This window comes from Vulpes lagopus, chromosome 10 (assembly GCF_018345385.1).
Source record: "Vulpes lagopus strain Blue_001 chromosome 10, ASM1834538v1, whole genome shotgun sequence".
Lineage (NCBI taxonomy): Eukaryota > Metazoa > Chordata > Mammalia > Carnivora > Canidae > Vulpes > Vulpes lagopus.
Genome location: NC_054833.1, coordinates 14,789,849 through 14,934,027, shown reverse-complemented (window position 1 = coordinate 14,934,027; position 144,179 = coordinate 14,789,849). Strand labels below are relative to the sequence as shown.

The 144,179-nt window shown below is 41.8% G+C and overlaps 1 protein-coding gene and 1 non-coding gene across 2 annotated transcripts; one reads left to right on the top strand and one right to left on the bottom strand.

The window, feature by feature from the left end:
- Positions 1-42,777: 42,777 nt before the first annotated feature.
- LOC121501024 (androgen dependent TFPI regulating protein) lies at positions 42,778-105,227 on the bottom strand. Its single transcript, XM_041773135.1, has 6 exons — positions 104,802-105,227; positions 94,929-95,063; positions 93,247-93,348; positions 64,687-64,802; positions 52,369-52,520; positions 42,778-44,627 (listed from the first exon to the last, which is right to left on the bottom strand). Exons 1-6 carry the CDS (start codon positions 105,114-105,116, stop codon positions 44,593-44,595), a joined length of 855 nt encoding a protein of 284 aa, XP_041629069.1. The 5' UTR covers positions 105,117-105,227; the 3' UTR covers positions 42,778-44,592.
- A 12,645-nt stretch (positions 105,228-117,872) lies between these two features.
- LOC121501045 lies at positions 117,873-117,981 on the top strand. The gene has a single exon (XR_005990493.1). It is a non-coding gene; the product is annotated as a U6 spliceosomal RNA (small nuclear RNA).
- Positions 117,982-144,179: the final 26,198 nt, after the last annotated feature.

Below are 144,179 nucleotides of genomic sequence, written 5' to 3'. Positions count from 1 at the left end.
ATGTCCACATAGAAATCCCAAGGTTAAAAAAAAAAAAAAAAAAAAAGAAATCCCAAGGTATCTACAAAACAACTCCCACAACTGTTGAGTTCACTGCTACTGCAACATCAACATACAAAAATCAATTGTATTTATATATACTATCGATCAACATGGGAAAACTGAAATTAAATATACAATACTACTTATAATCACTAAAGATTGTAACCTAATCACTTAGGTTTAAATCTAAGAAAACATACATAGACTTTATAGAATTTATGTGCTTAAAACTACCAGACGATGATGAATGAAATCAAACAAAGATCTAAATAAAAGGGGGATATATGTTCTATGTTCATGAATAGGAAGACTCAACATAGCAGCAATGTCAATTCTCCCCAAACTGATGTATAAATTTAATGTAATTCTTATTAAAATCCCAGCGAGATTTTTTGAAGATACAGGCAATATTATTCTAAAATATGTATGGGAGAGGCGCCTGGGAGAGGCACCTGGGTGGCTCCTTCAGTTAAGTGACTCTAGTCTTCAGCTCAGGTCATGACCTCAGGATAATGGGATTGAACCCCCTCTGTTAGGCCCTACACTGAGTGGGGAATCTGCTTGAGATTCTCTCTCTCTCTCCCCCCCAACCCCACTCTCTTTTTCTCTCTTAAATAAATAAATAAATAAATAAATCTTAAAAAAAAAAAAAAGATTTGAAGGGACCTTGCACCAAAGAAGATATACAAATGGCACATAGGCACATTAAAAATGTTCCACACCACTAGCCATTAGCTAAATGTAAACGAAGACCAAGGTGAGAGAACACTACACACACCTTAGAACAGCTTAAAAAAATGATGGCAAGGATGCAGGGAAGGAGATTCAGAGAGAGTTAATCTCTCCTACATTGCTGCTAAAATGGCATGGCCAGTCTGGAGGATGATTTGCTAATTTCTTATAAAACCAAGCATACAGTTGCACTCCTGGGCTTTTCAGAGAAATGAAGACTTATGTCCACATTAACACCTGTACATAATTGTTCATTGCAGCTTTACTTGTAAGAACCCAAACTGGAAGTAGTCAAAATGAATTCATAGGAATTCTCTTATCCATAACATGAATATTACTCAGCAATAAAAAAGGAAAAAACCATTGATTCTTAACAACTTAGAACTCAAGGGCATTATGTTCAGTGAAAAAAAAGCCAATCTTAGAAAGTCACATACTCTATGATTTTTAAGGATATAGCCTTCTTGAAAAAACAAAATTATAGAGATGGAAAACAGATCAGAGGTTGCAAGAATTAGAAATGGTGAGGCAGACAGTGGAGAGAGGTAGGTATGACTACAAAGGGGTAGCATGAGGGAGGTCTCTATGGTGATGGAAAAACCTTGATTGTTGAAGTGGTGGTGACATCAATCTACACACATGATAAAATACACAGGATTATACTCATACATTGCACCAATGTCAAATTCCTGGCTTTGACCTTGTACTATGATACAAAATGTAACCATTAAGGAAACAGGGTGCTGAATATGTGGGTCCTCTCTGTCCTATCTTTGCACCTTCCTGTGAATCTATAAATACTTCAAAATTAAAGTTAAAAAGAAAGAGGCCACTTCAGTTGTTGTATGAAGAGACTAAGGGAAAAAAATGGTAGAATGATTTTGGATGCAGGGAAGTGACAAGAGACCTGTGGTCATCGCTCTGACAAGGCTAGTAGTGAGAGAAATGAAGTAAATCTAATGGATATGAGAGACGTGTAGGTAGTAAGATGGAAAATATTGTTTTGCGGGACGCCTGGGTGGCTCAGCAGTTGAGTGTCTGCCTTCGGCTCAGGGAATGATCCTGGGGTCCGGGGAGTCCCACATTGGGCTCCTTGTGGGGATCCTGCTTCTCCCTCTGCCTGTGTCTCTGCCTCTCTCTCTCTCTTTCTCTCTGCGCCTCTCATGAATAAATAAATAAAATCTTAAAAAAATATTGTTTTGCTTATTGTATATGGGAAGAAGAAGAGGACATTGTCAACAGTAACATCCAGGTTTCTGGATGACTACTGCAAGGATGGTAGTGCTAATCAGTGAGCTGGGACATGGGAAGAAGAGGATAGGAGCACAGGGGTTTGGGTGTGGAGATTGAATTAGTTTTAGACATGTTGAATTTTGAGTGCTTTTGAGACAACAAGGTAGAGCTGTTGATGGTCAGAATCTCAGAGTTGAATATATGGGAATCTGGAATATAGGATACTTAAAGCCACATCGGATGAGATTGCTTAGGGAAAGTATAGGAAGTAGAAGAATGAAGTCCTAAGATCTAGTCTTGAGAAAATCCAATGTTTAATAGACTGGGTAGAGAAATGCAAGCAGACAAAGAATATTGAGGAATTGCCAGAGAAACAGGAGAAAAGCCGGCAGTATATAATATCAGGAAAGCTGAAGATAGAATGTCTTTCGGGGAGAGAATGCCTTACAGTACCTGATGGTCTGGGAAGCCTTGTTAGATTAGAACAGAAGGTGTCCCTTGGGTTCATGATATAGAGGTGGCCTCATTGAGGGTCTCTTTCCCTCCCCTGGCACGGTGGAGTTGATTAAGGAGGCAGTGGAAGGGAAAACAATACACATGGCAAAGTATATATAATTTTTCTTGAAGTTTGGCTGTGAAGGGATAGAGAGCCTTGAAGGGAGATTTTCTTTTGTTTGTGGTGGGCTTGTTTCAGAGAAATGTCAGTGGACGAGGACTGAAAATACACACAAGTAAAAGTACATGATACAGTACTTGAGAAGCTATAGGTTCCAGAGCACAGAGGTTGAGGCATCACGGGCCATTTTTTTGAAACCAGAGAGAGGTACTTCTCATTCCGTGATGTCAACCTTTGGGTTGGAATGGTAATCATGGCACTTGGGTTCAGTCTGTATTCTTCATCTGATTAAATATTCTTTCCTTAAATTACAGGTCAAGAAATTTAAATAGGTTAAAGCAGAGTTAGAAGGGATGTTGGAATCGACCCAGTTCAGAGGCTGAGAAGACTTGCTCCTCCCAGTAATGTGTGGGACTTGGATGGAAGCCACTAGACTCGCTCTCCTCCCCTACCTTCTCCAGCAGGTCAGCACCCTTCTCTGAGCCTAGACTTTTTCAGCTATAGCACGGACCATATGGTTTTGAGGAGGAGGGGTCTTTGGGATAATCTACTTTTTTGTCCATACTGCTTTGAAAGAAAAGATTGTATTTTCTCTGCTCACCAGCTTGTCTTAGGACCTGACCGACCTTCCAGGTAAATCTGGCCAAGCCTCTAGATTACAGTGTGCCAGTCGGCACTGTGGCACCCTGTGTTATACTGAAAATGTGAACACCTGACTGGTTTTGGGGTGTCTATTTAAGGATTGGTGGATCCCTCGTATTTGGGCAGAGAAGCCCTGATTTCTCATTACACCCAGCAGGCCCTGTCAGCAGGGCAGCCTGAGGTGACAGGACAGACACCTGTGCTGCACTATTGCTGTTGCATCTGCTGAGACCAGAGGCGATGGTTCTGTTCTTCCACCGTATGAAGAAGAACTCCATTTTCTTGAAAGACTATAGGCTCAATAGGATCAATTCTCTTTCTGCATGCCTTTTTTTGTGCTTGGAACTCTGCCAATTTAAAATCTTCATAAAATTCTCTGCATAGAAATGTCTCCCTCTCTATTATGCTAAGTGAAATAAGTCAGAGAAAGACAAATACCATATGATTTCACTCATATGTGGAATTTAAGAAACAAAACAGACGAATATAGGGGAAGGAAAGGAAACATAAAATAAGATGAAATCAGAGAGGGAGACGAACCATAAGAGACTCTTAACTATAGGAAACCAAGGGTTGCTAGAGGAGTGGTGGGTGGGAGGATGGGGTAACTGGGTGATGGGCATTAAGGAGGCCCTTGATGTAATGAGCACTGGGTGTTGTATGAAACTGATAAGTCACTAAACTCTACCTCTGAAACTAATGATACACTATTTGTAAATTAAATTGAAAGTAAATTAAAAAATTAAAAAACAACTGCCTCCCTCTCTTTTTATGTACCTGTCTGTTGGGTTTTTTGTTTGTTTATTAATTCATTTTAGGGATACTTTAAACAATATATTATGAATTAATTTTATTCTTATAACCAAGTTGTAAAAATAATCCCAAAACCTTTCATATACTCTTCTAGCTTCCACAAATGAAACTATTGTACAAGTATCAAAACCAGGGAAGCAAAAATAATACAGATAATACTATTAATTAGTCAACAGACCTTATTCAAATTTTGCCAGTTGCCACACCTGTGTTCTTTCTATAATCTAAGATCCCAGCCAGCATTTCACAATTGCATTTCGTTGTCATGACCCTCATCTAGTACAGATCCTCATTGTCTTTTTGTTTTTCATAACCTTGATACTTTTGAGCCTATTTCTCAATGTGGGTCTATCTGATGTTTCCTCACAGTTGAATTCAAGTTTGTATGCTTCTCCAAGCACTAGGTCTTGGAGTTTGGGAGCTGGAATTCATGTACTACTCATTCATCATGAGCCTGTGTTCTTAGTGAAAGGCATGTTCATTTAGAGAAAAAGAATCTGCTTCTGGCTCTACCTCTGGAGCTATAAAATTAATCCTTAATGCAACTAGTACAGCACTTATGGTTCACCTCCTGGGTTTTCATGAAATATTTTCTTAAGGAACATGAACTTTAAGTGTTATATTGTTTAATGTGCTATTTAAAACAGCTAAGTACCTGAGGGTATCAGTTCTTAAATCCCTATAATTAGTCATCATTAATTCACAAGGAACATAGCTAAATCATCAAAAACTAATGCTTAGCCCAATTACTGGATCAACAGAAATTCTCCAAGACTAAAGTCACCCAGAAATAAGTTCACAGCATAAAATTGCCAAGGCCCAATGCACCAGCCACCAATCATGGGGCATGAAGGGGCTGACTTCCTAAGAGATTTGCAGACTGGGTACCATTACTGACATCTCCAAAATGAATATGCGAAGCTGACCCTGGTCAAGAAGCTCTTTCAAGCCACATGAAAACTATGAAAACCATACCAGAATCAGAAGCCCAATTCTAGTTCCCTAGCTTACTGCCATGTCACTCCCTCAAGGAACCTGACCTCACTCATTATTTACCCATTTCTCTGATTGATCCATTTTTTAAATTATGGAGGCTCTATGCCAAGCACAGGATAACTTATGTTGAGTCAAAATAAGTTCTTTGGCCCAAAGGGATAAGGAATAGTGTTCTGGGAGTGGGGGGAGAGTGTGAACAGAGCCATTTGACAGAAGGGAGCAAGAGTTTTGCAAAGACACCACTGCAACTAGATGGCAAGCAAAAAGGAAGGTAACTCTAGAGGGTAGGGAACAGTGAGCTTTGAGGGAGTACTGCAAGGAAAAACCAACCAAAAATGGATCCTAGAGCTAAAGGTAAAGGCCAAGATTATAAAACCTTTAGAAGGAAATATAGGAGAATTTCAGTTGAGATTCTGAGTTAAGCAAAAATTTCTGGGATGTGATACTAAAAGATTTTCAACACAGAAAAAAAAATGATAAAGTGGACTTTCACAAAATTTAAAACTTCTGCCTTTTGAAAGATAACTCTAAGAGAATAAAATGGCAAGTCCCAGGATAGCAGAAAGTGTTAAAATATTTGTAACCTGAATATGTAAAGAGCTCTCATAACTCAATAATAAGAAAACAAACAACCCAATTAAAAACTGGACAAAAGACTTGAACAGATGCTTCAGCAAAGAATATATACAGGTGGCAAAAAAAAAAAAAAAAAAGCAGGTGAAAAGATACCTCAACATCATCAGCCATTAGGGAAACGCAAGTTAAACCATGATGAGATAACTTCATACCTATTAGAAAGGCTAAAATTTAAGATGTATCTTACCAAATGTGGCAGAAGACGTGAAGGAACTGTAACTCTCACATTGCTGGTGGGAACGTAAAATGGTGCAATCACTTTGGAAAATTCTTGGCCCTTTTTTTCTTTGAGAGTGCAAGCATGTGAGTTGGGGAGGGGCATATGGAGAGGGAGGGAGACAATCTTAAGCAGACTCTGGGCTGAGTGTGGAGCCTGATGCCAGGCTTGATCCCAGGACCCTGAGATCATGACCTGAGCTGATATCAAGAGTCAGACACTTAACTGACTGAGCCACCCAGGTGCCCCTTGGCAATTTCTTAAATTAAAATATTACCTCCATATCATCCAGACATTGCGCCCTAGGCTTTTACTCGGAAGAAATGAAAGCACATGTCCATACAAAGGCTTATCCATGGATCTTCATAGAAGCACTATTTGTAATACCCCAAGCCCGGATACAACCTAAATGCCCATCAGCAAATGAATAAATTGTGGTATATCTTTACATCGGAATGCTATTTAGCAGTAAAAAGGATTGCTAAACCATTGATCCTTGCAAAAAGCTGAATGTCAAAATAATTATGCTGAGTGAAAGAAGTCAGACAAAAAGTATGTACTCTGTGTGATTCTATTTATGTAAAATTTCCGGAAAATTATTTTCTGTAATGACAGAAAACAGATCAGCGGCTGCCTGGGAAGAGGCGGGAGTGGGAACGGTTATAAAGAAGAATTACAAAGGAGCATAAAAAAGCTCTTGGCAGTGATGAATATTATCACTACTGTGATTGCAGTGATGGTTCTGCAGGTGTTGGTGTACGTTCAAAAGTTATCAAATTATATATACTTTAAATATGTGCAGCTTATCATAAGTCAGCTCTGTTTGATTCAGTTATCTATCAGTTCTATTTTATTTTATTTTTTTAAATTTTTATTTATTTATGATAGTCTCACACACACAGAGAGAGAGGCAGAGACACAGGCAGAGGGAGAAGCAGGCTCCATGCACCGGGAGCCCAACGTGGGATTTGATCCCGGGTCTCCAGGATCGTGCCCTGGGCCAAAGGCAGGCGCTAAACCGCTGCGCCACCCAGGGATCCCTATCAGTTCTATTTTATTCAGTGTGTCAATCTGATCTTACTCTATTGTATATCAATTCTACTGTACTGTTTATCAAATCTATTGTTAAAAAAGCAGGGAGCAGGGGTGAAGTATGGGTGTCTCAGATAATCTCCCAGAAGGCTAGAGAACTTCATCTGGAGGCTTCACAAGGAACGGAGTCCAAAATCATCTTGCAAAATTGCCTGGCAGTCACCTCACTGCTGGGCTCTAGATGTTGGGTCTTGTACTAGCAGCCCCGGGGTAGGATTGTGCTAGAGAGGCTCCCACTTGAATTGCCGTCCTTGCTGCCTCCTGAAAAGAGATGTAGCTGCCTCTTCAACTCCAGAATGAATCCTGAGTCTTCCTTTCTCTAACTTTTGATTCAGAGTCTGAGGCTGGAGCTGTGTCATAGGTGGGTCCTGGGCCACCGAGTCCTGGTGCCCACACCGTAGCTGAAACAGAGGCCGGGTGCGTGCAAGCGTTGCCTTAGGAGATTGGAGGGGTCTCCAAATGCTACAAGGGTAGCCGGATGCTGGGTAGCCAAGGACAGCCAACATCAGGAGTCAGGGCCACTTTTAAACTTACCCTCTGTGCCCTTTGCTAAGAAAGGAGTTTTTATTAAGATTTCTGTGAGAATCTGATGAGATCATATATACGGAAGTACTTTGCAATTTGCAGTAGAAGTGCAAGCTGTTATTTTTCAAACCCATAAAACTTTGGAACTGAACATTTTTTTGGCCAACTAGAGTCTTAAAAGTCTTAAAAGAGTATACAAGAATTAAATAGCTGAGGGAGAAGGCCCCATGCGCAGACAGTAGGAGATGCCAGAAGACAGAGAAAGGCCTGGGCGCCAGGTGGTGAAGCAACCAGCAGAGGGCCCAGGGAGCGCAGCTCAGTAAAGCTGCCTCCTTGAAGGAAATTTTTTCTATAGCTATTTCTGGAACGTTAAAATACAATAAAGATGAGTGTTTTGGCAAAAGCATCACAGTTCATAAATGTGCACACTTTGAAATCTTACACATACCTGTTATAAATAAGTTGAATAAAAACACCCTTACAGGTGTCATAAAGTATTTTTGTATGAATGTGTTTGTGTCTGTATATAACGCATATTACCAATTCAAATCTGGGAAAATGCGATCATATCCATTCTAACTTAACTGTCTGTTCTATGTTGTTTGGTGCATCATCTTGCATCCCCATCCTCAACAAAATAAACACACACACACACACACACATACACACAGAGAGTTTGTTAACACCAATTAAACTGACTAGATGCTTTAATTCCACGTATAATGCCTATGACTTGGTCTTGCTTTCAGTTTTTACTACCATGGTCAACATTGAAAATAAGAGCCTTTAGTCTACAGAGACACACAAAGATCTGACAACTGCATTTAGGCCGTTATATATCTAAGAGCACCTGTGATATAGTAACATTAATTTCTTCAGATAATTATTTGCTGTATGTTTTTATGTTTTTATTTTTATTTTATTTTTTATTTTTTTTGCTATATGTTTTTAAATAGACTTTTGTATTTTAGGATGGTTTTAGAATTCCAGAACAGTTGCGAAGACAGAACAGAAAGTTCCTGGATACTCCACACCCAATTCCTCCTATTGTTAACATCTTATATTAGCGTGGTGTATTTGCTAAGATGGATAACAAGTATTGATAGATGATTAACTAAGGCCCACGCCTGATTCAGATCTCGTCAGTTTTCACTAACCTCTCCTTCTGTCCCAGGATCCCATCCAGGGAACCATGTCTGTGTCTCCTGAGGCTCCTCTTAGCTGTGACAGTTTCTCTGACTTCCTTGGTTTTGGGTGACTTTTACTGTTTGAAGGTTTACTGCTTAGGTATTTTGTAGACAGTCCTTCAGTTGGGATTTATCTAATTTTTTTGTCATGATTAGACCGGGGTTATCTGCTTGTGGAGAGAAAAATCACAGAGGTGAAGTGCCATTCTCATCACGCCATATCAAGACACATGCTATTGACAGGACTCATCATGGTTGGTGTTGACCTTGGCCACCTGAGTTGGATGTGCTCTGCGTTGTGCATTGTTCACTCTGTGCTGAAGCTGTCCTTCTGCCATTTATTTTTTCATGATTTTTCCAAAACTTTCTTATGAGAACTTGAAAATACACAGCAAATGTGAAGTTTTAGGTTTTTATAATATTTACATATGTCCCCAACATAGATTCTACAACTGATCTTTTGCTTATATACTTACTTTATTACATACCTGTCTATCCATTCTGCCATTTTGCACATCAGTTTATTTTTTTAAACAAGTGTTGCTATTTATTTTAGATTCTACCAATTTTGCCCCACAATATGAGAGGAAACAGAACAGACTGTGTTGCAAAGAGACAAAGGAAGAGAATCATACTGGACGTTAAAATCCAAGTGTTAGAGATGTGGTGGCAGGAGCACATCAAAGAGAATAGTAAAGGGTAGAAATTAGCCTGCAATTTAGAAACATGTGGAAAGTCCTTTGACATTATGAAGTGTGTCACTGCAACTACAAAGATTGCCAAGCGATTGCATGGCAAGAAGCTAAAGAAAACTATGGCCCAAGGCATGTGTGACTTCAGAGCATTTGAAGAAAGTGGAAGAACATTTGCCAGTTTTGGATAGCAGGAGCGTGTCTCCAAAGGCACTGTGCCAGAAAGACCCCAATTGCATTCCCATTTCCTGGATCCCATCCCCAGCACTAAAGGGGAAATGCTGGGGTACCATATTTTAATGATCTATTCCCCAAGGCAAAGAACGACACAATGAATATCCCTTTACACTCTCCTTGTCCATCAGTGTGAGGGTTTCTCCAGAAGAATGGTCTTTGTGTTAGTTTGCTAGAAATGCTGTAAAAAGGCGCCACAGACTACGGGGGGGTGGGGCGTGGTGGGTGCTTAAACAACACAAATGTATTTCTCACAGTTCTGGAGACTCGAAGTCTGAGATGAGTGTCTGCAGGAATGGTCCCTTCTAAGTGTTGTGAGAATCTGCTCCTGGCCTCTCTCCTTGGCTTGAAGATGGCCATCTTTGTCCTATGTCTCTTCACATGTATTTCCTCTGTCCTGTGTCCAAACTTCCCTTTTTATAAGGACATCAGTCATATTGGATTAGAGCCCACCCTAAGGACCTCATTTTAACTTGATTATCTTTATAAAGGTTCGATCTCCAAATAAGGTTATATTCCGAACACCTAGGCTGAGAACCTCAACTCATGAATTGGGGGATGGGGGCACAATTCAACCTGCAACTCTTCAGATCTATTTCTTGTATAACCCTTAAAAGAATTCGGAAAAACTATGTACCCGTTACACAGCTTAACACTGATATTTAAGAATTTAAATCATAGGTTTAAAATAGTTCCAAAGGATAAAATTGCTGGCATTTTGTAAATATTAACATTTTAAAATAAATGGCTACTCTTTCAAGTGTATCCAAGAGATTCTAAATATCATAACAATTTGATTCATGATAATAATCATTAAAAATGGGGGATCCCTGGGTGGCTCAGCAGTTTAGAGCCTGCCTGTGGCCCAGGGTGTGATCCTGAAGTCCGGGGATCGAGTCCCACATTGGGCTCCCTGCATGGAGCTTGCTTCTCCTTCTGCCTGTGTCTCTGCCTCTCTCTCTCTCTGTGTCTCTTGTGAATAAATAAATAAAAGCTTAAAAAAATAATCACTAAAAATACATGCATAATTCCCTATGGAATTTTTATATCTTTCCTTTTTCCCCTTTACATTCCAATTCTCCCAGAATTCTATCTTCATGGAATATATTTTCATGCCAGGAAGTCCCATTTTTGATCACCCTATTATATTTCTTTTTGATGAAATTACGAGTGGAAATTAAAATTTTAAAATGCTTTATTTCCTGGGATCATAAGGCTATAAGGGTTTAAACCTTCTTGTTGCTATTGTTATATAATCGATCAAGAAAACAAAACTGTATTATAAAATAATTATCCTTTTATAATTTATTGAGCAGAAAAAATAAAATATTGAAAATGCTTCTCTAGAAATAATATAAATAATGCTTCTCCCTCTAATTAGTTCATATATTTATTGATGAATGGTTTTATACTAGAATACAGATTTCTGTACTGATTTTATTCCTGTCCTCCACTCCATTTTTACAGAAGTAACTGCCCAGAAAACATATTCATAGTAATAAATAAATGGGAATGAAAAGTGTCTGTTATAGCAATTTTATCTAATTATTTGAATTCCATTCAAGTTACATGCCAGATACTATCTGGTCATTTACCATCAAAAATTATTTTTAGTATTCTTCTTGCTAAAAATACTATTAAATTCTTCTTCAGATTAGTGAGAATTGAAAACCACCTGACATGTGCATGAGAGCTATTCACGCTTTCAAGTTTCAAGAGGGACACCTAGTTACACCTGTTGCTCTTTTACCTAAAGCACCTTGTGTAGAGCACATTAGAGTTCTCCAAAAAAGCAAACTCTAAAATGAAAATGGTTTATCTGAGAGTTGATCCTAGAAAGTATATCAGAGTGGGAACTTCCTGAGTATCATGTAGAAGGCACCTCAGAACTGTCCCATCAAAGGATGGGAAGTGAGGTGTTCATGCCCTTTCATTACCTGCCCTTGTACATGGCTGAATACCAGAGAGAGACTTCCTTAGGCAAAGACTTGGGCCCTTACCACTAGAAAGTGCAGTGAACGCAGAGGTGGGCCTTAGGATGCCCAGTGCGACATCAACAGTGTCTGTAATAACTGAAAAAAAAGGTAATGTTGTAACTTTCATTACTGATAAAAACATGTATCTTATCACATTTTATGTTTTTATTTCTAAAAATATTTTATTTATTTATTTGAGAGAGATAGATAAATAGAGCATGTGAAGCATGGGGAGAGGCGGTGGGAAGGGGGAAGTAGAATCCACACTGAGCGGGGATCCCAACCAGGGCTCGATCCCAGGACCCTGGGATCATGACCTGAGTGAGCTGAAGGCAGACACTTAACAGACTGAGCCGCCCAGGCACCACACTTACTACATTTTAAAACATATTTCATCAGAACCCTGAAGCCGGACATTTATCTCATTTAACTCATAAAAAATATCCTCCATATATTGACAAAACCAATAACCTTTGTCAAACCTATCAGAAAAATATAACATTTTCTGACAACAATAGTTTAACTTCATTTTTGGTTCAAATAAATGTTAATATAGGATTTAAAAATCTCATTAGCTATTCCTTGAATTGAATTTGAATTTAATATCAGATAAATATGAAACACTAGCAAACTACTGAGAAATAAATTTCAAGATGCATATTGTAAAGAGATGATTTAAATGGTGTAGAGATAATTTATTCACTTTATAATAAGTCATCCAAACAAGAAAAGGAATTGACATGTTGTTTCTCATTATTTAATTTATAATAATGTAACATACTATTTAGCTAATATTGTAAATTATGTTTGGAATGGGGTATATGATTTAAAAAAGCATGGTATTCCTTTGGTAAGTGTGTTTGTGTGCATATATGGATCATTGGTATTCTGCTATGGGGAATAATTAACTCAGAAACCAGTATAGATGTCATAAGTAATGTCATTAATTTTTAGATCTCAGGATAAAACTTGTATTTGTATTTATTTATTTATTTATTTTTTTAATTTTTTTTTATTTATTTATGATAGTCACAGAGAGAGAGGCAGAGACACAGGCGGAGGGAGAAGCAGGCTCCATGCACCGGGAGCCTGATGTGGGATTCGATCCCGGGTCTCCAGGATCGCGCCCTGGGCCAAAGGCAGGCGCCAAACCGCTGCGCCACCCAGGGATCCCTGTATTTGTATTTAAAGGAAGAGAAAGGTACTGCTGAAACTCATCTGTGTAGAAAAATAATATAATTTTGGTTTTTTGTTGTTAACAGTAATAAAAAAGAACATTAGGTGTTTATAAATAAAATTAGATGGGAATTAATTTCAACTAGAATAGATGTTTAATGATATGTTTTTATTTTTTTTAAAGCTTGCTTGCTTTATTTATTTATTTATTTATTTATTTATTTATTTATTTGAAAAAGAGAGAGGGAAAGCTGAGTGAGAGAGTACACAAGCAGAGGAGAGAGGCAGAGGAAGAAGAAAACTCCCCACTGAACAGGGAGTCCAATGTGGGACTTGGTGTGGGATTGGATCCTGGGACACTGGGATCATGGCCTGAGCTGAAGGCAGACACTTAACCCACTGAACCAATCACTTACCCCAATGAGATGCTTATATAATGTGAATTTTAGCTGCTTTATTAAAGAGCACACACCAAAAATAAAGAAATGATGAGCACATTTTAGTTGTGGATTTTTATCTAACTTACATTAGATAAGGAGTGGTTTGGGATTTCCAGAAAAACATGGCGGACCCATTTAAAAAATCAGAGTCACTAACATATAGTTCTCTGGTTATTTAAAGGTGCTTTTCTTTCCTGCTAATGAAACATTTTAGGCACAAATATTGAGGATGTAAGCTTAACAGAAATACCTGTACCTAAATATGTGAGAAAAGTCATAATTTTAAAATAATTTTAAAATTTTAAGTAATTAAAAATTTTAGCCATGATTTGCTCTCATGAACTCTCCCCACTGCACAACTGCAAATAGAGTGGCGATTTTTGACATTAGTCTAGAAATAACAGAGGCAAAATGGTTCAATGAACATGATCATCTCTTCTACCTCTGCACAATGTAACCCATTCTCTCCTTTTAGGCCAAGGTTTCACTCTTAACAGAAATATGTATATAAAGACTAGAAGATCGAAGTCTCCATGGTGTTCTAAGTAGTCCCTAAGGAGGCTGCTCTTTTGTTTGGTTACACTTAGGCTTTTGAACTCAGGAGCCATGTCCTGAAATAAGATTTGGGATGGATGTGAGAAGGGCTTTTGTGAACACTCATAGGCTCTTAGGTCAGTCTCACAAAACCCTCCAAACTGACGAACCCTTTGAATAACCCTGGTGTAAAGACCACCAGATTCCTGGACATGCACATATTCAATGTTAATACATACTGACAAATTGCTTCCCATGGTGTGGTGCCAATTTATACTTCTACCACTTGTGTGTGAGATTTCCCACCACTCTAGCTACCTGCTGACACATGATACCATCAGACTTTGAAAGTTGCATGAGCTTGGAAGGTGGATTTTGCTTTACAAAATTTCCAAATAATTATAATGATTTCATGGGTTTTGCTTTACATGTTCCACATTATTAGTGAGTTTTGGCTTATAGGGTTGTCAGCTGAGTTCTTATGGAAGTAAATCATCCTTAATTCTTTGCCTCATTTTTTGATTTTAAAATTGAATTTTGGAGGTTTTTATATAATCTACATGCTAACCCTTTGTCTGGTTTAGTGTTGAAAATATGGTCTCTCAATCCGTCCCTGTATCATGACTTTAATTACAGTCATTGTCTTCATCATTATCATTGTCATTTTAATACCACGACTACCACTAATATAATCAAAATACATGGATTGCTTACCTTGTGTCAAGCCTGCTTAAATACTCCATGTGTATTATCTCATTTAATTCTCACAGTAGGCTTATGAAGTAGGGCTTATTATATACCCATTTTATAGATAGAGTAACCGAGGTATACCAAGGCCTAAGGACACCAATCAAGGTTGTTCCGTCAGGGGCAGAGTCATCCTTAATCACTACACTATCTCATATAACTACATCTTAATACGATAAATACAAAGAGTATTGCAGACTTAACTTTGGTATGGCATAAATGGTTTTGAGTTTTATAGTCAAAAGCTAAAATCTGCTTCATTTTGATTGACAGTAAGTTCCCACAATGGGTTACACATTACATGAGACCTGTGGATTACAAAAAGGAAAAAGAAAAAGGCATAATCCTTGCCCTCAGAGTGCTGACAATGCAGGAAGAAACACAGACAATTGGAATCCTGCGTGATGAGCACCGTAATAGGATACAGCAAAGGTTGCTGATAGAGTACAGAGGAGGGGGTTCTAACATGCAATGGTGTGTGGTTCTATAAATAATCATATGAATGACTTATATTGAATGTTCAGTCAATAAAATGGCCTCGTCTCTATCATGTGGACTAATCTTCCCTTATCTTATCCATTCAGTTAGACATAAATGTCCTAATTAATATGGTGATCTGCTGGTTGAGATCTTTGGGACTCTGATTTGCCCATGGAAGGTTTAGGCTAGCGTTTCTACCAACATGCCATTTGCAGTTTGCTGAGAATGTTGTTGATGTCCTGCAAGCCATTTACCCCCAAGGAATTGGTTAAGTGACATAGGACAGATTTTGGAGACAAGTCCGGGGCAGCAAGTGAGTCACTGATCAGCACTCTGAAGCTGTTTGTCCTGTTTCCTCTTTATGTCCAGAAGACAGAAGGGTAGTGTGGGCGAGGGGAGCACAGAGCAAGGTGGTGATAAGCAGCTATGGCCACGTTGGTGGGGGGGACTGCAGTGGCTGTCCTGGTGCTTCTTATCGTTTGCCTTTTTCTTCCCTCTTCTCCCCACCCCAATGCTCCATCAAAAGCTGCATAATCTCCTCAAGAAATTAGTGAAGCTTTAAGTTTTCATTTGAGCTGAAAAATGACAAGCTATTTCATAAAACTGCTGGCACCTCAATTTATTCCTCTTTAAAATGGGGAAAAAAAGTAATGCTGGACACTAAATGAAACATTTTAATTCCTTAGTGCATTTTGGAGGGAAGAAAGATTAAGAAATGCAGGAGATTACTTTTGCTCGTAAACATTTGTGGTGCAGAAGGGAAAAAGCGCATCCAGCGGTAAAGACATTTGTGACCTCATTCGGGAGCAAATGTTGTTTGATCTGGATTTTTCCTATTATGTCATTTCAGATTGGTTATTTTTAAGCACATCAGCACAAATATTTATTTCTTGGCTGCTAGTTTTTGGTCTCACCTCAGTTGCTATTTTAGCAATTGTCCTATAAAGGGCCAGCTTTGTGATCTCACAGGGTGCTGTGAAAAAGAGAGGCAAGAGTGAGGAGGCAGGCATGATGGCAAGACGAGGAGGGCGGAGGGTCTGCTACCAGGGTTGTTAGCAAGCGCAGGTGAGCGGGGAAAGCAAGCAGAAGCAAAGCCCATGACACTGCTACTGCAGGGGGCTGTGTTGTTTGCCATCTATGGGAGAAGCGTGAGGTTCCTTAAAATGATGAAGGAGTGAGGCTGAGTGATGTTGGCAACAGTAGCAAACAAACAAGAAGGAGCAAGTAACCTTCTTCCCTGGTCATCCCCTGTTGGAAGAGGCAAAGGTGAGGGGGAACTGGCAAAACACAAACTGGGGTTTGCAGAGCCAATGCCAGAATCACAAAGCTTTTGCAAATCACCAATCATTCAAGCATGCGTTGGAAGCTGAGAGGGAAAATCTTAATAGCCGGCTCCCTAATGAAGTCCACTAGGATGGAGCCATAGCGGCCCTATCATTTAGTATACTCAGAAGGCACGGTCAGAGTCAGGACAGTAATTAAGGAAGTAGGAGAAGACATATACTTTCCTCAGGAAAGAGAATATTATTAGTTTCCCTATGAAAATGTTGATTTTTTTAAAAAAAATGCCTCTGTGGGGTGACTCATGCATACTACTGAACATTAATTATTAGCGCATGCAATTATTTAACACGTGTCAGGATGTACCTTCTAGGTTTATGGTGTTTGCAGCCTAGGGATTCTGTCGGTGGAAAACAGAGCTCATTTAAAGCTAAGTTTTCCACTGTGGCCCAGCAAATCTGTCTAACACTGGCCAGGTCCCTACGCAATTATCTTTTACCATGGCCCATTCTTTATTATCAAGAGGGCCGCATTAGAGAGAGAGAGAGAAAAAGAGAGAAAATTAAAAATATTTTAAAATATAAACACCACATCATCACTGCTACTTAATCCATTTTTGCAATCTCTCAAGAAATTTGGGAGAGGAAGGAAGTTGGAGTCTCTGTCTTTAGGCACTGATTATATAAAGTGAGATTAATTTTCCCATATGTGCATGAAATCCAACTCACGGCTCTGCAGGCATACTTCTGCTTCACGTAAGTCTATATGCATCTAGCTAAGCACCTAGAGTAGGGTGTTGCTTAGAATAGAAAAAAAAAAAAAGAAATGGGAAGGTAAGAAGAGAGGTTAAAAAAAAAGAGTGAAGGGTGAAGGGAGACATAGAGGATGATTTAATTCTAGGTTCATTCTTCAGAATGGGTCAAACCTATTTGGGTCTAGTCATTCATTCATTCATGTACTGTTTATTTTCATTACATGCCAAGTGTTGTAGGATAGAGCCCGTAGACAACAGGCAGAGAAAGACGAATAAAACATGACACCTACCCTCAAGAAGCTTTCTGTCCCTTGGAGGAGCTGCCTGAGTGAAATAAGTCACAGTGTGATGACGTAAGAACTCTACTGAGATGTACTCAGGGTATGAGAGAAGAGACGAATGGCATCAAAGTCACACTGGAGGTCTGGAAAGCTTCCTAGAGGAGATAGTACTTTTAGTTGGTTGAAAAGGAGATAAGATTTGAGGAAGTGGGATCAATATCTTTTAAGGCACAGGGACAGGAAACAGGTCAGTTCAACCGGAGCATGGGATGAGAGATGGAACGAGAGATAGGAGGAGGTGGGGCTGTCAAAAACTGAAAGATATGGAATTTTCCCCCTACTTACAGCCTAACAAGTCGGCATTGTGGCAGATGACACAAGACTCCTGGGTCAGAGACAATGTACTTTATTATTAATGGTATAGCAAGAACATGAGCTTTAGCATATTTGCACTGATTTCCTTTTTTTCCCAAATCTTGCATAAGTGATGTGATAGATCCAAGTGGATGCTATACATCCCTTGAGTTTACTTTGCAGCTGAGGAACACAGATCCAAGGGGACAGCCCTTTCAAACAAGTAACCAGCTATCAAGTCCCCCACTCCAAGGGAGCAAGCCGAGAAGCAGTGACCATGCTGCACTGGATCTCCTTGGGTCCCTATGTGACTGGCTGCAGGTACATCTCAGTGTCAGGAGATGGATAAGTCTTGCAGTCTGGCCGACTTGGCAAGAGTGTGCAGAGACACTTAGCACCCATTGTTGACTGCCTCTCCCAAAGGGGGCTGGAGAGCTAAGCAGGGGCCATCCCATGAGGGTGTTTTCAATGATGCTGAGGAATTTGAACTTTGCCTGAAGGGATGTTGAGCCATGGAAGACTTGACTAGAGAAATGTGACGACGATAGTTACACTTGGAAAAGATTACTCTTGTAGCTATGCCTGGAGAGGATTGGACAGCTCGCTGAGACAAGGAAGAAAAGCTAGTTAGGAGGCAGTTCCAGGATTCTATGTGTGAAGTGAAATACCCAAAGTCAAGGTAGTACAGGTAGGGGTGGGGAAAAGTGACAAGTCCAAGGATATTACGTAAGGTAGGATCTGAAACATTTCTGTGGGGTTAGTTTAAAAAAAAAAAAAAAGAAAATGTGAAGAATTTATTTATTTATTTATTTATTTATTTATTTATTTGAGAGACACAGAGACCAAGAAAAATCACGAGTGGGGTGGGGCAGAGGGGGTGGGAGAGACAATCTCAGGCAGACCACCCAGGGGCTCAGTCTCAATCTCATCACGCTGAGATCATGACCTGAGCCAACATCAAGAGTCAGATGCCTAGATGACTGAGCCACCCAGGTGCTCCCAACACTTGACAAAAGAGAAAATTAAAAAAAAAAAAAAAATCTAGCAGGCAATATTACTGATAACTTATTTTGTGTTCTGCATTTCATTAGCATTTTGCATATGGTAGCTCATTTGATCTCATTCTCTGTGAAGTAAATACTAGTAATATTGTTATTTTACAGATAAGAAAGCAAAATACCTAGAAGGTGACCGCTCTTAGGTGACTGCTCTTAGGCAGCTGGACAGGTGGTGCTGTTCTCCACTGAGATGAGGCACAGCAAAGGTGGGGCAGGTCCAGCAGGGAAGACAAGCCATTTGGTTTTGGCCCATATTATGAACTAAATGGTTGTGATCCCCCCCCCCCATAAATTCATACACTGGAGTGTTAATCTCCAAAGTGATGATATCAATTAATTAATTTGTTTATTATTTTTTTAAATTTTTATTTATTTATTTGAGAGAGAGAGTGCACGTGTGAGTGGGGGGAGGGGCAGAGGGAGAGAATCTTCGAGCAGACACCCCACTGAGCATGGAGCCTGATACAGGGCTCCATCTCAGGATCCATGAGATCATGACCTGAGCCCAAACTAAGAGTCAGATGCTTAACTGACTGAGCCACCCAGGAGCCCCGATGATATTTAGAGATGTGATCCTCGGGAAGGTGGCTAGGGTTTGATGGGGTAGTGAGCATGACACCCTCATGATGAGGTCAGTGCTCCTCAAAGAAGAGGAAGACCAAGAATTCTCTCTCTGTCCATGAGCATGCCCTGAATAAAGGCCCCATGTGAACACACAGTGAGAAGTTGCCATCTGCCAGCAAGGAGGAAGGGCTTCACTAGGAACTAAATTGTCTAGCCCTTTGATCCCGGACTTCCTAGCCTCTAGAACCGTGAGAAATAATTTCTATGTTGTTTAAGCCACTCGTTACATGGTGTTTTGTTATGGCAGCCCAAGCACACCAAGACAGCACAGTTGAATGCATGATATCTGGGAAACATCTGAATGGTGATTCTTAGTAGATATTTGAACACATAAATCTGGACTCCAGAAGAGAGGTCTTTGCTGGGGAAATAGATTTAGAAGTAGTCATTGAGTGGGTGGTAAGTGAAACCATGAATTTGGATGAAGTCATCTGGAAAAGTGGGAAAAATAAGAGGAGCAAAGGGTTATAGGATGAAGCTGAGACAAAGAAACTGAAGGCATCCCATGCAAAACTGCTTTTTTTTCTCTCCTTTCCCTGCTTTTATTCTTGCTATGACCTACACCTCCGCCTCGCACAGGCCTTGTAGAACAGGTAGTGTGGGCAACCCGGGAGGCTCAGCAGTTTAGTGCCACCTTCAGCCCAGGGTGTGATCCTGGAGATCTGGGATCGAGTCCCATGTCGGGCTCCCTGCATGGAGCCTGCTTCTCCCTCTGCCTGTGTCTCTGCCTCTCTCTCTCTGTGTGTGTCTCTCATGAATAAATAAATAAAATCTTAAGAAAAAAATAAAGAACAGGTAATGTATGCCCTCCTTGTAAAGGTCAAGGAGTTACTGATTTGTTTAGAGTCTTCCAGCACAGTAGAGAATATCTAAGGAGTGGGGTTGTCGTAAACATTTTCTAAGACCATTGGAGATATCATGTGTTAAGTGAGGAAGTTACCTCGATGAAACTTTACAGGATGTTCAATCTGTGTCGAGTTGGATGGATATGTGAAGCAGAAATGGCAAAAAAAAAAAAAAAAAAAAAGTGGAAAAAAATTGGGGGAAAAAAGTTTTTTTCTTTTCCTAAAAATTATGTGGCTCTATATTTCCCTGGAAGAGAATACTGTGGACTTTTAAGATGATCACAGCAAGAATATGCATTCCTCTTGCATAGATTGGAAAAATAAAGTGGGCACATATCCCAGATATTCTAGTTGTGTTTTCAACAGGGCTGGGATTCTTTTTATTTTTTTTTTCATATTTTTATTTGTTTATTCATGAGAGACACACAGAGAGGCAGAGATATAGGCAGAGGGAGAAGCAGGCTCACTGTGGGGAGCCTGATGTGAGACTTGATCCTAAGACCTTGAGATCATGATCTGAGCCAGAGGCAGATGCTCAACCATTGATCCACCCAGGCACCCCCAGGCCTGATCTAGCATCCCTGGCCTTGCTCTCCTGAAAAAAAAAAAAAAATTGAAAGAGAGGGGTTAAAAGAACAGAACTAGCTATCTTTTTGGTCATGCTAAATTTACTATTGTTTTTTCTTAAAGCCTTAGGACTTTGTAAGATAGTAGGAAGCAGGAACAGACCAAAGAGACCAGGCGTGAAGATCCCTCTTATCTTTCACTGCAGTTAATTAACCAGCTCAGGGAAAAGATAAAGGAGAAAGAAATGCTTAAAAAATAAATAAATAACACATGGGCATAGGGTCAAGCAGAGTACTTGTTATAGAAGGAGGTGATTATTATAATTAATGGTGATACATATGGATAATGTCAATTTGTGAAAGCCGTGGTGATCTCATATTTCTTCTATTCTTCTCTCTTCCTCCTCTGGCCGCCTTAACAGGCCTCTGCTAACTCAGCTACTCTTCCCGTTAACCTGGTGACCCTGCTGCTATCTTTGTATTTCTGGGGTGTGTGTGTGTGCGCGCGCGTGCACACACACACACAAACACACAGATGCATGATTTTAAATAGCTAGATATAAAGCTATGGCGAGAAGTTCTATAGACGGCAAAAATCCCAAAATAACCAAAGGGGTTGGATAATGTTCTTAGTTGAATGTAATCCAAAATGCAATCAAGTTCATGGTCTCTTGTGATTAATAGAGATAGCCCTCTCATCTAAGATGAAAGAGGAGGATGCTCTTCCCTTAATATTGACTATTGTGCATTATCTAGCCTAGGGAAGGATTATTAAATTTTAAAGTTGGAAGGGTTTTTTGGAAATCAAATTGTTTAACTTTTTATCTCTATAGATGAGAAGGTTGAGGCTTAGAGAGGCTAAATTATATCTCCAAGGTCATACAGCCGGATGGTGGCTGGGCCAGGATCTGCACAAAGGATTTCCAGGAACTTTACTGTTCCTCATTTCCTGTGGCATACATGTGAATTTCAGAAGAGGTTGAAGACATTATTATGTGTTCAGACATATTTGAATATATTTTTAAGACTCTGCTCTCACTACTATACACTCTTTTTCATGCACAGACATGGGTTCAAAGACTTACTTAGCTTTTACTTGGATATTCTTGGACAACAAAATTTTGTTATTTGTAGACTATGTATCACTGAGAACCTTACCCCTCTTATCTTTCTATATCCTAACTTTAAAAAAACTTTTTAGGGAGGGGTGCCTGGTGGGCTCAGTCAGAAGAGCATGTTACCGACTCTTGATCTCAGGATCTTGAGTTGGGGCCCCACATTGGGTTTAGAGATGACTTAAATCAAATCTAAATTTAAAAAAACTTTTTGGGGGACATTTTCAGGATGATGATGAAGGAAATAATATGGTTAGTTTGATATAAACTCGAGTTCCCGTTGATAACCATGTCGAAGGAAAGATTCCTTGGGAGACAGAGTGATCTCTGAGCTGTGAAATGGAGAAGAGGAAGCAAAGAACATGCAGGGGGACTAGCTCGGCCCTAGAGAAGACTGCGGGGTCTCGGTGGCAATGTCTCTAGATCCTGCTTCATTTTTCTGGAGACCTTTGGTACCTCGCACATTCACCTTTGAAACTTGTTAATTCCTTCTTTTAAATATAGCTATCATGTCCCAGATGCATGTCACTCTCTCTGACATCAAACAGACAGCTCATGTTCTTTGCTGGCATTGTTTCCTACAGCTCAAGAAGGGCCTCCCGTAGCAGGCCATGGGCTCATTAGTCATAATTTCTCACCTTCACTCTTCCTTTCTTCTTTCCATCAGAACCTATAGCACCAAGCATCAAATAATTTATTTTCATGAATGTTTATGTTTGGTACTATTTATTTCCATTTACGTTCGGAAAGAACACAGCAGAAAGTTCTCACGTCAACCACTTCTTAACACTGTGGCTAGAACCAAATCACTCCAGCTTCTCAGAATTTTTTTTTTTTTCCTCTCTAAAGCTGGAAAATTTTTACCTGATCTGCTGCTCTGATGAGATAAAGTGAGATAAGCAGAATTCAAAGATGGGCCTTAAGATTCCCACCTACTGGTTTATATTATATACCCTGTGTAATCTTCACTCCTTGAGTGTGGGCAAGACCTGTGACTATAATAGGATTTTGCTGCTATGAACCAATTACAAATCAGTTGACTAGGAGTTAATCAAAAGGGTGGGCATGGCTAATCAGGTGAGCCTTCAAGAGAAGAACTAGAGTTCTCCTACAGGGAGAGGATAAAACCAGAAAGATACTCTTACTAGCTCTGAAGAAGTCAACAATCGTGCCATGAGCATGGAGGGGTGGGCCTGTGAACATGGCAAGATTTTGAATGTGGCTCCAGGGAGCTGACAAAGGTCCCAGCTGGCAGCTACCAACAACACAGGGGCTTCAGACCTATGACTGCAAATAAAAAATTCTGCTGTCATCTAAGGGAGCTTAAAAACAGATTCTTTTCCAGGCGAGCCTCCTAATGGGAATGCAGCCCAGTCAACACCTTGAATACAGCCTAGTGAGGTCATGACCAGAAATCCCAGCTAGAGGCTATACTGGAATTGTCACCCACAGACGCTGTGAGATAATAAATTAGTGTCATTTTAAAGCTAGTCGTTATTATGCAGCAATAGAAACTAATACAGCTAGTCAGTACTGAACACCAAGGGGTGAAGGGTGAGGGGAATGAAGACTCTTTCTTCTCTCCCGCCACCCCCTGCTGCCCCAACAGCAAGGGCACAGGTGTGGTCAATCAGGTGTGCCCACCTGGAACTTTGAATCTGGAGAGAGGGACACAGCCTCAGAGACTACTAGAGGTCAACCCCTGAGGCCAGTGGCAGTGGTAGCAGAGCCTGGCACAGCTTCCAGACGAGGTGTGACCATGGTATGACTGGTTGTGCCACCTGGAACCAGGTCCCTTTCTCTCCTGACTGTTCTCCATGTCTTGAGGCTCATGTAAATTCTGTGAACTGTACCCTGTCCTTCTGATGCATTCATTTCTGCTGCAACCATCCAGAAATAGCTTCTGTTATTTGCCACCAAGAACCCGGATTATTATAGATCACATATGTAAACATACCTTGCAAACTATGACAAATACCATAAATGTAATCTATTATTTGAACTGTGTCTCTGCCTTCACTTTTTTTCAGGCTCATACATATGACCTATGTCTTCTCTGAGCTGCTGTAATTTTTGGTGTCATTCTTCTGCATGTTGATATTCCAATAAATAAGTGTGCCTTCATTCTAATAAATAAATGGAGTAATTTATATGTAAGTCTTTGTGAAAAGGAATGGACTTTACAAAAAAAAAACGAGGCAGAACATTTAGGCACTCAGACAGGGACCATTTCCTGGGAGCTTGAGCAGCTTGTTTAGGCTTAAAGGACTTGCTTCCATTTGAACTTGAAGGTCAAATGGAGCAACAAGCATCTGCTACTGTGGGGGTCCCCAGGGAAGATGTTTCCTTGACCATTCCTCAGAATGGGCTGGAATCTCAGAAACATATATTCCAATTGGTTCACATTCACATCTAGGGTTTACATCCTCATGTGTAATGGACTAGAAGTTTGTGCCTTTTTAGATTCCCTGCATTATTGCCACTGATAGATTGGGAAATCAATGAAACGAGAAGCATTATTTTCGAAAAGAAATGATAAGAAAGCATAGTTAAAACACACACAAACACACACACACACACACACACAAACCAAACACACAGGGATGCCTGAGTGGCTCAGTTGATTCAGCGTCTAACTCTTGATTTAGATTTAGGTTCAGGTCATGATCTCAGAGTCATTAGATTGAGCCCCACATGGGGCTCCATGCTCAGTGTGGACTCTGCTTGATATGCTCTCTCCCTGTCTTCCTGTACCTCTCTCTCTCTTTCATTCCTTCTCTCTCAAACAAATAAATCTTAAACACACACACACACACACACACACAAACACAAAACCACTGCATCCATCAGAGTTGTCTCAGGGGCCTCTGGGTGTGGCTGGGGAAAGGGGTGGGATTAGGTGACCCACCATATTCAGTCCTCACCACTATGTTCTTGGATGAAATGTTGGGGTTTGAGGCTATAACAAGTTTGGGAGCAGCTGATCACGAGTCTATGTGTTTTGACTAGCTAATCCCAGGGCCCTTCAATCAATTTATATATGGCCAGTGGGGCTCTGGGGACCCTTTGCCAGAAGGGCCTCTGCGTTTTAAGGAAAAAGACTACTACAACCATGACCTCCTCCACTCACCATATTTGCATCTAGTCTCCAGCAAAGGGAAATAAAGTTATTTCCTGTGATTCCCGCTAAGAGACCTCTGGTGAAGTGGAAGTCCTATTTGGGGCTAGAAGCAATCAGGGAGTGAGTGTTGTCTGCAGAGCACAGAGTAAGTGGAGGGAGAAGAGGAGTTGGGTGTGGTGCTGTGATGATTGGCTTCCCATTATGCCGACCTGAGGACTTCATTTAAGTTCCTAAATAGAGAAAAAGCTGTCAACATGACCTCAATAGAGAAAGCTATAAAAGTATATCAATTTAGCAACCTTGGGTAGCAGTTTATCTGTAACACTTGGAACAGAAATGGGGAGTGTGCCAGAAAGTCAGTGGCCAAGTGACAGTGGGAGGGGCAGAGCGCATGGGTGGTAGAAGCAGCTGCTGCAGGAGGAGCTAAGCGAGGATGGGAAGCAGGCCCAAGCACCTCATTGGCTTCAAGCCAGATGGGCTGGGAGCAACGTAAGGGCCTGACTCTGGGCAGGGTCGCATCTGTCCTGACAGATCCTGTTAACCTGAGGTTCTTCACATTGACTAGGCATTGATGGTTCATCCGTCAGCATAGGAGAAGGCAGGGCATAGTCAGGGGACTTGGCAGCGTTTGAGGGCCATGGCATCTATGTGGTCACTTTGTTTGACAGGCACAGGCTTGGCTGAGAATAGGGTTGTGTGCCAATTGCTGTAGTAGAACCAACCTGGCTACCAACCCCTTATGTTGCTAGGAGGTCAGAAGGACTGAACATGGCCTGCGATTTAGTGAGGCCTTGTAACTTGGAAATTCCCTATGAAAATGATGCTTTCCCCGAGGATAATATAATCTCAGTGTTTCAAGGCTCCAATGATAACTAAAAAGAGCTAAACAAAGTTTAAATTATATTTCCTGGTTTCTATTTCTATAAAAATGAATAGAGTTGTAAGTGAGGGACTTCATGGTTAGAAAAATTGATCACCTTTTACTTTGTTCATATTACCAAAAAGTCAGAGCTATAGCTTTTAAACTAAAAACTTGAAAGCTTCCACGAGAGAACAAAGCATGTGGTATTTGAAAATACTTGGACAAGTAGCTGGAACCTGATGTGATTGGCACCAGATACTTTTCTATCGGACATTCTGATTAGTGGCTCTGGGCAAACCTTTGGTATGGCTGAGAAAGGGAAGATTCTGATTAAGAGCCCACCAGTCTACCAGGAGTGACCAGCTGGCCAGGAATTTAAAGAACCAAGGTGTTAACAAGCCACGGGTGATACAATATACATCATGTCTTTGAATTGCCACAACATGATGGTAGGTATTAGTATCCCCTTTTTACAAGTTAACCGTCACATACCTGAGTTAGTAGGTGGTCAAACGATGATTATGATGATGATGATGATGACAATGAGGATGAGAGTCTACCTATCATGCTTTTCTGTTTATGGAATAAATTATCATTAAATAAATGATCGTATTTGATCCTCATAGTACACAGATGATGCAAATTTTGTTATGATCATTTTTATTTCTGGTATAGGAAAACTTGGACTGAAACTGCTTTTTTTCAAAATAAGCATTGACAGTAATACTTATTAAAATAACAAATCAAAATCCCTCCTTCATATACATGACTGGTCTACTGATTTCTGGCTGGGTGACATTAAGCAAACTCCCAAACTTCTCTAAACCTTGGTTCCTGGCACTGACTTTCCAGAGTACAAGAAATGAATGTGATTATCCTTGTAAATTCGTTTTTGCATTGTTAGGGCTCAATAAATATTAACTACTTAAAATTATCATTAGAGAAAGTTATCATTAGAGATTCCAAAGTCCTTGGGCCTTTTTCATGGGATTTATTTTTCAAAATTGTCAAAAAGGTGGTCACGTCCTTGAAATGTACCATGGCATAATCAAGATAAGCTGGATTGAAGACAAATTGTCTGCTTATACATTTTGTGTTTTTTTTTTTATATTTCTCCTCAATATATTTACTCAAGAAATACATAGTTAATGCCTCCTGTATACCTTTCATTGTGCAAGGTATCAGAGATAAGCCAATGAACCGAACCTGGTCCTGCTTTCAAGAGCTTATAGTCCAATGGCAGGCACTTTTATGAATAATCCCAGTACATTGGGGTGAGAGCATTTTGACTCAGCAATTCCATTTTTAAGTATTTCCCTAGGAGAAAAGAGAAAATGGCTCAATATGTATCCACAAAAGTACTTGTATAGGACTGTTCATAGCAACTTTATTTATAATGACTCAAACTATAATTGACCCAAATGTCTAACAGTAGGAAAATGAGAAACCAGATTGCGTTATATCCATACACACTCAAAAGCAACAAAAAAGATGAAATCTGGATGCAAAGACATGGAAATCTTGAGAACATCATGTCTGTGCTGAGGGTAAGAGGCCAGACACAAAAGAGTGCATTCTATATAATTTATATGAAATCCCGTATAGATAACACTAACCTATGGTGAAAGGAATCAGAAAACTGGTTGTCCAGAGTTGGAGGTAGAATAGGTATTGACTGAGATGAAGGAGCTTTCTGGAGTTATGGAAATGTTTTCTATCTTGATGGATGGAGGTGTGGAATATGATATACAGGTAGATGCATTTGTCAGAACTCATCAAACTGGACGTGTAAGATGTTGCATTTTACTGTATATACCTCCCAGCTTAATACAAAAAATTCCTAAGACCTTTATGTTTTTACACTATTATAAATGGTACTTTTAAAGATCTTGTTTTCTGGGATCCCTGGGTGGCGCAGCGGTTTAGCGCCTGCCTTTGGCCCAGGGCGCGATCCTGGAGACCCGGGATGGAATCCCACGTCGGGCTCCTGGTGCATGGAGCCTGCTTCTCCCTCTGCCTATGTCTCTGTCTCTCTGTCTCTCTCTCTCTCTCTGTGTGACTATCATAAATAAATAAATAAATAAATAAATAAATAAATATTAAAAAAAAAAAAAGAAAAAATCTTATTTTCTGGGCACCTGGGTGGCTCAGTGGTTGAGCATTTGCCTTCAGCTCAGGGCATGATCCCGGATCTTAGAATAGAGTCCTGCATCGGGCTCCCCACGGGGGGCTTGCTCCTCCCTCTGCCTATGTCTCTGCCTCTCTCTGTGTGTGTCTCTCATGAATAAATAAATAAATAAAATCTTTTAAAAAATATTATTTTCCAAATATTTACTACTAACATATAGCAAGACAATTGCTTTTTGTATATTGGCTTTGTATTGTCTAGCATTGATAAATTCACTCATTCATGCTGGTGATTGGTATTTTATGTAATTTTCTCTGGGTCTTGCACATGGTAAACTTCCTTCAACCTTCCATTTCTCTTAACTACCCACTTATGTTTCCCATTTGTGTCTACAGTAGGAATAATTTCTTTTGATCTGTCTTTTTGTTCTCTGTAGCTTTGTTGATTCTGCTCTCAAACTCATCCATTGAGTTTTTAATTTGCATTTTTGTGTTTTTCATTTCTAGATGTTCCATTCGGTTATTTTTCAAATCTGTTAGGTCACTCTTTCCCTCCCAAGTTCCTGTTTACTGTGGATATTTTTAATTCTCATTTCTTTAAACATAGCTATTTTATAATTTGCCTCTTGATATTTCAAGAACCTGAAGTCTTTCAGGATCTACTTAGATAGTGGGGTGTTTTTTTTCAGCTGTTTTTTTTTCCTGCTGTTTATAACTTCTTTTCTTGTGGCTTAGTTACACCATGACTTTGTACTGCTCACTATCTATGAGACATGATTTTTTTGTGTTTACCATGGCTTGGGTGAAAGAACTCTTCTTCAGTTTTGCATTTGCTTCTGCCAGACATTTGTGCCCAAATGTCTACCTCTCTGTAACCAATTCAAATTAAGTTATGGCTTAAAGTTTTCTGAATCACCCTGGGTTTTTAAGTTAGGTTATAATTTTGCAGGGGGTTGGTGTCTACTAATCAGAGACAGATTATGTGTGTGCGTGTGTGAGCGTGTGTATACCCCTCTCCTTTGCTCTATTCAAAATTAAGATACTTCTATCTTGGGAAGTTTTTTGAGGGGAGAGGAACAAGTAGTTATCTTCAGCCTGAGGGGTTCTTCCTTTGGGATTCTGGGTTAATGCAAAAGAGGTATCTAATATTAGCTTTTTGACCCAATAGACACTAAGATTTGACTTCTGTCCTTCTTACCCCGTAAGGTATTCAAAAATAGTTACATATGTCCCCAGCATAAGTCTTCAGGACAAAAGGATTTTTTTCTTTTCTTGCCTTTTTAAGTTCTTGGAGTCTCTTAGGCCTTGGCATGATAATTTCTTATTATCTTATTTCTTTGATGTTTTTAAAGAGATTAGAAAAATATTTTTCCATTATTTTTAGTTGATTTTAGCAGGAAGTTTGGTTTAAATGGCCCGACCCTTTATTGTTAGAAATGGAGGAAAATGAAATTTGAAATACTGTTTAGTAGGCTCTTTTTCATAATTTCTAAGTATTAAAAATCATCCTCTAAATTGGTAAGTTTCACTATGTAAAAATGTAAAATTCTGCATGGCAAGAAATAAAGAACATAAAAAAGAAAGACATCATCAGGAAGAAGAAAAATAGACATTCAACGAATAGGGAGAAGTATTTGTGACTTATAGTCTTAATATATGTAGAGCTCTATATTTATGATTGATTGATGAATAACAAATTACCCCCAAGTTTACCAACTTAGAACAACAACATTCCTTACCTCTCAATTTCTGAGTTTTTCAGAATATGGGAACAGCTTAGTTGGGTGGTGTGGCTCAGAGTCCATCATAAGATTACAATCAAGGCTGCAGTCAGGGCTATGGTCTCATCTGAAGGCTCAGCTAAGGCTGGAGGGTCTCCTTCAAAGGTCGTTCATGTGATTTTTGGCAGGAAATCTCACTTCCTCACTGGCCACTTGCTGAAGGCACCAGTTTCTCACCACATGGACTTCTCCATCAGCAGCTGGCTGACTATGCAGCTGGTTTTGCCCCAGAATAAGTGACTCAAGAGAGGGAGTCACAAGAGAAGCCAAATGTATTTTACAAGCTAATTTGAAAATGACATTCCATCATTTCTGCCAAATACTACTGGTCAGTGAGACCAACCTGGTACAGTGTAGGAGATGGCTATGAATGAAGGTGGATACCAAGAGGTGAAGGTCATCCAGGGTGTCTTGGAGGCTATCCGCTACAAAATCTTAGAGTTCAATAAAAAAAAAACCCACATAGAAATATAAACAAAAGATATAAAAGTCTGTGCATATAAAATACATATAGATAATACCTATTAAGAAACATCTGAAATGTAAAGAGGTGTTCAGTCTCATTCAAAATAAGAACAATACCAATTAAAACTATATCAAGATGCCATGTCTACCCATAAGATTGCATAACCCACTGTAGTGTTGAAGATTTGGGGAAATAGGCTCTCATATTTTGTCAGCAAAGGTAGACACTGGTGAAATCTCTATGAAGAGTAATTTGGCAATAACTATCAAGAGTAGAAATACACATTTCCTTTGATCTGACAATTCGACTTCTAGGAATTTATCCCAAGTATATTCAGGCAATGTGTAAAATGATGCCTGTATGAGATCTTTATTGCAGCATTGACTTATAATAGTAAAAGATTGGAAACCATATGAATTTCCATCTGAAGGGAACTGATTACATAAATTATGGTAATATACATATAATGGAATTCTACGCATTTCTTAAAAAGGAAGGAGGTAGGCCTCTACACTGACTTAAAATTTTCTCCATCATATACTGAAAGATGTGAAAGTAAGGTGCAGAACAGCATGTTGTCACTTGTGAAAAAAACATATATGTATGTGCTTGCACATGAAGACAATATCTCTGGGAGCATATGCAAGAAATTGGAATTATAGTTGCTTATGTAGAGGGGAACTGGATAGCCAGGGAATAAGAGTATGAGAGAGATTTACTTCTTATGTGTTCATTATTGTACATTTTGAATTTTATAGTGTGTGCACTGACCACTCAAAATAACTTTTTATTTTTAAAAAATTTTTTAAAAGATTTTATTTATTTATTCATGAGAGACACAGAAAGAGCTGAGAGAGAGAGAGAGATCGAGAGAGAGAGAGAGAGAAGCAGGCTCCATGTAGGGAGCCCAATGTGGGACTCGATCCTGGGACTCCAGGATCACGCCCTGGGCTGAAGGCAGGTGCTAAACTGCTGAGTCACCCAGGGATAAAATAACTTTTTAAAAGCATATTGTATCAACTGAAATGATGGTGCCTTAAACTAAGCTAGTGTCAATAGAAGCAAAAGAGGGTATTGGTAGGACAAGGTGGATAACTGCATTGATGAGAGAAGGAAGAGTTAAGAATGGTGCTCAGATTCCTGGTACAGGCACTCGAGTGGATAGGAGAGAGAGAACCTAAGAGTGTATCTCTTAGAAGAAATTTCTGTAGTTGATAAAATTATCAAGTTTTATTAAGAAAAACCCCCCACATTTATAAAAATTCAAGGCTCTTCTTTCCTTTACTGTACCATGAGCTTCTCGCAATTAGAGATTATACTTTAAATGTCCCTGTATCTCTTACAGTTCCTGCTATATATAGTGTTTGGCTTGTTATAGATACCCAGTAGATATTTGTTAGATAAATGTCTGCAAATGAAATTTGTAAAAACATGTTTCATCCTTTCAGAAGGTAGATTAAATAATTGCCCCGATATGTGCAGAGTGTGAGCATCAGAGAGATTGCAAATAGAATACTTTGCCCTCTCTTTACCCGAGGGTGAAGGGGCGCAGGTGCAGAAAAGATTAAGTTCGTGCAGCAAGTTGCTAATTGGAACAAGGCATAGAACTTTCAAAACGCAAGATAATTTGTTTTTAGTATCTCTAAAAAGGGGGAAGAGCCAGTTTAGCCACCAGAGGGCTCTCATCATTCCATTTAATTGTAGGCCTAGAATTATTCATGAGCTAAAGACAAATGCAGTTGAAGACCAGCAGAGAATAGATATCCTCCCCCACTCCATTAAATTTATACTACCATTGTAAGGACATCCTGCCAAGTCATCTTATTACAAGATGAGGGAATTGAAAGTCAGCAAATGTGCTTTAAAGACTGCATTTCCAAATGTCAAGGATGGCATCCTTGTCTCGTGTTAATTGAAAACTGAATTTATCTCTAGTACCCTGTAACACAAGGACTGCTTGGAAGGTTTTCCCATATGTTGGATGGTAAGAAGGAGGAAGTTGTAAAAGGGTTGCGTCTTGAATGTAAACCTATCTAAAGCAGTGATGTTTGTTGAAATTTTAGTGGTGCTTTATGAAGACTTAGAGGGTTCTAAAAACTAGAGTTACTAGAGTCTATGCGTTTATGATTTTTCATTACTTTTCCCATTTTTATTCTGCTGGGTCATATGTAATGCTCTCTTGTTTACACTTGAAGTCAGAGAATTATTGAGACCTTCTTGTTGATTTTGTGAAGTCATTCAGACAATAAGTTAGTGTCCCTCTCATTAAAATCTTCTGACCCTGGGTGCCCTCATCGGCTGCTTTGTCCTCTGTGACTTAACACTGAATCCGCCAGGATCACACATGATAACCTATAAATATCCTCCGTTGGGTTAATAGAGCCTTTGAGTTAAGGGAGCAGAGAAGGACATGGATGGTTATTGATTTCCAGACACTGGGCTGTATTCTCAGTCCATTACGACATTCCATCCATACATTACAGTGACTCTAACACAAGGTACATATTGTACCCTCAATTTATAGATAAGGAAGCCTTGCTCTGAAGGCGAAATGAGTCACCCAGAATGGTAAATTGCTGTGGAAATGGACTAACTGAATTTTGCCTGCCTGTAGAGTTCATGCTCTTTCTAACATTGAACTCAGGCTTTGGGCCTTTCTTTATCTCTGGCTACCACCCTCTCTTCAAGCCATTCAGGGATCTTTTGTGGGGCTTTAGGGCATTCTATAGCTCTCACAGTGTCTACTGGAAGTATGGTTTAATAGTAGTTACAGCAATAGTGCAAGGTCCCTCCCCAGTGTCCCCCCAACTGAAGGGCACTGTCCATCAACCATAGAGGACATAGGAGACAGTGATGAGACCCCAGCAGGTCTTTTGCAATAACTGCCATGGTTTGGCCATGGCTGCTTTTCCCATTCCAGCTACTAATGGCCTCTGAACCTGGGACTGCCTGCCAGTAAACACAGGTGGGGTTAATGGGACACCAGATCAGTACTTGTGCTCCTTCCTGTGAACTTGACGTAATCGACCACATGCATTGAGCTTGTGTAATAATGAGCCTCACTCCCAGGAGGAAGGCATAGTGGCTCATGGTTAAGAGGACCAATGCTTATGGATTTGCTCTGACTCCTTCACACCTTCTCACTCAATTCACTGGAAAGCAATGTTATATGAACATGATGGTAGTATGAAGTCAGTAGTAAGATCTGTAACCATAGAGGACAGTGGCCTTTAGCACCTCAGTCAGGAAGTCACACCTAAGACCATGGCCTTGTGAGAATCATTAGCACAAAATGATCGAGAATACATGCCAGACACAAATCTGCACAGGGAGTCCAGCTCCAGCCCCATCTCAGGCAGAGCACTATGAAACCCCAAGTCCCTTCAGAGTCATGTGTGGAATAGTCTTGCAAAATAATTTTCAAAGCAACACTCCAACACTAGGGTTTTCTTTCTGAAATCTGTTCCACTGAACGGGCTCATCTGAGGGAGGACAGACTTTGTTTCCTTGATTGGATGATGTGGGATTTCGGGAGATTCTTGAATGGAGGGAAGAGAGGGAGTTTGGCAAATGGAAGCTGAGGGCTTATTATAGGCCTGTGAGTCACAGGGACTGCAGGCAAATGATTTAGAAAGTGGGGGTAGGCGTGAGGCAGGGCTGGAAGGCAGACCCAGAGAAAGGAAGCCAGGCCAGGGAAGAGGAAAGGTAAAGCACATTAGTCAGGGTTCTCCAGAAAAAGAGAACCAAGAGGCTGTGTCTGTGTGCATATTTGTGTACATATACACACCTATATATGTATACCCGGGGGGGATTTTTAAGTAATGCGCTCATGCTATCATGGAAGCTTGCATGTCCAAAGTCTGCAGGGTGGGCCAGCAGGCTGGAGACCCAAGGGAAAGGTCATGCTCTAGCACTAGTCCAAAGCCTGACCTTTGGCAGGATTCCCACAGGAGCCTCCACCAAATCCTAGCAGCTTGGGCTCTTTTATTGTCATGGAAATGCATTAAAGGGCAGCCTGGGTGGCTCCACAGTTGAGCGCTGCCTTCAGCCCAGGGTGTGATCCTGGAGACCCGGGATCAAGTCCTGCGTTGGGTTCCCTGCATGGAGCCTGCTTCTCCCTCTGCCTGTGTCTCTGCCTCTCTCTCTCTCTCTCTCTCTTTCTTGTTCTGTCTCTATCATGAAAAAATAAAATCTTAAAAAAAAAAAAAAAAGAAGGAAATGCATTGAAGTCTGAAGTAAACGTGAGAAGGCCCAACCACAGAGCTCTGCAGAGGCCTCTGAACCATTCCCAGAGCCTGGCCCCACACCCTGCCTCAATGTTACATCCAAAGGGACCAGACAGTCAGTTATGCTATCAGATTTGCTAAGCACTAGGATGGGTGAACTCCAGAAGGCAGCTTGGAAAGAAGGGTCTTCCAAGTGATGGTCAAAATAACCTGAAACTTACTATATTCTCTCTCTTTTTTTTTTTTTTTTTAAGATTTTATTTATTCATGAGAGACACACGCAGAGAGGCAGAGACAAAGGCAGAGGGAGAAGCAGGCTCCATGCAGGGAGCCCGATGTGGGACTCCATCCCAGGACTCCCGGGCCACACCCTGGGCTGAAGGCAGGTGCTAAACTTCTGAGCCACCCGGGCATCCCTGAAACTTACTGTATTCAGTCAGACTTCAGTTGCTCCCATGTACAAGGAAAATTCAAAAATTCCCATACATCAGTGCTTCCAACTTTGGCTGTGCCCTGGAATGACCTCGAGGTGCTTTTAAACCTCCCAATGCCTAAACTATAGCCTAGATGGATTCAGAATCTCTGGAAGAGGGATCTGGGCATAAGTGTTTTTTGTAGCTCCTCAGGGCTCCAAATAAGCAGGTAAGGCTGAAGAGCTCTGCTAGACCCCTCCAGTAGTTCTTCATATTCCCTTCCTTCACCTCACCCCTTGGCATTCTGCTTAATGTCCACTTAACCTATTTTGGGGGCCATTCAAGCTACTAGGCATCGGGAAGAGGGTTTTCTTGGTACCTGAGCCCTTTCCATATTGCCTCAGAAGGTCAGAATGAAAATGTTTAACATTTTGATTTTGAGGAGACAGAAAGAAGGATTGACCTTCTAGACATCATGAGGGAACAGAAGCAGGATTTGGTGAGATCACATGGCATAGAAGAAAGGGGGCAAGCATCAGAACCGACTAGACTTGGCTTAGGCTTCTTCCTTCTTGGATAATTCTTCCTTGGAAACCCCATCAGCCTCACTGAGCCTTAGTTTCTTTATCCTTCACATTAAGATAATAATGTCTACCTTGTGGGACTGTGAGGAGGACTAGAGATAAGGAACAGCAAATGGCCATGTGTAGTAGGTGGTATAATCACCAGTGGTATAACTTATTGGTGATTGCTTAAATTAAGACAAGCAAGTAGGAAGAATTAAAAGCTAGAGTTTGATATCCAATGACCTCTGACCCCCAACCCCCTCATTTGTACAATAGGGATAATGTTCTGGGTTGAATAGCCTCCCCTTAATATTTATGTCTGTCTGGAACCTCAGAATGTGACCTTATTTAGAAACAGCATCTTTGCAGATGTGTTTAGTTAATTGATCATCTTCAAAATAAGTTAAGTGAGAAGTGATCATCTCCCCTAGTCTCATAAATCAAAAACAAAGGAGAACAAAGAGACCACAGAAGCCTTGGAAACAGATGGGCTTGTGGCCCTGAGTTCCTGAGTTCCTAGGCCCTGACTTCCTGAGGCCCTAAGTTCCTAGGAGAGGGAACTGGTTTCCTGGCCAACAAAGCATACTAGGAACAAACCTTCCTTCTTAAATCCCCCAACTGAAGAGCCTGATCTTCACTAGTAAGGCATTCCTTCACCCGATTCTACCATTGGTGGGGACAGAGCCTGGCATCAACATAGTGCTGGTGGATTTAACTATGGGGCCTCATATCTTTCTCCCCTATACACTACCCCTGCAGCCAAGGAAGGTACACTAAGACATGGGGGCCGATTCTGTGGTGGGATGGTTTGAACGAAATCATTCTGTACTCGGGAGAGCCCTAAAAGCAATGACTGATGTCCTTAAAAGAGAAATAAGAGGCAGATTTGGACAGATTTCAGATTCCAACTATGATAAGAGACACAGAGACACAGAGAGTAGAATGTCACATGAAGATGGAGGCAGAGACTAGAGGGGTGCAGCCACACACCAAGGATTATCAGGGGCCATCAGAAGGAAGGCTTCTTCTCTAGCCTTCTGAGGGAGCCTGGTGTTACTGACACCTTGATTTCAGACTGTTACCTCCAGAACTTAAGAGGATAAACGCTTGTTTTTAAGCCACCTACTTTGTGGTTCTTTGTTGCGCTAGCCCTGGAAACTGGGAAGCAAATACAGATAATAATAGCTCTACCACTTATAGACTACTGCAACTATAAACGAATTTACATTGTAAGTATATTTAAATTTAGTGATGGTAAAGGTAAAATTTAGGCTAAATGTTAACTGGGATTATCCAGATGCTGGATAAACAGTCTGGCCTGATGTCAACTATCTCTTGGAAGGTGTTTCAAAGGTGACCATATGAGAGATGAAGTACAGTGACAAATGTTAACTGGAGAAGGGGGCAAGGCGAGAGGCAGTAAGGCAGTAAGTCAAATGCAAGAGCTTCGGACCCTGGGTATGTCCACCCACCAACAGGGAACAAGGGCTGCCTGCCCTTTGATTGCAGACGCACAATCACAACCTTTTGTAACACAGAGCACATTCACTCACTAACAGCTTGGAGCCTTACAGGTTCTCATCCTCAGAGACCCTGCATCACTATCCCAGAGTCGTGCTTTCAACCTCTTTCCAAATAAGTAACCACAGGACCAAGATTTATGTACATGTGGCATTTTCATTAAACCCCTTAGAATGCACAGGAATCTCCCTTTATGGTTGTTAATGCAGTCAAGGAAGTAATCCCTGTTTTAAGTAATCCCAGAGTCTAGTATGACTCCCAGGTGGGCCCCCGAGAGTTCATCTGTGAGTTAGAAGGACTTTTGGCAGCAGGTCTTTTTTTCCCCATGATGTGGATTTACCCAGAAACCTCCATTGCTGAGTAGGGAGACCATGATTGAATTGGCTGCAGACCTATCTCTTGGCATCTTCCTCTTGGGTTGGTGATATGGAAGGGCACCAGAAGGTTGAAATGGCCACACACATCTAGTAGAGGAAAATACAGGAAGTACCAAAGCAATCTAATTTATAATAAAAAGAATTTTACTTAATCACATGACTTTACAAATTGGCAAATTTGAGATAACGCATGTATGTAAAATGACAATGTGAGTGGACTTTAGAATATACTTAGTAAAATTTTCCAATGGAATAAAACACAACATCTTAGATTGAGAGTTTTCAGAATCGCACACCAGATTCCTGCCAAGGTAAAAGTCATACAGTATTTGTTTTCTTAACTCCACTTCATCTAACTTCATAATTTGAATCTTAATAAAATTAAGTGTTGAGTGAAAACAAATCCCTACAGTGTCACCAAATGTATCAGCTCAGGCCAGACTTAAGCCTTCAGCGGAAGGTTTTGTAAGCTCTTGTAGTGGAAATGTTTTTTCTCTTCTTCCTGTCTGCATCTCAGAGGGGCTGAGTCTAGCAGAGCAGCTGCTAACACAGTGAGCAGGAGAAGCAAGGCTTGCTTCTACATTCCCACAGATGCTGCAGGAGGAAAGGCTGTAAACTCCTAGTGCCAATCCGAATCCTAGATCCAAGTGGTGACCACCATGGTCTCTGTCCTCAGGCCACGCATGCATGTGGCCCAGACCATGCACATAGCAGGCACTTGCTCAATGAATGAATGAATGAATGAATGAATCCTACAGTATGATGGAGTGCTATGTTGTTCAGCTTATAGGTTGTAACCTTATTGTTGGATTTAGAAATCAATGTAATGGTCAAAATATATTTCAAGTAATAGAATAGAAAATAATTAGAAAATAGTGGCCTATCACACATTAAAAGAGTGTGTGTGTGTGTGTGTGTGTGTGTGTGTGTGTGTGTTTCTATGGAGTCATGATGTAAAACATATTTCCACGGTATCAGTCAGGAAAACCTTTGGTGGAGTGGAAACTACTGGAGCATGTGTGTTGGATAGATCTAGGTTTAAATTCCCATGTCACCAGGAGACAATGAACATGTTACCTAAATCTGAGTGTTGAATATGCATTTAAAGCCTGTTGTATATCACGCACTGTGTTCTGTGTAGGGGATGCAGTGGTGAATAAGGCATGCTGCAGGGTGAATAAGCCCTCAAAGCAGCTCAGTGTGCCTTTAGTAAGTGTCCATTTTCCCTCAACATTTCAGGAGGTCTGGGACTGGTTGAGAAGATGTGTGGGTAAGAAGGAATCTCGGGGGGGACACCTGGGTGGCTCAGTCAGTTGAGTGTCTGCCTTCTGTCATGATCTTAGGGTCCTGGGATTGAGCCCCAAGTTGGGATCAAGCCCCAAGTTGGGTTCCCTGCTCAGCTCAGTGGGAATTCCGCTTCTCCCCTTCCTCATCCAGTTCCCCTTGCTTGTGCTCTCTCTCTCTCCCTCTCTTTGTCAAGTAAATAAATAAAATCTTAAAAAACAAAGGAGGAATCTTGGGGAAGCTCAATCTAGCTGAAGCTCTTCAAGAGCCAATGGAAACCATTTTTTTCCTTTGCCCTGCCTCCTCTCTTTTTAAGAATGGTGGCAATCCAACACTAACTTTTCTCCCCAGCTCTAGAGCCAATTGAAATTCCTGTAGTGCCAGCCAGACAATCAAGACTGGAAACTTCGAGAGTGGCATGTCACAGCTGTGCCTCCTCTTTCCACTACTCCAAAGGCATGCAGAATTTTGTTGACCCACTAGTGGCCAAGATCACTGTCTAGCTCTCTTTGGGGATACCCTGACCATACGCCCTCAGAGTGGGATGGAGAGCCAGGACACTCTCTTGGCAGCCCACAGAGTAAAACATTGTGAATCAAGCAAGGTTTGTCCTTGGAGTCTGCAGCTGACCCTTTCTGAACCTATTTATTTTCTTCCAATATTCTGTTTCACTCTGCTATGCATACCTTTCCCCATATTCACACTTTCTTTCGAGTCATCAAATATCCTTCACCGATCATTGAATATGCATGAGTGTATGTCAACAGGTCACCTCTTTCATTTGTGTAGGAAATGGGTCTCTCCATGTCCAGTGGAATGCTTTATCCTTGGGGAGGGATTTTTTTTTGTACATTAGTAAGATATTTGGAGTGACAGTAAGAGCAGAGGCCCTTTCCATGGTCCCAAAGAGTCATGCCATGGAGTGACTGAAGAAGTCTCAGTTAAGATGAAGAGTCAGACTAGACCAAGTCTTAATGATAAGAACTATTATCTATAAGAAAGGGCCGACCAGGCACCTAAAATAAATTCTGATGTAAACAGGATTTGTCTTCAGTGCTCCTCCTACACCCACTTCTAAGGATAAATCTCCCTGATTTGGATTAGTACACTGCAGGCACTCTTTGGGGGTAATCAGGGCTATCTAGTTGTCCAATCTGGAGCTCCCCCTGCATGCAGTCTTTATTCTCTAGGCCATTCCTCATCGGTTTTTCCTCTTTATCAAAATTTGTACTATGTTCCATTCTGTCAATGTGCTTTCTACTACTAGGTCCCATCAAAGTATAACCTGATCACCACTGTTAATAGGGTTCTGGGATTTAACAGGGAGAGAGTGTCTTCAGAGAAATGGTAGCTCTCATGTTGACACGCTCAGCTTCCAGGAGAGGGGGAAGATCATTAGTGATGAAGCCTATAGAATTAAGAAGCTGTAAGTAACCCTTGAGTCAATTCTCTGTACATATTTCCAGTACTCTCTCATGGTGCAGAGCTTGGCCTTGTTGGGGATACAGACAACTCGACATGGCCCCTGGTCTCAATGAGCTTACAGCCAAGCAGGGTGGGATGGAGAATCTTAGATGCCACAACCACTTTAAATAATCTTATTTACTCATGGTAGGTATTAGCCTGGGACTTTAAAAAACCAAGCCTCAGAAAAGGAAACTCTTTTTCCCCTGGTTTCTTTCTTTTTTTTTTTTTTTAATTTATGATAGTGATACAGAGAGAGAGAGAGAAGCAGAGACAGGCAGAGGGAGAAGCAGGCTCCATGCACTGGGAGCCCGACGTGGGATTCGATCCCGGGTCTCCAGGATAGCGCCCTGGGCCAAAGGCAGGCACCACACCGCTGCACCACCCAGGGATCCCTTCCCCTGGTTTCTATATGCATAGTGAGGGGGTGGAGGCAGGATTTGAATTCAAATCTCCTGTGGCTTTGAAGCCCATGTTCTTTCCAGCATCCCAACTGCTATGGGAATAGAGGCCAAGAGGCTGGATAAAGGGGAGAGATGCAAGGCTGGGTGGCACAGGCATGGCCCACTCCGGGGTGTAGAGAAGGGATTGAGTCTTGTACCTTGGAGAGCTAGAGGGAGCTTTCCGGAGACTGGGAAGTAGCACCCAGTAAAGTCTGAAGCCACAAAGAACTTGTTTTTATGACAGCATCTAGACAAAGAAAGGTCTATCCAGGATGGGACACCAGTTTAAGGAAAGGCTTGGAAATAGGAATCAAATCATGCTGGAGGCCAAAACAGTGGGTCCTTGATTAAGGGGATGAAAATTATTCTCTGGGGCCCCCTGCTTTTTTACCTCATCTCATTCAAGCCGAGGGAGGGTGAGCCAGTGCAAGAGAGGGTTTCCCTAGTCTAAGGGACAGGAGCTCTGCAAACCTGCCCTTACCCACAGCCAGTATCTGGAACCACTGCCTCGGAGAATGATGATCAGGGTCCCCCAAGGTGAGGGGCTTTTTCTCAGAAGTCCCTGATGACATAGGCTGCAACCTTCCTGGGAGGAAGGGTGAGGGAGCCAGGTGCTTCTCCCTTCCCTTTTTGGAATCCAAGCTTGTTTCAATTTACATAACACAGCTTAATCCACAGAAACAGGAGCCAGGAGGCAGGTTCTTTCTCTCTCTCTCTCTTTTTTTTTCTCTGCTCTGAGACACGGAAACCTTTATTTTCTCCCTACACCACAAACCGGTGCTGTTAAATAATATTGGATAATTGTACCTGTCGTACTTCCCATATTGTGCTGAGGAAAAATAATTGCTGGTTTTCTGCTTTGCAGTTTAGCTGTGACTTCGTCATTTGACTCGGAGCATGTCATTTTCTCCCATTTTAGACTGTGTACAGTCAAACTGTGTGAAAGGACCCGCGGATAGCAGCCCTGCGTGTGTGAGTGGGCGCGGGCCTCATTCAGCAATGATTTCTAATTTATACAGCATTGAAAATCCACAGCTATAAATAAACAGTTCTGACTGGCTTTGCTGCCTACTCAAATGCTCTATTAAAAAAAAAAAAAAGAAAGAAAGAAAGAAAGAAAAGAAAAGAAAGAAAAAGAGCCACCAACTGCATGAGAAAGGAAAACAATGACTGGGTATGGATTCTGGTTCTGACACTTGGGTCTGGGAGGGAGAGGCCCAGACTTGGGAGGGGTTCAGGGCCCAGCCAGGCGGCCTTCTGGGAAGCCCGGCCTCCCCACTCCTCTCTCAGCCCCCCCCCCCCCGCCCGCCCCACTACCCACGTGCAGGCGCCACGAGTTTGGGGATTACAGTATATGAAACTAACTTCCTGTTATGACAAGTGTTGCAAGCGAGTAGGTGCAGAGGAGCTGAAAATACTTTGAGAAATGTATGACCCATTTGAGGAGAGGATGGGGCTAATGGATTGTTGAGGCAGACAGGATAAGTCTTCACCCCAAATTGAAAATTGGGGTCGCATGTGAGATAGCAACTCTAGAACATATGGCCCAGTCCAAGAGGCACTGGAGTTGCTCTTCTCTAGGCCTATGTGGATGAGAATTTCCACCACACTGGGGTCCCTTGACCACCGCCTTTTATCTAGTCTTGAGATGTACATGTGTCTGTACTTTTTAAAGTATATTTAAAAAATGGCACTTTTTAAAAAAACTTTCAGATGACCAATTACTGCTCTGCTCTATAATCAAGAGATAGGAAGATGGGCTCAGGAATAGATTATGTATGTGACCTTGGACCAGTCATTTCCCTTCTCTGAAGCCAGTGACATGCTAGAGCCAGCTCCTGTGGTCCTTGCAAGGACCAAGTGGTTATGCATATCTCTTCCCAGCTCTGTATTCAGTGGCCTGTTGGCATCTTGAAAAAAAAGGTGGTGGAGTGTTCACACCACGGACTGGGCAAACACTAAATCAGGGCCTTACAATTTTCACTCTTTCTAGGGGGTTGGTTATTTTAGACATTTACCAGCACACCAGTATCAGAAACTCAGTTTCCTCACTTGGGAAATGAGGACATGATACATTTTCTACTTATGAGATTCTCGTGAGGATAGAGTGAGATCATGGGAGTGAGTGCAGTTTGCCAATAGCATGACCCTAGACAAGTATTATTGTTGACTATCTCCCCGTGCGATTGGTATGGCCATCTAACCACTAAGGACCTAGCCTTCTGTAGGCAGCCAATCCTACATACCTCTTAATGTTTATTTAGTGTGTTTAGTGTTTGTTGTAGATATTTTGCTGCTTCTCCTTTCTTAAGCTCCAGCCGTGCCTGGGAGCCACCTATGTGCTGGTGATTCTCAGGTATTTCTTGCAGTGGAATGGATCCTGCACGATGGTCAGTCATACAGAAATCAAGGTCTAAATTGGTTCCAGGGACCATGAAGCCACAAATAGAATTCTGAGCCCTCATCCCAGCCAAGAGCTTTCTATCACTCTGAGGAGTATGCAGCCTCAGTTATCTTTGGGGTGTGGAAATTTTGGGTGATCCCCTGTGGGCCTCGCATTTGGGGAATTTCCACTGTGACAACTGCTTCTGGGCTTCTGCTGAGACCAGGTGCTTGGTGCAATCAAGCAGCAGCAGGTATAGGAAAAGAGGTGCTGTTCCTACCTAGTTCAATCTGAAAAGAGTTGCGGCTCATATTTATATATTAGTAGATATAGGGTTAGTGAGATGGTGGGTTTCTGGGTGCCTGTTCCAGGCTTCTTGGGGACTGCCTGCCCTATTGTGTCAGTCTGCCATTTTCTCTGATTTCTCAAGACTGTTCTTGGTATTTCTAAGGTTTCCCGGTCTTGGAATAGATATGGCACTGTGGCTGGTCATACAGCCATCAAAGTTGAATGTGGTTCCAGGAACAGTTTTTGCCAAATTTTACCCATTTTTACTAAATTCCCTCTGCATGCTGTTAGCTTGAGAAGCCTGAGTACAATTTACTTTGCTGCCTGGACCCAGTTCACATGGACCTGGTGACATACCACTAGACTCCATGTTTATCCACGACTAGACCTGTTATCATCCATGTTCTTTACAAAAATGTGTCTGTAAATAAAGACCCAGAAAAACTCACGAGGAAGATCAAAGCTGGGTTTGTGAATCTGCTTGTTAATCACCTAGCCATCTGCTTTGTTAAAGTACAAGCGAACTCAGCAAAATGCTTTGTGCCAAAGCATTTTCGGGGGTCCTCAAGGTCATGTCACTTCCCATCACTTACTCCCCAAGTAAGATGTACTTTTATTTAACAAATTCATCAATATTCCAATAGAAGAGATTTTGATGGTGATGTCACTAAGTCCCATATTTGGACCTGCCCTGAATCCTTGTTCACAAGAGGCACAGATTTCCCCATATTTTTTAGAACTTACTTTCTCATTGCCCCAATTACTTTGCTCTCCTATCAGGTGGACAATTTAACTTCCGTATAGCACTCATCTCCCTACATCTCTATCTAGACTGAGGAAAACAAAACAAAACATGAGCAATCCATGAAAATAACTAGTTGATAAAAATACTTGTTTTTAGGAAGGTTGGGGTCATTAAAAATTGCAGAGGATGGGAGTTAGAAGATCTGGGGGCTAAATGCTATTGTCTTGGTTCTGACATTAGCTCTTTGGCTTCATGCAGGTTACTTCACAGCTAGGTCCTCAACACCCTCTTTGGTAAGGTGAATAGTTTCAGTGATCCTAAATTATTTCCCTCTTTAAACATTCTCTAACCCCGAGTTTGTGCAAGGTTCCTTTGCCTTTGGCTGGATTTTGACCACAGAGGCCAGACGAAGCTAACAGATTCTGAGACAGCAGTTATTGTTTTTTGCATGTCCAGTAAACTTTGCAAAAAACGAAGAGTCCCCAAATTAATCTACCTTCATAAACACTCTTATTACATTTAAATGTCATTGTCTGTCCTTTCTACCTTCCTATGTTGCTCCACCACCTCCCTCAACCAGAAAAAACCAAAACTCTCATGTTTTTTTCCTCCTTTGTTCTTGGAAAATGGCCTGTGATCATTTCCTCTTTTTCCTTGGCTGCATCGCGTCACCTGTATGATGAAGAGAGAGAGAGACATCAGACTCCAGGGTTTCTATAATGGGTAATTTTGTGCAAGCAGACATTCTCCCTGAATTGGGGCAGTAGAAAGTTGAGGACACTTAGCCCAGGGCAATAAGATGTACTTTACAAAGTTCTGAAAACCTAGCAAGCACCTCTACAGAAAAAGCAAGAAGCAGCTCTGTTGTCCCTGCTTGGTGCTTGACTCACAGCTAGTTTGTTGACTGATGGTGCCTTTGCCTTCATGGGCGTCTACAGGTCTATTGTGATTGCTGTTGCTTTTGGCCAAGTGTTTAAAAGCTGTACACTACCCATCAACAAACTCTAAGATTGTGCAAATGGAGACGAAGAGACATCAAATTAGAGAAGAAATAGAAGAGTGAATATTCACCTAATTAGGGTTCATTTTATGACCTCTCCCCAAATCAAATTATCAGCCCAAATGGAAAAGTACTGACATATTGATTAGATTTTAATAAACTCATTAGAAGGGCTTTCTTCTACTGAAATTATAGCACTAGATTTCTAGAATGACTTCCGTTCAGCCAACAAGTTGGCACCTCTGTATTTATTGATCATAAATCTTTGCATAAACTCTGGAATTTCTAACACTTCATTAATGCATTATCCTTTCCACCTGTTGTAAATGTTTTCAATCCTACTTAGAAAAATTTTCTCAAATCAGCCTCTCCTTGCCCACTCCAGAGCCCTGTTAGTTCTGGCTTGGTGCCACAGCAACCTCATGCTCCTACTTTCATGCTTCATCCTTCAAATCCTGCCCCCTCCATCAGTTATGCCTTTAAATATATTCTACTAATTTTATTTTGCTAGAATATCCCTTCTCAGAGGTTGTAGTGACTGATGGTTAGAAGACTCCTCATCACACTGATTTTCTAGGACAGCCAACTCTTAATCACACAACCCTTGGGGCCATCCTGTATTCATGCCTATCAATATTTTTAAGGACAGTCCTCTCTCTTCTTCTTCTTTTACTCATCCATCCAGATACCCTCAGTCACTCCAGGGAAGCTTTACTAATTTATCTAGCTTTACAGGATTCACATCATTTTCATTTATGCTCCCACTTATTTTTCATTTTTGATGTGGATTCTTTCCTCCCCTGTGAGGTCTTCTGTACTTTAGGCTCTAAGTACAAGCCCAGAACCTTCTCTTTTCTGAAGCATACACTCATTGCCTGTAATAAATCCCTTTCCTGTTAAATGACACATTAATTCCTTCGTTTTAAGAGCTTGGGCAACATCAACTTCTCAACTTTGTTGAGTCTTGCCATCCCTCTGAAGGCTCCTAAAAACTCTATGCTGCTTACCAATCCCCTGCCCCTCAAGTGTAACTGTAATCACAACCACGCTCCTTCAACCCCAGGTGCCAAGGACTGCAGAGTACATCTCCATTGAAGAAACACAACAGAAACTGAAGGCATAGAGAGAAGGAGACCAGGAGTGGAAGTGGTGGCAGGAAGTTCTTTTGTGAGAGGAGAGCAGGTGGCTTCATTCCTGAGATCAGAGTCTCCCACATCCAACACTAAGCAGCTAGACAGAGAGCACTAAGACATTTCCATGGACCCACAAATCCATTAGAGAAGGCATCATCCCAAAATGTGTCTCTGGGTGGACTTCCAACAGTCATTTCTTCTGTAGTGAGTTACATGGTGTGAACATCACAGAAATCATATTTATCTTTTTGTTTCTAGCTAGTGGGGTCCTGAATTTTCCTGGAGTTGAGCAGTCTCTGGGCTTCTCTGAGTCCTCAGAATCTATCTCTGGCCATGATTCCACAATACATGGCTCGAGATTAAGGAGCTGTGGACTTAGTAATAGGTCATATTAGCCTAAACAAAGTTCACAACATGAATTTCATATTTGAACTGGGAAATAGTGTTGTTTCTTATTCCTCTTTTCTTCATAGAAAGGCAATTTTTCTAGTGGAATGCCTCCTAGTTGGCAGTTAGGAAGCTAAGTCCATCCCTGATTCATTTTAGTCCTTTCTTTATCCTGTGTTAGATAGTACCAAGAAATAGAGATATTTTAGGCCAAACATTTAATGTTTGTCTTGTGCAAGATCCAAACGTTTTCTGCTGTCATGGCAAAAAACCCATTCTTTTAATCAACATCACTATGGATACCATATGTAATTATATTCCTTATTATTCCAATAGTCAGAAAATAGAGTAAGTAGAAACATTATACTCACAAAGATTTACACCTATGTATCTACAATCACAAAAGCTACTGCTGCTAGACTTTGAACTGAAAATTTGAAGAACATTTGCCTAGTTTCCGTGGGTTGGCTTGGAAAAGGGTGAGAAGGCAGATGGTTGGGGAGATATGAGGTGTTAGAAGAATGAGATTTGAACATGAATGAGTAAAAGTTTCAGTGCAGACATAGCAGGAAGGAGATGGAGCTGAGGTTCTGGCTAGAGAAATCCTTGTGGGAAAAAAGGCAGTGAAAGAAGGAGAAGAAATAATCCAACATGGACTCTGTTTGAGTTGAGGGAGATGAAATTAGGGCAAGAAAGGCAAATGGAGATATATTTCTGTTATTGACTGAATGTTGTTTCCATAGAACCATGCTTTAGAAATACACATGGAGTCATCTCCTTATAAGAGTCTTTTGTTGTGAAATGATCAGGGACAATATGCAAGACAGAAAAAAATTTAAATTTCTTCATGGATAAAACCAAAGAGGTAGACTAGATGACCTCTAAGCAGCTTTCAACAATAAAAATCTCCCTTTAAAAAAGTGTGGCCTAGAGAAAATAGTATTAAAGGAAGGTTTTAATGTCATTCTGTCTAAGCCATAGACACAAAGTCACTCGGTTAGACTAGAATTTTCAGCTTATGAACTCTCCTTAGGAGGGAAAGGATTTATGGTCTCAGGCCCTGACAAAGGATAGCCTGACTCCTGGCACATGTCCCTCAGGAATGTGAGAAGAGGGGTCATGGGTCAGAGATAAGCTGATTGCCTCTCCAGCCACATCTACATATAAGACTCCATGCCATGGTGGCCCGGAGGTGCTTAGCTCCGTTATGTGCCTGATATATATTGTGGGTGTGTTTTTCTTCCTGAGGAAGAAAGTCTTGATATCAGCATTCTTGTGCCTTATCCAGGAAGAGAGAAAGAAAGAAAAAGAAAGAAGAAGGAAAGAAAGAAGAAGAAGAAGAAGAAGAAGAAGAAGAAGAAGAAGAAGAAGAAGAAGAAGAAGAAAGAAAGAAAGAAAGAAAGAAAGAAAGAAAGAAAGAAAGAAAGAAAGAAAGAAAGAAAGAAGGAAAAGAGGGAGGGAGAGAGGGAGGAAGGGAGGAAAGAAGGAAAGAAAGAAGAAAAATTCAGTGCTCAAGAGGCAGACAAACAAGGAAGAGTATACTGGAACCCTTTGATAGCCCTTCTTCCCCCAGTCAGGATAGAAAGACTGTATCTGGGGCATCCCTAGGTGCTCAGACATGGTGTGCCAAGCTTACAATGATCTGCCAGAGACTGCTTCCCCTTGCCCAATTCTACTATTGTTTGAAATCTATGTTCCATCTAACTCTGCCCAAAGAGTAGAAATTGAATCTTTCCTGGTGGGTATGTGGTCCCAGTAAGTGACCCTGTGCTTGTTCAGCCCTCTGTCCCATGACACATAAAAGTTAGCACAGGGAAGGGTGTGAGATGGTGAAAAGTCATGCATGGTGGCTCTCTGGAAACTCTTAAGAGCTTTGTGAGTCACAGCATCTTCTTGAAGACCATCAGGACCTTCCTGAGAGCCTGATAGCATTTGTCTCACTGATACATGGGGCCAGATCCATGCTTCTACGCATTCCTGAAGTATGACACCCAGTATCCGAGTTCACATTTGATTATTGACATCATCGCTTATTACTGCCTTTCTCTCACTCCTCTCTGACATGACACATGAGGAGGTAGAAAGTGGGTAGACATTCAGCGAGTGTGGCCATCACTGCCACAGACTAGCAGCATCAGAATCTTTGCGTGTACACATTAGAAGGGTGGAATCCCACACTATACCTTAGATCTACTGAATAAGAATCTATATTTTAACAAGAGCCTCATTTTAACAAGATTTGGAAGCACATACAAGTTTGGGAAGTGCTACTCCGAGATTGTGGCTCTTGACAATCACTGCAGATTAAAATAACGGGACAGCTTTTAAAAATATCAATGCCAAGTCCCCATCTCCACATATAAGGATTGAATTGGTCTGGGATGGACATGAGAATTAGTATTTTTAAAACTCCCTCAGTGATTTTATAATGTGGAGTAAAGGTCAAGGACTACTGCTAGAGAGATACTTACAAATTAGATGGGCCTTGACTGATATTTCTTGACCACTTGGTACTTGGATGGCAATTCCTAACCAGACCACACTGTGTCTCAGGATTTCAGAAGCAGAGATTCCAATTAATTCTAGCCTCAATTAATCTGATCTCTTAATTTTTCAATAACTGCTCCCTCTCTGTCAATTTTTACTCTGCTATGTGATCGTTGCTCTTCATCGCCTTCAGCTGGGGAAATTGGTAAGCGATGCATAAAATCGAAGGAGAGGATTAGAATACCCACATAGGAAAGTCTGACTTTTGAGGGGGAGAATGAGATTAACAGCAATGACTCCTATGTGTCAGGCCCCGTTCTAGTCACTTGACACTTCTCAAGTCATTTATGGTCCTCCAGGATGTTAGGCTGAGGGCGCTAGTATTGTCTCCATGATGCACAAGGAAAATTGGAACACTAAAGACATTTAGTGTCTTGCCCAGTGTCATCGGTCTACCAGTAGTAGGACCAAGGTAGGAACCCAGGCAGTTTGGCGCAGAGCTTTTCTCCCAACTACTGCCTCCTACTGGTCACCAAAGCACTCCTTAAAGTTGTGCTCTCATCCAAGGAAGCTCAGGTGTGAAAAGAGGTGACAAAGTAGGATTAGTTCTGGATTTGGACAGAGAAGAGAAGGTAGCTGTTTACATCTCTCCATAGATCCAGAACAAGTTTGGAGAAGAACTCAGAAGAACCACGTGACTGATTGTCCAAGCCTGGGCAATGCTAAACTACATGTACACTGGCATGGCAGGCATTCACCATATCCTGGCATGGGTGGTCCGCTGACTTAGAGGTCATCCCATCGCTGAGAAGTCGAAGTGAATTGACACAGCCTACGTGGCTGGTTTGAGGCTAGCTGAGAGACATACCCCGGTTTTCTTGATTTCTATTCCAGTGTTCCTCCCCCTATTTTGCACTGCCTGTCCTAACACACATCTCTTTCAACCGCTCTCCAAACAATATACCATAGCATCACCATCTATGCTCCTTAACCTCTCTGCCCGATACTTTAATCTCCAACCATTATAGTCACTCCTTGACCACTGTCTCCAGAAGCCCTGTGCACAAAGTCCCATTTAATGCTTAGAGAGGAGAGCTCTTAGATACCCTCTGTCTGCATTGATTGATCCATTGGATAAGCTAATGGATACTCGAGAGTGAATGATGAATAAGACACACTCCTAACCCTTACAGAACTCAGTGTCTTGTGTAAAAACCTATGTCCATGCAGACCATAGGAGGCTTGCTGAAAGAGGTGAGTTGATATGATTAAGTGGGTGTGAGACAGGCAAAGACTGGGGGGGATGTGAAAGACTGAAGCCATGGAAGACAGGGACGACATTAATGGGTAAGAAAACAAGCAGCTGGTGGTGCTGCTGGGGCACACATTTAGAAAAAAGAGAGCAAAAGCCACAGCAAGGACTGGCTCACAGAGACCCTGTGTGTCATTCCAAGAGTTTGGACGTTCATCTGTAAACTGGGGAAGATTTAAAGTGTTTTAAGCAGAATAAGACATGGGAAAACGTGCTCACATAGATAGCTCTGTTTAGTTTTAGGTAATTTAAAGTGTTCACTGCAACTGGAATGTTAAGTGATCTAATTTCTCTTTTAATTCTTACTAGACCTTTTATAGTTATGGTCCGTTTAGAACTTAACCCGTTTATGATCCTATTCTGATGCCATATAGGACTTCTGGCCCAATCTGTTCTTTAAGGAGTTAAAAATCTAGAGAGAGGAGAAGGACACATGGCCACCTACATGTATCTCTGCCACTCACATTAACATAAGCATTTGCATATATGACAGTCCACATGCTGATGCTAACTTATTTGCTCATTGGGACCTATTGTAGTGAAAAATTGGATGTAGTTCTTAACCAATGAAGCTTACTTAAAAGATCTTTGTGTTAAAAATAATACTAAATTTGGTTGAAAAAGTTTTTAATTCAATGGACGTCTAAAAGTCACTGTAGAGTAACAACTTAGAAATTAATCATTATTGAATTCAATACAATTGTTTTAAAAAGTTATTGTTCTGTAAGCTCTGAGTAATCACGTTTCTCTCTGCAAATTTCAAATGGATTAGTTTCTTCCTTCTTTCTTTTTTTTTTTTTTTAAATATAGATTCGGGGAAAGCATCAAAAATCCTTACCAAGAACTTCAAGGAGCCAAACTAGTTAGAATTAGATGTCAACACATCTAAAATGTCAACACATTTTTTCCCCCCTTTGGATAATTTCCTGTGATTTGGAATCCTGATTTGGGGAGTAAATTTTAGTATTTCATTTTTTTTTAAGTGTTTGCTTTCAAGGATATTGCCTTTGAGATTTCCCCAACCCGTTACATTCTCCAAGGGTAGAAAACATGTGAAAAAGCCAAATTGCATGCTTATTTCCCCAGGGTCTCATTCTCCTCTCAGAAATATGTCGTGTTTTGTTTTTTGTTTTTTTGGGTTTTTTTGTTTTTGCGTACATGGGCTTATGTTTTCACACCAGTTCATAGATTGGGCGGAAGATGCCACTTGTGCCATTTCTATTTTGATAGAACAGAATGGCATGTGGGCGTGTGATGTGGGGGACTGTGTGTGACTCTTGCTTCCTTATATACAAAATCAGGGTATACTTCCTGCACTTCCCTTTGGGTAGGGAAAAAAACATGATTATTTTGCAACCTGACTTTTTAATACCTACTATTTCAACAAAATAATATTCTGGGGGTGGGGGTTGCGGGGGAAGCAAGGAAGAGAATAAAATCTTCCATTTTAAAATCAGCTGAGTTAAGAAGCAACATGATTCCAGCTACTTATAATTAGAAAGCTTAGCTTGCTGACATATTCACTTTGCCCAAGACCCTGTTTAAATGACAATTCTCATCTCAAGTATAGGATGTGAATTTATCTGGTGAATGTTTTACTATGGGTTAGAAGCAATCTAATGGGAGAAGGATGGGAGACCATCTGGGAAGGCACAGCTGAGGTTGGAAGAATGAAGAAGTTCATCTGGATTCCTATCCTTCGAAAAAGGAAACTTTGACACTAGCAGCTTGTATCCCTCAGTCCCTCACTTAAGGGAAGAAGACCCTGAGTTCATTTTTTTCATGCTGGGGATGATGACATCTTGCTCTCTGGGTCCTGAGCTCTCTAAACAAGATTATTTTTAGCCTTGAAATTAAATGAGGTATTGGTTGGGGGAGGTGGGGACATAATTTGATGGGGTCCTTTGAGAAAATTCAAGCTTCCCCCAGGCCTTCACTTTGCTGCTTTGGTAGGACCTGTCTGACTGAGTCCTTTGGACAAAGGCATCATGCATCACTGCCTTCTGCTTTTGGATTGGTTTCTCCTGTTTCCAGGAGGAGTGGAGAAAGTGTAAGGAAGGAATGTGTCTGTAGGTAAAAGAGAAATAAACTGACCCCATTTCCAGTGGTTGAGTTTCTCTCCAAGTAGATAGATGCCAGCACTAAAGATGTAGCTGAGAGAGAAGAAGGCTGTTAGACCCACCGGGCTGAGTTTGGCAAACACAGGATACACCCACGTACCCGTGTCAGAGTAGATCCATAGGACCCTGCAGAAAATGACAAGTCACAATAATTAGGATGGCGGGGGTGGGTTGGTGGTGGAGCCATTTTATCCTCAAGATCAATGGGGTTCTGGAGCCCAAAGTAGATAAAAAGAAGCCATGGGGATCATTTGTCAACAGCTGAGGTGCTCCACAAACCTACAAAAGTGATTCTTTTCTGGATAAATAGACTTGATTCAAAGAGACCTCCTATTTCATAAGCAGGGCTTTGTGATTTTACCTAATCTATTAAAATTCAATGTTGGTGAAAGACTATGGGAGAACATCAAACAGATCATCAGCCAAAGAGAGTATGTGAGGACATGAGTTCTTCCTTTCCCTGAGAGGTATGACCTGCTGAGACATTGAGCCTGCTAAGAGGGCATCATTTGCTGGCTCTTAGCCAGACAAGTGGGGTTTGCTTTTCTGTACCTGAGAGTCAGGTGCAGCTTTTCATTAGCCCTCTGAGTCTGTGGGGTAGGAGAGACAGAGATGGAGCATTATTGCTCTATTACAATATGCCTTTTAGAGGTAGGAGGGGTTTGGCTGTCAGCCCTGATTTTAGTTCATGAATAGAGCTGTGGATAGAGTGTTCAGGAGGAAAGGATGGATTTACAGGAGGCTCAGATCCTGCTCATGTGAGGATAGAATAGAAGTCAGTTCTGGAAGCCAAGAGAAGGAAAAGAAATGCTAGGAGAGGAGCCACGATGTCTAAGCAGAGCCTGCAAATGCAGTATGCTGGAAACCAACTGCATTGGAAGATGCCAAAATCTGAAATAACTTTTAAAATTAAATATGGGGAAGATGATATATCAACTACAGTTTAAAATTGGTTTAGAGGACAGAATCTGGAAGCAGCCTTCTATGATCCAAATCCTAGTTCTACCACCTATTAGCTGTCTTACCTTCAGCAATTTATTAAGCCTCTCTGTCCCTTATCATCATATGAAAAGTGGGGGTGCAAACAGCATACATATTATAAAGCTGTCATCAGGATTAAGGGAGTTGTTAACACATGTAAAATGCCTGGTCCACTGTGCCTGGTCCATTGTGATCATTTAATACGAGTTCTAAAGCTTCTCTCTTCTTAGGCACGGCACAGGGGGCTCCTAGCAACCTTCCATTGAAGCTCCCTATCTCTTATAACAATTAAGATATGCCAGGTCATACTTCAGAAACAACATTCAAATTTGGATACCTCTGGTTATCAAAAGAGTTCAGATGGAAGAATAAAATTCTGAGCTTAATTAAACTTTCAGAAACCCAAGTGTACTCTTGGTTGTTTTAAATACTTCAGATTTGTCAAATGCTTGTGGAAGAGACAAGGACTAATATGAAGCTCAGGACTAGGGTGAGGTAAGGGGGGCACCTATGGTATGAAATTTAAGTGGCCATCTCTGTACATCAGAAAGCACAATCAATCAGTTGAAAAGGAAACCTATGGAATGGGAAAAAATGTTTTCAGTCATATGCCTGATAGAGGATTAATATCCATAATATACAGAGAACATCCCCAACTCAACGACAGCAATAAAAAACTAAACAACCCAATTAAAAATGGGCAAAATATTTAATAGACCTATTTCCAAAGAAGATATACTAATGGCTAACATGTGAAGACACACAACATCACTAACCATTAGGCAAATGCAAATCAAAACTATGAGAGATAGGGCAGCCCAGGTGGCTCAGCAGTTTAATGTCACCTTCAGCCCAGGGTGTGATCCTGGAGACCCGGGATTGAGTCCCACATCAGGCTTCCTGCATGGAGCCTGCTTCTTCCTCTGCCTATGTCTCTGCCTCTCTCTCTGTGTCTCTCATGAATAAATAAATTAAAAAAAAAACTATGAGAGATAACTTCAAACCCATTAGTATGGCTACTATCTAGAAAATATTATGTGTTGGAGAGGTTGTGGGGGAACTGGAACTCTTATACACTGTTGGTAGGTATGTAAAACAGCTTAACTGCTATAGAAAACAGTGTGGCAGTTACTAAAAAAAAATAATTTTTTAAATTTAATTCACAGAATTACCATATTATCTAGTAATTCTACTTCTCTATATATATACTCAAAAGAATTGAAAGCAAGGACTCTAAGAGAGTGTTGATAGGCGCATTAATCTCTATAGCTAATACATGGAAGCACCCAAGTGTCCATCTAAGGATGAACAGGAATATAAAATGTGGTATAGATATGCAATAGAATATTATTAAACTTTAAAAAAGAAGGAAATTCTGACCCACACCACAACATGAATGAACCTTGAGGATATTCTTTTAAATGAAATTAGCCCGTCACAAAAGAACAGATACTGTGTGATTCCACCCATCTGAAGTACCTAGAGTCACCAAATTCAGAGAGAGAAAGTAGCATGGTGGCTGTCAGGGCTAATGGGAAGGAGGGAATGGGGATTTACTATTTAGTGTGTACAGATATTTGGGGCACCTGGGTGGCTCAGTCGGTAAAGCATCTGCCTCTTGATTTCGGCTCAGGTCATGATCTGAGATCCAGCCGTGCATTGGGCTCCATGCTAGGTGTGGAGTCTGCTTGAGATTCTTACTCTCTCTCTCTCTCTCTCTTCCTCTGTTCGTCCCCCCACCACACTCTAAATAAATAAATAAATAAATAAATAAATAAATAAATAAATAAATAAATAACTTTAAACAGACTTTGCCTCACCTTGTTCATTTTACACTGTGCTTATCTATGGTGATATCTTCCGTCTTGGAGCAGACCCTCTATCTAAATTCTTTCGGGCAGTTGGGGGAAGGTCAAAGTTTTTTCCTGAGCCTTGTGTTCCTTAAAAATAATCAGCCTAAAATAGTTCTCATGCCAAAGAAACACATTTTGGGTGGACATTTTCCTCCCCCACATTATCATTACTAAACCAGCATTGGGATCCTGTGACATGTGCATCACATGGGCATGTACGTGAGAAGGGTATCCACAGCACTTCTTTCCTGTATGGCTGCTTCTCATGACAAGCCAGGAAAGGTATATGGGACAGAAAGTAAATCCCCAGGGAGCTGGGGCGAGGAACTTGGGGTCAACAAGGAGACCTGAATGCACTCCAAACAGATTGTTTTAATTAGTTCACTTTGTTTACTTTGTATACTAGAAATTAGGGCTTCCTGGTTTCCATGCACATTTATATAAGATAGTCTGCAAATAAGGACATTCCCCTAGAGGCCTGGAAAGTTTCTCTTTATTTACTTCATTTTTGTTTCCTTCAGCATAAGGTTCCGCAAAGGAAAGTTCCTGAGGTAAGTTAACGAAGTCTGTAGCTTCACAGAGAAAGTGCAAAGAAAGTTATAGGTGTGTTAACTGTCAGCGGAAAAGTAATGAAAACACAAATATGCTATCAGGCAAGAGTGCAATTGTTTGGTGCAGGGCAGTCAGTGAGAGGCCTGGGTGAGGAGATGCTTATACTCAGGTGGGATCACTTCTTTATGGCTTGCTGAAATTTATGTTGAGAGGAGGAGGGCAGAGGGAGAGAGAAGGAGGAGGAGGAGGAGGGAAAGGAGGGAGGGAAAGAGGGAGGGAGGAAAGAAGGAAGGAAGGAAAGATGGAGGCCAAAATGGAATTGGTCACTGTCTTCTTAGTCAGTATCAGCTCTTCCCAGCCCCATGTAAGATCCCATGAGACCACATCTAAATGTCCACTGTACTCCATTCCAGGCCCTTCATCTGGAAGAGTTTCTATAATTGTCTACTTGCTGGGCTTTCTTGCACCCTTCAATCCACTTTCCATACCACAGGCTGCCAGTACTCCAGTAAGAGAAATCTGCTCATGGCACTCCTCTGCCTCCAGGGAATCCGCACCAACCCCCTTAGGAGAATACCCAAACTCCTTTACCCAGCCTACCTCGTCTTCCCTGCCCACCTGTTGGCTTTCAGGTCTACAGCTTATCCATACTGGATCCTTTTCTGTTTCTTAAACGAACCAAGCTCTCCAGCTCTGGGTCTTCACTCATGTTGTTGTCTCTGCTTGGAACACCTCTGACCTTTTCACTCCCTGAGACACGCTTCTCCTTGCTCTGTGCCTAACTGAACCATATTTACAATTCAAGTCTCAACTTAAAAGTCCATTTCTCTAGAAAAGATTTCCCAAAGATCCTGTAACACTCACTCGGGTAGGTTCTTGTGCCACTTACTTCCTTTACCATGAACTTTCCTTTGTTGCTTATTTGACTGTCTTCCTCAGTAGCCTGGAATGGGACGGGGATCATATCTATTATGCACATCTGTTTCCCAAGTGCTGGGAAGATGGCAAGTTCTTTAGGTACTTTTTCTTTTTTTAAAGATTTTATTTATTTATTTATTTATTCATGAGAGACACAGAGAGAGAGGCAGAGACACAGGCAGAGGGAGGAGAAGCAGGCTCCATGCAGGGAGCCCGATGCGGGACTCGATCCCAGGACCTGGGGATCACGCCGGGAGCCAAAGGTGGATGCTCAGCCACTGAGCCACCCAGGCGTCCCAAGTTCTTTAGATCTTTAAATGAACGGCTCTTTGTGGCGGTTCTACTAGCACCCATAGTTCCCTTTAGCTGCTGTTCCCTGTGGCTGCTGCAGAAAGCTCTCAGTTGCCTGATCCACCAAGAACACTGCAGCCTCTGAAACTCAGATGGACCCATGGTCTTCCAAATTCTAGTTAATCTATTGCTCACTTCATTATTACTTTGAAGAGACCAATACTTCTTTTCCTCAGTTCTGAGAGCAATATTATGTGTCCTAGAGCCATCTGCCATGTGAATCTATGTGAGTCAGGCTGGGCAGGTATAGACTGGCAGCTAGAAATTAATCTTTTATAATTTTCTCATCCTAAATCTTGCAGCATCCAGCGGTAATCATAAAATCCATATTTTCTTGTCTCGTCAGTACAATAGCAGTGGAAGTCTATGGGTTAGGGACGAGTCGATAACGAGGGGTTTTATGGGCTTTCTGCATGTAATTCTTAAAGCGCTAACACTCACGCTCTCTTTCCCTTGCCCAGCAGAAAAATAGAATTAAAGGACCCTCTGGTCCCATATTTTCAGGCTGACTTCCTACAGAAGCATGTCAGATGGTCACAGTTGCATCGGAGGCCAGAAGACAGGGACAACCTGGATTCACATTTTGTCAAGAAATGCAACAAGTTAGCAGATTTCCTACAAGGAAAATGTCCCTGACAACAGCTGGGACCTGGCGATTCCTTAAGGTAGGGACGGAGGAGCCTATTGTTGCCTTTGCAAGGCACTCCCATGTCACCCCTCTGCTCACCTGCCCTCCCAGGCTTTGTACTCTTCTCTGCAAATAGCTCCCAGTCACACATGTGAGCAATGGCACGTTGAAGACACCTGCCAGCCTTAAGCTACAAAAAGGACTCCTGTACCTTCTCGGTTTGCTACCATCTGATCATTCTTTGCTACCTGGCTGCTCGCCTTGCTCCCTCAGCCCCTTGGGCGAGGGCATTACCTCCTCATTCACTTTCCACCTCTCCCTCTCTCCTTGTCTCCCTGGCTCCACCCTTCTCCCCACCCTTTCTCTCTCCCCTCCTCCCCCTTCCGTCTCTTCCTCTTTCCCTCTTCCCCCCTCCCTTCCCCCCTCTCCCTCTCTGTTTATCCCAGCTTCCCCTGTCTCTATCTCTTCAGTAATCTCATCCCACCAGGAGGGTTCCCTCTCTGGATCTCCACTGTCCCACCTTTCTTGGGAGGGCCTGGTCTGAATGTCCAAACAGAAGTTCCTCTAGGCAAGTGGTTCCCAACCTTGGCTGAAGATTAGAATTGCCTTGGGGACTTTAAAAGGACTTTAGGACTTACCCTAAACCAATTAAACCAGAATAGGACCCAGATATGGGATTTTAAATGGAATCTTTTACTTATACCCTGAAAGTATGCTTCTGATTCTATTAGTGCACCCACCATCTTCCCAGTCCAACAGCCAAAAATTCATAGAATTTTCCTTGATTTTTCCTTCTCCTTTGCTCATGGCATGCCAATGACTCCACAAAACCTGTTCTGTTCCCTCCACAATGTGTCTCAGGGCTGCCCTCTGTCCTGACACCCACGGTATCATTCTGTAGGTTGGTCTTGCTGCTAATTTCTCCAACAGGCATTCTGGTTGAGAGAGAGCTGAAGTTTGCTCAGAAATCGCGAGGACAGCAAATGGCCATGTCCTCCTCTCTGGCTCCCCCATTTTCACCTGCCTCCTGTCTGCATCCTGGCTGGCCCTGGATTCCAAGTGCTGATAATAAGGGTGTGTGTGTGTGTGTGTGTGTGTGTGTGTGTGTGTGTGATCTTCACATGTATTTCACATATTAATTTACCTGGGGGTTAAGATGTACTGTGGAAAATGGGGCTGGGATTCTGATCTCAAGATTCAAGGTTGTGCAACTATGATGATGATGCATCCAGATGGCCCCAGACCAAGGTTGTATTTATGCCCAGGAAAGAGTAACAGGGGCTCTGGACAGGAACTCACCATAATGCACCAGTGGAAGTAGGGGCTGATCTAGTAACTCAGCTTCGTGTATCCCTCTGGCAATTGTTAATGTATCCTAGAGGTAAGATATCTATATGTATAGTACACAGGTGAGTGTGTATGTCAATGGCTGTATAAATTTAGTGGATTGCTACACCTGAGGGCAGCTTCGATGTTGGAGCTCGCCTGAGTAAGCATAGTATAGAAGAAAGGAACGATCCCTCTTGCCTCATGGGAACTGTGCTTCAGGAGCAACTTTACAAATATCTCCCTTACTGGGTCATAGCTGCATGTCTGCATGATGCTTGTCCTCGGTATGCAATACCTTACACACTAGCAGAGACACCTATGGCACCTGCAGACTTCTGGTCTACTGAGAGCAAGACCAAGGACTGTTTCAGTGGCTGGTAGCAGTGCTCTACTGACATGGCATTAGCAGCCAGTAGCAGGGTGGGTCAGCAAAGGGGGCGCCAAGCTGACCTGAAAGCAGAGCCTGGCAGAGGCACTGGGCACAGGAGGCTAGGTATCTAGGTCTTGTGACCTCTCGGTCTGCATAGGTGTCAACGTGGCAGGTGTGAGCACTCACATGCTTAGAGGAGAGCGCTCTTAGAGAAGAGGGTTCTGGCCACATGTAACCAGGGAAAGGGTGCTCTGAGTATCCAGACACCGGCTGACACCAGAGCTATGACATAATTGTGGACGAAGAATAGGACATGGGGATTAAACTCCCTGGTAAGAATATTCCAACTAATTTTTATTTGTGTGTTATTTTATTCTATTTTGCTTCCCACATTTTGCTGTTCTGATGCATTTTAAACACCACTGTCAAGGCAGCCTTTTTACAGCAGAATTCTCTAGTCACCTTACTAATGGCTCCCACTTCCCCTCCATGCTGTAGAAACAAATAGTGACAACCAAACCTCACATTGTCTACACCATGTCTAGCCTCTAGCCTGCTGTCCTGAGCCTCAGGGGCTGGGCAGTGGTAGGGCCACTTCCCCTTAGCCTCTGTCACCAGCAGGTCAGGCTCTAGGGAGGTGCCGACCATTGCTCTACCATGATCTGTGCTCTTTTGGCCTTGGGACCATGTTGTTGTTCACTTTCTCTCCCATTTGCCCCTGCAATCCACCAGTCCTTCAGGATCTGGATCCAACATGCACCTTTCCTGAGGCCTTCCCACACCACCCAGTCAGACATAACCGCTTCCTCCTCTGTGTTCCTGCAGCTTTTTGTATTGGCTAAATGTCATCCCTTCCCGTCTTGTGTTCTTATAACATGTGGCTCATCTCCCCCCCCCCCCACCCCTGCCTTATTGAGTACAAAGCCCCCTCATAGGCAGGGACTTGGCCTTATATAATTTGGCTTTTCCCAGCAGGACCAGCCCTGCGTTAGGGAAAATATTTGTTCCATGAAAGAGTGAATCAGAGCCAGCTGTAGGAATATTTCTGTTTTCCTGATCCTCACCATGACCTCAGAGAGAGCTAGGTGAGGTATTTAGGGGTGAGAGAAGGGAGCAAGGAGCAAGCTACTGCATTTATAGGTGAGTAATGCTTTCCAAAGGAAATGAAAGATTTACAGTTATTACTACTTTGCGAAGCTTTATTTTCCAACTTATGGGCCAGCCCTCCAATTTTGCAATCTGAAAAATCACAAAAATCAAGTGCCACATTCGAGGCAGTCCCCACGGTCTTGGCTATTTTTGGGTCGATGCAACGTGGTTTCGGCAGGGTAGTGCTTCTCCAGCTCAGAGTTATTGCCTTTTTCTCTGACTCATGTTTGTTTCTCACGCTCACTCTGGCCTTGGCCCATATTCTTTACCTCATTCCTGCGAGGCTGTTTCCCTATTTGACCATCCAAACTGGCATGCCTAACAGCTGGCCCATGGCCACTTCCCTAAAACATCTCCATGGATATGCATGGTTGGTGGAACTTCATTGCTGGCCATCTGTGGCTGTGAGGGCTCATGGGCCCCAGAGCTTAGCGTAAGGGTTGAGGCAGCAGGCAGCAGAGTGTGAGATCCCCCAGCCAGGAATGATGGGCAGAAGCAGGGGAGCTTCAGTGTGTAGGGCAGCACATCAATCTAGTTGCCTCCTTCTAGTAAAAATGGAGCCCAATGGGCCAAATGTTGATTTAGCGCTTCATCAATGACAAGAAAGTCCAAATCCCAAAACACTTTGGCTCCCTGCTGGGGCCCACCCAGTCACATGCCTGCTGGTGACTGGTCTCTGTCCTCTCTCTACCCTTGCTCCATTGTATCACTTTAACATCCAATCCAAGCACAGAACTGGGAACCATGACATCACAGAAGTTTGACCATAGAAATGAGGTTAAGCATTTTTGCATGCTTCTCCCTGCACCCCACCTCCACTCTACCCCCACCCCCCCACATTTCACAGATGTGTTTTGCACAAACGGGGAGCTGAACAAATACCTGGCCGTGTGGATATCATGGAAAGTGAATTGTACTCGGAGATAGGAGCCCTGAGTGTAAGTCCCGCTCTGATCTTCCCTAGCCATATGACCTTGGGTGTGTCGTTTATTCTGCTGAGGCTTCGGGCCTCCAGCACTGGATGACCTCCAAGTCACCTCCACCACCACTCACCCTCTCTCATTCCAATTACAGATTGACTGAGACTGTCAACCATTGGCTAATGTCAATTCTCCCGAGTTAGCACAAATGCCACCAATAGGCCTCCAGGTCTTGTTCTGCAATTACTGCACTTCATCCAGAGTCATCTTTCTAATCATCTTTCTTATATAAGCCACATCATTTCACTCCTCCTCCTAAAACTTTCCCACAGAGAAGCCCTCAGTTTCAAAGTCCAGACTCACTGATGTGAATTGATGATCTGGCTTTTCCCTGTCCTCCAGTTCAGCCCTCCCCTCAGCAACTCCAGCCCTATGCAGATGTTGTTCCTTCTGTCTGGTGGTCTTTTTCACATCTCTTTTGACTTATTCCTTCTCATTCTTTGGGTCTCGACTTAGACATCAATTTCCTTCAGGAGCTAGCTCCCAACATTCTTCCTGGGCACCCATAGCACCCTGTGTTTCCCCTTCCCTCCCTCGTCCCTTAGTTTGGGCACTCTCTTCTCTCTCAGACAGTCCCTAGAGGCAGCATGGTGCCTTGCACATCACTATAAACTCAGTCGCTTTGCACAGTGCCTGGAGCTGATGAATAACTGAATGGACACAGGATGCACTAATACCAGACCCCTATCTCATTACACCTCCTTTCTCCAAACCCCATTTCCCGCATTGTCAGATCACATGCCCAGGCACCAACAAGCTAAGCCCTCTTGATGGCTTCTTTTCATCTTTATGGCCACCATGATTTCTCTCCAAAATGCCAGTGGCTTTTGGTGGTCTTTTACCCTCTTGGTCTCTGAAGATAAAAGAGCACGAGTCAGATGTGACAATCAGATGACCAACTGCCAAATTGTTAGGCAGAAAAAGTTAACAGACCAAAAAAATGCTACCTAATATACTAACTCCAAAAGTTACACTCAGAGAAGAAGACCAAATCAGATGCAAGTCTACACAAAAAAACAAAAGCATGGAAATTCATATGCATAGTCAGCATGACGCTACCCTGCATCTGTTCCATGCATAACAACAACAACAAGATATCTTGATGTATACACACTCTTACCCAACCCCAGGTTCCAGATATTCTATCTTTAGGGATTTATTGCTTTGGGTTAAGCCAAATATGGCAAATATATGGCATTTATCCTACCACTCTCCATTCTTACACTATTGGCAGATAATTGCCGATGGATGACAAAACTCTTTTTTGGTAGGGTCTCAGAATCCTTCTCAACACTGTGCTCCAGGCATCAACTGCCAGAAGGTTCCCAACTATCGCCTACTCTCTAAAAGTATCCTTTGTTAAAATGCAAAGGCCCAAGACTGGAGAACGGCATGGATCACTGGAGTCTTGGGGTAGATTTACGGAGCAAGTACTTTCTTTATTCAAGAGAGGAGAAGCAAGAAAGATTTGGGCACTCGGGAAAGGAGAGGCGCAGAAGGGTGGGACGTGCATACATTGCAGGAGACGGAGAAAACACAAGGGAAGAACCATCAACTGAGTTCTGGGCACAAAGCTTATAGGCTTTGAAACAGAAGATGGTGAAAGCCAATGAAACAAGCATGGCGAGAGCCCCAGTACTTTGGATTGTGTTCTGTTTCTGGCTCCCATTTCTAGCAGAGTCCTATCCTAAATTAAAATTCCCCCACATAGGGAGGGGTTGGGGGATTACCCAGATTGTCAGATGTGAACAGTTTATGTAAGTCTAGACTGGAGAAGGAATATCATGATTAGCTTCCATCTGTAGGTATTATGCTTGGCATGCCCTTATCAGTAGAGCAAGGGCATGGTAGTGGATGAGAAGGCGCCAGAATGGAGAGGGGGTTTCCAATCATCAGGTGGAAGGCCACACCTTTTCCCTTGATTACAGACCACTGAGCAGCACTCTGAGTATTGGTGTCACCACGTGGCTGAATAATGAAATCTAGGCCTGCTACTTGAATTACTTCTCATGCCTCTAACTAGGCTGTTCTGCAAGCCCCCAGGCAATTGCCCAAATGCCCTATAGGAGCTCTTGTGCCAAATGTTGATGCAAATGAGCCCATAACAATACAAGCAGATAGGATGGGCCAGCCTTAGCCTGAGCGACTTGACAAATGCCTTTTTAGATGGAATATATTTGGGCGCTTCAGATTATTCATCCACTCAAACATTTTACTTTTTTTCTTTTTTAATTTTTTCCCATTTTATTTTTTAAAACTTAAATTCAAATAATTAACATATAATGTATTATTAATTTCAGAGGTAGAGGTCAGTGATTTAGCAGTCTTATAGAATACCCGTGCTCATTACCCAAGCTCATGTGCCTACCTCAATGTCCATCACCCATCCTCCCCACTCCCCTCCAGCAACTCTGTTTGTTTCCTTTGATCAAGAGTCTCTTATGAGTGGTCTCCCTCTCTGATTTCATCTTGTTTTATTTTTCCCTCCCTTCCCCTATGATCCTCTGTTTTATTTCTTAAATTCCACATCTTCATGAGATCATATGATAATTGTCTTTCTGATTGACATATTTTGTTTAGCATAATACCCTCTAAATCCAACCACATCATTGCAAATGGCAAGATTTCATTCTTTTTGGTGGCTGAGTAATATTCCATTACGTATACATATATACATATATATGTAAATACACATACATATACATATATACATATACATATATATATGTGTGTGTGTGTATATATATATATATATATATATATATATCACATCTTTATTCATCTGTTGATGGACATCTGGACTCTTTCCATAGTTTGGGTCTTGTGGACATTGCTGCTATCAACATCCAAACATTTTAATTGCAAATGAAACCAATGATCAGTATTCTCTTGGGGAAAGTAATAAGCGTAGCTTTGCAATGATGACTTCTTCATGAAGGGGAGAGAGGAGCGCGTGACTTCCTGCCTGAGCATGGACACCTGTGTACTCTAGTACATGTGATATTTCCATGAAGCATCAACATCAAACAATAAGAATCTTTCCTAGCTAAAAATTTAGTAATGGTTAAATCTCTGCTGATGCAAGATCAAGGCATTCCTATAAGACAGTATGCTTCTTCAGGGGCATCCCTCATAGTCCTGAAGGAAGAGCCTAGGTAGATTATCTGTCTGCAATTCTTACCTGGTGATGTACATAATGCTGGCGCCAGCCAACACAGTGAGGCCTTTCTTCTTCCGGGGATAGCAATGTGGCCTGAGCATGACTTCCACCAGTGAGAAGGGCAATATGGATGTGTGCTGGAGGAGAGAAAATGATAAATGATAAATCATAATGTTAGGCTGCCCCGGCTGCCTGCTATGTCCCTAATTTTCTCTTTCCTCTCTAATCTACTTTCTTATGCAGCTACCAGAGGAAACTTCCCTTAACTTAGCTTAGACTACACTCCCTAGATGTCCAAGGGCCTACAGTGGCTCCCTATTGCCTACTGTGTTGACCCAAACTCCTTTGTCTGGCCACCAAGGCCCTTTGCAATGGGCTACCCCTCACCACTCCCCACGCCCTCTGCTCTCCTCTTCCAACACACATGCATGCACACTTATACACCCACACGTACACACTTACACACACTCATCCACTAGAACTAGGCTGTTTCCTTCATTCTCCTTTGTACTCAGCGTACTTGTTCCCACTCTCACACTTTTGTTCATGCCCAACGCTCTTTGTGGAATGTCTTCCCTCCCTGTATTCTAATCATTCGCGTTCTTCACAGCCAACACAATCTTCCACAATGCTGTCCCTGCATTTTCCTCGTGCTAATTTCTCTTACTCAGTACGACTGCATTTCTATCCTCTGCCATGTAGTCTAGCACTTATGATGTGTATTTGTAAGATCTGGGGGTGGGGTGAGCAGAGAACACTGCTGACTGGGAACATCTAATAGTGTTGGGATTTTATATTTTTTACGCTTATAGCTACCATTCCTCTTTCATCCCAGTCCCTAATTTCCTCTGCTCTTGGCAGCCTCCTGCATCTTTAGCCTCCACCTGTGAACTCCATCCAGTTTCCATTTCTGAGCCCCAAGGCAGCCATGTCAGCACCTCAGTTACAATAGTCGCTGGGAGTTCAGAATGTCCCAGAGTCCATGACACTGTGCACCCATGCCCGGCTATGTTGCTGGGGCCCTGGGTGCTGGCTCTGGGTGGCCTCTGCTGTCAGTCCTATTTGCATTGCGCTCAGAGGCATCCCCGGGAAACCATAGCTTCTTCTTACTCTACCTAAACTAGCTAGGGTGAAGTCAGGAGATCAAGACCCTCAGAGAAATGTGACAAGTTTTTATGAGACAGGGGTGCAATGAGAAGGAACAAATTTTAATAATAGGACTCTGCTGGGCAGAGAAGGCCTCATGGGGCCCCAACAAGGCTGCAGGTGGGTGGCACAAAGCAATTGCCCTTGTTACAGGTCCCAGGTACCCACATTTTAGTAGCAAATCTTAGTGAACAGCGTTACAGACAAACCACAGTTTTCACAGACTTTTCCAAGATTGGTCCTGAACATACTGACAGGATGCATGTACAGGTGGCAAGGTGTGTAGGCCAACGGTTACACCCTGTACCTTTCTTTGGTCTGAGATTGGGCTACAGTTTCTGTGGCTCTCCCACTAATAAAGGAGCATAGTGCTTAAGGGCACACGCTTTCAAATCTGACCTTGTACTAGTTACTGAATCTGTTTGAACTTCAGCTTCCTCCATTATAAAATGGAGAATCGTCCTCATGTCTTGGAGAGTAGGGCCTTGAGGGTTGAGATTAGAATATGTAAAGGGCTTAGTCCTTGACCCCTGAGAACTTCCAGTGAGCATTAGCCATAATTGTCACCAATATCACTGATTGTCCTCCTTCATCTCCTTGGTGGCCCAGTGTAGATAGAGTGGGGTGAAGCGAAGTCCTAGGATGTCCATAGCACCACCAGGGGCAAGGACGCAGGCAGGCAGGCAGCTGGAGCACGGTAGCAGAGCCGTCCCTGTGGCCACCCTGTAGCTCCCTCCCCAGCCCACAGCTGCCCCTTCAGAGGCCTGGCCACACGCTGCAGCTGACATCAATGCGCTCTTCATCCAGAGGCCACTTCAGGTGGTGAGAGGTGGGGCTCTTTGGCCAGCACAGCCAGCTGCCTCTTTGCCTGCCTTCATTCTGATGCTACCAGGAAGATCCCACTTCTGTCAGGAAGCATTAACAGTCCCATTACACTGGCCATTGATCTAACAGATTTTATTAACCTTGCCCATAGTCAGCAGCTTCAGATCTCTACATTAATGATCATTGGGAAGAGAGTTCCTGTGGAATAATGTAGGGTGTTCACATTAGGAGCAAATGAGTTCATAGTGATTAATGTTTTTACAACAAATAACTCAGGAATGCATGACTGGTCACCTCTTCTAGAAGCCTGCCCTTTACAAGTGACATTCAATTGGATTTCCAAACGACTTCTCCCTGATGGCTTCTGGGAAGTTTACTTCAGTGATGTCATTAGTGACGGACCATATACTGTGGCTTAGTACTAGCTAAAAGGTCTTCAAAAGAACTGCATTTTTTTCATCTGGGCTGGGGGTAGGAGGAAGACCACAGTCTGAGGGCTTTCTAAACACTGGGCTAGCGTGATGAGCCAAGCGTGACAAAATGAACCTCCTGGTATTTCAAATGTACTGGTATTTTACCTCATGTTCGTATCAACTGTATAACCTTTGTCAGGCAGCACATATTAAAAAAAAAAAAAGGGAAGAAAAAGATCAGTAAGAGAAATATCAAATATGCTTTCTGTTTCCAAAAAATCTAATAATTAGGCTGGGATTGACACAAATTAGAATGCTGCCAAAAATTACTGAAAACAGTGACTCATTCTGTATTTCAATTAACAGTTTCTCAGTTTCCCTTATAAACAGTGAAGCTGACAAAAATTAATTATCTCAGAGGGGGTAAAATATTTCCTTCCAGAGTAAACAAAACATCATGGGCTGAAACAATAGTATGTGTGAACGGAAACGATGGAATCAAATTATCTTTCCTTGTCAATTAGCCATCATTTTGGTAGAAATTTCTTTAAGTGTCTCATTCCAGATGCATTGGTTAAAAGGACAGGGTTGCTCTTTTCCCATCCTTTTCTACTAAATTACGCTTCTTCCTCCTGTCCTTGGTATAAATGCCTACTTCCCATCTGGATATCTTGGAGATGGAACTCTAAGTATGAAGTAGTGATTTAAATATTAGTATAGTAATGTGCTTTAGATACCCTGGATGTAAAATAGCCTTGTGCATAAGTACTGGAAGTTACCAGCCCACAGAGCATTCCTACAAGGCTACATGAGTCACGATGTGAAACATAATGAGCGCTTATTTTTACTCACCTCATGCCTGTAGGTACGTAGGTGTTATAAACAGCTTCCCTGGTTGGAGGCTAAATGTATCACGGGATGCATTTGCCTGACTCTTGTGAAAGAGACCAGCCTTAATCCCTGAGATAACCCGTGGAGCCAACAGTTTTCCATCACCAGTCAGGCAGGCTCCCCAGACTAAATCCGTAAGCCAGGATGGTCACACTCTTATCTCTAAGATCCCCGGAGGGACCAAGAGCATTAAATTTTCTCCAGGGAATGAAATTCAGGGAGGCTCCATATTTTAAAAATCAGATGTGATCTCTGCTCTTTCCTTGATTTCATTTCTTGTCAGACTACCCCTTGTGTTGATTTGAGAAGACCGAGATAAAAAAGGCAGCTTCGACCTCCTTGGACTGGTCAAGGACTTTCTCCTTCAGATGCTGTTTCTCAAAATGAGCTTAGCACAATAATCACCCACTTGGTGTTCGTCTCTAACTTTGTCTCCACCTCTCTGTTCAGGCCATGCTTACAAGAATCGGTTCCTTACATTGACGCTTTCCAAACTGAGGTCCTTTTCCCCAAGTCTCTAAGACAATGTCTTTGGTTTGTTTGTGGGGCTAATGAATAGATATTGCAAAATAAAGTTTTATTACAACAGCAAGATCTCATTTCTGGGGACTTTAAGGGGATTTTTTACTTACTATACCTGGAATATAATCCTTTTTATGTATTAAAAAATGAAAGCCTTTACAAAATCTCTTCAGGGGCAAACACATGGCCAAAACATCAATTAAAACTTAAATGTAAATACAACAGACATGAAAAAGCAGGCAAAACAATCCTTAATAGACTGCTCTTATACTCAGGCTTGTCATTACACTGCTGGATCATGTTCCATAAGCTCGAAAACCACATGTGGTAAAAACACACAGTAATAATTGTTTTGTAAATCCCAAGTTTTGTAAATCCCAATAAGACCATCTCTGATTTTGATAACTACCATTCCTTTGCCAGCTAAAAACTTGTATCTCATTCCTCACCACTGTAGTTTCTGCCTCTAAAACTGACAGATTGGGACAATAGTGAAGGTCTTCCTGGGAATATTTTGTGTCCAAAAGCAGAGAAAATCTGTATTCTCTATGACCCCTCTGTTGCTACAGTTATAATTTTGCTTTAAGCCCATTTGATACATGGAAATCCAGAAATGTAGACATAGGCTATATTTTTTATATGCCTGGGGACCACTCTTTTCTTTTCTATAAATTTTTCCACCTACACTACCTGCAGGAGTCTTTTCAGCCTCAAATACAAAGAGTATAGAAGACACTATGATTAGATTTGTAAGAATTCCCTTTTCCACTTTCTAGAAACTCAAGTGCACAGGTTAGGCACCACTATAATTAAAGAGCCAATGTTCAAATGCCTGGGGCAGGGGGTTGGGAAGATAAGCCACCCACAGAAAGAGCCACAGGCTTCCCTTTGATCTTTACAGTCTATCTAGGCAGGCTGGCACAGCCCAGCTTTGTACAAATTCAGAAAACAGAAGTTAAAAACCAATAATCTTATTTACCATAGAGAAGTAGTAGTTTGCAATTTACTCTGAAATATACCAAAAATAAGATGAGTTCATGGATGGGAGGATGCACAGATTGGAGATAAAACAAATTCAGTTAACTCTGAATTGTAGGATCTAAATTGCAGATAATCCAGGTGATCACTGTAAAATTCTTTCAACTGCACTTGGTTCGAAAATTTTCATAACAAAAGGTTGGGAGAAATGTGAATAGTCTTTATAAACTGACCTGGAAAGAGAAGTAAATGCTCCACTGGGCTGAGGAAGAAGAGTAGGGTGTTACTTATGAACTGGTCTGTGAATTGAACAGGTGGTTAAATGATAACTTAGTGGATCTTTTAAAGAGCGTTTCTAAGTGATTTCTTACTTACTACACTGTTGTGCTTTGAGTTAATATGCAGTGTGGTCAACATCTCAAAGCAGTATTCTTCTAACAGGAAGCTGGGTGGCTTTGACAGCATCCAGTCTAGTGAAGAAGTGAGGGTTCATATTTGATCCAGTTAAGGGTAAGACAAAAGAAAGACCTGGAATCTTAGGACCCTACAATCCAGGAATATATTTGCCTTTTTCTGTCTTCCTCTCTCTCCACACCTCTCCAAAGCACCCAAATCCCTTCCTCTTGTTTAATTCTCTCTGGCCATAATAATACCCTAAACACCTGCTGTAATCAATGCCTCATTCCTTCATGTCTTATATCCAAACTTGATTCACTTTTCCCTTCCAATTCTTCCCACAGCTGCCCAGCCTTTGATCTCCCCTGGCATCCCCTCCCTAGCTTTCTCCTACGTTGGTACATACTCAACACTACAATTAAAACCTTCCTAAAACAAGTGTATGTTGCTACCCCTGTTCAAGGATCTTCTGTGGCTACCTGTTGCCTCGGTCCACTGTCTACACTCCTTCCCTAATCTCATCTCTCCTTCTGATTCTCCACTGTGTCGTAACAGGCTCCCCCTCTTTTGACTCAAATCAGTCTCCTTCTTATCCTGGTCTTTCATTCTGTCCCCTTCGCTAGAATTCCTTCTGTTTTCCACTTACTGAGCTCTTTAATTCTTCTCTCCCAACCAGCCCTGCACACCTTTGAGATGCCTCACAACCAAAAAGCACACATTAACGTGAGAAAATGTAAAAGAAAGTCAAGGACCCATAAAAAACAATGAAATGCACATAAGCCAACCAGAGGGCTGCTGTTACTGAGATTCAAACTTTGCAATAGGTTTCCGGACAGCCAAAGTAACAAGAATGATGGAATGAACACAATCCCCCCCCCCTTTTTTTTTGTCTGTGTTTCGGGGAAATCAAGTTTTTCCACTAGTATTTTCCACTGGTAGGTGGTGGCCCCAAAACAACAGTTCAGAGATCTAGTTTCCATAAACTGATAAAAATCTGAAGGCAAAATAATAAAATGCAATCTCTAGAAGGAAATCCTTCCAGCAAGGAGATAACTGTATAATTATGTAGGCTTCTGATGATCAGAATAGTAGATGGACTCCAGAAATACCATTTCCCCCCTGTTGGGTTTTTTTGTTTGTTTTCTTTCCCATTATGAGTCAGACAACAGCCAGTATTTTATTCTCGGTTTAGAGCCTGGAGTGGAGGTATTATACACTGTTGATGACACAGAGATCGAAATGCTTGGAGGAATTCAGACAGTTGGGCAGCCCCTCCCTGCAAATAAGAAGCTTCACCAAGGAAACCACGCCGTCTCTGCGAAGGGAGTGCCCAGCCCTTCCTGCAACCTCTGGGGCCCCGTCACATCCATACCACACTGACGTCACATCCTGCCTTTGCACGAGATGCTCACGCTCCTGAACTTCCCACAGCTCTTTGGGGCTGCACTTGATGTTTCAGTGCTTAGTTATGTTCAGTTTTACTTTTTATGTTGCCAATTTAATTTTTATGTGGTCACCTTTTTCTCCTTGTCTCATCAGATTATAAACTCTTTGAGGGTAAAGCTCTCCTCTATTTTTTTAGAACTCCTCTGCTTGATAAATGCTTTTGGACAGATTTTCGTATTTGAGCTTATGTATTACACAGTAGAGTTAAGTCCTTAATGCAGCCCACAGAGCCCCTGATGATGTGGTCACCTTGCCCATCTTATTTCTATGCCCTGCTGCTCCTACCTACAGCCTTTACCCCATCTTCACCCCCTAATTACTCCTCCTCCACCCACCTTTCCCTCCCTCATCACTGATACATCACACACTTGTCCCTCCCCTCCATCAGCCTCCTCCAACTTCTCCACACCTTACAGGACTCAGCATAGATATCCTTACTTCCAGGGACCATTTGCAGCCATCCTGAAACCTCAGGATGATGCCCTTCCCTGGCACAGCTGGACCTCTCCTTGCACATCTGCATCACAGCATCACATGCTTGCATTCACCAGATACTGACTGAACAGGATAGAACCAACTGGAGGCTTAGAGCTATCCACATTTCATCTCCAGTTGCCCAACACAGCACTCGACCTACTCTTCTCACTTACTATTTCTGGCCTCAGTGAACAAGTCAGTGAAACAATGGAGTCGGGCAGCAGAGGAAGAGGCAGTCTACCATCTAACCTTAGAAGACAGTCTGGCATTCTGGAAGAAGCCAGTCGCTAAAGGTTGCATTCAACTGACCCTGTCAACCATGTACCATGCTGTGTCCGTGGTCGCAGGACCACATCAATCCCTCTTTAGGCTGATCACCTTTATCCTTTGCCCTGGCTATCAAGGGCACCCCAAATGCTGAAAGTGGGTGCTGTGGGTCACAGGGAAACCTGTGAGTAAATGTGGCTCTGGGAAACAAGCTCAGGCTGTCAACTGCAGACTCAATGAAGGGGAGTCACCACCAGCCAGGAGCCAGCAGCCCCGCAGGAAGTCAGAACATAGGGAATCAGCAGAGGCTTTTCTTTGTTCATCTTGGGATCTGCTGGCCATGGCCCTCCATTTGGAGATCAGGCCAGGTGGAAATCCCCCAGGTTCTGTTCAGACCTTCTTTGTATCTCCTCCTCTGTATCAGTGTGTAATCCGCCCTTCCTCCCTGCTTCTGTAGCTGGCTCCAGATAGCACACATGGAGACTTGTTTTTAAGACATAGACAGATGGGCAGCTCTCTAGAAAGCTGCTCCAAGTTGGAGGAAGGAGACTGTTCTTTTCAAGAAAGAGAAAGTTTCAGAAGCATGAGAATCTGCTCTTGCTTTAAGAGCCTCGGTGTCTCAGGGCACCATCGCTTCCCCTCAGATATCATATCATGATGGCAATAAAGGATGCAATGTGTAGGCAGCTGGTTTCCCTGGGAGATAACAGTGATTCAGGAAAGCACCCTGTGAGCACAAACTCCAGGGCAAAGTTCCAAACTCCCCACATGACTGATCCCATGATGGACGAGTTTCCACAATTTCTCCTTCCTGCATCTGGCTCTCCCTTGCTGACCTATCAGGGTATTCCTAAAGGGACTTGCCAGATGTTCTGCAAGAGTGGCAGTTGCTCTCTGGTGACTTTCCCAAACACAAGTAGTTGGTTGGTTTATTGGTAGTCTGTAGGTGGACAGGGATGGACACATGAGCTCACTGCAACGGGGATCTTACCCTCAGAGGAGGAGGCAGTTGGGAATGGGGCATGGGGGTAGAAGAAAAGGGAGAGGCTTGCTTGGGAAATGCCCTCATTCAATATCCGTCAAATAGCCCATGAGAAGCAGTGATGTTTCTGCAATCCAGGCAGTTGGAAAGTAGAAGTATATTGAATTCAAAGAAATATTAATGAATTTCAACATATATTTAGTATAACCCTGCAGTGTCACACTGGGGCTGGGTGAGGTCTAAAGAACAATATCGTGGAGACTCTCTTGGAAGTGTTGAACAAAATGAGGTGCACTGGCGGAGCCCCCAGAGTTTATAGTGGAAGTCTTTGTTCCCTCTCTCTTTTGGGAGGCTCACTGGGTGTGAATCTTTCTGACTTAGAAGACTACAAGGTTTCTCTTCAGCATCTCTTATGGCATCCCAAACTGTCTTATCTCACCGTGTGTCCCTCTTTCTGTTTTCTTGCAGACAAAAATTCCTTTTGATCCCCTTTTATTAGAAACAGATCATTACAAAGCATAGACTAATGACATTTTTTTTCTTACTGAGAATTTTTTTTTATAAAAAAGCAAAACAAACAAAGCCAAGGATTATCAAACTGAAGATGTCCAACAGAATGGTTGATAGGAGTTTCATACTCAGAAGAGAAATCTAACTGGAGACAGAGATTTGGGAGCCATTTCAACTTTTCTGAGTGGCAGGAAATAAGATAACCCAAAAAGAGTAGGAGAAAAATAACAAATCTAGGAGTAAACACTATTAAATAACAGTAGTTAAGCCAGAGTTTCTCATTGGTTTCACGAGTGCAAGAATAGATAATTTTTCTTTGTAGAGGGCTGCCTGTGCATTGAAGGTGGTTAGCAACTTCTACTAAGCTGCTACGCCTTGGCTTCTGCTCCCTTGATGCCAGGAGCACCCACCCACGTCCTTTGCGACAATCAAAACCGTCCTGGGTATTGCCAAGTAACCCCTGGTGAGCAAAATCAATTCCAGTTAAGAATGCCTGATTTAAGTAATTAGCAAAGGAAGAGTATCTTGCAGAGAAAGTTGACAAGGAGCAGTTAGAAAGTCTGGAGGTGGGGACGCCTGGGTGGCTCAGTTGGTTAAGCCTCCCCTTTCAGCTCAGATCCTGATCCCAGGATCCTGGGATGGAGCCCCACGTCAGGCTCCCTGCTTAGTGGGGAACTTGCTTCTCCCTCTCCCTTTGCCCCCACTTGTGCTTGCTCTCTCTCCGTAGTGCGCTGTCTCAAATAAACAAAGTCTGGAAAAGAAAAGAAACTCTGGAAGTAAGGTAAAGAAGGAAAGGGAATTTTTTGATAAGTATGGTCGAATGTGTCAAGTGTTGAGAAGGTATTAAGGCATGAGCCCCATCCACCCAGTACCTTTCCTTTACTAAAAGACATGCACCCTGGTTTCAGAGACCAGAGGCTGCAATAAGGATCCAGGAGCTTATTTCTTGTGTTCCCAAATTGCTTTTTCTTCCTTGCAGGTTGACCCCCACGTTTGGTTCTTTGTACTTTTGGGTTTTAGCCTTTTATTCATGGTAATCTTGGACTTGGACCTTAGAGCCCCTGCGCACTGGGGAAGAGTTGGCATGGAGTCATCTCCACGGCTGCCCCTGCCCTCTGTTCCATAAACCCCAAGGGTGGGTAGAAATTAGAACAACTTTCTAAATGCAAAATTTGGGAACCTACATGCAGGACAACTTGATGGTAGTATGCTTGCTCAGAGCCCCCTACACCCCTGGGAACGCAAGCCTGTGGCACTGAGGCAATCTTCCCATTGCCAAGAAGCTTGCTTCACTTCCTTATCGCGGTTTTCTTAGGAAAAACAAAACAAAATTTCTCAAAAGGTCACAAAATTCCTTCTTACCACTGGATAGTAAAATGTGGCTTTTATGAGTTCCTAGATGTGTTTTGAGAGCTGCCCAAAATACACAAGCTTTTATTCCTAACTAGTTCATACTAGGAGAACTCTCTGGAATAACCCTCTGAAATAATCCAGCACTTTTTGGTTTCCCAACTCAGACCAAAAAAAAACAAAAACAAAAACAAAAAACAAAACAAAACAATAAAAACCCACAAAGGTTTTTTTATTTTGTTTTGCCTTTAAATCTAAATTTTCATTGGTAAAATCTGTTCCTATTAAGGGAAGTGAAATACTAAATTCTCCCGCTGCCTTTATGAGGCTTTTTTTTTTTTTTTAAATTCTGCCTTCAACATAAAAAGACTCTTGATTACTATTGAGATGTTCAAATGTTAGGTTCCATGGCAGCCACCAAAGAACTTGTTCTATTTCTATTGAGGTTCTACATTTGTGGGTTCACTTTTCACATATGTATACTAATGTACCCCATTACTAGCCTCTCTGCTGGTCAGCAGAAACCAGTGGTTGGATCTGTTATCAAACAAGCAAGCCCGGCAATAAGAGGGTGGGGAATTGGCCTCTCCCACATTTTCACAGAATAGAAAGAGGCTGTTTTCAATGGATTTTCTTTGTTTTTTCTTCAACCACCTTTCCTTCATCTAGTTACTTCCAATATGGTCATGTCTTCATTCCTCTTAGTTTCAGCCTCTGCCAATCTCCTTCCTTGATTTAATGGCTTTTTTGAATGCCCTTTGGCTACATGAATACTCTGTTATCTACCATTTGACAATGGTGTTAACAGAGGAAAAGTATAAGCCTGAAAACGTTGCTGCTAGAGAACAGCCACCTTCAAACCATAGTCCCAATTAGGGAAACAAAACAAAACAAAACAACCCAGTATCTTTCCTTTACTAAAAGATATGCAATTACCATGATTCTGTGCATCTCTTTGAACATAAGTCAGTCAGTAGTATATCGGGGCTCAAATAGAACCACCAAACACACATGGATATTTCAAGGCATCAGTAATCCCTCTAGAATTTTCCTCACTCATAGTTTTCTGAACAAAAGAACACCTCACAGTTTCAGAGCATTTAGTGCCAGCCACAGACTCTAAAGGCAGGTCTCGTAAAGTCTTCCTTTCTGCATCAGCACACCCCACTCTGCCCCTGAGGAGGGAACTCTGGGACCAGTCAAGGGCACGGAGAAGCTACCAGAGTAAGAAGTGAAGAGTTCATGCATTCTTCCATGCAATAGTCTTTATTAAAGGGCCTCCCTCATGCTAAGTGCAGTGAGAGGCGCTAGAATTAAGTGGTAAACAGGGGCACCTGGGTGGCTCTGTTGGTTAAGCATCTGACTCTTGAATTTAGCTCTGGTCATGATCTCAGGGTTGTGAGATTGAGCTCCATGTTGGGCTCCTCACTGGGCATGGAGATGCTTAAGATCCCTCTCCCTCTGCGTCTTCCCCCCAAAAGGTAAAGGCATGTGATCCCTGACCTTGTAGATCTTATAGTCTAGTCAGCAGGATTTTCTTTGTTTTTTTTCTTTTTTAAGGATTTTCTATAAACAAGTAAAAAAACACATAGATTCCAATCATGATATATGTTATGAAGGAAACAAACAGCAATCTGCAGCCGAAGGAAAGGGAGGGGGGCATACTTTAAGTAGGGTAGACAGGGAAGGCCTTCCTGAAGAGGTCATTTTTAAGCTAGGACCTAAATGATAAGAGTGAGCTGTGAAAGAGCAGAAGAACATTTCTAGTAAAGAGGACAGAGCATGTGCAAAGGTCCTAGTATAGGAAAGAGCTCCACAAGGGTTACAGGCTCAGAGCAGAGGCCAGTTCATTACACATGATAGGTCGCAGGAAGAAATTTGAGGATCATTCTAAGTGGAACAAAAAATCAGTGACGAGTATTAGAAGGGAACAATCAGTTTCCATCTATTTTGCTGTTATATATAGAAGGTGGAGAATGGAAGCAGGAAGACCAGTTTGGAGGCAGTGAGTGCTTTAGATGAGAAGAGAGTATGGACACCAAGGTGTTGGCAGTGGAGCTAGAAAGTGAACGGATTTGCTAAATATTTTGGAGGTAGAATGGGCACAATTAGCTAATGGATTGGATATGAGGATGGTGGGATGGAAGGAGGTGGCAAGGTCAATTGCTCGTTTCTGTCTTGAGCAATTGGGAGGATGACAGCTCCATTTTCTGAGAGAGAGGAGCCCAGACCAGATTCGGCAGTGAGTATAACATGTTCACTTCTCAGGACACGTTGACCCAGACGTGTCTGTGACACGCCTACAGATACGTCTGTAACAGCTGTGTAAGGCAGGCCGTTAGAGATGCAAGTCAGGAACTCAGAGGAGGGCTGGGCTAGACACTGGGCACATGGGTGGAGATGGATGTTTTCCTAGGGAAAGAGTACTGGCAGGATGGCGGCCCAGGGCCCGCCTGGAAGAACACGATCATGCCCAGGGCAGGTAGAGGTCACAGCAGAGAGCTAGTTCGTGTGGTATCAACCAAGCCAAAAAAGCTGAGTTTCAAGGAGGGAGAAGTCTACTGTGCCAAACACCTGCTGAGAAGTGAGTAAGTTGGGGCAAAAGCAAGAGCCCTGGGTTTGACAGCACGGAGATAGTTGGTGACCAGAAGAAGAGAAATGAGCAGAATAAGCATAGATGATGCTTATTATGGGTCTGGGGCAATGCTCTTGGGCTCTGTTCCATTCAGAGAGGCTTACCTGCTTCTCTTTCATGTGGCTTGTTTGCCTAGAAGAAACTCCTAATTAGCCAACCCCACCATCACCCCCACAATTCTGGTTAAGTATCAGGGCAGGGCTCAGTAAAGTGAAACCATAGCTTGAGGTTTGTCTTTGTTTCGGGTGGTAGGGAGAAGGGATGCTCCTTCCTTTCATCCTCTCATAGAGTGGTTGTTCTGAAAGACCGGAAGCCAGAGTATAGGTCTCAGGAAAGTGGCCAAGCAGCAGGCTGCCATCCTACCTCCGCAAAGGACAAGATGCACCACTCTGATTTACAAGAATAGAAGGAATTAGGAAATTGGCGGGAGGGGAAGAAGCAGCACCTAGGTTGGCAAAGTCTTCAAATGGGGGCATTCACAGCTAACGGAGGCTCAGAGGAAAGCTGGGGCTTTAGGTTTTGGTTAAATCGCTCAGTAGGACATATCCCAGTTTGCAAACAGGACTTGCATTTCACCCCTCCCCTGGTGAAGTGGTCTGGATTCTTCTGTAGGTCTTTGTGGAACTCCAATGATGTTAATGGGAAGGTAAATCGAGCAATCCTGAGAATGTAAAAACCTAGCCCTGAGCATGACTTATAAAAAAACTAAACAGCGTGCACCAGAATATAAAGAAACACACATTTGTGCTTCATTGTCACACTGCTCAGCATAGAAGGCAGACAATTTGGTCACCTCGAGGGATCACTTTATGATCAAGAGCCTTTCCTTAATTGCCAGGAATGTCTAAGGGCCTCTCCTCCAGGGACACCTGCCTGGATTAGAAAGGAGAATCCTCCACCAACCTCATCTATAATCGCAATTTAGTATTATTAAAGAGCAGCCTGTGGAATAAGCCCTAAGGCTCTGGGCCCTGATGAAGGCATGAGCAAACTGGAGCTGAATCCTTCATTCTCTCTGCTTATGCCCAGTCATTTCAAAGGAATATTTTATTCCCCTCAAATGCATCCTGACCTTCCCATGTTGCCTCTCCATTCCCCACATCTGACTACAGGATTAACTGGAATAATTCAATTAGGGGTTAGTTGCATCATGTAGAGATTTGGGCCTTCAAGAGCAGTAGAAATGCTTTCAGGGAGGGGGAGACGGCGGGGTGGGGGTAACTTAATCGTGCACAAAGGCCTGTCCACCATAAAACACGCCTATATTCATTGGTGTGAACCCATCCCATGAGAAGTCCTGTGCTCACGCTTTTCTCTATGCTTCGGAAGAGCACCTGACCATGGATTCAAATTCTCATCAGTGTAGTTTTTTTTTTTTTTCTCCTCTTCACAGCTTTTCTTCTTCTACTGATGCAGAAGCCATGCACTCCATTTCCATGTGGCTATTTTAGACATTATAACGTGCTCATTTAATTTGGTAGCGTATAATAGAAGTCATTATCTCTAGTCCTTCCCCCCCTCCGCAATCCAAGCCTTCATTCCAACGTCCTTCTCCCAATTTACATTCTATTTTCATCTAGCATTTTAACTCATTCTTTTTTTAAATCACCAGAAGTCGAACAAATTGCTTGCCGTTTGCTTTGGGTATCTCCGACCTCCCTTCTGAGATCATTTTCCTTCTTCCTGGAGCATACCCTTGAGCCTTTCCCATTCCTGAGGGTCTGTGGGTGATAAAAATTTGTTTCCCTGTGTCTGAAAATGTCTTTGCCTTCTCTCTGTTCCAGAAGATACTTTCAGGGACTAAATAGGCTGGCAGGTTTTTTCTTCAAGGCTTGAAGCTGTTACTTCTCCGTCTCCCACCTTCTTTGTTGCTAATGAGAAATCAGCTATCGGTGGTCTAACAGTGGTTGCTATTTGGGAAATCCATCTTGTTAATCTGGCTGCTTCTAGCATCTTCTTCATGTGTGAGGTGTCTTCAGTGTCACACAAGGGGCTAGATATCTGCCCTTTGTCCTGTGTGGCAATTTTTGGTACTTCTCGCCTCTAAGGGTTAATTTTTCAAAAATTCTAGGAAATGATCAGTGAGTGACTCTGTCTTCAAATACGGCCCCTACCTCCCTCTTTTTGTTAGCTCCTCTTTTGTTTTATTTTAGCTTTGGGAACTTCCCATTACTTTCTTGTTGGTGAATCAGACATTTTAAAATCTTTAAAAAAATATTTTATTCAACATTTTAGGTGTTTTGTAGTGTTTGTTTTGGGCTACCGTTTCATTCTACGGCCAGAAACAAAAGTCACTCAAGACTTTGTTTCCTTTGGATGGATAACTTTCTCATGTAAAGGGTGTGAGCATGATTTGGAAGGAAGTGGGAATCATATGATCGTGTATTAGCCAGGATCCCGGGAGGAGCACAGAAGCCCATTGAGGGATTCCCAGGAGGAAGGTCTTAGAGGCATAGGCAATTGTTGGAAAGGGTGGATCAGTAAAGAGTCAGAGAAACTTTGCTAGAAAGGGTGATTTAAGTGAACTGGCTAAGAGGCTGTGGCAATTCTCCTAAGTCTCTGGAAGCTGCCACCATTGGTACCAGCTGCTGATAGTACAAAGTTTGAGATTCCTAGGTGCTCGTCCAGCAGCCATAGCTAACCTTGTGTCTATTTTCCCACCCAGCCGTTTTCAACTGCCACTAGAGAATAATGGTTTGTTCTCTTGCACAACTCATGAGAGTGCCCCTCATTGGTTGACTCTCACCTGGAACCATGCTGAGAAAGGGATTCTAGGAGCTGTGTGTGTGGTTCTGGGCTTATCCCTTGCTACACAGAGGAGGATAGAAAAGGAGTAATGGTGATTCCAAGTGGACAACTATTTGGCATGGGTCCTTATGTATCACTGAAAGCTCCACATTGCACATATATTACTTTCTTTGTTCCTAATAGAGTCACCGAGAAGAATAGGAAACACCTTTTTTTTTTTTTTTTAAGGAGTATCAGAGAAAGGGATGAGACAGAGCTAGAGTAGAACATAGAACAGTCTTTTAAAAGTAGATTTATTTATTTATTTGAGAGAAAGCAAGAGAGAGAGGACACAAGAGCATAGGAGGGAGAGGGAGAGTCTCAAGTAGACTCCGCACTGTGTGCAGAGCTGGATGTGGAGCTTTAGCTCATAACTCTGAGATCATGACCTGAGCCAAAATCAAAATTCAGGAGCTCAACAGACTATGCCACCCAGGCACCCACTAAACACACCTATTTTAAGGAACCCAATACCCAGAGAGGTTTATTAACTTTTCCAGAATCACACAATAAGACAAGGCAGAAACGGGGCCAAAATTTTTCTAGTACTTAAAGGTAATTCTTTTCACAAAATCAAAAATTAACTTGTAGGAAACATCTGAGATCAATCATTTTTGCAACTTAGACACAGAGCAAAGATATTTTGCTTCCATTCACCCTAAACTGACCTTTGAGGATCAAGCTCCAGAACCCTTTTTTCCTAATATTTTATCCCTTACAACTTTTCAGCAAAAAAAGCAACTTAAAAGATGTGAAGATAGCAAATGCTTCCCCAGATGATCCATTTCCCGATGACCTGAACTTGAAGATGTCTCGGGTTATCTGCGTCATGCTCCAAAAGTCACCATCTCGAAAAACAAAAAACAAAAAACAAAACAACAACAAAAAAAACCAACCCACAAACATTAAATCCCATTCTCCCTGGATGTGCAACTCATGTCCCAGTTGTCAAATATCATTTGACAAATGTTTCTTAAGCACCTTTTGTGTCAGGCTTACAATTTCTGTGATCATCATGATATTTTAATGCTACTAACTCTGACATTATTAGGTTAGCAAAGTATTTTAAAATATGTCAGTAAAACTATGCATATTAATTAAAATGTTCCCACATATAAGCTTTATACTAACCTCCCTGGGCTGATGGTAGACAAAAGACTTTTATTAAATACTATTTGATAGGTTAAGTATTTTAGTATCTCTGCCAATCATTGCTATAAATGCACATTGAATAAAAATGAATAAAAGAATATTTATGAATGAAATGGGTGAAAAGGGGGAACTATCATTATATAATTGACTATTAGTCATATGTCCTAAGACAATAGCAAAAAAACAGCATTTTCAAGCAATGGCCACGCCCTCTTGCCACTTATCTAACATCAAGTTTTCATCCTGTTTTTAAACATTCATAATTAGACAGCTGATTCTTTGAATGGAGAGATAGGGTGCAGGCCAACATGCCTATAGATTTTTATGTTAATGGAGTCTTTTTAATGGCGTTCATGGCATTTTCAGTTGTTTCCTCTATTCAAAGACTGTGAATATATTCACAACTGGAAAGGAAGGTCCAAATGTGCAAAAATCTACAAATGAGAGAAGTCACTCTCTCTAATTATGCAAAAAATAGGGTGTCCTTAGGGTACACAAACTCTTAGACAATTGGCAAAAAAGATATACTTTAACGATGGGAATATGTGAAAAAATGGCACCGAAGCATGAATGAAAGCTTTCAGAAGTCTACATTGTTCCCACATTTTGATAACTCTAGCTCCTCACACATGTGTGTGTCTTACAGACTCACAGGGCCCAATCCACCTGCCCAGCTCTCACTCCCGGATTTAATTAAGGTAGTCTTATGTGGGCAGAAATCAGTGGAATAAGAAGCTGCTATGTTTTCTAATATTCTCCATCATAAGTGAGAAAGGCATTCACGATCAGTAAGAAAAACAATCTGATTAAAAGGAAAGTATATTCAACTAATCATAGAGCAGACCCTACAAACCATATCTGGTCCACAAATATATTGCCTGTCTTAGCAAAGTCCTAAAAACTGTGAGCCTGTACTTTTAAATATGGAGATATCACTTTTTTTTAAAAAAGGGTTTCCAACTTGGGTTTGTTTGTTTTTGTTTCGTGGGGTTTTTTTTTGGTTTTTGTTTTTGTTTTTAGTGACAGCTACCCCTTTAGACCATATAAGACTACTCCCTACATTTCCACAGCACTGAGAGGATTTTCTCCTTTCTCACTGTCCTCGTGCTTAAGAACTGCTCTGTTTTCAAAGATGGGAAAATTAAAGTGAAATCTAGCGAAGCCCAGAATCTCTGCAAGGTCTCTTCTGACCACCTGCTTCCCTCAGTTCCCTTACCCGCCCAGCCCCTTCAGACATTCACATTTGTCACCTTGGATTGGGACTTAATTTGCCCAACAGCAGTGTACCATGAAGGGTCAGATCTAGAAAACCAACAGTAAGAGCAGAGTATTCATGCAACGGTGAACTGAGCCTCACATTGGCATCAGTGCTAACCAATCTGTTTCTGCAGGCCTGGAATCATGTCTCTTATCTGCATCTTGGTTTTTATTTAGAAAGAAGCTACAACAATAACAAAAATGACCAAACGCAATTTTTAAAGATTCTGTCCCTCAAGAATGTCTTATTTTTAATTCTGATGTGCTCACAGAAGAAGGGTCCATGAAGATAAGCGATGGCTCATATTGTAGGACCTGAGACTTTTTGGGGATTTGGGAAAGTCTCCCAGTGTGAGGATCAGTATTGGGACGCCACTGTGTAGGGAAGTTGTGTAATAAATGATCCATGTGGCACATCTGGTGATTTTAAACTTTCCTGGTCAGGACTGAAAATGTAACCCCCAAGGTTGTTGGATGGCGGGTTCTAAGACTGCTGCATGTGCGTGCATGTGCCCAGTTACAGATAGACCAGCCATTGGAATTTAGAAGGACCACTGTTGGGTGTTAAGTAGAATACAAAAAGCCCCACAGGCACAGAAAGGACAAGAAAGCCCATATTTGCTAAATTCTTAACCATGTGTTTAAGGGCACATGACCCATATCACAACTACACCAGGTTGTCTCCCTAAAAAGAGGCTGTAGCCAGGAGAGCCAGGGTGGCTCCATTGGTTAAGCATTCAACTCTTGATTTCAACTCAGGTCATGATCCCAGGGTTGTGGGATCCAGCCCCTGGTGGGCTCTCCGTTCAGCGGGGAGTCTGTTTAAGAGTCTCTCTCCTTCTCCCTTTGCCCTCCCCACTCTCTCCAAAAGTCTTCCCTGTCTACGCAAATTCACCCAGTTTCTCATGCTAAATATCAAGGTGGTGATCTCAGATTCTTTCCTTTGCCTTACCCTTTAATCCATCAGCAAGGCTGTAAATTCTACCTCCAGAATACTCCTACAGTCCCTCCATATATGCCATCTCCACACCTACCTCCCTGGCTCAAGCACCAGGACTCCCACCCAGATGCCTGCATCCTAGATGGTCTCACCACCTGCACAATGTTCTGCAGATGGCAGCCAGAGCGGGCCTCTCCTGATGCAAAGTGGATCATGTCACATCCTGGTAATGACTCTGCAAAGCCTTACCATGGCAAGAAAAACAGGATCCACAATCCTCAGCCTGGCCTCCACGGGACTCCAAGCTCTCACAACCCCACCAGCCTCTCTCCCACCTAGTTGGCACCTCTCCCTTGCTTTTCCTTCCTCCAGTGCCCTGACTTCTTTCCCACCCCAGGGGCTCGCATATGTGCTTACCTCTGCCTGAACTCCTTTTTGCCCTGTCCCTACTTGCTAGCAGCTACTCATCTGCAGAGAGCCCTTTTTCTGACCCACAAATCCACATGAGGCACTCCTGTTGGTCTTTCTCCTAGAATACTTAGTTTGTTCTTATGCATTAATTTGGGAAATTGTTCAATATCTGTCCCCTTCACCAGACTATACAGTCCATTAAAGTGGGGGTTATGTGTGTATCATACATCATCTGCCCCCAGACACAAAGCACATGACAGACATGAACGGGACACCCAGCAATAATGCTTTGCTTCTATTCAGACTTCCTAAGTAATCCCTCCCTCAAAAGCACAAGAGCATGGCAACAGGATCTGGTGTGCCTGGGTGGATCAGTTGGTTGAGCGTCTGCCTTTGGCTCAGGTCATGATCCCAGGGTCCTGGGATAGAGCCCTGCATTAGGCTCCCTGCTCAGTGGGGAGTCTGCTTCTTCCTCTCTCTCTCTCTGGCCTTCCCCCTTACTCATGCTCTCTTTCTCAAATGAATAAATAAAAATCTCAAATGAATAAATTAAAAAAATAAAAAAATAAATTAAAAAAGAGGATTTAATTTAAAAAAAAAAAAAGGCTACAAGTATACACTCCATGTTCATGAATTGCTGAGCACAAAAGCAGGATCCCCACTTTAAGCAAAGCCTTTACTCACACTCCCACAGACCAGCAGCCGTCTCACGCGGCTCAGTGCTCATGGGCTCCCCAGGGAAAGAGCTCTTTCGTGTCCCCATATGCTCGCTCCTCCTTAGCTTTACTCTTGGGTGAAATGTTAGAGAAAATGGTTGAATCTTGTGAGCACATGAAGGTGAGAAAGGATAAGTAAGGCTACCCATAGAGGGACAGAGTCAGCAAGATTTAGGAATTATTTGGCAAAGCAAGCACCTACATACATGGATATGCCCATCAGATTGTGAGAGGAGGGATGCAAGGGCAGGGCTGCGAAGGCAAACCTCAAGACAGAGAGAGTCTGAGAGCTGGGAATCCATGGGATGATGAGTGTGTGGTTTGTGGGAAGTGGAGTCACCATCTGGGGAACTAGACAGTACCCTGCAGAAATATTCCACTGCCCAGTAATGCAAGGACCTGGCAGTGAGAGAGAGATGGAGGACTTACACACACCCGAATTTCCAGTTAGCCACAAGGGACTGCTCTGCAGGCAGGGAAGATGCAGAGGCCAGGAAAGGGGGTGGGTGCTGGTGGAAAACCCATCAGCAGCTCCCTGCTCCAGGTGAGGATGGGGTTCCACAGCCTCCAAGGCAGCCAGAAATATCGTGGGGCTTTCCCATGCTGACTGTAAACTGGCAGATGTTCCTTGGAAACTCAAAAAGAAGGCTCTCCTTCCTGAGCTTGCTCTTGGACATTTTCACTTCTGTTCTGAGATCATGGAATGTTAGCTCTTTCCTACCCACTTAGCTATTTTTTCCTTTCTCTTGGTATTTCAGAGGGCTTTAGGATCTTCTGTCATGAGTTTCTCCATCCTGGTTATTCTGCAACATAAAGTCATTCTTCTCATTGATGGGATTGCACATAGTTGCTGTGGAAGTGAGGATTAGTTATGTCACACAGAAGGGGAGACCCCACCAGCACATCCTCAAGGGCATGGAATAATTTTAATTATCCAAGTTCCTTTTTTAAAAAAAAATTATTTATTTATTCATGAGAAACACAGAGAAAGAGGCAGAGACCTAGGCAGAGGGAGTAGCAGGCTCCCTGCAGGGAGCCTGATGCAGGACTTGATCCCAAGACCCCAAGATCATGACCTGAGCCAAGGGCAAATGCTCAACCACTGAGCCACCCAGGTGCCTCTAATTATTCAAATTCCTAATAAGTTCTTATCATTGAAAAAAAAAAAAACTTTGATCTTAATTTTGAAATTAGGATGTATTTTCTAATGGGAATTCTTCTATTTAGAAAACAGCCTATTGATAGAAAACTACCAGATAATGGATTTGTGAAAGCAAGCCACTCTTCACACAAATCAAAGTTCTCTGAATCAGGAATTAAAAAAAAAAAAAAAAGTAAACTTTGGCCATTCTGGCTTCTGCTCTTAAGAGATGAAGAAAGTGGGCACTGTGATTGCTTAGTTCTAGTTACATAAAACTGTGTATGGACTGGTAATCTTTTGGTTGTTCATTACCCATGATCTCCTGTTTACCTTAAGACTTCCTGAGGGGCAAGAGGGCTTTATCATCCTTCCTCAGCTAACTCTGCTCCCTCATCCTGGCTTAGGTTCTGATTTCACTGCTGAGACTTAAGCATTCAACTTCTCAGTGTTTTCTAGGTGAATGCCCTTGGAAAGCCTAATCCACTTCAAATTAGGAAGTGAATAGAATAAATAAAGAGAGAGCTAGAAATGCTTTAAAACAAGAGGACAACCCATAAGTTACACTACAGTGATTAAACTTGAAAAAAAATTCCAAGGAAATATCAGGTATGGTCAATGACTACATTTTCATTCTTGCTCAGGACCTCAGGAACAATGTTCTGGAAAAGGATCTTTTCTGTGGTACACCACCAAACCAGCCATTCATGGACTTCACTGGTATATCTCTACCTTCCCTGGAGGCACAGAATGAGTTATTTCCCAATATCATTTTCTGGTCTGTTGGTGGTCATATTTTCTTTCTGACATGAATCTAGCGCAGAGTAGAAAATTGCCAGAGAAGATTTTAGAATGTAATGATACAACAGATTTGAAGAAGGAGGAAGAGGCCTGAATCAAGGAAGGTAGGCAGATCATAGGTGGGAAATATAAGGAAACCAATTCTCCTCTGGAGTCTCCAGAAAGAATGCAGCTCTACTGATGTCCAGAAGACCCATTTTGACCTTTGACCTCCAGAATTATACAATAATAAATTCGTGTTGTTCTAAGCCTTTAGGTGTATGTTACTTTGTTAAGCAGCAATAGGAAACTAACGCATACAGCATTACCAAGGTTCTGCCTCCTCTTGCCACCGCTCCATCAAACTGCCCTTGTGCAAGTCACTGGAGAGTTCAATATCACTGAAGTCAATGGAAAATTCTAACTCAAGTCATCTTACAATGTCATCATACTTGACCTCTCAGTAGCTTTTGACATGCAATACTTCCTCTTTCTTGAAACATTTGTATGCTTGACTTCTGGGAGACCAAGGGTACTGGGCTTCCTCCTACTCATGGGCACTTCCTCCTCAATCTCCTTGGTGACAATGCTCCCGCTCTCCCTTCCAGATACAGGAAATGGAATGCTTTCCATTTTTAAGGCTTTGTCCTGGGGGTATCTTTTCCAGTCTTACTTATTCCTTAGGTGGTCTTATTTAACTTGAAAAAGAATTATTATAATGAAGACAACCAAGTTTATGGCACCAGCCTAGAAATTTCCCCTTTGCTTATATGTACACTTTGCCTCTTCTGCACCTTGAGTTTGTTGTCTAATAAGCATCTCAAACATGTCCAAGCAGAACAAAATTTCCTGTGGCTGCCTCCCTCACTTTATCCAAACCTCTCTGAAAATATCAGCTTAACATAGAGACATCCCCTCAGCTACTCTGATTGCCTTATACCGTATAGACCCACTAGTCTACACACACACACACACACCGTGCTGTTCCCTCACCTTGCTTTAGTTTTAGTTTTAGTACCTTAACTACCTGACATCATTAATTCTTTATTCATTTATTGCTTATTTTCTCCTCATCTTCTCTACTAGGATGTATACATTCTCCACAAGAACAGATTTCTTTGGTTTGTTTGCTTTTGCATCCTTAGTGCCTAGAAGAGGGCCTGGTACACAGAAGGCACTGCCTCATGCTACAGTTAAATGTCTTGCTTATTATTATTATATATAATATATATTATATATTATTATACATATGTTAGCTGGTTATATATTATATAAAAATAGAGATAATAATATTATGCAGGCTCTCTATAGTCAGATAACATTTGATAAAAATGGTGTCAATCAAGGTATGGTTTACAAAGGTATTTTTTGAGAAGAGCTTATTTCCAACTATCTTACTGTATAAGAGCTACATGGTTTTTGTCAACTTTGAACTGAGTTCAAGTATCCTCCAACGGATCTCGCTTACCACTCTATGAGTGACATGGGCTGGGGCGCTCTATCAGCAGGACATATATCAGCTGGTGTCTTATGTCTTATGTCCCAAGGAAACAGAGGTGGATGGGAGGCAGAGTGTCCCATGGGAATCTTGACCAGGTCCCTCTTTTTTTTTTTTTTTGGATGTGGACTTTCTGGGGAATAATAATGCAGGGGAAAGGGGGTTGTATTTTTTTACTGCCACATATGTTCTCTCAAAGATACTGCAAAATACAACCTCTGCGTTTAGTATGTTAAAAGGCTGGTGGGAATATATATATGTGTGGATGATATAAAATATCTCTAGATGTAAAATATCTCTAGTTTAAGCTTCTTGAGGTTAGAAAACCAATGTAAATTTTTCAAGTTGCCCCCAAGGAAAGTCCATCATTTCTCTTATCACTCTATAGATGTTTCTCTTATCTCTCCATAGAGATGAAAACAGCTCTATGTATATCATAATGGCTTTTAAAAAATAAGTAATTCTTGATTTTGTCTTTTGGATTTGAACTGAGCATTAAAATCATCTGGGGGTCCTCTCTTCAAGTATATGCTCAGTTATGTCAGAAGATCTTAACCCAAGTCACATAAATGGAATCTATAGATTCATGGATTTCCTGATTCACAAAAAGATTTATTCCCAAAGGCTGAAAAACATTGAGCTACCAATAGATGTCTAGATGGTGGATCTTCCCAGCTCAAAGGGATGGCTGGGATGGGGAATCAGGAAGGCATAGGGAGTAAGGTGATAATTTGTAACAACAGAGGGTGACCCTTTGGTACTGACGTGCCCACAGATGATCTTCTTTACTCATCAGAATTCACCTACCTCTACTTAGCAGTCCAACTATGTCACAGCAGGTTTATGGGTAGGAGAGAAAAATCTGAGATTGGGTCTGAATTTAGGGAGAGACAACATCTTGCATGCAATGAATGAGTAAGGAACTGAAAGGGGTAGAGTTTCACTCTCTCGACATTTTGACTCCTTTGGGAGGGCCCAAAGGCCTTCTGGATTGTTCAGTCATGAACAATGTGTCAGTCACAGCCAGGCCAGGACACAGGGGGCATAGAAGCCCTCCTCCTGTTCACATCATTCATTTGGCAACAATCACGCACTGCAGCATAACACCTTGTATGGCAATGTTGTATATTAGTATTGTTATTTTATTATTTCACTTTGTGTGTGCATACTAGGCTCAACCAGATTTAAGGGTGCTAGAAGCCAAAATCCTTGCCAAATATTGATCATGATGCTACACACACAGTTGGTACTTAATTATTTTTTCAAATGAATAAATAAATGACAATGCATGAAATAACTAAGAAGCCGTATCTGGCACTTGCTCCACTTTAAAGAGTCAAGGTAAGGCCTGTCTTTTAAGAGCAGGTTATTTGGAAAATATTTCCATTAATATCAATGAAGGCTTTTCAGGTCTAAAATTCTGTGACCATGGAGTGAGAGTTTTATATGATGATAACATATATACGCCATCCTTGATACTTTATAAAGTGCTTGCACACATGTTCTCAATAACTATACTATTTTCAAAAGTAGAGGGGCTGAGGGGGTTCTCTGATCTATTTCAACTCTCCTTGGGGGCAACCTGAGCAATTTAGGTTGATTTCCAGAGGAATAAGTTCCCTAGCTCCCTTCGGGTTAGGATCTGATGGTTTCCTCAGTTACCGAGTCCTCTTCCTGCTATTTAAATCTGTCTGCTCTGGTTCTATGTTTAGTAGTCATTTAGTTAATACCTGGGGAGTTAATGTTTTCCTGGCAAAACCTGGAGAAATACTTTGCTGTTCTTCCGCTTCGTTCATGAAGACTGGAGAACTGCTTAGCAATGAAAGAGGCAGGTTGATCTACTTTAAATAAGGCAGCCTGGCTCTCATGGGAGTTCTTAGGGCACCAGTCAATGACAGCCTGTAATGGTGAATGCAAATATCTCACTGATGTTACTATTTGGTTTGAAAAAAAAAGCAAGGGTAGAAAAATGTCCATTAGAGATGACAGTCAACTTTGAATGTCCCTAATTCAATAATGTGTCTCCAATGAGCTAGAAGGATCAGGCTGGGAGAGTTCCAAAGACCTGATGAATCATGAAGGTTTTAGAACCACACTGTGTCAAAGAGGAGAGTGTTATTTCTTAATTTGACAAATACTACTCATAAAACCCAGGCCAACATCGCAAATGGCAACAGGAAAGATATTCCAAATCTAAGGCTAGAATAGCAAACACAAGTACTGTTGTAAAATGAAAGAATCTTTTAGGCAAGTGTGACACTGGCCATGGACAGCAATAATCCTTATATTATGGAAGAGAAAAGGAGGGGATTCCTCTTAGAGCAGGGCCAGCCATAAACAGAGGCAACTAGCATGAAATGTCCTTCCTGACTGCCCATCATCACTTTGGCTGCCACAGTGGTAGTTTCCAGGTATTCACTCCTTTGGATTGTCATGAAAGGACAGTGTTAGAATGTAGAGTTGACAAACTGACCCAGTAGTAGCTATTTCCATATTCATTCATACTGGTATCCAAGAAATTAGCCTTGAGGCAACAGACCAGAGGGATTTAATAGGAAGCACAGAAAATGTGCAGAGTAAGGGATGCAATCTGGGAAAGAGGGATGGGATGCAGTCTTGAAGATGCTGGGTTTGGAGCAGAACAAAAGGAAGCATGGAAATTTAGAGGTGACCATATTACCAGACACCCAATGCCAGTTTTGCTGATGCTGATATTTTTCCATAATGGCTCTGTTGGGAGTTTCTCCAATTAAATGAACAGAAACACAGAAGAGTCTGCGTCTGACCCATGGGAGTTTGCTTCCTCCTCTCCTCTTTGTCACCAGTGTCACTCCCCCATTGACTCTGGCCCTTTCTCTCTAAAGGATTTACTTGGTTGACCATGGGACAAGGAGCAGAGTCAACAGAAACCCTCAGATGGTGAAGGCACAAAAATATCTTAAGACCCTCGTTGTACAATATCTGCCTTGCTAATTAGTTCACAGATATGATGTACATTGTCCAATTATCTGCTTCCAAAATTACCAAAAATCCATATGGCTGTTTAGCAAGGTCACAAATGCTGGGCATCACCATTACAACTGTTTGAAAGAAATCCAACTTCACTTCTATGTGGAAAATGGAACCCTAGAGAGGTAGGAAGCTTGTAATGGTTGTAGGAAAACTCCTACAAGAGCTCACAAAGCCATGAAAAAGGTGTTCGATATAGGTGTTTGGATCCAAATAGAAGACACTTCCTACACTCTGCCTTAGTAACATCTTAGTAACATCTAGTTCAGTCACTTGTCCCAAATCATTTTCTTAAGCCAAGTTTTGGCTTATTACCATACAGATGGGGATTCTGGATTTCTTTTTTTTAAGTGAGAATTCTCACTTTGCTATGTTAATCAAGCAGAGTGACATTCTTTTTGATTGCCTGGTGAATTATGAAACCAGATCAAACTACAAATTTTGCACTTATTGTAACAAAAAGCAACGAAGAGTGAGTTAGACTCGGATTTCAATCCAACTGTCCCGTTTATGAGCTTGGTAGCCCCAGGCAAATCACTGAACCTCTCTGAGCATTTTATTTTTTTCTAATTATAAAAAGGAGGATATGGTTGTCCCCTAAATAAAGTTGTGTGAATTAAATGAGCTCGTGCTTGAGGAGCAAGCTTAGCACAGCAATTAGTGCCTTTGAAAAGCAGGAATATTCCCTACATGTGTGTCTCAGATTAATGTTAATGGGAATTTGGGAAAGTGAGGAGGTGGTCTGAGCAAAAGAAGGTGGTGGGAGGGGTCCCTGAGAGGAGGGACTTATAGTTTTTGGTCCTGAACTCTGAGTTAGATCAGAACTTGGCTATCTTTGTCAATAATCAGTATCTCACTGAGTACATATTTCAAGTGAAAGTACAAAAATAAATAGATAAATAATAAATAAATAAATAAATAAATAAATAAATAAATAATAAATAAAATAAAGGTACATTTTTCTGGAGGCAGGGCACATGAGGGGGTGTAGACTTAGCGGAGTTGCTTTTCCAAATTGGTAATCATGTGAGTTTCATTTTCTCTCTTGTGATGTCCCCTGTTTTTTTAAATGTCATTTGTTTTGCAGAATCCAAGACCTTCTTCTGAACTCCAGACTAGTATGAAAATGCACTTGTAAATATTGAGAAGCTGAGCTAGGACTTTGAATGATTCCTGCATATATGCAGTGCCAATGACTCAGACCTCCTTTTTCATCCAAAACAGGGCCACCCGTGTGCCAGCACTGCTTGTCCAGCTCATTGTTACTGGCATTCAGATACCAGGGACCTGAATCTCTCAGAACAGGTTTTGTTTACTCTTCAACCCCTCAAAAATAAACATGTGAATTAAAAACCAAATGGGAATAAATCCATAGAGACAGGTAAAGAATGAGTGCATTTGTGATGAATGGTCTTAGAAATGTATTAGCTAAAGAGCTGCTGATAAGCTAGGAGATGTTCTTTGGGTGTTGGGATGGATTTTTTTTTAAAGGTGGCTTGACTTCTTTCCTAGATCAGAATTTTATTATATGTTATTCACTGAAGACTACAGCTGACAAGAAGTTGCCTGTCCTTACTATTGGGTGTTTTTTCAATGACTTTAGAAGCAACTTACAATAAATGTTGCCTGGACATCACCTCTACTTGCAGTGACTCCAATTATAATAGCTGTTTTTGTTCATTTTGTATCCTCACTGTGCTCCTTTTTTTTTTTTTTTAAGATTTTGTTTATTTAGAGAGAGTGCAAACGAGTGGGAGCAAGTGGGGAGAGACAAGGAGAGAGAGAATCTCAAGCAGATTTCCCAACATGGAACTCAATCTCACGACCCTTAGATCATGACCTTAGCCAAAATCAGGAGTCAGATGCTCAACTGACTGAGCCACCCTGGCATCCTCTTAGAGTACTCTTTAAATAAACAGTGATGGGATTGAGAGGGAGGAGTGAACAGGAGGCTGGGGAATGAGAAGTTTGGAAATGTAAATAAAGCATTTTGGAGTTCTCAGTACAGAAGCTGATGCCATCTCTGTTCAGTTACTGAATTTGCCCTTTACTCACCATTGCATGATTCAGCCATACTGGAAAGATACCATCTAGGGCCTTAGGGTAAACAAGCTCTCGATCATAAAGAAAGAGGATCCAGAATGACAAAAATACAAACTGGAAAATAAAATACAAAAATAGCATCATTAAGTTTGTTTTCCATAGAACTTTCTCAGTTAACCAAGGAAACATGGCAAAATAAAAATAGATACAATCAGTCTTAAAGATATCCTATAGACACATCATAGAAATGTAAAATGAAGACAACCTTCCTGACTATTGAATTAATTGCTATGTCCACTCTCTGGGGATTCCAGAGAATTGGGAATCAATTATTTGTCCTTGTGGCAGACAGGGAGGATATAGATAAACAGGATTCACAGACCATTAAGTCATTTTATTTTAACCAATGACCTCTCTAGTCTAAGCTTTCACTGGGAGTACTGAGATCAGCCACATTGGAGTGGTTTGAGTCTTAGACTTCCTTGCCTACCCTCTAAGTAGGCATGGCAAGGGGACACAGGGACACTGGGGGAGGGCAGAAGAGACAAGCTCCCAGGATAATCAGAAGCCAGTTAATGAGAATTGTATCTCCCCCTTGCTCAGAGCTTTGGAACGATCCTCATCTGCTCATGCCCCTTGGCTGTCTTGTCAAAGTGTCTGTCCTCTGTGTTACAAAGTCAATGTAAAGGTGGGGAGAAAAATAACCATTAATTTTCTAATCTTCCTATCTTCTTAAATTCCAAAGGCTCGATTTCTAAGCCTTAAAAAAAATGAACAAACTCCACTATGACTAAAAACCGGGCCTTTATATTTATGGGGGTAGAGGGAGAAGTATCCTGCGAAGTACAACTGGAATGCCAGGACTTGCTGTTATCTGAGAACTTGTCAGTGTTTGGGCAGTTTCATTTTGCACTTAAGTTTGAAGTTTCAATACTATAGGATGCAGGACCAGGACAGGCAGAGGGATGCAGTCATTTCTAAGCATAGGCAGTGCTGGGCAGCCGACAGGCTTCATCCCAATTTGTTTCCATTCTAACCAATGAATGAAAACGGAGCAATGTCATCGAGACGTGGGCAGGATCAGCAAATCCACTTGCTGTCGCTGGCAGATGTCGTGCTTCTTTCCAGTGTCCATTCATTCAACAAAATGAATGAGGCACTCACTGTGCACCCCACACTAGATATTTTGGACAGACTGTCTTGCTCTCTCCCCAATTGTCTTTTCCATGAGCCAACTCTGAAGTTCTCATACCCCCCCCCCCGCCCTTTTTTATGGTTTCCACTTGTAGAAGTAACATATGCTCATTGTAGCAAGTAAAAGAAGATGTATAAAAGGAAAAATGACTCATCTGTCTCCCCAGCACCCTGCATTCCCAGGACTCTGATGGAGCCAAGGCTATCTTAGTTGTAGCTTGATTAAGAAAGATCCTTCAAACTTCCCCATTAGACATCCATAAGGATCTTGAATCAAATGTTTACAAAGATAAGAAGGCAGTGATAATTCTGGTCAGTAATGAGCCTTATTTCTTGATGACACTGGGCAACATGGTGCAGTCCTCAGACAAGACATTCATGCAAATGCAGTTGCTCAGGTTCCCAATAATCGGCACCTGAACAGCCTTGCTACCCAGGAGAAGTGTTGTTCATTTAAATGGACAAGTGTATTCTATTACTAACACATCTTTGTGACTTACTGTGGAGATTGGAAAAGCCAGCGTGGTAAAAAGCAGGTCTCTGAAGGTGGTCATGAACTTAATGTCTTTCTCTCCCTTAATTCTTTTTAGCACATCTTCCACGCAGGCGACCCCGAAGAAAATGGCCTGCAAGAGCTAAATTCATTACAACAAATGAGGGCATTTTCATTTGCTTTAATTAATACATTCTTCACTGACGTAAAGCTCCATCCCTCTGGGAGCAATGTTGATTTGAGAAGGAGGGGGCTGTTGGCTGTGTTGGTTGAGAGCCAATTTAAGGGCTGGTCTTCCAGCTCAGTGGGCCCTGACCTTGCTCACTAAAACTGATTGAGTAAAGTCGTTTAGGGGATAATAATGTGTACAGTATTTAGTGTAATGGACTCAAGCTAAAATGGAAACAAAATAAAGAGTCAGCTTAAAAGGAGAATGTAATGAGATAGATACCTTAGTTGCACGGAGGTGGGCAAAACCAAATAAACAAGACAAGGGCAAAGAGCCAGACACAATGGTGGACATGTTCTGACGTCTTCCCAGGAAAAAAAAAAAAAAAAAGTTAAATGCCCGGTGCTGCAATCTCATTAAAGAAGCCGGAATCAGGGTCGAGAGCACCACAAAGGAGCTCTGTGCTCTCGAGGGAGATGCACAAAATGGTGTCTTGCTTACCTGAGGGAGAAGCCAATGTCCTTCTTTGATTGAAACAGGGTACTTGAAGCCCTTGCAAAGAAAATCTGGCTAAGGGAGTGATTTAAATCCACAGGGATAGGGCAAGCCAGGGGCTCTGTTCATCACTAAGTACCATGAGATCCTTGAGGTGAGGAAAAAGAGAAGTAAGGCCTTCTTCCGGGAAGTAAGACCAGATAAAGGCAAACTTTGCCCATTCTTACTCTTTTGCACAAACCTATGGCTTCTGATTGAAAGCTTAGTAGGTCACAATGTAGAATTAAGGTTGGTTTTAAACTGCGCTTGCATTAGATCTCATCCTATTCCTTGAAAGCTCTGGGTTGGTACAAAAGGGGCAGTCAGGACTCTAAGAGTATGAGTTCTGGAACCTACAGCATTGCTTTCAGGATGGATCAGGTTGGCTGTTGAGAAATGACCTCTGAGGTCTGGACTCCCAGAAAAAAAGTTCTAGCAGAGTTGGCCTTCTGTCACTCTAGCCTGAGAGGGTGGGTGAGGGAGGATCCAGAGGTGAATTAGGCCAGCGACATGCCCGGCTGGGTCCTCAGACCAGCAGCACCAGTCACCCCAAAACTTGTGAGAAATACAAGACCTCAGCCCCACGCAACTATAGAATCAGAATTTTTGGGAGTGGAGTCCAGGAACTTATTAACAAACTCTCCAGGTGATCCTTATATATGCTAAAGTTCTGGAATCACTCACTGGATTAGACATAAATTTATCACTGAAAATTCCTACTGACTACTCAAAGCTATGATAACGGACTTTCATTGATTTCTTGTTATGTGCCAGGCACTGATCTAGGTTTTTAATTTCTCATAATAACCTTATGAGGTAAGTCCTATTATCATGCTCTCTCACAACCCATTTTACAGATAAGAAAACTGAGGCACAGAGACATGAACAAACTTGCCTCAAGTCTCATGGTTGGTGAATGGGGATTTGAAACCCAGTCTGGTTCTTGAGTCAGACTTTAAAAAAAAAGTCGGGTTTCTAAGAACAATTCAGATAAAGCACTGTGGGCAGTTGGATTCTTCTAGACAAGTATTCTTTCTAGACAAGTATCTCCAGGTGGGAGACTTAAAAATGACTTTGAAAAATACTGATGTCCAATTTTCAACCTATGCCCCCAGAGACTCTAATTTCCTGGGGGTGTGGTCTGGACTTCAGAATTTTTAAAAATCCTCCCAGGTGATGCTAATTGAGACAGCTAGGGTGGAGAGCCACTTACCTAGAGGAGCTTCCATTTGGACATTTGGATCTGGCCTTCCCAAGAGAGTGGAGATCCGGGGAGGGAACCCTTCTGATGGGATGAGCTTGGAGAAAGAGAGAGAGAGAGAGAAAGAGAGAGAGAGAGGTGGAAAGTGAGGGGCAAGACCCCTCAACTAAGGGTCATGAGGGGGCAAAGGGGGCAGCAAGGTAGCAAAGAATGATCAGATGGTAGCAAACTGAGAAAGGTACGAGAGCCTCATGGTCCCTGAAGGGAGGAAGAAGCTTTGAGTCAGAAGGGTGGTTCCAGAGAGGGGTGGGCAACAGTTTTGACATGAAGAGGTGACCACCCCAATACTGGTCATCAACTTTTGACATTCAGCCCCCAGGCTGCAGAATTTGGAGCAGTCTTTTGCACATGGATGATAGAGGAAGTGGCCTCCTCCCACCACTCCCCCCCACCCCTGCCCCAACTGGAGCAGCTCTCCTCTCACCCAGGTTTCACTTCCAGCTGTTCAGGCCACAGCAGGCAGCTGCTTTAGTTAGGAAGGACAGGCATGGGGCCTAGGCCCCAGCGAAGAGGCCTGCACTCTTCTATAAACATAGCAATTAATCACGTACTGAGCACTGAGAGCCTGCCAGGGTTTCTGTCTTTGGGGAGAGGCCGCCTCCACCCAGCATGTGAAGTCCATGTGACTGCTTTCCTTAGCAAGAGCGTCCCAGAGTCACCATGAGTCAAGCTCATCCTAACTTTCTCTGACTTCTTCCAGTCAAAAATGTGGAAATTGGATTAGGGGAGAACACATTACTCAGAGCCTCCCCGGCTCCCCCTTCATCAATACAACTTTTCCCCATGCCTCAAACTTGCCGACACCTCTCCCTGCCCAGCCCTCCAGCCCTCCATCCCCGCCCCCATCCCCACCCCCTCACATGTATACGCCAACTGTGTGCACCTTGTCCCCACTGATCTCAATGTGCATTGACATGCCATCATCTGTATCAACAAGGAATATTTGTGGAGCCCTCACAAAGGAGCTCAGGAGGGAGGCGCTAGGGTGTTGCCAAGAGAAATAAATAAGCCAGAACTAGGGCAGAGAGGAGCCGTGCAGCAGAGCTGGAGGGCAAGGAGAGGGAGGTGCTATGAGCTCAATCAATGGGGAGCCTTCTTGGAGGGCCTCAAGGACAGGCTGGTATCAGCTCACCCAGTGTGACAGGGTCTGCTCATTCTCTCAGGACAATACAATGAAATGTCTATAAAAACAAGCACAGAAAGAACAGCCAAGGGAGAAAATGGTAACTATCAGAGACTGAACTGTGTCCCCCATACCCCTCTCCCAATTCTTATGTTGGAGTTTATAACCCTCAGTGTGTGTGGTTGGAGATAGGGTCTTTAAAGAAGTAAAAAAGCTAAAATAAGGTCAGTAAGGGTGGGTCCTAATCCGATATGATTGGGGTCTTTCTCTGAAGAAGAAACTAGGACAGACAACACGACGAGTGAAGCAGGACCATGTGAAGAGGTGGGGAGAGGAAGGTGGCCGTCTGCAAGCCAAGGAGGGGGCCTCAACAGAAACTGACCCTACTGATTCCTTGATCTTGGACTTTTAGCCTCTGGAACTATGAGAAAATAAATTTCTGTTAAGCCGTCCAGTCTGTAGTACTTTGCTATGGCAGTAGGAGCAGACCAACACAGTAGAGCATTAAGATAGCAACAACCAGCCTTCTTTTAAGAATCTTACAAAATGACTGTCATTTACATTTTTCAACTATTTTGGCTGCCCAGGAGAGCAGAGCTAATGCTATCCTCTCGATTAGGGTTTATTTCAGAGCTACTGCTCTGTGATTTATCTCCTACCAATTCTTTTCTAAGTTTGTTTTTTCTTTGTGCCTTTTTCTGAAATGCTGCTGGTCTAAGTTTGTTAGCTGGCTTCCGTGTTTGCTGCTAGCTAACAAATTTACCACCTGGGAAGGCTGAATTACATTTTTTATAAGTAGTGCAATTTAAGAAACCATCGCTAAAGGAAATTTTGTTTTTACATTCACGTGTCATCACAAATTCACAAAAATCTTGAAATTATGGAAACTTCGCCTTTCTAAGTCATCGTGTTAATTTCTTTGCCTGTAAGCCAGAACCTTCTTCAACTATCTCAGGAAATGAGAATTTCTTCTATTTAAAAAATAATTCCAGAGAGGGAGATTCCACAAGTTTCCTGAACAAGACATTACAGATCTTATTGGATGAGTCAAGCCATCCAACGCCCAGCCCAGCTCTGTGCCTGACTCGAACAGGCTGGGACTTTCTTAGGTCTTGCCTTCAAAATGATGCAAGACTTGCAGTAGGAGATGATTCCAGAATAAAACAGCAAATGGAGACCAATTGTGGTGAGTATTTTAAATAACTGCTGCGATGATGAAGGTATTGGTATTTGGGGACAGGTAGAGGAGACCTTTGCTAAAATAGATCTGCACTATATATAATAGACTGTTTCAAGCATCGTTCATGTGCATTTAGCTTACATAAGAAATTGAGATAAAAAAACATAGAAGAAATGATATAAAGAATATAAACTGGCATGAAGAGGAGGGGAAAAAAAGAAACCACTAACACTGAAAGACAGGTTGGAAGAAGAATTCTAAGAATGCTCATCCAGGGCTGCATAGCTGCTGATGACTGGCCTCAGAGTAACAGCAGGATTGCTGTGGGGAGACTCCCTTACAGGTGGGATGGGGTTTCCTAAAAAGTGCTTCAGACCAGGTAGACCCATGTTCTGGTCATTTATTCATGCAATCAACATTCACAGGGTGCCCGTTAAGGTGGCAGAAACTCGGAAACTATTACACATAGTACAGGCCAGGGAGACTCTGTTCTCACATGTTTTTATTTGGAAGAAGAGAGGATAAAGAGGAGGAAGAGACTTTTCTGTATGTTTACTATTTTACATCATGTAGGTCAGGTTCCTTGGGAAACAGAACCAGATTCTTAGATCTGCCTGTAGAGTGTTCACCGAGGCGTGCTCTTGAAACAACTGTGAGAGAGAGGGAAGGAGGGGGTGGGAGCAGGACTGAGCAGCAGGAAAAGATGAGAGACAATGCAGTTGCATGGAATCAGCTGGTCCCCAAAGGAGCTCTAGAGCTGAGATGGCTCTTCAGAATTGTCCTAGAGCCCAGCCTTTCTACTCCAAATCAACTAGTCATTGGATGAAGCAAACCCAAGGAGAGCCCCAAGCTTTGTCGAGACAGTTCCCTTCTGCTAAGGGCATTTCTGGGACAGGACCTCAGTTGTGAGTCATCAGCAGCCAACACTCCTCCCAGGAAGTGGGGCATGAATACCTTGATGCTGGGGAGATTGGGGATTCTGGGGGCCCCATCACAGGATCCACTCCATATGAAGATACTGAGGCTCAGAGATGTTAGGTAACTCACGATCACACAGCAAGTGAACAGCAGAACCAGGAATCCCCCCCTCCCCTCATCCCCAGCAGCCTGGCTCCAAAGGCTGAGTTTTCAATCACCGAGCTCTATATGGTGTGTAAAGAGCCTACCAAAACATCGTGGGTTCAGTAAGTTAGTTATTTTATTTTGGGTGCTGGTGGTGACAATTTCCTGCCATCAGTTCTCATCCTTTCAGCCAACTGAGAGCTGAAAACCGTGGGCTTAAGCATTTTTTGTGAATAGACAGTTAAGTGTGTTTCTGACTCTGTTGAGCTTAAGGGTTCCACAGAGTAATGTATTAACCTGATGATGGAAATTAAAGGTTGGCCTCAAGTGAGTCCTGTAACATAAATGGATCCTCTTCTCATTGTCCGTGAGCAGCATTTGGAGTTTGGGCCAATTGAGGGTCCATAAGGATTTCTTTTTCCCTGGCCCTGCTTTGCTATCTCTAAGGACCTATGTGATGAAGTTGCTGTTGTCAGGGTGACAGCCTGAGGAAAATGAGGTCAGAGATGCAGGAGGCTTGGACAACTTCATGATAAATGGAGGATAAGGTCATGTCTCTGTCAGTCAAGGGGGGAGGGGCCCACCCAGAATCTCCCTTGGAGATCCCAGTTATGTGGCACAACGTTTCAGGAGGAACTTTATTTTAAAAAGAGGAAAACCCGGCAACCTGCATAAAGCCAACAAGCTCAATTGTAGCTAAAAGTCCCCTCCAACCTCCACCTCCCAGTTTATGTTCCCTGAGGTCAGGGGCAGTCCCTGGATGGAAATGGAGTCGATAGGAGGGGACACAATATTTGTGGAAGTCTCAGGCACTGGAAGCCTGAGCTGACAGGAGCAACCTGAGGATGTCCACAGCACTGCCATGTCTCCACACCCAGCTTCAGGGGGTTCCCCATTCAGCACGACTCACTGTTCTCTGCTTGAGCCTGCCAACTCTACTCCCAAGACTGCCCCAGTGCCTGCAGCCTGTACCTGCACAGCTAACAGTGGCTCCACAGTGGCCAACTGCTGGCTGGGAAGCTGGAACGTGCACCCTGCAGAAGGAGATAACCAGCAGTGAGCTGGGTGGGTGACCCTTGCCTGGATCCATGACCCACCAACTGATATCCCACTAAATCACTTTGTCCTCTGCATGACCTCCAGTCAAAGGTGAGATGACTAGAAGCTCACCACCACCTCCCTATCTTCTCTATTCATCATCCAGTGTGTGTAGCATTCTGAGAGCTTCCTGCATGTTGAGTCATGCATCCTCATGGCCATTTTGTGATGACTGCTTTTATTTCTATTTGGCAGATTTGGAAACATGAAGTACCTAGCCCAGGATCACAGCCCCTGGAGGTGGTAGAGCTGAGGTGCCATCCCAGAGACTCATAACCCTAGAGCTCATGCTTATAACCATGAGGCTACACAGCCTCTCCCTCCCAACAGAGAATTGACTGCCTCTTCCCTGGGGTTGACATATTCCCTCATTAGGCTCAAACTCACTTCTCCCCTCACTTTTCTTTACTCTTCTCAGGCACTAGGCAGGAACTGGCCACTGTGACCAAATCTCAGTGGCACCCTTCCCACTCTATGCCCTGCCACCAATGCTGTGTGCCTTCCCTTTGAAAGCCCTATGAAGCTTCAGGAGGAAAATGGGGATGCTCAGAATGTTGATCTGCGCTAAGGTGAGTTGTGCTCTTGAAATGAGGCATAACTGATATTCCGCCAAATAAAAATTAAAGCTGTTGAAAGAGAGGGTGGTAAATTTCCTGGAAAGCAGGTCAGGGTACTGACTTCAACAAGTTTAAATACACTTACGAGTATTACAGCAAGTTATGAGACTTAATCATTAGGAAACAGAACCATTAAATCAACCCATGATACCTCAAGAGCAAGAAATGTTAAGGCCCAGGATCTCACCTAAAGTAACATATTTGGAATCTATATACTTTTTAAATATTTTATTTATTCATTTGAGAAGACAGAGAGAGCACAGTTTGGGGAGGGAAAGGGAGAAGCAGACCCCCCACTGAACAGGAATCCCCGCTCAGGGCTCAATCCCAGGACCCTGAGGGTCATAACCTGAGTTGAAGGCAGATGCTTAACTGTCTGAGTCACCCAGGTGCCCTGGAATCTATCTTTAAGTTGATCCCCCGAAACACAGTCAACCCATCTTCACCAACTAGAAAACTTTGCATTAAGTCATACTTTCAAGATGACACCTAACAGAGCCAGGAAAGGAAACAGCCACAGGTGAGTCCCTCTCTGCTTGTTTCAAGAGCCAAAAGATGTCAGAAGAGATAATAGTGCTCAAGAAGGCAGAAACCACTGAAGGTCAAGTGCAGTCAACCTACCAAGTTGCTCAGTTTTTCTTCTGGGGGTCCTCCTCGCCAGCTACTAGGGCAACTACAATGAAGAATCATAGAATGTCAGGAGACAAAACTCCTGCTTTAGAGCCATTTACATGTTAAGACTCACATGTGGGTGGAAATGAGAAAATAATACTATACATAAATTACATAAATAAGCAGAGACTGAGAGATGCTGTAAAAACTCAGGGAAAGGAAAAATAAAAGTGGGTTGGAAAAAAAAAAGTGGGTTGGAGGTGGTCAGCAGAGATTCTAAGAAAACATGGGATTTCAGATGGTCTATGAAAGTGGCAAGGCAGTGGAGAGGCAAGAAGGCCTTCCATCCAAAGATGACATGAACATGGGTAGGGAGGTGATGACAAGAAGCCTAGAGACCGATGCTGGAGAAATCACAGGCCTTCCTGAGGAAGAGACCATCTTTTCTGGGAAGAATAGGGCCTGAGGGCTGAGTAGACACGTGAGCTCTTAAGTCAGGAGTGTGCAATTACTTCTATAAGGTAGGAGAAAGCCACTGTGGCTTCTTGAATAGCAGAACCATCCTGGGCAAGCAAGCTCCTGATGTTTATAACAAAACCAAACCCAACCCAGTACTTTGGGAAGATTAATCTGAAACCTGAGAGATAAATGGATAGATGGGTAACAAGAGGGCGATATAGAGATCATCTCATTACCCAGGTACAAATTAATAATTGCCTGTCATATGGGACAGTAAGACTGAAGAAAGAATGAACCTAAGGGAGAAAAAAACAAAACAAAACAAAACAAAACATAGGATTTGGTAGCTGATTCATCAGGGAAGAGAAAAAGAGATTAATGTTCGGAAAGAATAGTCTTTGACAAGATAAATGGCTTTTTCCATTCTTGGAAATATGAGGGCTCTGGGGCATGGAACTGAGAATGAGAAAGTCAGGGAGCCAGTTTGTGGGAGTAGGTGGTAAGTCTGTTCTCAGCCACGCTTACTGTGAGGTGGGACATCCATACTGGAATTTGGATTAGATTCCATCAGCAGTCCTGGCTATTGGCACTCTGCCTTTTCATTGACTTTTTAAATATAAAGCCAATAGATAGACAAAGCTGAGGTTTTTACTACATTATTCTAGCTCCACAAAAGCATTTCTTTGTGGTGTTCTATTTGTGTGTTTGTTTCATAAAATCCCATGATTGAAAGAAGCAGTCACCTTGATAATTTCAAGGACACTAGAGCTGCCCAAGCTTGAAGCTTTCAGGCCAAAATCAAAAGCCAGCAAAAGGCCAGAAAGAAGGAAGCAGAACCTCCAGGTTGCTTGGATTTGAACCTTCTGAATTTTTTTCTCCTTAGCACTTCAGAGTGTCAATTTTTCTGATCATGCATAACCTCTGCTTAGGATTGTGATTCCAAAGGATTGGAATATTTTGCCCGGTTTCTGAAATCAGAGGTTTTTATGGCACCCTAGGTCTTAGTTTAAAAAAAAAAAAATCTCAAACATTAATTAGCATCCCCAGAGGATGTACTATTTTTAACTTTTAACTTTAATATTTTTACATATTCCCAAAACATTTTCTAAAAACCTATTTTTCTCCCATTCATTCACACTTCATTCATCAGAATGTGGTCAGCTGGGCTAGAGAGACAAGAAAGAATCAAGTCATAGGATTGGTTGGTAAATTGTTGAAAATGTGTATTTGCCATTTGGTTGGGTGACTCATCCTTTAAGATGGAGCCTGAGCCTATAAAAAATTGAAGTGGGATCTGAACATGGCAAAATGTGTTTGCTTTTCTTAGATAAATCTGTTAGTCTGTGCTGGAAAATGGCATCGTTCCCCCATTGGAAATTGTGCTTCCCACGCAACATACGCCACCCTGCCTTCCCTCACAGATTTCCCCAAGCAAAGTTCAAATTCTCGCTTGTGTTTGTAGTCAATCCCATGGTGAAACCATTAATTTAGTCTTTCCATTTGAGCTCATCTGAGAAGAGCTCCAAGATATGACTCTTTTCAAAGAGTGTTTAACAATTAGCACAAAACATAGCTACTGAAAACCTCTGAATTGGATTTCTCGGAGCCAATTGTCAAGTCAAAAAGAAAGCCAAAACCCAAAGACAATGAAGAAGGAAGACAAAGGATGGAATTTTGTATTTACCAAAAGTCAAAGGTGATATGTGTAAAAACGCTGATACTAGAGACTAAGAGCTTGCTTCCTGGTACGGTCATATGGACTTACCAGATTTAGGAGTGTCAAGTATTTCCAGTGTCCACCATTTAGAAAGAGTTTGGATTTCTGCTGGTCCCCTCCTTGCTGTGAGATGTAATAATTGAGAAAAATATACCAGCTCAGAACAAGGAAATGGTATATGCAGGTACAAGTCCTCGTCATGGCTAGCTCTGACCAGGGAGCCATGGATGACTCAGGTAGCTTTCCTCTGGCGTCCTTCCTTGTGTGGGTCACAGCTGAAGTCGTATAAGGCATGCCCGAGAGCTGTAAAACACCCCCTCTGGGATTAGGAGTTCCCGCAAGACCGAATTTTGCTTCTCTCATAGGCTCCCTCCCTGATAAACTTGGGAGGCAGGATTACTGTTGGTTTTCAGATACCTTCATTTAGATAATGACAAGTAATCCCCAGATCTGCATAAGTTTCAGTGTTTTAGGCTTTGAAGAGGGGCAGGGGAGAAGGTAAAATCTGTACTTTGCACTGCTTGCCTGGGGTGGGGGTTAAGGGGCCTTATTGTGAAACAGCAATAAACTCTAATCAATACTGTCAGGGCCATATCCTCTTTTCATTCCTTTTTATCTGGGCAGAACAAGGAAGTTGGAATAATACTTCTTGAGAGATGAGGGTCAGGTTGATAGAAGGAGACAAGAGATTATGGGCACATTTATGGTACAAAGGGAGGTGAGTAGAAAGGGAAAGGATATTATAATCTTGCTCCTGAGGTCTCTAGGGCTCTATATAATCTGCAACAAACTGCTCCTCCAGGGAGCAGCCCCAACACTTTTTTTCTTTTTTTTTAGTTTTTTCTGTATACCCTAGAGAACCAAAGGTTACCTAGGGCTGCCCCAGATCATTTACATGGGTGTTTCTGTGGCCTGAGAAGGAAGAAGCATAGCAAGAGGTCTGTGGCCAAAAAAGCATAGGAAGAAGTATGTAGCCATGACCCCGACATACCTGAGTTTAGACATTGTTGGGAGAGAGTGAGGGTCTCTGCATTGCCTCAGAAAGTAAGAAAACGTGCTTAGGCTGGGCAGGGTTTGCAGAACCTGGCCCTGCTCAGGCTCGGCAGAAGGCACCTGAGAGAGTGCTAGAAGTGTGATGCCTTGTGACATCACCAGCTTGTTTCCCTGGGCAACTGATTCAGAGGGTTCTGAGCAAAGCCCCAAGGGAAAGCTCCCAATGTTGTTATGTAAGTCTGGAGCTGATGCTGTTCGATGATTTAATCAGGGCTAACCAGTAGTTGGAGAAAGAATTACAGGCTACATACACACGGAGGGCAAAACAAAAGCAAGAGTCATCAGACCCCAGACATCAAGAATTCTATATGGTGGCAGGGGTGGGGAAAGCAAACCTCAGCCAGCAATAGAGGGTCATCATTGTAAGTGTTCCCAAGGGGAGGGATGATCTGGCAAATGGTGACATAAAACTGTACACAATTCCATGGCCATGGCCTAGGTTAAAATTACAAATACAGCAGTCCATGCTTTGACAGGGCATATTATGTGACGGGCCTTGCTCTAAGTGCTTTACAATATTAGCTCATTTAACACTCTAGACACCCATACGAAGTAAGTACTATTATGAACCTCATTTTCAGATGGGGCTGTTAAAAGGATGCTCAAAAAGTAGTAAGAGACAGAGCTTCAGTGTGCACTGACCATAACGAAGCAATGTTTGCTCTGCATGCCCTCAGACTGCCTTTGTGATGTCTCTCCACTTTCCGCTGACCCTCTTTTATTCCTCTATCTCTGCCATGGGAAAATTCTCTCAGGAAAGAATCAGATCTGTTTTGAAACTTGGTGCACATATAGGTTATTGTGCTATGTTTCCTGCGGTGTTTTCATGGTACACATCATTATAGATTAGGGGTTTGATACCTTTTTACAAAAATCTCAAGCAGAATTCTGCAGATGGGTAAGGATTTGGGGCAAAAGTGAGAAAAGACAGGAAGACAAAGACTCAAATATCTGGAACATGTATACCCAACCTGGACACTGGCCTTTTAACACCTGGATTTTTTTTTTCCTGCATTAATCTCAATGCCCATAGATGAAACCTTTCATAAATATTGATACAGTTGGGGCATCTGGGTGGCTCAGTGGGTTAAGTGTCCAACTCTTGATTTCATTTCAGGTAATGATCTCAGGGTCATGAGAGTGGGCCCCACATCAGGCTCTGGTGCTGGGTGTGAAGCCTACTTAAGATTCCTTTTGTCCCTCTCTCTCCCCTCCCCTCAAAAAAATATTGATACAACTATTTAAATTTATTTGTAAGTTGTTCAGTGTTTGACATTGGAATCCACTTGTTACCATTTTAAGGAATAACATATTGTATCTATCTATCTGTCTATATTTAATTCAATATATTTTCTCATAAAAATTTCCACAGAAATGTTGTCTTAAGAAAATTCTACCTTGTGACCATGTTCACACCACAATTTGTATCTCTAGTTGAATAACTGATAAATTTTCATGAAGCACTTTGGCCATCTGTCTCCTGCTCTGAGACCAGGTGGAGCTTTGTGGAATAAAGATAGTGTCACCACTTAGCTGCACAATATTACAAACTAATACATACTAAATCTGCTATTAGCCTGCCTTTCTCCACTCTTCTAGTATCTGGAGGCCTCATGTCATATTCAGGAGAAGAAGAGAATTGTTTCCTAACTTAATAAAAAACTGACAGAAATACACTTTTTTTTTTTTACAGGAAACACTAAAAATATAAAATAACTATATTTCACATTTTGAATTGAACAGATAACTTGACTCTTAAAAGTAATGTTCTTGGAAACTCTCTACCTTCTGGGAGTTTAGAACACTAACCTTTAATTTCACAAATAATTATTGAGGAACTGCTAATTGAGGAGTACTTACGAGGTTCTATGGATTCCCTGAGGAATAAAAGAGAGAGAGAGCGATAGCCAATCCCTGTCCTCATGGAGGTTTTATTCTAGTTAGGGAGATGGACATTAAATAACAATACAATTAAGTGTTACTTCATAATTATGGTAGTTTCTGTGGAGGATAATAGCGTGAGACCTGGAGTGGTCTCTTGTAAACAGAGCTGTCCTCCCAATACTCCCAACAAGCTCTAACCATCCTTCCCCAACTTTTTTGAGAGCTCCTCTTTCTCTGCCAGCACGTTATGTGTTTGTGTTTCCCAGGGAGCTACTCCGGCCCTCTGCCCTTCTCTCTATATACTTACCCTAGTGATGCTGCCCACTATCACGGTTTCTGCCACGACTCTCCAGTCTATAATCACAAATTTTATATCTGTATTCCCAGCCCTCTCTCCATCCCCACAAAGCTTCAAATGTATCTTTGACTACTTGTTGCATATTTCCTGAATGAGTCAGATGCACTTTAAACTCAAGATGTCTAAAATGAATTCACTAGCTTGCCCCAAATCTGACCTCTTGTCTCCATCCTCTGTCCTGGGGGGATGGCCCCCTTGTCCAGCCTGGGAGCCTTCTTTGTCTCCTCTGTATCCTTCACTGCCCAAATCCTGCCAACTTCATCTCCCAAATCAAACTCATGTCAATCCTCCTCTTGCTATTCTGTCTACAGCTACCCTAGTTCAAGTCTTCCCAATCTCTTCCCAGTTGTGCTGTCTTCCAACTGGTTTCCTGGATTCTAGTCTTATCCCTAATTCCATTCTTACCTAGATGAGGAAGTGAGTCTATCCAAAAAGCCAGTCCAACCATATCCCTCTCCAGCCCTTTAATGTATCAATATCATGTACAGGAGAGCATTTTGATGTTTCTCCAACCACACCTGGCCAGGTCATGTGCCAGTGCTTTTGCTCCTACTACCTCCTCTCCATGATGGCCTCCTCTCAACATGTCTTTGATTGGATATCTGATAACCATCCTCTAAAATGCAGCTTAGCAGTTTCCTTCTCTAGAAACCCTTCTCTGAACATCTCAACCAAGCCATGTTTAAAAACTCCCTTCTAGTCTTCCTTAATACCCTGTGCATCTCTGCATGTTTCATGCTGATTATTAATGTCTTAGTCCATTCCGGGTGCTATGACAAAATACCATAGGCTGGGTAGCTTATAAACAACAAAAACTTATTTCTCACAGTTCTGGAGTCTGGGAAGTCCAAGGTAAAGGCACTAGCAGATTCAATGTCTGCTGAGAGCTTCCCGGTTCATTCATTGATGGTCATCTTCTTGCTACATCTTCACCTGTGGAAAGGGATGAAAGATCCCTCTGAGGACTCCCATGGAAGGGCAATAGTTCCATTAATGAGGGCTCCACCTTTGTAGTCCAATCACCTCCTTCGGATCCCATCTCCTAACACCATAACACCATCACTTTAAGGGTTAAGATATAAATTTTGGAGAAACAAAACATTTAGTCCATAGCAATTCAAATTGAATCTCTTTCATGAACTGTCATCTCCCTGGGCTCAGAGATGGTGTTTTTGGTTTCTTAGAGCTTAGCATAGTGCTGAACACACAATAAAAACTTAATAAATGTCTGTCGAATGGACATATATGTATATACAAGACATACTTGTCTACTGAGCCTTATAAAGCCAGCTCATTCATGAAAATCTTCCTATCTAATCAAAGTGTTCAGTTGCTGGTTTCTGGTGAGAATCTGGAACACTAAGATGAGTAAGGCATAACCCAGGCCTTGGAGGAACTCATAGTCAAGTGGCAGAGACAGAAATCTAAACTAAAAAATCATAGCACAATGTGATAAGTACTATAATAGAGGTATGTATAACCTATTAATGGAACCTAAATTATCTTGCACATTTTCTGTCATTCTAACTATACAGGAGATTGACTTCAAGATAAATGCATTGAGTGAATCATCAGAAACCCCTGATGCCATGTAGGAGAAGATAATGATTAATGTGATCTCACTGTGTAAAGTAGCCATGGCCACCAGCATGAACAATGGTTTTGTCTAGTAGAGATTATAACCCATTCCTAGGCCAGTCACAAAATGAGCAGGGGCTCAACCTGGGCTCTAGTTTACTGTGGGATGATCAGCCATCAGCCTCATTGGGGCATTAGTTACCTCGAGTGTGAAATGGGACTTGGGATACCTACAGTGGTGATTATCTTGCTTCCTAAAGCCAGGACATCTACTGAGCTAAAGGGGCATTTACCAAGCCTGGCCTCCAAAGGCACTAGAGGGAAGCCCCAAGCCCATAGATATACACCAACCCCCACACATACCATGGAGCCAACTAGAGCAGAAGGTGTTGAAAGATGCTCTGTGGTGTTGGCTACAGGTAGCACAGTGGTGTGAAGGAAATGATGGCAGAGCTCAGAATTCTTGAGGTTATGTTGAAAAAGTTGATAAGTATGGTTTCATTTTGGCTCAAGAGAGAGGCCCCTCCAGCTGCTGGTGCTAAACAAACAACTAGCCAATAAATCCCAATCATTTTAAGCTTCAAGATAGGTCAGCAGGACTTAGCTGCATTCTACTTAGCTTCTTGCACAGAGCCAAAGTGGCTCATTCCCTTTAAAGCTGGTGTACGTCCACTTACTTTATAGGTTCTCTTTACTTTGCCCATACTTCAGTAAATAGTCCCATCATTAAATTTCCATCTGAATGGGCTAACTTTTCCTGCTGGAATGCTAACTGGTGTAGCTAACCAGACTACGAGAGCTCCTCCTAGGGAGTCTGATACACCTCTGGAACCTCAGAACTATTCATGGTTGCAGGTAAATACCAGATGTTGGTAAAGATCTGTTGGCAAGGATCAATTTTGGTATTATGGTATTCTTAATATCGAACTGGGGAGCTCTCTAATCCTTGGGTTTCCTGATAATTACCATCCTCGTCACTCAGCTGTTTTCATTTCCCTAAAACCCCTGCTGCCTCTGACCCAGTATACCTCAGTGACTTTTAAAGGACCTCTCCTCAGTAAAAGGTAAGTGATTCTGGAAATAATAAAATGTGTGTGTGACATCCAATTGGAGTCAAGGTTCAGGGGAAATAGGCTCTTATTTTCAGTGGATTTTGCATCCCTATGAGCCTTTGTCCATTTGTTGTACATGCAGCTATGAGTTAGAATGAAGCGTTTCACCCATTGGGTTATTGATGACACACCTCAGAACATTTGCTTTTCTCAGAGGTCACTGTGACTACTCTGCTTTTTAAAAACCAGAATATTCATGGAAGGCCCCTTCTGAAATCTCTTTGGTGAGAACATGGGTGGGTTTCCAGCCACCAAACCAAGCCAACTCTAAAAGGCAGAGGCATCTATCTTCTTTGAGAACTTTCCTGGCCCACCACTTTGCCTATTGCACGGGAAACCTCATTCAAACCTGCCTTGCTCTTTGCTCTTGGGGTTGGTTTTCACAGGAATACAGTGTTCTGTGCTGATCTTCTCAGATTCACTCAGAGGAGCAAAGTTGTCCTTTGGCAGTTTTTTGAAGATCCATTTTTAGTGGAGAGGCCAAAGAACTCTTCCTGTTTACAAGCATGAAATTGACACATTGTTGTAGAAGTTCAAAGCGGGAAAGAACCGTTTGAGGTCAGTTAATTCAACCTCTTCATCTTTCAGAGAAGAAAATTAAAGCTCAGAGGAGTTAAAGGACTTACCCCAAATCACAGAGCTATTAGTGGGGGAGCAGTGACTAGAATACAACGCTCTTAATCAGGCCAGCGAGCTCTCACTGTTTCTTGAGTTGTTTTTGTTTTGTACCCAAGTTCTAGAATTTTCAGGTGATTTTTTTTCTTGCTTGAATTAGCTTGTCACTTGATTATATGAGGTCTGATGAAGTTATTAAAGAGAAAACATCTTCCTAGAAATGGCCTTTTCAGCCTCTGAGTCAGATGTCACATTTTTTGCAAATACCGTGTTAATCAGACATGCTCAGTTTTTCATAAGAGAACTCAGATATTTTCAACAGATTTTTATACCCTGAATTAACCGGCACAATTAAGAAACATACTCAGTGCTGACCAGCAGTACATTCTAGTTTCAATCTTTTGAAATTCTCATGTGAATTTCTGCTCTCATGGGTAATTCACCCTAAGATCAGCAGTTAAGCTCTGGTTATTTTATTTTGACAGTCTGTATAGAAATATGTAGGAGTCATGTACAGTTAAATATGTAAACTACTCTTTGATTTGCTGATTTTCTATCTAATAATTATATCATTTGCTGAATGAAGGTATTGACACCCCCAATAATAATTATGGATTCATGTATTTCTCTTTACAGCTCTATCAGATTTTTCTGTGTGTATTTGAGACTCTTGTTTGGTACATACATCTTTAGGATTGCTATGTCCCCCGGTGATTAATCCTTTTATCATTATGTAATATCTTTTTATGCTCCTAGTAAGTTTTTTTTTGTTCAGATAAAGTCTACCTCACCTGATATTAATATTACAATTCCTTCTTTTTTTAAGTTGATACTAACATAGGATATATTTTTAATCCTTTTGTTACTGATCTATTTTGTTGAAATTAAAGTGAATTTCTTGTAAATATTAATATTACAATTCCATCTTTTCTTAAATTGATACTAACATAGGACATATTTTTTAAGCCTTTTGTTGCTGATCTATTTTGTTGAAATTAAAGTGAATTTCTGGTAAACAGCATTGATAGGTTGTGGGGGTTGTTTTTTTTTTTTTTTTCTTAACTCACTATGCCAATCTCTCTCTCTCTCTTTTTTTTTTTTTTTTTCAATCTCTGTCCTTTAATTGGTATATTTAGACCATTTACATTAAGGTAGTTGTCTACTATGTAATTATTTGTTATTCTTTGTCTCCTCTATTTCTTGTACCTCTGTTCCTCCTTTCTTGCCTTCCAATGTATTAGTTTGAACACTTTTTAGTATTCTATCTTGATTGAATTATAGTGGTTTTGAGTGTATCTGTTTGTGTAGTTTTCTTAGTGGTTGCTCTGGGAATGCCAGTATATGCACGTGACTTCCTAGAGTCTATTGGCATTAACATTTTACCATTTGAAATGAAGTGTGGGCTCCTGGCTTCCACTTTAGTCTCTTTGCTTTTCCCTCTTTTAAATATCATAGTCTTAAGCATCAGATGGTGTAATTTTTGTTCTACTCATTAAATACAATTTGCAAAGCTCATGAGAAGAGTTAGTCTATTGTGTGTACTATACTTTTGCTCCTTACATTGTTCTTTCATCCTTTCCAATGCTTTGAGTTTCCTTCTGTTATCATTACCTTTCATCGTGAAGTACTGTTGATCCTTGAACAATGCTGAAGTTAGAAACCGCAATCCCCCATATAGTCTGTATGTAGTGTTTGACACTCCAAAAGCTTAACTACTAATAACCTACTATTGACTGGAAGCCTTACCAACAACATAACTGTCAACTAACAAGTATTCTATATATGTCTTATATGTGGTGTTCTTACAATAAAGCAAGCTAGAGAAAAAATGTTAAGAACATCATAAGGAAGAGAAAATGCATTTATAGTACTAGTTATATAGTTGTTGAAAAAATTCTGTGTATAGGTAGGCTGGGCCAGCCAAAGGGGCAGCAGTGAGGCTGGGCCTGGCCCACAATGGTGGGCCTGCTGGCCTTAGCTTGGTAGAATCAGCTGTTGTTGGGCCTACAGGTGGCAACAGAGGTCTGGAAGTACACTACAGTTGCCCCATCTACCCAGAAGTAGACCACCAGCCCGTAGCTATTGGCAATTGTGGCTACTCATGAGTTCCCGAGGTTCCAGGAGGCCATAGTGCCAGGGCAGCACATGTGGGGAGATCTATGGCCAGCCCAACAGGGGTCTGAAGCTCCCAGCTGCCCCTGCAGCTTTCAGAGACTAGTTCATGGAAGATAAGGGGCAGAGGCATCAGGGGCTCAGACTTCTATACAATGTGGTGCCTGCCCTCTGGGCTGTTCCTTTGTTTAGCCTAGCCTCCCTCCCGCCAATCCCAAGCACTCAACCCAACCATCCTGTTGGCACACAGGGAAACCTGCAGATCTTCCTGGTCCTGAAATCTCCAGGAGCTGCTGACACCCTTATTAGGCCTCCCTGGGTACTCGGAGGGCAGCAGGTGGGGCCTCTGCATCAGTCCTCTTTGATCTGATCCTGTAGAGACTCAGGTACACAGTTGCAAATAAACACTTTGTGGCTTTTGCTGTCAACTCTTTAAAAAAAAAAAAAATCCACATTTAAGCTGATTTAGGAAGTTTAAACTGGTATTTTGCAAGGGTAAACTATATTTCCCTTAGCCATTTTTTAAAGACAAGTCTGCTAGCAACAAGATTCATTAAGTTTTCCTTCATCTGAGAATGTCTTTATTGCCCTTTCATTCTTGAAGACTTTTGTAAGATATAGAATTTACCGTTGACAGTTTTTGTCTTTCAGCACTTGAAAAATGTGCAACTTCCCTCTGGCCTTCATGATTTCAGATGAGAAATCTGTTTTTATTTGAATTTATGTTCCTTATGGTTGATGTGTTGTCTCTCTCTAGTTGTTTTGATGATTTTGTCTCTAGTTTTCAGAAGCGTAATTATGATGTGCTGTGGCATCGATGTTTTTGGACTTATCATCTTTGGAGATTGTTCAATTTCTTAAATGTCTTTCACCAAACTTGAGAAATTTTCAGCCATTATTCTTTTTGAATATACTCTTTCATTCCAACTCCTTTTTCCATTCTCCTTCTGGGACTCCCATGATATAAATTTGGGGATTTTGTTACAGTTCCCTGAAGCTCTGTTTATACTTTTTCTAGTCTGTTTTCTGTTTTCCATATTGAGTACATTCTAAGTTCATCAATTATATCCTCTGTTATCTCCACTTTATCATTGAGCTCATCCAATGAGGTGTGTGTGATTTTTAAAAAATTTCTGTTATTGTGTCTTTCAGGTCTATAATTTCATCTTGGTTCTTTTTAATAATTTCTATTTCTTTGTTGATATTTTCTATTTTTAATTTTTAACAGAATTGCAAATTCATTAAAGCATTTTTACAATAACTCCATAGGATCCTTGTCAGATAATTCCAGTATCTGTTTCATCTCTGTTGTTGGTGTCACTTGATGACCATTTTTTTCATTCAAGTTCTGCTTTTCCTGGTTTTTGGTGTGGCCAGTGATTTTTTTTTTCTTTTGTATCTTAGATATTTTGATTACTATCTTAAGAGTCTCTGAGTCTTATTTAAATCTTTCATTTTAATCAATCACTCTGTTTAGGTTTAGCACTCAGGTCCTGGCTTGACTTTTGTAAGCTATGGTTCCAGTAATAAATTAATTTCTTCAGAGTTTGTAATGCCTCTTTGATGTGCTTTCTTTATCCAGTGGACCTGGAGCTCCCAGAAGGACAAAAATATCTCCAGACATTTCCAAAAGCCCCTTGGGGAGAATATCACCCCCAGTTGAGGAGTATTGCTTGACAGAAGTCAGAAGAATTCAATGTTCCCCGTGTGGGACAGGTCAGGATCCTGTAGCAGGAGGATATATTCTCCCCCAAAGTCTTATGCACGAACTTCAGGATCTCAGTCTGTGTTTGTGTGCACTAACTCCTCTGGCCTGGGATGAGGAAAAGGCTTTATTTGCCTCTTTCTACATCTGCTCAAACTTGTACTCAGGGATGATATACTGACAATGCCTCCTATAATGAAACAGGATCTGATTTCTTGTAAAACCCAGCTCTCAGGCTAATCTAGCTCCAAACAAACAAGTGGTCTTTATTATGGAATTACAGCTATGAAGTTTCAAGGTGAAATCCTCTTAGCATTACATATATATGTATGCATATTTATATTTTCTGCTTTAAGACATGCTGCCAAAGATTGTTATCAGATACATCCTTTTTGCTTGTTAGTTGGTTTTCTTATTTCTACATGACTGAGATGACATCACATGACCTTTTGAAAGTTTTTGCTTTTCTGCCTGGAAACATAGGGCAGTGTTTCATAAAAGTGAGGGAAAGGTTGCCATGCTTAAAAAAAAAAAACCAAAACAAAACAAAAAAAAAACCCTAACTTTAAAAAAGAAAAGGAAAGGAAAGGAAAGGGAAAAAAAAAAGAAAAGAACAAAACTGCCAGATTGCTTATTGCAGAGTTGAGTCATTTGGCCAAAAGGAGTTGTTTTGGCTAATCATTTACTCAGCTGCCCTCTGAATAGAAATGCCATCCTCAAATTGTATGAAAATTAAATGAAACCTCACAGAATACTTGTTTACCAGATTAGCTGAAGTTTAAGGTCAAATCTGTTGGCCTCCTTGGCATTTTCTACATGCCAAGAAGTCTAAATTATTACAAATTAATTATTCAACTGGAATTGCTTCACATTATCCCATTGGTGGAGGTGCCTCTATGATCACTAAGCAATTTCCACCATTCTCCTCCAGAATGTTCGTGACATGTGGGGCTACTGAAAGTGAATCCAATTATGTACTGGCATCCAAAATAAATCACACACCAATGCAAAATAAACTTAGCTTCTCTCTCTTACCTTCAACAAAAGTAGATTTCTTTGAAACATGGCCTGCTCTGGATAAGAATGTTTTATGGACTGTGAGCTCCTGGAGACAGAAGTAGAGCTGGTTCTCAGCTGATTGGAGGAAATGTCTCCTTCTGGTCGTCTTCTCTGACACCAGCCCTTTGCATACTTGTCATAAAGAGGCCTAAACTTTTGTCCATGATATTCTACTGATTTCTTTTCTCTGTCCATTTTCCAAGAATCAGAAGGAATCTTGATAAAAGGATTTGGGAAAGTCCTAATAGGGAATGAATGAAACATAGCCACTTGTCTTCAAGGCTGTCCTCAAACCATAAGGCCTCCTTGCCAATGAACTTACTTGAAGTGCTGGGAAGCTAACTTTTTTTTACATGTTTTTGGAAACAATAATTACTTCACTGAAGGTGTAATGATCTTCTCCCCCATCATAGTAGTAATGTAAAAAGAGTTTTTACATAGTTTTTTGGCTCATTAGTGGCCTTAGTGTGAGCATCTCTGGTTCCATTGATCTGGCTATAACTTGGAAGGTGCAGACTGGCTCAGGAGCTCAGAGAGAATGTACTGGGTCTAGAAGCCCTGGATCCAGGGCCAAAGAGAAAAATCCACCCGTTCGTCCTAGCACTGCTGTTGTCCTGTTGTCTGCCATCGGTGACATCATTGTGGGGACGTGATGAGGAAGAGGATGACAGAGGAAATGTCTGCAAGCTGCTGGATGATTTCAATGGCTCTCAATTTGCTTTCTGTTATTTTGGTGAGGCTGCCTGCCTGCCTGCAGTCAAATGTTGGCTTCTAAAGAAGTATGGCCTCCAAAGCAAAGTGAGGCATAATATCTTCGTACGGTGGCCAAGAGTGTGAGCTTCAAAATTAGTGTGCCCTACTTCAAATCCTGGTTTCTTCCCACCTGTTTGCCCATGAACAAGTTAATGAAACTTTCTGTGTCTCAGTTTCTTCAGCTATAAAGTAGGGTTAATAATAGTGGACAATTCATAGTGCTGCCATGCAAGTGGAATGAAACAGTCTTTGCAAAGTTCTAAGGATAGAGCCTATAAGGTGGTAAGTCCTCAATAAGCATTAGGCCTTATCATATAAAGTACTTGCAAAATGTCTGTGCTCACAGCCACCACCTGATCAGAATGCCCATCTGGACCACAAGGACCTTACCACCAGGAAGTACATTTGTAATAGCAACTTTTGCTGCATATTTTATGGGAGTGGCATGATAGAGGTGCTGAATTCATCAACAGGCCCTCCTTTGCAAGCGGCCTGAATTCTTTCCAAAAAAACTTTGATGGGAATGATTTTCAAACGTATTTCAAAATTCTCTTAAGGGCAACATTAATTTTTAAACTAAAGAGAAGTTGTTACCCTTGACCTGGGGCTTTCCATTCAGACTGTAATGACCTATAATTTCCCAATGCCCCTGCTAAATTTGTTAGGAATTGAAAAGAGCAACTGAAATTGACCTAAAGTCCAATGTTTGTGAATTATCACTACCTCTCGCTCTGAGAGAGAAAGAGAGAGAGAGATTGCGAATGCACATGTGTTGGGGTAGGGGCAGGTTTGTGTGGGCAAGGGAGGGTAGGAGGAAAAGCAAACAGTATTGAGCTGGTGTCTTTGTTTTAATCAAGGGGAGTGCTAAGTAATAATCAGATTGTCTTCTAGCACTCCCCTTGGCAGCACAAATACTAAAATTGGAATAATGCAGAGAAGATTAGCATGGCCCCTGTGCAAGAAATATCTCCTGGTAGCAGAGAGAAATATAGAAACAATTCAAGTGTGCCTGACTGTTTACTAAATTTTGAAGGTTGAGAAAACTGATTTTGAATGCATAGCCCACATATTATCTAGAAAGAAATATTTTCTTCTAAAGAAATCAGGAAGTAGGACTATTGGTTAATGATGAAGGTCAACGTGCATAACCCTAATAAGCCACACAGAGGCCCGTGGGGGGAGTCCTGGGAGTTGTCTGTGTTTGGGAGGTAGAGAAATGGCCCTAGGTACCTCAGAGTTCACAGACAGGGAAGAAAAGAGGAGACACTGCTTAGCCCCCCCCAGTTCTCTGCCCTTCCACCTCATTCCCAAGCTCAGCAGGGTGACCCTGGGAAGCTGAATTATGGATCCTTCACCAGCCCCACACAGAAGAGAGTCTGGTATCCATGCCCAGAGGTCCTGAGAGAGTGCTCTATGAGCCTCCTCAGTGAGCTCCCATTGAACAGACCACAAAAGGACATTCCAGCCTCTCATCCTGGATGGGTGCTATGGACTCAATGCCAAAATTCACATATTGAAACCCCAATCCCAAAGGCGATGGTATTCAGAGATGGGAGCCTTTGTTTGTTTGTTTGTTTTTTTAAAGATTTCATTTATTTATCCATGAGAGACACACAGAGAGAGGCAGAGACACAGGCAGAGGGAGAAGCAGGCTCCATGCAGGGAGCCTGATGTGGGACTCGATCCTGGGCCTCCAGGATCAGACCCTGACTGAAAGCAACGCTTAAACTGCTGAGCCACCCAGGCTGCCCCATATGGGAGCCTTTGAAAGATAATTAAGTCATGAGGATAGAGCCCTTATGATGGGATTGGAGCTCTTATAAAAGAGACTGGAGAGAATTTTTTCCTTTCTCTGCTCCCTGTCAGGTGAAGAGACAATGAGAAGATCACCTTCTGGAAACCAGGAAGTCAGCTCTAACCAGACACTGGATCTGCTGGCACCATGATCTTGGACTTCCAGCTCCAGAACTGTGAGAAATACACGTCTGTTGGTTAAGCCACCTGGTATTTTTGTTACAGCAATCTGAACTGTCTAAGGCAATGAGTACACCCATTCCATCTTCCCTCCGTTTTTGTTTTTTGTTTTTTTTAGGTGGGAAGAGCTTCCTGACAATGTGAGACATGAAGATGGTGGATCCATTTAACCTGGTGTGGACTGAGCCTGGGTGGAGGTTAGAATTAAGAGTGTCTTCAACTGCCTAAGGAAAGGAGAAAGATAAGGAAGGATATAGAACTGATTCTTTGGAAAGCTAAAACTATAGTTGCTAGACATTGGACATTTAAAATTATTGTAACATATGATTTTCATTAGTTTCTTAAAACAAATATATCATCCATATAAATAATAGTAAGTGCTAATGTTTATTATGTACATCAGTGGCCCAAGCAGGTACCAAGCACTTCACAGGTATGCTATCATTTTTTTCTTTCCTACAGACCTCTAAAGCAAATATTATCATGCCATTTTATAATTCGAGAAGCCACATTTAGCCATATGAGTGGCTAAATAACTTGTCTAAGGACATGATAACAAATAGCAGAATTAGGACTTAAAGTCATTCCTATTTGAGTCAGAAACCCACTATCATCTGGGGGCTCCAGATACTTTCTTTGCAACTATTCCATAAATGTTAAATAATTCCAAAATAAAAAGTTATTTGAAAAAAATAAAAACCATTATCTAAACTGCTCTACTGTTCTCTTTCCAAATAACTTATGAAAGTTTTGCTTTGTTTCTATGTTAAATTTCCCAGAAATTTTGAAAAATAGTGTGTTATATTTTCACCTAGGGATCCTTCCAGCATCTATGTTTGTGCTCTTTCATGTAAAGCACTTAGAAAAGTGCTTGCCACTTGAACAGGTCTCAATAAACATTCATCATCATCATCATCCTCACCACTGACTTCACAAATAATCATTTATTACATTATACTTTAAGAATCAGGGATCCCTGGGTGGCGCAGCGGTTTGGCGCCTGCCTTTGGCCCAGGGCGCGATCCTGGAGACCCGGGATCGAATCCCACGTTGGGCTCCCGGTGCATGGAGCCTGCTTCTCCCTCTGCCTGTGTCTCTGCCTCTCTCTCTCTCTCTCTCTGTGACTATCATAAATAAATAAAAAAAATTTAAAAAATATATTAAAAAAAAAAGAATCAGTGTACATATTAAATTCCTCCACTAGACCGTGGATGACTCAAGAGTAGAGACCATAGGAGGTGCTCACTAACATTTTATAAAATGAATAAATCCCTGTGCTCACAATTAGATCTTTCAGCAGTGAATCATCAAATCGACAGGTAGTTTGTTTCTGTTTCTAACTTGCCTTTGCCCCTAGGGGCAAATGGCTGTCTTCTCCATGATCTTGGCCACTTCAATAAGAAGAGAAGCCCCGTTGCTGCAGCCATCTGATGCTTGTGGTAGGCATGCAATTGGCATAAAGCTGCACGTTCCAAAAGTAATCTTCCTCCAGCATGTCCTCCGTCAACTCTAACTCAGTGAGATCCAGTCATCTTCTCTGCTATGCTGTGCATCAGGGGAAATCTACACATGGGAACAAAATTAATGTGACCTCATGCCTTTTGGACACAATTTAAAAGGGGTCAGATTGTCTTTTCTTGCTGTCAGGTGCAATGTTTCTTATGCCATGTCCCCATTTTCCATTGACTGCCAACACTGTTTATAAATTTGTGGGATCTAGGAAGAGTGAGGGCACAGCTCCAGAAGCCTGATGCATCAGGAAATGTGAACTCTGGAAACAAAAGTGTTCGCTGTGGCTTTGCTGAACCAGCACACTCTGTGTGCTCACTGAGATGGCAGGCCCATCACATGTTTGCCCGGCCAACTGGTGATGACTAGGGTGCTGCTTTAAAAGATGTTAGTTCTAGGTAATTGCAGGAAATATCCTCTAGCTCAGCACTATTCAACAGAACCTTCTGCAGTGACAGAGATTTATCTATCTGGGTTGACTAATAAGGTGGAGTGGGAATAGGGAGCCACCAAGGCAATTGCAGTATTGGGTAAAACCATCTCAGCTTGATTACAGGGTGAGCACTGCTCAGAAGCATGACCTTTGTCAGAGGATGGGGAAATTGAGGGCATGGGGTTGTGGGTAGGGGTATAGATGTGTCACCAGGTTTTTGACATATGAAGTGAAACACTTGGAATGTGTTTTCCTTTTCTCTGTCTTGTCTTGAAAATGTCTATTTTCAATAAGCTAAACAATCTGTTAGAAATTGCGCCTTTCAGTCTTATACCTCGAAAGAGGTATATATATTATTTTTGAATTCCTGTCTCATTAACAACTGTGCCATTTTCCCTCCTGAAAAAATAAAAACAAAAAAAGAAATGTTTAAATTGGATGTCTTGGTTCATGGTTAACAATGAGACTTAGGTCAGGTATGACTCTTGGTCCCAAGGTAAAATTGTTACTGGGGCATCAAAAAAAAAAAAAAAACACCCTAAAAAACAACACATACACATAAGCATCACATGACCTCCAACTATACATTTTGCTATTCGCCACAGATGATTTATATAATTGGGAGGGTGAAAGAAGATGGATAATTTACTTCCTAGAAACCTCTTTATTTTATTTTTTGAGTGAGAAAGTAAATGCATAAGCAGGGGGAGGGACATATGGAGGGAGAGAGAAAGAATCTTAAGCAGACACCATGTTCAGTGCAGAGCCAATGCAGAGCTCAACTGGCTTGTTCCTATGACCCTGAAATCATGACCTGAACAGAAATCAAGAGTTGGAAGCTCAACCGATTGCATCACTCAGGCACCTCTGCTTCGTAGAAAATTCTTAAGCTCCAGCAAGTTGACCCTAGGTAAGGGAGACTATTCCTTGAATCCTAAATACATCTAGAACTGTCTATATCCCAGCATAAGCACAGGGCACTGTGTCCTGAAGGTAGGAGCCTTGATCTGCTCATTGATAAGAAGAATGATAGGTATTGTCAAAATAGAAATAATACATTATTTCAAATATAGGTTCTTCATATTGTCCTATTGCTATTTTAAGCCTTCACCATTTTTCTTTGTTTTAAGGCATGACTTCGAAAAATCAATAAGCATAATTAGTCAGAAAATCCAATTTCTTTCTCCATTTGTTATAGAAATTAATTTGGCATGCTACAATTTGAAAAATAAAAAGTATGCATGTACTAACCATATTTTGTATATCTAACCCATTGTGTTCAATTGGGTCCTGTGATTGTTTTGAAATGCTGCCTACAATCTATGTTGTTTCAGACCAGGAGGGCTTTTTTTTTTTTTTTTTTTCATTTCATATAAGACATATCCTCAAGCATAAATTTGCTATTTCTTGCTCTTTGAAATCTTGTCAGTCCCAAGAGAAAAGTATTCCGGAGATCATTCTACATCAAACCCATGGGTTTTATGACCCAGGATCCCTGAGATTTGCTAGCTGGGTTCAATAGGAAGATCTAACTCGAAGGCCACACCATCTCTAGATCTAGAGGGTTTACGTCAGCACCTCATTGTACTGCCTTCCCTTCAGGGATTCCAGGCTACCCCACCAAATCTCCTCTCCCCTCTCTTGTATGTCTTCAGGTGGCTTTCCATTTCCCAAAGGCCTATCAACTAATCTCATATCTGGCTAAATAGAGAGTAGAGATAACTGTTGGGCTTGACTGAAGGGCACAACACAGTGGTCAGTGATTCACCATCAGCTTGCGTGTGTGCGTGTGCGTGTGGTGGGGTATCTTTTCTCTCTATCCTGTCACTGCCACCTATAATTTTTGCCACCAAATCTCATCTCCCCTCTCTTGTATGTCTTCAGGTGGCTTTCCATTTCCCAAAGGCCTATCAACTAATCTCATATCTGGTTAAATAGAGAGTAGAGATAACTGTTTGGCTTGACTAAAGGGCACGACACAGTGGTCAGTGATTCACCATCAGCTTGCGTGTGTGCGTGTGCGTGTGGTGGGGTATCTTTTCTCTCTATCCTGTCACTGCCACCTATAATTTTTGCCACAAAAAACTAGATACCACACTGTATACACACCTGGGACACTGGGAAGCAAGGCAGGCCAGGCTATAACAGATGGCTCTTCATTGATTCTTCCTCGGGATATAGGAAGAATTTTTCCTGATTGTAAAGAAGACAATAAATGAGAGGTCATCTGCTCTGCTTTGAAAGGAACAAGGATGGAGACAAAGAGGCCCCTTCTCAACCTCAGGGCATGTCGTGTTTCCAGGATGACTCACTGTATTCCTGTGGCTGGAGCCTGGAGACCCACTGCCGCCTCCTACCTGGATAGGTGAGTCGGGCACAGCCCAGCATGGGTTGTGCAGCAAAGCAGCAAGCAGCAGATCAAACCTGGCCTTGCTCTAATCTGTACCTCATTGGGTTCACGTGGTGTGGGGGGGGGACCCCTTTTTGGGTCACTCTGCAGCGGAGCCTGCGACACCGTGTGCACTTTACCAGGGGCCTTCTGGCAGCAATGGCACCATATTGATTGGCTGAACCTGTGAGTGATTTCAGTGGTTTAAAGTTTAGAACAGTTTTGGCTACATCAGAGAAGGGGAGTGGTACCTGGGCAAGTCATCAGGGGAAAGGGGTTTGGAAGTGGGGAAGGCCTTTTGCCATTTTGGAAGACACATCCTGCTGACACCTGCTTGCTTCACAGTTTCTGTTCTCAGGTTGCTTGGGCCGAAGTGCTCATGGTCAACACCTAAGGGGGCCAGGAAGCACATTCACCCCATAGGAGTTTGATAATGAATACTCAGTTGAGTACATTTTGAAAACAAAAGGGAACAAGATATGTAAGTTGGAGAAACCCCCCAACTGGAAGATGAAAAGGCGTTCCACTTTTGGATCTCAATTTCTCTAATATGCAGGAAATTCTCCCCTTACCCCTTCCCTGTCTCTGACCAAAGCAGTCAGTAGCATTAAACCTCTTTCCGTGGTTCCACACCAGAACTGTGATTGAGCAGGTACCTTGGCAACAATTTATTGGCCCCCAAAGTAAAGTTTCAGAAACCCAAGATGCATGCAGTTCTTAGGAGCTGTACAAGCCCGGTCCCCGCCCAGTCACTATGAGTCCCCTCACCATCTCTGGAGGTCTGCATCTCCACGGAGTGATGACCGTGGGATGCCGACTCTAATGTGGGACAACTCCCCTGGGGGCTACTGGAGTCTTCCAAGAAGCAGAATGCAGAGCTGGTGACCAAACCTAACCTTAGTGCACAGGGGATTTCCAGGCCCAGAGTAGCACCCAGCTCTGTCTAGGTGATCAGAAGTGTAAGTGGGCACAGGCAGCCTCGTGATCCCGTCCCCGGCCACACAGCCACCTCTTCCTCCAAGCTAGTTATCAGCCTGGGAAGACAATCACCTGCAAGCTATTTTTCTTATGATTTGGCTTCAGATCCGTGTGTTTTTGGCACAACGGCTCTCTTCCTGTATACCACCATCGTGAGACTAGGGCTGGATGATGAAGAGCCAAGAACTCCCTTGAGGATTGATGGTAACTCATGTTGCTGATTGAAAAATAAAAGAACAGGTAGGTGTCTTTGGTTTGGAGAGTCTCTGAGGTTGTTTGGCTTCGAGGATGCCATCAAAGGTGAGCCGGCCGCATACCTGACTGATGAGTGGTGACAGTCTTGGTTGCCAGGAAGTAGTGTGGGTGTGGTTGCTGGCAAAAGCTTTCTTTCTTTCTTTCTTTCTTTCTTTCTTTCTTTCTTTCTTTCTTGTATTGTGAGTAGGACTTCAGAGGCAACTCTCTCCAGAGCTAGCATCGCCCACCTGGAATGGAATGTGCAGGAATAGCATGACGGAGGGAGTGCATGTGAGTGTGTGTGTGGAGGGGGCGGGGTGCAAATATAACACAACAGGTTTCTATCAGTAAAGCTAAGAACTGGTTTTCCTTTTAAAAAAGAGCTTAATTGGGGGAGCACCTGGGTGGCTCAGTCAGTGAAGTGTCTGCGTTCGGCTCAGGTCATGATCCCAGGGTCCTGAGATCAAGCCCCATGTCAGGCTCCCTGCTCAGTGGGGAGCCTACTTCTCCCTCTGTCCCTCCCTCTGCTTGTGCTTTCTCTCTCTCAAATAAATAAATAAAATCTAAAAGCAAAATAGCTTGATTAAAGTATAATTGATATACAACAAACTGCACATATTTAATATATACAGTTGGGTGAGTTTGAACACACACAAGAATTTGTGACACCCTTACTGAAATCAATGTAATAGACTTACCTGACATTCCCCCCATTTTCTTGTGTTCCTTAGGCTTTTTTAGTGGCTGTTGTGTGTGTGTGTGGGGGGGGTGGGTAAAAACATTTATCGTGGGATCTACTTTCTTAACAAATTTTAATACCATATTAAAATTATGCCGCACAATACCATATTGTTAACTATAGGCCCTTTGCGATACAGCAAATCTCTGGAACTACTCACTTAACATAACTAAAACCTCATACCCACCAAACAGCAGCTCCGCATTTAGAACTGACTTTTCTTCAAACTTCTATATTACAAGAAGTTATAAGAACTTTGGGATTTTCTTCCACGAAGCAGCATGACTTAACAGTGGTTTTCAAACATTTTTTAAAGCACTGGAAGCCTCTTTTTTTTTTTTAAGTCCTACATTTAAGCCCCAAATTATAAAGAAGATCAAAGGAGAGTTGCTCTGTTAGGAGTGGGTGCTGGCCCCTGGAATCCAACCCTGCTACTGATCCTCCTGATTCTAGTGAGCTTGACCCCAGAAACACCCACATTGGAGGCCCCAAATCTTCCCAGAACAAAATTTAATGAACCTGTAGGTAAATAGGCAGAGGTCTGTCGGGCCTGGGTTTGGATCCTGTCTCTGCTGCTTGCAAGCCTGGGGACCTTCAGTCATTCATTAACATATCTGCACCTTACTTTCCCTCATCTGTAAAATGGACTTAATAACTCTTATGTTGCAGACTAGATGCAAGGATAGAGGAAAATGCAGTTGAGGCATCCAGCACCACATCCGAAACATCGAATCTTTACACAACTAATTGTAGCTGTAATTATTTCAGGGAGACTTTGGGATGAGGGCTACCTACCAGAGGACATGAAAGAAAAAAAAAAAATGACAGCAAGGAGACTTCCCTTAGGTCAGAACTTTTAAGGTTATTGCTATCCTATTTGGTACTCCTTTCCCCAAAGCATCTAAATGCTTAGTGTGGTATCTTTTCTTTAAAAATAGGACAGTTGGGGCACTTGGGTGGCTCAGTGGTTGAGCATCTGCCTTTGACTCAGGTCGTGATCCTGGAGTCCTGAGTTTGAGTCCCACATCGAGCTCCCCACAGGGAGCCTGCTTTTCCCTCTGCCTATGTCTCTGTCTCTGTCTCTATGTCTCTGCTGAATAAATAATAAAATCTTTTTTCTTTAAAGGACAGTCAAGAGAGTAAATAGGCAACTCACAGAATGGGAGAAAATACTTGTAAATCACAAATTGGTAAGAGTCTAATATTCAGAATATTTCGAGAACTCTTACAAGTCAATAACACAAAAGCAAAAGCAACTCAATTTAAAGATAAGTAAAGGAGCTCCTGGGTGGCTCAGTCAGCTGAGCATCTGTCTGCCTTCCACTCAAGTCATGATCCCAGGGTCCTGGGATCGAGCCCCACATTGGGCTCTCAGGGATCCCCTTTCTCCCTCTGCCTCTGCCCTTCCCCCTACTCATGTGCTCTCTCTCTTTCTCAAATAAATAAATAAATGAATAAAATTTAAAAAAAATAAGCAAAGACCTTGAACGGTGATTTCCCCAAAGAAGATATACAAATGGCCAATAAGCACATGAAAAGATGTTCTCCATCCTTAGTCACTAGGAAAATGCAAATCAAAGCCACAGCAAGATATCGCTTCATAGCCACTAGGATGGCAATAAGTATACAGAAAAATAGCAAGTGTTGGTGAAAATGTGGAGAAATTGAAGCCTTTATACATTGCTGGTGGGAATGCAAAATGGTGCAGCCTCTATGGAAAACAGGTGAGCAGCCCTTGACAAAGGAAAACATAGAATTGTCATATGACCTACAATTCCTCTGTTGACATGTACTCAAAGGAACTGAAAAAAATACATCCAAACAAAATCTTGCACACAAATGTTTACAGTAACACTATTCACAATATGCAAAAGGTGGGAAGAACCCAACGTCTATCACCTGATGAATGGGTAACCCAATGGGGTCTATCCATGCAATGGAATATTATTCACCCATAAAAGGAATGAAGTACTGAGATGTGCTACAACATGGTTGAACCTTGAGAACAATATACTAAGCGAGAGAAGCCACACACAAAAGACCACATATTGCATGATTCCATTTATGTGAAAGATCCAGAAGAAGCAAATCCGTGGAGACAAAAAGCAGATGAGTGGTTGCCAGGAGTGGAGGAGGTGAGAATGGGGAGTGACTGCTAATGGGGACAAGTTCCTGTTAGGGTGATGACAAAGTACTGGAACTAGATAGTCATGGTGGTTGCACAACATTATGATTGTACTTGATGCCACTGAATTGTACATTATTAAAATGAATAAAATATAAGTTTTCTGTTATATATGTTTGAACACAATAAAAAAAAAAAAAAACAGGACAAGTGTCCATCCAACCAAAATACAGCCAGTGCATTTTTAAAGCAATTTTGAAGACTTGGGGTTTTTTGTTTTTTTGTTTTCCTTTTTTCTTTTAACTTCAAACATGGACACAGCAAAACAGAGCCCTGAAATGGCAGGACATTTGTGCTAAGAAAGATTCACTCTTGTTTCAGGGGTACTTCCTTCCAAAAGGCCAAAGAAAAATGGCCTGGAAAATATGAGTGCCCACTCCTCCTTCAAAGGATGACCTAAAAGGAAGACCTTCCAGAAGCCCAGCCAACAGCTCAGCAGGGCATGACCAAGCACCCTAGCTCGTTGATGTGGACATGGCTACTCTCAACTTAGTCAGAGATACCACAGTTCAGGTCTTGGCTTGTCATGTTGCCCATTAAACCCAGAACCCGTTCCCTTGGTTCCTTCCCCTAGGAAGGGGACGTGTCAGAAACTGTAGTTTCAGGGATACTCTTCAGGATTTCAAATGAGATCAGCTCCAGGGCAGGTGTCATGGAATCCGTGGGCTGTGTTTGGCCCAGATACCACCCCTTTGGCCACTTTTGCTGTAGCTATTATTTTTAATTGGTGGGGGCGATCATTGTACCCCTTTGCAGAGCTTTCATCTGAGTATCTTAAAGCTCTTTACTTCCATTCCATTCCCTTGCAGTCCTTTGAGCCATGATCGTCCTTTTACATTCCAAGCTGGAAAAACAAAACTCTTGGTGAGGCAAACTCCCTTCAACCAAGTCAAAGACACCCCTTTGCGAGGGAAGCATCTGCTTGCTCACCTGGGGTGATCTTACTTCACATCTGACCTTTACACTCGAATACTTGTTTCATTCTGAGCCAGCCAGGATTTGATTTTGTTCCTCTGTCTTTAGTTATTTCTTGCTTTATCATTCAGCAGCTTACAGAGAGTCCAACACTCCATCTTAATAGTACCGATTGCCAATACGCCATCAGAAACAGAAGTAATGACTAGTGAAAGACGTTGGAGACAGATGGGGGTTGGGGTGCATGAGGACCAGTGGGAAAGAGGAAGAGAGCCACCATATTAGCAGAACTGAATTCTGACATTCCCAGACTGCCCTCAGACACATACCAGACCCCAGTAACCACAGGATCCCTCTGATTCGACTGTAGGGAGGCACAGAGCTGGCTGCAATGAAATAACTAATCAGTTCTTTCCTTCCCACACCCATTCAGTAGTATGGTGTGTTGGCACAATGCACAGAACTTGTTAACCACTCCAGGAAAAGAAAGAGCCACTCACCCTGATTAGCTGTCAGAACTAATTTTCAGCCATGTTATTATATGGTAAAGGAGAAAAAGGAAATCCAAGGAAACTGTGCTTAAGGCCAGTGCCTAATCAGGTTTTTTCCCCTTCATCTGTTTCATACAAAAGCTGCCTAGAATCACTGTGTGAGCCGTTAGGTTCCTCTCTTCAAGTGTTAATTAAATGTGATATTTTAAAAATATACACTCCTTTCTCCAGGTAGAACAAACTGAGCCCTTTGTAAATGACTCAATGCCCATTGGTCCCCCTTGCAGCTCTACTTCATTGCCTTGTCCTTTTTATTCCCCTGTTGGGCCACAACTCCAACAGCAATAAGTATAGAGTAATTATTTCTGCCAGAAACGTTCCCCCTTAAAGGGGCTTGCCTTATTTTGGTTTTGTGTATGTGTGTGCTTGAAAGAAAGGCATATTATAATATCAGGCTTCTTTGTTTTCCCTCTTTTACTACCCACTGGTTCTCCAAGATGTCGTTGGCAAACACAACACCATTTGCTTTTGTTCCCTATACAAATATTTTCCACTTGAGCCCTGTTTCTTACTTACAACTGCTGAGTGTCTAGCTATGGAAAGCAACTGTTCTCAAGTAGTAGATTGAATGAATGCAGCCTGTGCAGTTTTGATTTAGGAAATATGTAGTAAGCTTTGTCCTGAAATGTCTCTGACTCTGGAGCAGCTTATAGTCTCTTGAGTCTTTGAAGGCAATTCAAACCGTAGGCATGTGTGTGTAAGGTGGGAGTGGAGGGCAGATGGGGAGACTTGGAAATCCAGTGAATTTGTCTGTTCCAACCATGCAATTATCTGCTCGACACTGGTTAAATACTTGCTATTGGTATTGCTACTTCTAAGGAAGCTGGAACTCAACCTTGTCTTCATAAGATAAAACAAGTAAGTTTTGTATCACGCCAACAGACAAATCACATTACTGTCTCTTACTCTGATAAAACCACCAGTTTATTTTACAGAGTGCCCAGTTCTTGCCAGAGTTCATTGCAACTTGGGACTTGAAAAAGTTCTCTCTGTCCTGGTCAAGGTCATCTAATAAAGCTTCTGATCCCACACTAAGCTGTTATAACAAGGGGCCGGGCAATTGGGAGCCACAGGTCTGGATAACATGCTCAAGATGTTGCCTTCTCCTTCCAAACCTTCCGCACTCCCTAGAGAGCCTCCATTTTAATTGGACCATGTTACTGTGACTTGTGCCCCCAGAAGAGTGGTCTGTCTCTTATCCTAGCCCAGGTTCTACTAACCGTTTCTTTTTAAAGCACTGTAGCAAATCAAGCAATGATTTGTTAATTTGTTCCCATGAAGCTCTTGATAGGTTTAGACCAACTTCCCAGGACTCTCAGAAGTAGATAGCTAGGTAGACTTTTGGGTGCTCCATCCTAATGGGATTCCCCATTTCAAGTGTACACCTAAGTATGCAAGACTTGTGGGCACGTGCTGGTGGGCAAGGACTGGCTCTTTCTCCCTGTGCACCCCACAACGATAGTCTCGTGCTAGCAGGGAGGAGCACACAAAATGTACTGCCCTAGGTTAATACACTTGAGATGCCCCATTCATTTGTGCCAACTAGTACTTCCATTCAGGTAGTGAAAATGAACTCTGGCCCTTCTCCACCCTGTACGCTGATTAGGAATATACTGAATTCACTGAATAGGAATACACCTCTATGCAAGAGGGCTTTCAAAATCTCGGGTATCCTACCCTTTATTTTCTTAAAGTGATATAATGTTTTTCCTGCCACTTTGAACAATTCAAGTACCATGCAAGAGGACTTTTAAAAAACTTCATCATAAATTACATTTTTTTATCTTCTTAATTTTTTTTTAATTTAAGTTCCATTTAGTTAACATACAGTGTAATATTAGTCTCAGGCAGGCATATAATATAATGATTCAACAATTCCATACAACACCTGGTGCTCATCACACTAGTGTACTTCGTTTTCAAAGGTGTCTAAAACATTCTATAGATCTTTTGAACTACTATCTTGCCATTCTGTCATCAACAAGTGGAGACTATTTCTTTCCCCAACCCTTCCCCCTTGCATCTAGGATGGCCCAGTGGCTTCTCTTGACTAATATAATGCTGCAGAATTACACTGTGTACCTCCAAGGTGAAGTCTTAACTTTGCTTTTACTTTTTGGAAGGTTCTTCCTTGGAATTCAACCACCATACTTGCAGGAAGCCCAAGCAGACATGTGGACTGGCTCACCTGGAAAAGAACTGAAGCTCCCAGCTGATCTACCAGATAGCTACCAGCACCAACTACCAGCCATGTGGCGGAGGCCATTCTGAACCATCGAGCTGTCCCAGAACCCCTGCAATATCATGCAAAGGAGAAATGCCCAAATTGTGGGAAGTAACAAAAAATCTTTGTCACCCACTAAGTATTGGGGTAGTTTGTCACTCAGTAATGGATAGCCAAAATAGGTCCTTTAAGAGCTCTTCCCCCCACCCCAGATTGTGTGTGTGTGTGTTTGTGTGTGTGTTTGTGTGTGTATGTGTGAACTGATGTAAAAAAAACTATTCTTATATATTGCATTTATCTAATGTTTTAATATTTACTACTTATATGGCAATTTCAATTTCTAGTAAATCTCACAGTTTGGGTAGGGAGAAAAGTGTCATTCATTCTGAAGTTGAAACCCATTTCTTGGGATGCCTGGGTGGCTCAGCAGTCGAGTGTCTGCCTTCGGCTCAGGGCGTGATCCCGGGTCTGGGGATTGGGTTCTGCATCGGGCTCCCAGCGAGGAGCCTGCTTCCTCTGCCTATGTCTCTGCCTCTTTTTGTCTCTCATGAATAAATAAAATCTTGAAAAAGAGAGAAACCTGTTTCTTTATTCATTTTTGCTCTGCTCTTCACACTGCTTCAAGAGCAAGCTCTCTAAAATACAGACCAAATTGTATCAGTTTCCTGTAAAAAACTAAATGTTTTTCATTGATTGCCTAATAGACTTCTTATTCAACAAATGCTTTTATGTTGAATTGAAGGTTAATTTTCCAATACAAAGATGCTGTTTGGAGTAGAGATTTGTTAGAACAAAATAATCATCCCTGTGTAAATGCTGAGGTCACTGATCCCAGAAACAGAACTGGAAATCAAAAGACATAAGAGAGAGTTCATCTTTAGGTTAACATTGAAGAAAAGAATACCTAGAGATTTATAATGGAGAATTCAACTGTTGGGGTGGATTTTGAACAATGGAGTAGGGCACACTGGATTTGGATTCTTAGAGGCCAAGTTGGACTAGTGTCTAGACAGATTGTGGTTAGAGGTACTATATTTGTTTCTAGAACAGAAAAAGATGAAATAACATACATGGGGCTCAAACTCATGTACAATTGATCAAATGAAACATCCACAGTGTGAGAAAGATGATGCTAAAAATTGTCACACATTTGTCCTCTAACAATACCGAGTTATCTAAGCAGCCTGGATCATGCCTTGCATCCCAGATGTGGGCAGCCTGTGCAGAAAGAGGAGAATCACACCTGTCCAATACGGTGTGTTTCTCTTGGACCTAGGACACCCAAAAAGGGAGGTAGAAAAAGGGGTCATTTTGTCATGAAGGGTCTGAATTTCTGAGTCCCAATGCCCCAAACAAAGAGGTAAAGCTTCAGCACTGAAATCTTTTCCCCAAATCATCACATATGTGCAGTACAACCTACCGCTCTTCATCAACCACCCTGATATTTCTAGAATATAAATGTGTATTCCTTGAGCAAAAACATTGATTCATGAAATTATTCGCATAGGATGGCAGGTAGTAGCAGATTATGGGGTATCCCAATATCTGAAATCATGCCATTTGGTTTCCTGACTACTCTTAAGGGAAATTGGGAAGAATAAAAGGTGAAAAGAATACAGAAGTGTTTTTATTTAGATAGAGACATCTTAAAGATAGGCCCTGAGTGGCCTATTCAGCTCTCTTTGGTAAAGGATGCTTATTGGCAGGTGAATGAAGTCAGAGGCAGCTTTCTTCCCTACTCCCTCAGGGGTCTTTGCAATCCTCTTCTTCTCAACGCTTCCCCAACCTCTACCGCTACCAGTTATCTTTTGTTCAAACAAAAATCAATACTGCTTATCTGCCAATACCACAAATAGTATTTAAGCTACATTGGCTTTCAAAAAAGCCATATTAGCTGGGACTCCCAACATTAAAAGGAGCAATGAGTGTTTTTTTCATTTAGGGATCTTCAAAAAGATTCACATGAAAACAATGTCTTTCCCCCTCTAAGAGAGTATTGAGCAAAGATCCATTTGCCCCATAGAGGCTGAGATTCTGTATCACTAGACTTGGAAAAGCTGAAGGGATTTAAGTTTGGGGATTAACTACAAATAAATTATACAAAATTACAGTGAGCTTGCATAATATTCCTCTCAGGGACACGTCTATCTCCTTAGGTCACTCTGGATTTGGAGCCTCAACTGAACTTCCCTTCGTCTGGAAACAGTTATGTTGGGTAGCACTACTTCTTGTATTTTAATGCACATACAAATTACTTGAGATCTGGGTAAAATGCAAATTCAGTGCCTGAGATTCTCCATTTCTAGCAAACTCTCAGGGGATGCTGATGCTGCTGGTTCATGGGACATACTTTGAATAGCAAGGATGTGGTGAATTTACTCCATCGTCAATAAGTCAAAAGACATGGGTTCAATCCATCTTCTACCTGACTTTGTGCAAGTGACTTATCTCACTAAAATTCTGATGTTTTATCTATAAAATTAGAAATAACAACATCTTCCCCAAGATATTGTTTTCAGAGTTCAACAAGATGATCAAGAAAGCATTTTATGTTTATATCGGTTAGTGATCTTGAGGTTTGCATGGACTCTCCACCAAGCATGTACTAAACAGCTATGGGTTTTTCATAGTAGAACTGAGAACTGTCCCCATAACTGCTTCCTTTGTTCTCAGTGGAGGGTTAAACGAAATTTAAAATTGATCATGGTGACAGTATCAGAGGCTGAGACCTCAGCCCCTACAGAATACAACGGGTCTCCCTCGTGATTTCTTTTTTTTTTTTTCCCTCATGATTTCTGAAGAAAAGCCAAAGATGCCTATTTCCCTTTTGATTCTATTTCTTATTAAAGGGGAAGGATGGAAAGTAGAAAGTGTTATTTTTACTGCGATATTAGAATCAATGAATTTATTGGATAGATGGAACAATTTTCTCCTAGCATCAAAAGTGATGTCATGTCAAAGACCTTTGAAATCTCTGACACTAATTACAGGTCTAAGACTCTATTATACTGAAGTTTCATTGTTGAAAAAGACCTCTTAGGCCACATGCTGATCATGTTGGACAGGGAAAGTCTTATAATTCATCCAAATAAAAGTGGCCTTTAATTAGGTCCTGGCTAGTTAAGCTGGGTTGTAGCTAAGTGTGAGGGCTATGATAGGGAGTGCTTGAATAAAGGTCAAACAAAAATTATATCCCCTGGAACAATCATTAAACTCCCAAAGTAAATTCATATTAAGCCCCTTGTGATGTTCTGTAAGGTTTCTCCAAGTCCTTTTTCACTTTGGTTTTGTGCCAGAAGTAGATGCAGATGCATCAGCTACCTCGCAAGGAAAACCTGTTCTCACAAGTTTTATCACACCACTTGGCAGTGAAAAAGGCTTGGGTAGAGGCTGAGAACTTTCACATAGATCCAGAAAGCTTGGGAATTCAGCCATTTTGACTTACTGCCCACCACCAGAAAGAAACAGGCAAACTCTGAATGCCAGGATCTAAGATTCCCCTAATTAGAAAAAGAGAAAACTCTGTAAGATCAAGATTTCTTTTTGGGGCAAATGCCACAGAATGTTGCAAAGACAGACCACTGCAGAACTTTTCAGGATAGTGAGGGAACTCAAAGTTGCCATGGCTGTCTACTTCTACATGCCCTGGCCCTTCTTCTCCCAACCTCCACTGGCCCAGAGTAAGTTCCCTTGGGACACTGTACCCCCTGGAAAATGCCAGAAAGGGGAGTAGGAAGAGGAATTATTTTTGTTGGGCCATTCCATGCACTTGGGAGTCCACTGTAATTAAAGAGTAAACAATGAAGACCATGGGATATGTAACTGGGAATCTATTAAGAATGTCTTCACATTACTCACAAGTTAATAATTTCCCCAAGAGTGGGAGTTTCTTGAGGATGTTTGCAACTTATTTTTAAACCTTTTAGAGCTTAAGAATAACACTTGCAGTTTCTCTTTTACTATTTTCATGGTACTCAAAGGTTTCAAGCCCAGGCATTTTAGAACCCTTCAGAGATGTAGACAAATTAGGTAGAAACACACAGGGAACTCTCAAATGCTTTACAGAGCTTATCTGGAACATGGGAAATATATATATATATTTCCTAGACCTCATGATATTTATGGGACAATGTATGTTGATTCCATTGCAAATGTGAAATGGTAGCATGTTAATTGTATATAACCTACAGTGATGTCGCCAAGCTATCATCATTGCTTATGCATATCATCATTGGTTTATTATCATTGCTTTTCATAGTTGGTGCTGTCAAGGGGGATTTTCTGAGAACCTATTAGGTGGTTACCACTGCACTAGGGACTGGAAGGGAATTATGCCATCAGAAGGAGTGGACCCTCCCTGCCTGATAGGAGAGGCTTCTGAAAAATTATAGAGAGCAAAAAACAGTCATGTATTTGGATCTCAATCAAATGTGCCCATGTTCCCAGTTTACTCAAAGGGAAAATAAATCACTGAACTTGCTTACCATTTGTTGATTTCACAGATAATTTTATTCCAAATGCTATTAGGCCTAATGGACACAGAAAGATAAATATGCAAGGTGACTAAACAAATGTGAATCGGTTTGCCCACTAAAGAATGGCACACAGTAAGAGCATAATAAATGTTAGATTTTATCATCATCACCATTATCCTTATTACTATTTCCGTTAAGAACCTCTAAATCTAGTAGGATAAGTGATATGCACACAATTGTAATAAAAAGCAGGAAGTATACAGATTAAATTGTTGATGCAGATAAAATGTTGTAGGAATCCAGGGAAATGAAAAATAATTTCAGATTGTAAATAACAATTTGAGATGTATGACAACAGAGCAGCTCAATATGGCCATTCCCTCAGTATTATGCATCTGAAAAGACCATCAAGTAAGATATTTGTAGAAGTGATGGTCAACTTGTAGAACCCCAAGTGTTCCTGATTTCCTTAGTAACATAATTGTAACTCTGTTCACCATTAATTGATTGCAATCTTATGATCTCTTTACATCTTTTGTGATATGATCACTAAACTAGGGATTCTTCAAGCCTGTTGGCCAAGTGTCTTTAGGTAGTAGAATAACAGGATTTAGTAAGTAATTCTGTGGTCACTCTATTTTTATCTTCACGATTCTGTAAGTTTTCATTGTATTATAAACCTCTCTGTAGTCTGAATAAAGAATTCTAGTATGTTAATTGTTTTTCCTAAAATAATGATACTATCACTTTACTCTTGGAATGCCTTCCCATGTGTCTCTGTGCTTCTCCATTGTTATTTTTAAGGTATGACAACATAATGGCACACAGAATTCCTCTGTATCATGCTCAAGCTCATACACTGTGATGCTGTTTCAATTCTATTGCTGAAAATATTGCTAAAAGAAATAATATTCAGTTATAAATTGGTGATGGCTACATGTGAAGTTGCCTTAAAAAAAGACATAATTAATTTTCTCTCACACGTCCTCATTACACTATGTGTTCAGGAATATGTCAATCACATTACTGGTTGAGCATGATTTATGTACTAAGCATTGCGTAAGGCACTATAAGGGTTACTAAAGGAGAGTATGGTGAGCCCCCTGCCCTTCAGAAGTTCCAAATCTACCTGAAACAATAAGAAACATAAGAGGAGAACACATGACCCAATATAATCTATAATAAACGTTCTACAATAAGCTGCAGGCAGAAAAAGCTTTTAAGAGTTCAGAGAGTAGAGAAATGAATGTTGGCCAGAGTAGTTAGGTGAGGGGCATGTTTGGGGGGCTGAGGAGAGCTCTTTTGGTCTGCATTATAGAGCAGAAATGGCCTCTTGTCATGCCTCCCAGTACTTAAGAGCCTTTAGAAATAAAAATCACAAGTGGGCTCCTTGTCTAATGAAGAACATCCCGTGTGTCCTCATCTGTTTTCAAAGGAGGCGACTATAAAGAATGGAGCCCTGTGAGTGCTTTTATACACTCCATGTTATCCTTGAGCAGAACCAAATGATCAATCGCCTTTCCCTGAGGAAAATGTCTGAGTTATCTCGTCAGGGAAGATGAAAGTTTGCTGTCATCCTCATACTTGCCACAAAGGAGAGGGGAATATTTCTCAACTGAAAGGGAACGGGTCTGGTCATATCCTCAACATTATTGGACTTAAAAAAAAAAAAAGTAACATTACACTTGTGCCCTTTTCAGAACATGCCTTGATGAAAAGTCACACAAACCAACAGTTCCACAAAATCATCAACTGTGTGTTTCTCTTTTCAAAAATTAGCCTTCACTATAATACGAATTAGTCAGAGCAATAAAACCAGGTTGAAATCGGTCTGGCTGGTCCAAAGATTAGCATTTCAGATTTAAACCTCTTACTCTCTTCCAGAGGAAGATTTCCTGGGACCTTCCAGGGTCATGAACATACCAACCCAGGACACTGCCACGAGCAGAGGATGATTTTGTGACTAAAAAGACATGACCTGTGTAGCACTTACATTGGTGGAAAGTTCTCCCTTTGCTTGCTGTGGCAGACACAGAGCAAGGAAGGGTCTGCAACCAGAATGAGCACTCAGGCAAAGAAACCTGGATCAAAGCTTCAAGGCCCAGTGGAAGCCTCCCAGTGGCTCTTTGGTAGACTCATTCACCCAACCACAACTCTCTGAATACCTATGAATTGCTAACCACCTCTTTAAGAACCACCCATGCAGAAATAAAGCCTCACCGCTGAGCTCTCTCTGTCTGGGGAGAGCTGGACATGGAAATCATCAGAATGCAGCATGGGAAGAGCTACGGCAGTGTTACAAACCAAGCATCATTGATTTCGGCAGAAGGTGGGACTAACTCTGAAGGAGGTGTGATGGTGAAGGCAACTTTTGAGCCCCTATATCTTGAAAAGTTAGTTGGAGTCCCAGTGGAGAAATGGAGGAGAAACTGGAGTATTTATGAAATTGCAAATAGTTTTGCATGGATGGAAGGTAGGTTCTAGGGGGCTGGGTAGAGGAGCTTGGGGTAAGAGTTGGAAAGCAAGCTTTCAAGATGGACTGAAGACAGCCTCAATGGAACTTTGATGCAAGGCTAAACTTTGTAGTCAAATGGAGGATCTTTGGAGGTGTGTCACTGGGAGAATAACATGATGAATGGGGAGTCTTTTTTAGACACTATACCTTGTGGCAAGGGATAAGCAGGAAGTGGAACTGAGCCTGTAGGAGAGTTCTGAGGCTACTAGTTCTGAACTGGAAGGGTATGTGAGGGAGCATGTGTGCTCTGGGCTTAAACGACCAGTCCCATCAGCAAGAGAAAGCCTACCAGCTGATTTTTTAAGGCTCTCCATAGGTCTTAATCTGTCTTTCCAATCTCATTTCCCTTTGCCAGCTTGGTATCACTACTAGTAAATTCCATGTGGTACCTGTCCATTTAGCCATCACTTAGTCACTTCAACACTTACTCATCAAGTCTTTACTGAGCAATTACTACATGCCAGACACCGGAGCTACAAAACACACCTAGTTCTCTCCTCTTGGAGTTCAGACTGTAATGCAGAAGATGACATTTAAACAAGCAATTAGAGTTGGGTTTAATTCACTAGGACCTACTGTAAATACAACATTTAAAAATACATAATTTGGGGCCCCTGGGTAGCTTAGTCAGTTAAGCGTCCCACTTTTGATCTCAGCTCAAGTCTTGATCTCAGGGTCGCGAGTTTAAGCACCATGTTATGCTCCACACTGGGCATGGAGCCTACTTATAAATGAATGGATGAATGAATGAATGAGTGAATGAATGAAGGTCCACAGTTTTTAAGGCATGCCAAAATCATGCCCTTCAATTCTCCTCTGTATTGCCTAATGCCAGCCCCTAGTTATTTGAATGAAGAAATGAATAAATGCAAAGAGATCTCATTCCCTCAGATTGCATGCCCCGCTCTGGCTATAGGGTTCCTTCCTATCTTTTCATCTTCCTTCATAGGGAGAGGCAGTTTAACATAGTGGGTGTTTGCATGCCGGAATCGGGGAAACCTGCTGAGGTCCTAGCTCCTATCTCTTCACAGCTGGGGGAAGTTGAGCAAATTCCTTAACCTCCTTGAGTCTCAGTTTCCTTATCTTAAAAATAGGGATGAAAAAGGCTCCCTCACAAGGATAACATATAAAGGATTATATATAACAGATTAAAAGGATTTAAGATTTAAAGATTAAAAGATTAAATTAAAGGATATATTTTAGTGCCAGGAACAAAGGAACACAGTTAAGGGGTAAGTGTGGTGACTCTGTTGGGTCTACCTGTGTGAGATTTCTACCTACAAAGGACTTGAATGAGGTTCAGAGTAAATCTCTGACTGTGCCACCCCTCTACCTAAAACTGTAAATGACTCCCTATTGCCTTTTTTTCTTGGTATATCATTTAAGGCTTTCCATGAGTCCCAGTCTGTCTTCCCAATCTCATTTCTCTTTGCCAACTTCGTGTCACTACAACTGCTCCCAAGACCTCTGCACTGCAGAGAAGCCGGGATTTCCCTCTGATTTGCTAGGTTAAAGCACACAAGATGTAGAGCAGCTTATGTGGTAGCCTGGACCTGTTGCCCATCCTTTTCTTGCTCTCAAGCCTCGCAAAACTGGCTTAAAGAGAACATGGTAGGTCAAGTAGACTAGCATACTTAACTGAAACGTGCTGCCTCTAAAATCTGAAGAGTACCACCAGCCTTTGTGCCTCTTTCTTAGTGGTAGGGGGTGCAAGATGATGCAACTTTGCTTTTACCTCAAAAGGAACACCTCAACATTGGCCAGACCACTGGGCCGCTAGAAACTCCACCATTGGTGTGGGGTTCTACTCTGTGCCACGAGAGGAATGTACCCCAGATAAAGAGTACTCCTTTAGCCTGGAGCCCTAGAATAAAAAGACACTTGGTATAGGAGCAAACAGAGCTGCGGGAGACCAGCAGATCGATGAGCAGTACAAAAATAATTGTGACAGCGAACCTCTGAGGCATGGGAGGTATTTGTTATCACAGCAAAAGCTAACCAATACACTTTAGAGGCCTTTATCTGGCCAAATGTAACTTGTAACTCTGCACATGTCTCCTTCCTTCCCATTGCCATTTCTTTGCTGGCAAATTACAAAATCTTTTTTTTTTTTTTTCATCTTCCTGTGCCTGATTACAGTCTGCAATTCCAAAGTCAGTTCTTTCTTAATCCCCAGCTGGAAATAAGTTTCTCCAGGTTTAACACCCAAAACACTTTAGTTGTGTTTCTTTTATGGTTCAACACTCTCCATCTTGAACTTTATGATTTGTTTATACGCCTGCTGTAGCTTTTCCGGTTGACTCCCCAATATCTACTCCATCTGAAATGGCTAGTCTAAGCCAAAGATAACAATCCCATCCTTTTATTAGTGATAGCCTTAGCAATGGTCTTAGAACCAAATCTCGGCTAGTGAAAATACTAGGGAAAAGCTCTGGAGGATTTCTAGGGAAAATTTTCTTCTAAAAAAGAGAAATAAATAAATAAAAGAAGGACCAAAAAACGGGGCAGAGGCAGCCTTCATATCATCCTTTCTTTCTCTACATTGGTAGCAACATATGAAACAAACATAAAAGTGCACCAAACTGAAGCAAGCACAGGAAGGGGCATCCTGCATGCTTTGGGGCCATGTGCCACTACCCTAGGAAGATTCTGGATCTATGTCAACTGCAGACCTTCTCCAGAGCATTCAGTGTGTGCCTTGCCCAAGACATACATCCAAATAATTTATTATGTAAGTAAATTAAAAAAAAATTTTTCAGGCTATTTAAGTCTGGGATAAAAGATCTTTGAGTAAAGTATAAGACACCAATGATTATTGCAGCCTCGGAGGTTGGTGGAGAAGCTCCTTAATCAAGATACACAGATATATATTTTTTGAAAAAGTAGATGAACAAACAAAACTTTTAAGGGAATAAGAGTAGTGAAGAGAAGGAAAAAAAAAAGGGAAAATAGGGAAAGAACTTTCTGGAACAAAACTTGCATAATCTGCCTTTCTGAGGTCTTTGTAAACCAGACCAGAGATTATACAGATTTTCATCATTACGGGAAGTCCAAGTTTAATTCCATAGGATTCCAGTAAATATGGCCAAACTAAATAAAGATGGGAACCAGAATTCATTAGTTCTCCTGGCCGAACATCACACTTAAAGAATAGTAATTTATTTTAGGAAATAAAATTGATATATCCCTGTGTGGTAGTTTCATACTAAGTCTTTGCAAGAACATTGTATTACATCTCATTACACAAGTCAGAGCAGCAATTTTCCCCAAGCTGCAAGGACTATGGAGAAACATCCCATTGCTTTCCCCAAGCTGTGTTCTTCCCATTTCTGTTTTGAACAAATTAGTAGGTGACATATCTTCGGGACCTTCCTAGGATTGTGAGTCTATAACCTTGCATCTCCAAAACAGGAATGGTCTTTCCGAGACCTGTGAATACCCTTTTAATTCCTCTAAATTGCTCAACCTCTTTGCGTGGGATAATTAAACCTCCCAGTGAATGGACGCTTCAGGTACGGTGAGTGAGGTTCTACAGATTTGTTTGTTTAGTCTTCAGAAACAGCAGAAGATGCTGGTGTCCGTGCAGCACGGATAGGGCCAGATGAGCTGCGTTCGAACCCAGAAGAAAAAGGACAGTTAGAGAAGACACTATATTATTGATGAATTCCTGGTGTCCTTCACCCTGAGAAAAAAGGGAGAAACTCCATTTTCCCCCTGATCTGTGAACCTCTCCCACTTACCCCCAACTTTCTTTCTTTCTTTTCTTTCTTTCTTTCTTTCTTTCTTTCTTTCTTTCTTTCTTTCTTTCTTTCTTTCTTTCTTTCTTTCTTTCTTTCTTTCTTTCTTTCTTTCTTTCTTTCTTTCTCTCTTTCTTTCTTTCTTTCTTTCTCTCTTTCTTTCTCTCTCTCTCTCTTTCTTTCTTTCTTTCTCTTCTTCTTTCTTTCTTTCTATTTATTTATTTTAAAGATTTTTACTTATTTATTCATTAGAGATACAGAGAGAGAGGCAGAGACACGGGCAGAGGGAGAAGTAGCCTCCATGCAGGGAGCCCAATACAGGACTCGATCCCAGGACCTGGGGGTTATGCCCTGAGCCGAAGGCAGGCACTCAATCACTGAGCCACCCAGGCGTCCCTCACCCCCAACTTTAAATCCCTAATACATAAATATTACTGCGAAGAATGATGAAAGCGGAGACTAACATGGTTACTGGGAAATTAAAAACAAAACTGCTCATTAAATTAAGCTAATATACTGGGAAGCAGGAAAATCTGTCCTGTGGCTATTATTTTATTTTCCTCTGCAATACTGAAAACAAAAATTGCTTTGTTCAAATGAAATGGTATTTCTATTATGGACAGAGCACTGAAGAATCAATATTCAGTTTCAAAAGTCCAGTTATTTCTCCTCTCATGTATACATAATGCATGATTCTCAGATATTGATGTGCTCAGCCTACAGAAGCAGTGCCAGCTCAATGTAATGGTCCTGTGTGGTGCATGAACAGAACATCAGGTTTCTGGCTGTGGTATGATTCACAAAGAAAGATAAAGATAAAATCACTCATCATCTCGTGACTCAGTTTACTTCCTCCAAAAATGAACATATTATATTACAAAAGTCTTGGCTCACAGTGTTGAGAAAAGCCATCCACATGTTTTCTTTCAGACTTTTCCTTTATGAAAAAAATCATTAATTTTTGACTCATCAATACCCATCTTGCAAAATCATGTTCTTAGTATGTGATTGTTGCATCCCATTTTTACAAAAAACACAAGTGTGCATTCAGGGATGGAAGGTTTCCTTTGAAAAACAGATTGAAGGCAAGTGGTTTTGTTTGGCTTTCTGGGAGAGATGCTAAGCAGCAATCTGAGGAGTAACTTTGACAGAAACTTGTTTTGGTGGGGACAGAGAGAGAGAAAACAGAAGAGGAGGAGACAAGCAGGAGTTTGGGCTGATTCAAGACTAGTAACGAAAGGGGTAAATGGGAACCAGAATGGAGACAGTGTTCTTTATCTTTTTCATTTATCTTGCCTGTGAAAAATTGTGAATCATTTTATCAGATAGTGATAATTTATGACAAAAGACTCATCTTCTACCAATTTAAGTTGCCTGAATTATGGTTTGTTATTCAAATTCAATTATTGGTTGGTTTATTTAACTAAGTCATATTATGGATATTCAGGCAGTTAACTAGAGACTCTGAGAAAGATAGTTTTCCAGATTTCCTTTGGTACTCTTAGTTACACTCAATCATTTACATAAAATGTTGAGTAAGCAGCTACATGGGAGGTAATGTGGCTATTAAAAGTTTCTCTCAGATCTTGACTGCAGGTGGTATGATTGACCAAGAGCTCCAGTAATTACACTTCGAAAAAATACCACCACATTTAAGTCAAGGTCATGCCTCCAGCCAATGACTGTCTTCTTTCCTGTATGACAAGGATTCCCTTGAGTGGCTTGCACAGCTTCAGGGTTCCCCATCAGCTTTGCCAACACTTTCTTCACTGAGCTGCCGTGTAAGATACTTCCACTCAACCATCCGGTCTTCATTCCATGTCTTCTTTAAGGTCTAATGGCCCCGTTTCCTATCTTTCTTGCAAAGGCAGTTCCCCTAATAAATCTCTTTCATGGCTAATTTCATCTTGGAGTCTCTTTCTTGGAGGATCTGGACTCATACAGAATAGTGGAAGAAAACCATTTTTTTGGCTGATATCTACTTACCCAATAACATTCATTTTTAATCCATTCATTTGATAATTACTGGTTATCTATGACATCCCAAGCATTGTGGTAGCGTTTAATGGCATCAGAAACAAAATCTTGAAGTCTACCGAGACTCAAAGACCAAGTTATGTTGACTTCATTTTCAGCCTTATCATTGAGACACAAAGAGGTCATTGTGATTTGATCTGCAAAGAGGCAGCAGATTACCTAGAGGGCAGCTAACCATGGAGGCAGAACATGAAGGATGTGTTTTTCTTGGCATTGTTCCCTCTACAATTTGATCCATAAACTCGACTTTTCAGTTCCTGAGAGTTGATTAGTTTCTTAAGAACTGATTCACATTAAGTAAA

Excerpts from the sequence above, each read along its gene's own strand:
- LOC121501024 (XM_041773135.1), bottom strand. The coding sequence starts at position 105,116 with ATGAGAGAAGCAAAATTCGGTCTTGCGGGAACTCCTAATCCCAGAGGG. Across the intron at positions 64,803-93,246 it reads TATGGCTGAATCATGCAATG|CACACATCCATATTGCCCTT; the intron begins GTGAGTAAAGGG and ends TCTCTCCTCCAG. Across the intron at positions 52,521-64,686 it reads AGCATTATGTACATCACCAG|GGTCCTATGGATCTACTCTG; the intron begins GTAAGAATTGCA and ends CATTTTCTGCAG.